General features: G+C 34.6%; 1 protein-coding gene and 1 non-coding gene across 2 annotated transcripts; one reads left to right on the forward strand and one right to left on the reverse strand.

Moving 5' to 3' along the window:
• Positions 1-7,491: 7,491 nt before the first annotated feature.
• KPNA3 (karyopherin subunit alpha 3) lies at positions 7,492-120,407 on the reverse strand. The gene is made up of 17 exons (XM_031961951.1): positions 120,277-120,407; positions 46,883-46,927; positions 37,546-37,635; positions 37,379-37,408; positions 37,241-37,293; positions 37,000-37,095; positions 31,296-31,381; positions 30,157-30,243; positions 29,611-29,780; positions 28,031-28,075; positions 23,146-23,277; positions 18,445-18,573; positions 15,344-15,448; positions 15,091-15,162; positions 14,733-14,895; positions 9,606-9,700; positions 7,492-9,049 (listed from the first exon to the last, which is right to left on the reverse strand). The coding sequence occupies exons 1-17, from the start codon at positions 120,343-120,345 to the stop codon at positions 8,951-8,953; spliced, it is 1,566 nt and encodes a 521-aa protein (XP_031817811.1). The 5' UTR covers positions 120,346-120,407; the 3' UTR covers positions 7,492-8,950.
• On the forward strand, positions 87,846-87,948 carry LOC111720195. The gene has a single exon (XR_002769991.2). It is a non-coding gene; the product is annotated as a U6 spliceosomal RNA (small nuclear RNA).
• Positions 120,408-144,179: the final 23,772 nt, after the last annotated feature.

Below are 144,179 nucleotides of genomic sequence, written 5' to 3' on the forward strand. Positions count from 1 at the left end.
ATTTTAACATTTTCATATTTTGAAGCTGACAAAGTTTAAAACTAAACGAAGACTTTTGAAACACTCTGTATATTAGCCTATCCAGATCTTGGCAGAAGTTATCCACTGGTCCCAGTCTCCTTTGTCCTCCTTTCTTGTGGTTTGTAACTGTAAGGTTTTCTTTTTTACGCCAACATCTGCCACTATACTCCAAGATTCACTATTAACTGTGATCTGCCCCCAGACCCTTACTTTCCTGTTCATCTTTGTCTTCAATTTCCACTGGCTATACCTTCATTCCACCTGAGCAGCTAGCAGGGATAGTCCCCTAGAGTTCAGCCTTGATGGTCTAAATCTGAAGTCTGTCTTTGCTGCTTCCTCCTTAGTTTCCCATCCCCACCCTACAATGCTTTGTTTATCATTTGGAGACTCATTTGCCTTCCCTGGGAATCCTGATAGCTGATCAGTCTGTTTTCGTGCTGTTCTCTTGCCTTTCCATCCCTTACTGCCCTGTCTTAACCTTCCCCCCTCCTTTCCTTTCCAGCCTTGCATTACCCCTGCAATGGAAGGCAGTCCTACAACCACACTGATGTCCTGCTACAGGCCATTCCTTTGTCATTTTTTTCCTGGATTGTTTTTCTGCTTTCTCCTTGGTGTCTGTCCTTTCCTCTAGCAATCAATACCACCCTTTTGCCCTTCCCTCTCATCCTAGCACCTTCTATTCATCGAAAAAATTGAGGCCAACTGTTTAAGCTTCAAATTTAACACCACAAAGCTCTCTCTACTCATTCTTACTTTTTCTTCTGCTAGTCTCAGAGAAAGAAGGTCTTAATCTTTAAGGCTAGCTAACTCCTCTGTTTATGTCCTCCATCTCATTCCCTCTCATCTTCTCCATAAGCTTCCCTCTTATCATTTTTTCAAAATTTTCTTTTCTCCTATCCACTGGCTCTTTTCCTACTGCACAAACAATTCTACCTATTCCTTAAAAATCATCATTTGAACCTACTATTTATTTAATCTATCAGCCTACATCTCTTCTTTACTGGCAAGCTAATTAGAACAATAAATCTTCACTTGTTGCCTCCACTTCCCTGTTCTTCAGTTTTTACAGTCTGATTTCTGACCCCATTTGACTAAATCTTTTCCTTTCAATTTGATTCCAAATTGATTGATAAACCCAATGGTTCTCTCAAACCTCAACTTTTGGGACTCTCCATAGCAAGTGCTATTTGTTGATTACCTTTTCCTTTTTTAAACTGTAAAATTAATTTTAATTCATGACACTGCTCTCCCCTCATTCTCGGTCTTATTACTCCTCTTTTGCAAGAATTAAAACTGTCCATTACAGGCTCCTTTAAGTGGATATTCCCTATGTCTTAAATCCCCACCCCTTATATTCTGGTGATTTCATCAGTTTTGTGATGACCCCAGCCTGTATTTCTTTCTAGTTCCAATCCTTCATCTCCACTTTCCTGTTAAGACATTCCATTTGGAAACCTGTGTAGAGGATAGGAAGGAAGGAAAGAGGGATAAACAATACAGGGAGGGCAAAAGGTAACTAAAGTTGTCATCTCAAAGTTGGGAGGCCAGTCATGTAACAAGAACAAGGCAAGTGGATGGACAGCATGCATTGGTAGTATCTATATGATGTTGACATTCTGAGGAAGACATTGCTCTTTGCATAGAACCCTTTGGGGGATAGGAAATGCAACCAATAATCACATATATCAGTTGTGACCTGCACCATTTATGCCCACACAGATAAAATCACAGATTAAAGTGTCAAAGTGGGGAGAGGTTGGGGGAAACTGTATATGATGTCTTGTACATAAAGCCGGCATATTATACCTTAAAGTCTCCAAAGCTTCCACAATACTGCCTTATCTTCACAAAATACCAAATCTAAATGGCAATATTGTTGACTGAATCTGGAGCTGAATAAATAACCATACCTAAAGAGTATTAATGACTCTGCCTTTGGCCCTGACATGATCATTAGTGAAGACACAGAAAACTGAGGGAAAATTAATGCCACAAGGTCATAGAATTAAGATTCCAAATTAGCTAGGGATGGTAAATTTTGCCTTGTTGATTTTGGTCTTGACATAGATAAATGTTGTTGTATAATGTAGAAAGGGCTCCAACTTGGGATCATGGATCTAGCTTTGATCAACTCTGCTACTTAATACCTATAGGATGCGGACAAGTTACTTAACCTCTGCTTCATTTATAAAATGGACTTGAGCAGAGGTGTCAAAAATGTGATATGAATGCTGCCTATAGCACTTCTAAATGAAGTACAGTTTTAGTGTTCCCCTATTTGAGTTTGACACAACAGGACTAGTTGAAGGGATCGAGGTGCATTTCAGCTATAAGCCCTGTGAGTATAAATTTAGATCTTAAAAACTGCAAAAGTACTGTTTGGGAGAGGATAATCATGTAAAACTTGAGGAAAAAAAACTCAACAAAAATCCAAACTTGGATGCTTTATTTAGCTCTAAACTTTCTATGACCCAATAATGTAATGTGTATTCTTAAAAAGCCACTCTTAGGCTACTAGTTCTTGAAGGAACCCTGAGAAACTGGATAGTGTCTTGGAAAGGACAACCATAAAAGTCTGGATGAAATGTTGAAGGAAGAACATTTGGAAGAATTGTGAATACCTAGTTTGAAGATCACTGAAGGATGTCCTAATAGCTGTTTTCAAATGTGTTCCACTGTGCCTTCACTTATCCAATCAACAAACATTTACATACCTCCCATACATAAAGTATTACAGGTAGGGGGGGGGGGGGGGGGAAGAAATTTATGAGGAAGAGTATCTTAAGGATTAGCAGGTAGAAGAGGGGAGGTATTTTTTTGACTGCTCTCAAAAGCCTATTAGAAGGAAGATTTTAACACAATATGAGGAATAAGTTTCTACAGATGAGGCATCGAGATGGTGCAATGGATAGAGCATTAGAACTAACCAGAAGGACCAGAGGTCAAATTTAGGTTCAGACACTTGGATATGTGACCCTGGATAAGTCATTTCCCCCAATCTCATTTTCTTATTTACATAGTGAGGACAGTAACAGCGCAAATCTTTTAGTTTTGTGTCAAAGATAAATTGAGGTATTTGTAAAATTTTTTGCAAACCTTGAAGTAAGTAATCTTACAATGCTATATAACTGCTGACTCATTATTATTGTCTTAATAACTGACTTGCCTAACAATGGAATGCGACTCCTCATGGAGCTTACTATTCCCTGAAAAGGTTCAAGCAGAAGTTGGTAGCCTATCTTTAGTAAATCCTGAAGGGATTGCAGCACTAGATGAGAGGTTCTAATTCTAAGTTTCTGGTTTTCCCTGTATTAGTCAACACCACAACTTATAGCTACTTGAGGCTTCCCGCAGCCCTCCCCCATTTTCTTGCCTATGCTCCATAAGTGGATTCTAGTTGGCTGAGTGACACTACCATAAATGGCTGTTTCTCAAGACAAAAAAGGGCAAAGGGTAGGCAGACAAGAGTGCTCTTATTGCTAAATCATCCATCCTTAATAAAAGTTGGTGGCCAAGATGGGCTACTTTCTTGTGGGAACATAAAATGCTGTTGAATTTCTTCTTGGTGAGGTTAAAGAAATGCATCCATGATTTCTTTAAAGTCGATAGGAATGACTGGAATCTATTTCAGGCAAGTACCAATAAAGGACTAGTATTTTAAGAATTATATGCAGAAAGGAAAGGATTGGCATTTTTATATTATTTGTAAAAGCCTACAGCAAACATTTCAGTATGTCACAGATTCAAACTAAATCACATCTCTTATTTTCACTGATATCCTGGTGTATCTCACTGTACCACAGAAGATCTAATGTGGGCATGATCTCATTAGCATTTACAAGCAACTTTTACTAGGCTACATGAGCTTATGTAGCAAAAAACGGAAGAATAAAAAGTTACTGCCTCCTATAGCAAAGCCTTTCATGATTCCTTCAGCTATTCATGCTCCCCTCAACTCTTCTCTATGGATTACTTTGTACTCACTGTATACCTTATTCCACTTCTTTCCTTCAAAGGAATGTAAAGTCTTTGAGGGTTTAAAGATGTCTTATTTTTGTATACCGAGAACGTAGCACAATGCTTGGCACATAGTAGTTAGGAAATAATTGTTGAAAAATGAACCTTCCATGTTTCTCACTTGCTATGCCATATTCCCTCATAATAGCAGTCCATGAAAAGATAAAACAAAACAGGAAAAGGAGACCAAAACAAGTAGAAAAAGTAGAGAAGTTTTAGAAAAGCTTTTGCCATGGAAAACATGAAAACCAAAAGATAGCAAGAAAGACAGACTTGAACAAGAGTGGAAAAAAAAAAAAAGAATTGAGGCATGGGAGAAATTTTTGGAAAGCCACTAATTAGGCTGATAAATAGGAATATCCAATTCCACAGACAGTGCTACTTCCCTTTTGTTCCTGTTTCAAAGAGCATAATTAACATAAAGGGAAACCTCTCTCCTATCTCAGCTTTTGTGACAGTGCTCTCTTGGTACTCCTGTCTCCTTTGCTGGTCTTATTGATGTTCCCCAAGAATGCCCTGATCCCTCTTTGCTTTCTCTTAACTGATTTGAACTTAATTATCTCAGTGCTGATGACTCCCAGATCTATTTATCCAGGTCTCACCACTAGCCTCCTGAACAGCCTGAATAGGATGTTTCATTAGCATCTCAGAGTCCAAACATCCTTAACAAGTCCTATCTCCAGCCTTCCCTCCTGTCTCACCTTCAACTTTATACTGGCTGCTCAGCACAAGGGGTCAAATCTTGTCCTAGACATCTTTACAGAACACCTCATAGTCCTTTCTTCTTCATTCCCATAGACACCACTTGTAGGTTCTCATCGCTTCTCACATAGAGAACTGCCATAGCTACCCAATTTGTCTTCTCCAAGTCTCAGCCCACAGATCCAAAATGATTTTGACCACATAACTTCTCCCAACTGAATCAATTTTTTGGCTCTCTATTCACTTCAGCAACATACATCAGGTCATAACTTGACCCATTCCTACCTTCTGGTATTCTCATACTTTATTTTCCTCTCTACATTATATCCAGTTTCCTTCAAAAATAAAGCCAACTGCTACCTTCTATAGGTGGCTTTCCCCTCTAGGGTAACCTCTATATGGATCATCAACCTATTTATTTACATGTAGTCTTCTCCATGAGAATGTTAAAATCTTTGAAGCTAGCCAGGCCTTGTTTTTAAAACCTTTGAATCCCAGGCACTGAGAACAGCACCTGGCTCATGTTTAAAAATCCTTGTTGATTATTAATTTTTCAATTTTAAGTACCAAGAGCACATGTATCAAATAGAGAAATTTTTAGGAGCCTGATGTTCAGAGCTAAGACAGAAGTCACAATTAGGCTTTCTGACCGAGTGTCTCACTGGAGTTTGTTTGCAAGAAACAAGGTAGAAGTATATAGCGCACAGTCTAAGTCTCTAATAAGTACATTATGTTCATCCAACCTTTACTGATAACCAAACCACACTGGAAGATGTGAATGATGAAATCTAAATCCCGAATTTTTGTTGTTTGCTTGTTTTAGTCATGTCCACATTATATGACCCCATTTGGAGTTTTCTTGGCAGAGATCCTGGAGCAGTTTGCCATTTTTTTCTCTACCTCATTTTACAGATGAAGAATTCAAATAGGATTAAATTAAATGATTGCCCAGAGTCAGAGGTAAAGGTGTGAAACCAGATTTGAACTCAGGAAGATGAGTCTTCCTGACTTCAGCCCTGGACTCCATCCTCTGAGCCACCTATCGTCCTAATCATCACAGATGTTTCAAAGTATTTCTTAATATTATTTCTTGATGTTACCCATCCGCTAGACATTAATCACAGTTGACCATTGCTTCAGAACCTGAGAATGAAGAGTTTGGATTTTGGTTCTCAGTTCTTATTTGGTTGTGTTAATTTGAAGACCAAAGCTGTGATTGATATGTAGTACCAGTATAATCAGGTTAGAATGGTTTTTATGTTTTGTTTCGTTTTTGTTTTTGCTCCTCTGAGGTGTTCTTACAGCAAGGATAAATTGTATCAGAAATTTTGGGGAAGAACCTATGGGGAAGGGTATATGATCAGTAAAATTATTATTAAAAAAGTCATTACTGCACTATCTTCTCTAATGAAAAATACTTCATTATAAAACTCCATCCTCAAATAGTACCTGAGACTACTTGCTGCCTTATCTTATATTATAATGTTCTAAAATTCTCTCATTTTTGAAACCCTTTCTTCAGGGAAAGAGGATGGAAAGTATATCATAAAATTAAACAATGAAAGGTTATTTGAGGTCCAAAATAGTTGGGAACCATTGCTTTGACCTTTTGGACATTTAAAAAGAATTCTACCTTTTAGACAGTTTGGTCAGACAAAAAAGAAAATTTTGAGAAACCTAAGTAATTTCAAAATAAGTTTGCATGTTTTGTAGTATTTGATAGCAGCTTTTTATTGGTTACAAAACCTAAGCCCATATACAAAAATTAGGAACACATTTAGATGCCTCTTTTGAAAGAACGTTTTAGTCTATTTTAACTGATAGTTTAAAAAAAATAATAAAAACAATGCAATTTTTAAACACTGTTCTGAAAACTTAAAAGTGCAGCAATATATTCTGTTTCCTTTAACTATGAAATGGTGCAATTTCAATCCAAAACTGATAAGGTCACAACAAAGAGAATCAAGTAACTGCATAGATCTACCTGCTTTACCTGACTCTATAATATTCACTTGGATGTTGTTTGCACTTTCAGTGCAAGAAAAAAATGGAATCTTCACAGTTGTGGGAAAAATGTTCATTTTAATCTCACTGTAATATCAATGTGTGCAAAATCAACAGGGTAACTGTCAGTATATGTGGCAGGGTCATCAGAATCAAGTTGGAAGGGGGAAAGGATTTTAATTCATCACATATCTGGTGGATTCAGACTTTTCAATTTCACCAGTTTGTGACCTTAAATTGCTTTGACTTTGTTATACCTACTTTTAGTGAACACCACACAGTTTTGAGATTTTAGACTTGGTGTGAATAGGATGCAGTTACCATATGAAGCTTTTAAAAACTCAACTTTTGGGGAAAGAAAAAAAAGGCACAATGAACTTCAACTCAATTTTATGTGCACAAGAGTTGAAAAATCTGAGCCACCTTAAAGAGAAATTGATTCTAAAATTTATAAAACCTATAAATAATCAGAGGCCAAACCACTATATTAAAACAGATTCTCTAGCAAGTAAAAATCTTGCAGTTTAAACATACGCTTGTATCCATTTAAGATACAAGACAAAACTCACTCTTTAAAGTGGCTCCACCTTGGCAGATATATACTTTTAATGAATGCACACCTGCTATGCGTTGTTCATCAGTGAAAAAAAACCAGCTGATCCACAAAGCTCTGATGGCATCTGTCCTTGTCTTCATCACAGTAAATACACCCCACATCGGATCACTAAATTAGTTTAGATTTTTCTATCCCTTCACATCAATGCATTGGGAAATCACACCCGGTAAACAATGGCAACAAATCCATTTTTGTGATAGCTTACAGAGTTTCAAATTGTTCATTCCCACTCCAGAAATACCATATTCTTTTGTAAATAACTGGGTCAGACAATTTTACCAAAAGCAATGACTTCACATAATACCACCAGATTATGCAGAACTATTTAAAGATCACTCACTGCAAATCAGATTTATGCTGAAAAAAATGGCAGCTTCTTCTATACAGCCTTACACATACTTGTCGGTATCTTTTTTAAACATGGGAATATGGTTTTAAGAGTAGGTTCAGAAATAAGCTTTTCTGACACTCAAAAAATGAAGCTTTTTATGACACTTCTTCTAAACAGTTGCTGGTTTGTTGCCAACCACATTATCAAAAGCACTGGTCACTAAGTAAAAAATAGTTTAAGACTAAATTACAGTAAACATGAAAGCTCCACAGTTTAAACCCAATATAAATCAACCAGATTCAATTATTAATTTAAAACAAAACATACTGACGACTGCAAGGTGAAAGCAAGACTCTTATAACCAAGGAGTCTTTCATTTCAGACTTCTATTTCCCCACAGTTGGGTATCTTGCTTTCAGCTTAAACAGAAGTCCAAGTCCAGGACAGGTTGCAGCTCAGGTAAAATACCATGCACAGCATTTGATTACTTCAAAACAGCAGGAACACACAGGCTGAAGTGAGTGGCCAAACAGGGCTCGCTGTTCTCAGTTAGGGATAATGGCAAAAGCGTCACCGGTCCAAATCTAGAGCTCTTTCTCCAACCCTGGCTTCTGAGGCAGGTAATGAACACATCAATTACTGATAGATGAAGTACAGTTTGTTTTTTAACTTAATTGTTTAATCAATAACCAAGTTTTCTTTTTTGTTTCATTTTTTAAAGTTAATTTTTTTTTTCAGTTTCACCAATGAAAATCATTTGGCTCGCATTTTAAAATCTATTCTTCCACATAAAGTATATGAAAATATGTTTGTGGAGGACAGTGATGGAGGCCCAGGTTGGACTGTGCCCCTGTAAAGTCTTCCAGCATGTATGCACGCATCATACCAAGCGTCTTGATCCACAGTGCACCATTTTCCAAAGAATGCTCTGTGGAAAGCCGATGTGCCACTGCTCTCTAACAAATCTGTAGGCTGCGCTGTCAGCACGTGGCACCAGGAAAAAGAAGGAGAAAATAGAAGAGTTGGGGTTGTTGAAAACTCTAAACAGTTTAGGAAATCATGCATATGCATTTATAGTCCATGTGAGAGTGACTTTTGGCAACTGCAAAGTGACCGATACACGGCTTGCTTTAAAAGCATCAAAACGAAGAGGAGGCGTGTGTGTTTGGGAGCCTTTTGATGTTGTTTGATTTTGTCATTTGGTAGCCATCTGGTGGTACTTCAGGTTGATTGGGGAGAGAAGCTGCCCTCTAGGGACCTTAAAAATTAAATTCTTTTGTTTGAAGGTTGGCTGTTGGATCAAAATTGTAAGTACCTCCTTGTGTTGCTTCAGGAATGAGGCTAGGATCTTCATCAATCTATAAAGAAAGTAAACAAATCCATTTAATATTCAAATGTGATTAACATGATATTCTTGCTCTTACAGATATACTTTTATGCAGTGTGAGAGGCTGCCTTTTAAAAGCTTTATTTTTTTATTTTATTGCACAAGTGGTTTAAGGGACTTGGCAATCATTTCATTAGGAAAATATAGAAAATCTGAAAACAATTTTCTGGAAAATGATATTGTATCCTTATTAATAGCAGTTTGGTATAACAATCACAGTTAGCTGAAATGTTCAAATTAAGTATTTGTTAGAAAAATTAAGGCATTTAAAAAATTAAAAATTATTTCCAAAGCAACAAGAAGTATCATTACAAACAGCTGTTTATAATGAAGTATGAAATGATTTTAGATGAGAAGGAAAAATAATGCTTAAACAGAAAAATATTTTGATTCAGGTTGTCTTAAACAGAAAAACATCTTTGTTTTGTTATTATAAGAAAGAAACCATAAGTGTTTACATTGGAAGTTCTAGTAAATTCACAAGATAAGCTTTAATCTGCATTTATACATATCACTATTATACTTACATCATCACCAGAGAAATACTGATCTATGATCTCAAATGCTAATTTATAAATATCCTCATTTTCATGTTGTTGTAATGCTTCAATTTTCTCCAAACCTATTAAAGTAAAATCAGTAATATTAACAACCACACAAAAGATTGTGAGAAATATCAATTAAAACATCTCTGAGGTTTGACCTTATATCTACCAAAGTGGTGGTAATGATTAAAAAAAGTCCTGCCCGACTGAGGAATGGCTAAACACATTGTGGTGTGTGAACAAAATGAAATATTTTTCTATCAAAAAAACAAAAAACACAAAACAAGATCAATATGACAAATTCAGAGAAACATGGAAACAAGAATCAAAAGAGAATACATAAAGACTATAATAAAGTAGTTGAACCATAATGAACTGTAATGAACAACCTTCATCTTAAAATACTAAGACGTCAGTACCTTCTTCTCTCCCCCTTTTCAATAAAGAGGCAGGGACTACAGATATAGAGAGCAGTGTTTACTGTGAGATTCAAATGCTCAGTCACTTGCCTTGCTCAATTTGCTATGAGATAGACTGTGATGATTAGGGAGAAACAAAAAGCAACAAGCAAACTTTAAAAAAATGGAATAAGAAAAGTTAAAGTATATTAAATTTAGTATATAAAAAGGATTTCTAGTTTCCATTATGGGGAAGCCCAGTTTCTCTAACAGCCCAATGAATTTCACAGGATTAGAAACTTAGATCTGGAAAGGATTTCAGATACCATCTATCCCATTTATTATTTTGCAAATGAAGAAATGAAGGGCCTATAGTATTTAAAGGACTTGTCAAAAGGTCAATGCATAGTAAGGGGTAGTGTGCCAGAATTGGGAGGCGCTCTAACTCAAAATACAGAATTTTCCCTCTGTATTATACTGACTATAGTATCCTCAGAGCACTTAAAAAACAAATAGTATGAGGCATATCACTGAACAGGTATCAAATTCAATCAACTCAGTCTTTCCTTCACTTGTCCTACCAATTAGATTATCCTAGAAATGTCTGTTTATAGGAAGAAACAATGTATTTGCTGCACTGAATGTTAATAAGTGAAATAAATAGTAGAAATTCATAACAGAGAAGAGAGAATGGATGAATTGATGAAAATGGAAGAGACAAAATTGAAATTTCACTGGATGCAGAAGCTGAAAGGTTTTGTGGGTCTTATGAGAACAGATTAAATGCTGTCTTACTTCAAAACAAGATCAAATGTGAACCCCTGGTCTCCCAAACCTATCCATATCCTTCCAAAATCTTGGTATTATCCTTCTTTCATCTATCCTATGTTTAAAAGTCCAGAGTTATTCTTAACCCTTTCCCTCCTCTCAAACTCAATCTACAAATATTTATGAAGTGCCAGGTACTGTGCTTGGGAAATCAGCTCTGGTATTCAATGATTGTCATATCAAAATGATCTTATCTCTGAAAAAATCCTCTCTCCTTTTCACTATTATCAGCCTAGTTCGAGCCTATGGTGTTTCCTGCTTAAACATCTAAAAGACTCTAACCTACTCTTTTATTTATTTTACACATCACTATAGAACAATCTTCCCAATATATATGAGATTCCCCTCATCAAACGGCTTCAGTGGCCAAATAGTTATCACTGAGATAAAGTACAAACTCTTTTGGCCTAGTATTTAAGAACCTATCTTCCAAGCCTTGTTTCTGATAGTTCCCTTTTATATATCAAATGACTAAACAGTCTTTTATTTCTTCTTGCCTCAGCATGGCAGATGACATTTTATATCTCTCTGGGATATAATCCTTGCTCATCTTTTTGTGCTATTATACTAATTTTCTCATCTTTCCAATCTTCATTATACATGTCAACTCCTCTAATTTTTAGGGTTTTATTATCTTTAATTTTCCAGGCTACTCCTTAATTTCTACCAGTGAGTCAGTTAACAAACATTTATCAAGTAGATATTATATGCCAGGGACTGTGGATACAAAAAAAAAAAGGAACAAAAAGGGAAGAAAACAAAAACAAGCAAATAAGATATTTACAAAGCAAATTATATATAAGATAAACAAGAAGTAAGAAAGAAAGGGAAGATGGGAGTTAGTTAGCACTTAAAGGAAGCCAGCAGATGGACATGAGGAAGCAGAGAGTTCCAAGCACGGGAGATAGACAGAAAAAATGCCTGGACTAAAAAGATCGACTGTCTTATTCTATGAACAGCTAGGAGGCTACTCACACTGGATTGAAAAGTATGTATTGAGGAGTAAAGGTGTAAGATAACTGGAAGGGTAGAGGAGAGGGAGGTCACAAAAGCCTTTAAATGCCAAAAAGGATTTTGTTTTTAATCCTAGAATCTACAGGAAGCCACTCTTGTAAGCTTGGATCATTTCCTGACTAGTATAATTATCATCTGCATATCATGTTTACATATCACTCTTCTGCTCAAAAACTAACATGGTAGTTTACTGTCCACCATTAAAGTTCAGACTTTTACTTATATTCAAGGCAATTCAAATCTGATACTCTCCCTGCCCACCTTTGTTTCATACTTCTTGCCATTGGCTTTGCATTCTAGCCAAATAAGAAAATCTTTCACCTCACAACACACCATTCCTTTTCTTTCCTCTGTGCTTTGGCTTGTTGTATCCTGCTCTGCTCTCCCATTCCACCCCACGAATTCCTACGTAACTTTAACAAAGTTTAATTCAATTGTCCTTTCCTCCAAAAAGCTTTCACTGATCTTCCAGAAGCAACACTGTATTTGGAAATCTCATTCGTTTGCTACAGACCTACATTTGAAATGTAACTGTCTAAATTCTTATTTACACTTTACCATGATGTAATCATGAACCATTTTCCCTCCTTGGGCCTCATTTATAACATATGTTATATACTACAGTTACATGTGAATACCTTACTGCTCCACTAGTCTGTAAGCTCCCTTACAAGCAAAATGCACTCTAGAAGCATAAGAGTTAAATTCAATGTCTTACTCCTATGAAAAGGAGAATGTAAGCTCAAGTATTTATTTTCATTAAAAAAATAAAATAAAATCAAGCAACCAATCCAAAATGATTTATTAAATATTTACTATATGCTAAGGCTCTATACTGGGTACTAGGGAAAAAAGTCCAAAGAATAAAACAACTCATATTGCAATGCTTTATAAGAATATGACAACAAGGAGAAAGAATAAGAGGGAAGAAGAAACTGACAGAGGGAGATGAGGAGAAGAGGGAAAGAAAGGAAAGGACAAAGAGAAAGCGAGAAATAGAAAGAGAAGGGAGAGGAGAAGAAAGAAAAAAGAGAGGGAAAAAGAAAGTTCAAAGTTATAAAATAGAAGGTAGTTTGGAAGGAAAGGCACTGCAAGTAAAGGGTACTAGGAAAAGCTTCCTATAAAAGATCTTATCTGATCTGCATCTTAAGAGGGATTCTATTGAGGCAGAAGTAGAAATTGCATTCCAGGTATGTGGATTCAGCCAATGCAAAAAAAGGGAGGTGAAATATTGTGTGTGAGGAAGCAAGAGAACTAAGTTCACTTTAGCTGGACTGCAGAATGCAGGAGGGAGAATAATGTCTAATAAGGCTTGATAAGACAGGCTGGGGGTCATATTACTCAGGGGTTTAAAAGCTTAAAAGAAGTTTATATTTTATCCTAAAGGTAAAAAGGCAGTCACTGGAGACTAAGAGAGTCACAATTAGCTCTGAATCTAAGGAAGATATATTTTAGATCATTATGTGATCCTGGTAGGTTCCCAATGGACTGTAGAAAAGAAGTAGGGAGCAGGTGCATTTTTCTCTTGTCAAGATATGGTAAGAGTCTTAAATACTACGGTAGTTATATTAGTAAAAAGGTCAGATGGGGAATCTGAAAATATAAATAACTAAATTTGCAGCTGCTTGGTATATGGGATAAGAGAGGGCCAACACACAGCCCACCACCAATGTTCTACATAGATGGTGGTGCTTTTGTCAGAAACGAGGAAGTTTAGAAGAGGAAAGGGTTTCAAGGGAAAGAAATGTTCAATTTTAGACATGCTGAGTCTGTGCTGTCCTCCAGAAATCAGGTTTGAAGTGTCCAACAGGCAACTGGAGACTAAAAGTGATGGAAGATAATTTGCAGAGGAGAACTAATTAGGTTACAAGAGAGACTAGAGGGAGAAGATGGTTTAGGACATAACTTTGGGGGACACTCCCAATTAGGTTATGAATGAGCCAGAAAAAGAAACAGAGAGTCATCAGAAAAGGAGGAAAGAGTGGTCAGCAGTCAGGTGCTGGAGATAAGACCTAAGGCCAGGCCTAATACCACAGGTAACTGAAAGATCATGCCTGAAGCCAGATCAGAGGCTACCTTGCTACCTTACCCAGGCCCGAGGAGCAGGTGGAACGTGTGAAGGAGGTGGGGGAGGCCTTCTTTTCAAAGAGATTGGCTAAAAACGAGAGGACTAATATGGGACAAGAGCATGTCCTACAATGGCAGGGTCTAGTTAAGGTTGTTCTTGATAAAGTAAAAGACAAGGATTTCAATTAAGGAGGACAGAGAGATATGAGAGGCTGGAAGTGACAGGTTTGGAATAGCTTCTGCAGGAAGACAGATGGGGAACCAATTAGTGGTGAACAAAAGGCCTGCCCTGCTACAATGAAGATCCAACTGAGGTTGGACAATAAGAATTTGTAATGTACCCAATTAGTATGGTTAAACTTTCCTCCAGTGGGGTTCGGCTGCTTGTAAATAGGAGTAATCTGAGACTCGGCAAGAGATTCAAGAGCAGAGGACAGAATAAAGCTGAAATAAATACTGGGTTGAAGTTGGAGAAGAGAATAAAGTGAAGGCAGAGCAAGGATTAAGGTCTAAGAAAGTCTTCCTTTTAGCAACAGTGGGTACTCAATGTTGGAACTGACAAACTGAATTTCAGGTCCTTTTTAGCTCTAAGAGGTTTTTGTTTTCTCTTAAAAAATATCACTCTTTAGTATGAATAAAGCCCAACTATTCCTTTAAACTTGAGTTATGTCAAAGAGGAAATATCACAAAACTTATTGCAGAGAAAAATACAAGGTTTAGGCAAGTAAATATCATTAAGCTTTCACCATCAGTTTAGAAAATAGCACCAAAAATTAGCTGACTTTAAAGAAATCAAGCTTACCACCACATTCTTCTATTATTTCAGCTATTGTGCTAGCTTCATCACCGGCCATTATCAGAATGTTTTTCAGACCATCTAGAACCACTTGAACCACCTGAGAGTCTTTTACTGACAATAAGTTACAGAATGGTGGTATTACACTCTGCTGTACAAGGTATTCAACCTAAAAAGAAAAGGAAAAGTTTGTTATTTTTAAATATACAAAGAAACTCCCCCCACCCCAATACATTCAAGGAATTATCTAACGAATTAAAAAAAAAAACATAATTTCTTAAACTGCACAGAAAAAGGTATATTTGCATATCTTAATGAACAACTTAGAATCATTTAGTAAGTACTTCATGTAGTCAGTTGGTACCTGATCTTTTCGTCCACTTATCGTCAAATTGCTGATTGCCCAAGCAGCTTCTTTTTGGGTTCCAAAATCTCCCTGAGTGAAATACAAATAAACTTAAAATGCATTATTTGTTTACTAAGAAACTTAAGTAATGTTGTATCAGAAATTTTATTTAAAATTTATCACTAACTTTCATTTTTACATTACCTACATTTCCCTCCCAGAAAGCCTGTGTCAGATACTTTAAATTAGTCTAACTCATAATATGACTGACCTTAGCCAGCTGGTGTATGATCATAGGGATTAATCCAGCATCTATTACAGCTTGTACTTGTTGCTGGTTTCCTGCTGTTATATTGGAAAGGAACCAAACTGCTTCCTATAATTGAACAATATACAATAAGTTTGTTTTATTAAAAAAATTTTTTACATATGAATTTAAATAAAACACATTAAAATAAATCAACAAAATCACATTACAGGTATTGTCTAAAGAAAGTATATAACTTATATAAAATCTTTCCATTAGGATACTATGAACAAACAAGCATTATCAAATTTTTAAAATCAGGAAGACGAACAAAAAAAAATTGAAATGAAACCTACTGAAACTAAATCTAAATGTAACATTCATAGCAACATTATATTTAAATTTGTTCCAGACACATTATATTTAGCTCAAAATAACTTTTAAAATAATGGTCAGGTAACTTTTACCTCTATAAATATTTATATGGCTAATTTCTGAGATCTAAGAATATTCAGTATTCAATATAAAAAAGAAAATTTCTTGGGATCCTGAGTAACAATTACACTTTCTTATAATATCTGCAATATATGTGAAAGATCAAGCTGACCAACAGAGCCAGGAAAAGTCCAAGATCCTCAGGCAATATCAAGAATTTATAACAGAGTCTTGACAGAGCTAAGAAGAGACTTTCAGTCAGTAGTAAACAGATTACTCATGCCAAATGGCTATTATGGGGAACCAGAACATAGATATACTAAGGTACTGTAATGTTTTCCTCAGAGATGGGCAAAATCTGATTATTTTACCGTTTTCATCTGGACAGAAAAATATATAAAGAAGTAAACAGATTTGATAGTGATTGTAATGTTATAATGAAAACAAATGTGGGGCTGAGAAACGATCTAGAGACTTGGGATGCCGATATCCAGACAAAACAAGTCTGAAAAAAGTAGGCTGGGAGAATGGACCAATAGAAAAAAAATCCCACTATAAAATGCTTATTATAATAACAGAACACTCAAGACCTCAAACCAAAAGAGAACAACTCCCAATATCTACAAGCAATGTCTCAAAGAAAAACAGCCTAGAAACAAATTTGACTACAAGTTCTGGAAGACATGAGACAAGAGTATAAGAAAATGTTTTTTATAAATGAAATGAGAGAGCTAAAGAAAAAAACTTGAAAAGAACTGCAAATTATAGAAGAAAGGATTGGAAAGAAAATAATCAGCTTGAGACAACAGATATAAAACTTTGTTCCTGAAACTCCTTGAAAATTAAAATGGACCAAACAGAAGATACTAGGAGTCAATAGTAAATATTAAAACAAAGTCAAAAGACTGGGTTAAAGTTTTTTTTTTTCAAAACCACTAGACTACTTAAAAATCATGAACAGAAAAAGTACCTAGAGATAATATTTCAAGAAAACTTAAAGAACACTCTTTAGCTCTCTTAAAATCAGAGAGCAAAGAAAGAGTCCATTGATTATATCCTAAAAGAAGATGCCAAGAAACATTCTAATCCCAATTCAGAGCTTTCATGTCAAAGGAAAAAAAAATACTTTGTAAGTATTGTAAGTAAATAACAAAGAATCACAATTGGGATTATACATGAGAATAGAAAACCTGAAAGGAAGGAAATAAGAACTTATTAAAATTCTACAATGTACCAAGTATATCTCATGATTCTCACATCAAATCTGGAAAGTAGGTACTATTGTGAATACCATTTTATCATCCTTGGGGGAAGAACCTAAAGTACTCTGAATAACTTTCCAAAGATTACTGAGCTATTGAATGTCTGAAACTGGATTTGAACCCAGGTCTTCCTGATTCCAGGTTCAGCATTTTAACCACTGCCAGTAGGCAAAGGCTTATAGCTAAAAATAACTTGCCCAATGAAAATGAGTTAAATCCTACAGAGGGAAAAAAATGTACTTTTAATGAAAGCAGATATTTAACATTCCTGATGAAAAGATGAGAATTACATATAAACATAAGAAGGTAAAAACGAATGAAAAAATGATAAAAGAAACAAAGGGAGGATGCACGTCTTCCTCTCTGAATTCCTATCATCCTCAGAGATCATACAGGGAGTTTAATTAGTCAAGAGGCATGGGAGTAGTTCTGTTATATTTTTATCATCTTAAAAGAAGAATGGAAAGGCAGCTAAGAAGAATACACTGGGGTGAAAGAGAAAAGGAGGTGAGAAGAAATCTCACATAATCAAGGGTCATAAATAGAATAGAATCTACACAAAAAAAATTAGGAAGGGCAGGTAGTAAGAGTTGACATCTGTATGCTTATCTGAACTGGTCAAAGAAGGGAAGAATACAGACATCATTGGACATAAAAAATGAAGGAAAGGGGGAGAAAAGAAAATTAGAGGGAAGTAGGTCAAGTGAAAGATTAATCCTAAGTAAAATAAATTCTAAGGATGTCAAACAATATTTATACCTTTAAGGTGGCAAAAAAAAAAATGGGAATCTTAGGGGGTACTCATCAACTGGGTTGATTGAATTAGTACAAAAATATGATGGAATACTATTGTGCTGTAAAAAATAACAGGGGGATGGTTTCACAAAAACCTGGGGGAGATTTGTATGAACTAATGCAGCAACACTAAGCCAGCAAAACGAGACAAATAATTTAGACAATGACAAAAATACTGCAAAAACAAACTTTTAAAGACTTAATATGAAATTCAACCCTCATGAAGAAGACTCAGAAAACCGAATGATATAGCTGTATCTTAGATGCACAGATTTAGATGTCTGTATGGTATTTTTCCTTTTAGACTTGGTCAATATAGAAATTTGTTTTGAATTTGAATTCGATTTGAACTAAACCATTAATATTTACATCAGAAAGGGAAGGAAGGAGAGAGAACAAATTCACAGAAAATAAATGAATGAATAATGGTCCTTTTTCTTTTCATCAAACTACTTATATTCATGGGAATAATTAAAACTGTTCTGATCAAAGCACTATTCTCATACGTTAGTCAAATACAGAAAACACTTGAAAAGGTTGAAAACAAAATGAATTCAGAGGTAATTGTAAATATTCTTTTATTAACTAAAAAGGATAAAGAAGAAAAATATAAGAGAACTTTCTACTACATACCTTGTTTATCTTCTCTTTTGGGTGAGACAAGAGATTTGGAAAGTGTGAAAGAACATCACAGTTGAGAACAACTTGTGTCTGCTCATCAGTGCCTGTCACTATGTTGCCCACTGCTCTCAGAGCTGCTGTCTATAATGGCAGGAGAGGAAATAAATTTTTGTTCCTTACAGAAAATTCATTTCTTCTTTAAATCATCTGGCTAGATTTAAGGATATTGAGAATTCAAGAGAGGAGCATCTAATACTTTATCCCAACCAAAAGTTAGGCATAAATATTTCTGAATTTTAAATGAAGTATGTGGTAGTCAGTCAATAGCACCCATTAAGTGCCATGGGCAGGCACATTGTCCAAACTGGTAATACAAATGCAAAAGACCTCAAAGAGTATATAACAATGCTATATGAAAAATAATTTTCGGGCAATGAAAACTAATGACCAACATACCAAAAGATGTAAGATAGAAACTATTCTTTCTTGCAATTAAAGGATCTACTTTATAGTAACTAAAGCGATGACATTTTAGGACTCCAATGTTTTGGGTCCATACTAGAATAAAAGCCAGAATTTCATAATCTTGATCACTATTAGTAGAATTAATAATTAAAGCCATTCTGCCCATATCCCACTGACCACTGTCAGAAATTCCAACAATTAGAAGTTCATCTGGGTCAGCAAGCTCTGTATTTTAAATACCAACATTCACACACCTTAGCATCTAACAGTTGAATCAGATTGTTTTTCTTTAAAGATCCAATCAAGTTCTCCAATTGATGGACAATGCCTGAATAAGTTATGGTATATAAATGTTATTTATGGAACATTATTGTTCTATAAGAAATGATTAGCAGGATGGTTTCAGAGAGACCTGGAGAGACTTACATGAACTGATACTGAGTGAAGTGAGCAGAACCAAGAGATCATTGTACATAGTAACAATAAGATTATATGATGATCAATTCTGATGGACGTGGCTCTCTTCAATAATGAGATGACTGAGGGCAGTTCCAATTGTTCAGTGATTAAGAGAGCTATGTACACCCAAAGAGAGGATTGAGGGAACTGAGTGTGGTTCACAACACAGTATTTTCACTCTTTTTGGTGTTGTTTGCTTGCATTTTAATTTGCTTCTATTTTTTTTTCTTGTGCAACATGATAATTGTATAAATATGTATGCATATATTGGATTTAACATATATTTCTAACATGTTTCACATATATTGGACTATTTGTCATCTAGGGGAGGATGTGGGGGAAGGAGAAGAAAATTGGAATACAAGTTTTTGCAAGGGCTAATGTTGAAGAATTGTCCACACACATTTTAAAAAATAAAAAGCTTTAATTAAAATAAAAGATACAAAGATGCAATCATCCAAACAAGTTAACTGCCCTATGATAGTAAGAATTTTGATTAGAGAGATTAAAAAAAAAGAGCAAAGAGAAGTAACTTTTGAGGAATTAACCTTCTCTTATGAAGGAAACTATTATCTTTTCCCCAAAATCCCTCTTTCAAATTTTCCTATTTTAGCTTCATCTCTTTGGTATCATCTTTGATTCCTTCTCTTCTACCTCACCTTCCATATATCCAATCTGCTGCCACATCTTACCATTTCTTAGGTGCACATTTTATGAATGATCTCTTCTTATTCATTTCTTCTTTTAGTTACTTCAGTTCAAATGTTTACTAGCTTATACTTTGATCATTGCAGTGACTTTCTCACTGGTCTTTCTACTTCTCAATTCTTTCCACTGAAGTTTATCTTATAGACCACAAAACTATTTTCCTTTAGTGCTGATATGACCATCCACTATTTTTATATGGGTGAGTGCTGTGCCTAGAATGCAGTCCTTTCCTCCCTCTGCCCCTTAAAATGATCTTTCATCAAGATGCACAGCCTAAGCAACACTTCTGCAGGAAGTCTTTCCTGATGGAATTGTAAGGACCAAAGAGAAAATATGACCAATGTTTAATTTAGTGTTTGGAAAAGAGAGGAGTGTGTAATGAATGCTTATATTCTTTCTTCATTCCCTTCTAGTTGTTTATATTTTCATCATACTTATTCTATACATTCTTATGAGAGTAACCATGATCTGTACAAGTAGGATGTAAGCTCTTTGAGAAGGATTGTTTTAGTTTTTATATGTTGAGGGCTCAAGCGTAGGATGTGAGACTTATTTTTAATAAGTGTCTACTGATGATTCCTTTTCTTCCTTATTTTTATATATTTAATAGCATTTTTTCCTAAATACAAATAAAGATAATTAACATTCATTTTTAAAAAAAAATTTTGAGTTCCATATTCCACCCTCCCCAACAGTAAATAATTTGATATAGGCTTTACATGTGTGTAATGATGTAAAACATATTTCTACATTAGTCATGTTAGGAAAGAAGAAACATATCAAAAGAAAAAAAAAAACGCAAAAAAAGTAAATGTGAAAAAATGCATCAATTTGCATTCAGATTCTGTCAGTTCTTTTTCTGCACGTGAATATCATTTTCTTTCATGAGTCCTTTGGAATTATTTTGGATCACTGTATCATTGAGAAGAGCCAAGTCATTCAAAGTTGATCACTGCATAATGTTGCTGATACTGTGTACAATGGTCTCGTGGTTCTGCTCACTTCACTTTGCAACAGTTTCATTTAAATCTTTTCTAGTTTTTTTCTGAAATTTGCCTGCTTGTTATTTCTTATAGCAAAACAGTATTACATTCATATACCACAACTTATTCAACCATTCCCCAACTGATGGACATCCCTTAATTTCTAATTCTTTGCCATCATAAAAAGAGCTGCTAGAAATATGTTTGTCCATATATGTCCTTTTCTCTTTTTTTTTAATCTTTTTGAGATACAGACCTAGTTGGATCAAAAGGCATGCAGTTTTATAGCCCTTTGGGCATAATTAAATATTGCTTTTCAGAATGGCTGGATCAGTTTACAACTTCAGTTCCTTTTCTATCATATTAGCCAATCTGATAGGTGTGAGGTGGCATTCAGAATTATTTTAATGTGCATTTTTCTAATAACTAGCTATTTAGAGAATTTGACCATAGATAGTTCCAACTCTTCATTTGAAAAATGCCTGTTTAGATGATCCTCTGACCATCAACCAGAGAATCACTTTGTTTCAAATTCTGGCCCATAACAGACCTGTATTCTCAAAAACTATAATCAATTCTCTAAATATCTGAGAAATAAGTCTTTTATCAGAGATGCTGGCTGTAAAAACTGCTTTTGAGCTTTGTGCTTTTTTTTCTAATTTTAGATGCATTGAATTTTTTTGTGCAACCCTTTTAAATTTAATACAATTGAAATTATCCATTTTATATTTTATAATGTTCTCTATCTTTTGTTTGGTGATGAGTTCTTCCCTTCTTCATAGATTTGACAGGTAAACTATATCTATATATTTTATATCCTTGATGTAGACATCATGTACCCATTTTGATTTTGATTTATAGTATAAGACATTGATCTATACCTCTTTTTTGCCACAATGTTTTATAATTTTTCCAGTAGTTTTTGTCAAATAGTGAGTTCTTATAGCAGAAATTGGGGTCAATAACAGATTACCATGGGCATTTACTACTGTATCTTGTCTCTATTTCATTGATCTACCACTGTTTGTTTCTTTTTAAATGGTGAAAATGTTATCTTTTAAAATTTATTTTATTTTTTATAAAGCTTTTTATTTTCAAAACACATGCCATTGATAGTTTCCAACATTCACCCCTGCAAAACCTTGTGTTGCAAAATTTTTTCTCCCTCCTTTTCCTCCACTCCCTCCTCTAGACGGCAAGTAATCCAGTATATGTTAAACATTTGCAATTCTATACATATTTCCACAATTATCATGCTACACAAGAAAAATCAGATCAAAAAGGAAAAAAATGAGAAAGAAAACAAAATGCAAGCAAACAAAAAAAGTTTGTTTCTTAGCCAGCATCAGATAGTTTTGAAGACTACTGTTTTATGATATAATCTGAGATATGGTATGACTAGGTCACCTTTCTTTGCAATTTTTTTTCCATTAATTTCCTTGATATTCTTGACTTTTTTTTTTCCTTTCCAGATGAATTTTGCTATTATTTTTTCTAATTTTAGAAAACTTTTTTTTTGATAGTCTGAATGGATGATTTTAAATAAGTAAAATAATTTAGACAGAACTGTAATTTTTATTATATTGGCTTGGCCTCCCCATGAGCAACTGATATTTTCCACTTAGCTAGATCTGACCTTGTGTGAAGTGTTTTGTAATTGTGTTCCTACTGTTTCTAGTTTTGCCTTAGCAAGTAGACTCCCAAGTACTTTATATTGTCTACAGTTATTTATACAGATCTCAGATCAGTGGTTGAAAAAAAAAAAAAAACTCATGAAATGCTGAGCCTTCTCATGATGAAGTGTGAAGCTGTTGCTTAGTTGTGCAAATTTCAGAAATGACAAGCCCACATCAACACCTGAAGCCTTTCTAGAATGCTGAAACCTGTCATTCTGATCTGTACATAGCGTTGAAGAATTTAGGGTTTCCTTCATACAATAAATAATGTATTGATATAGGAATGTAACAGAAGTTTCAAACTTTTACTCATATGTTTCTGCAATCAAATTTTAATGATGTTCTTTGGTAAAAATAACTGAAATTTACCTGTTTTAAATCAACAGGATTTGGTTTTTATAAGAAAATGGAACAACACTTACTTGAACTTTAACTTCCTGATGGCTCAGAAGAGGCACAAGAAATGGTACAACTCCTGAATCAATCACCATTTGAATCTGTTCATTACCTCCATCAGTTAGGTAAGACAAAGCCCAAACAGTGTCCACAAGAATCTACAGGAAATAATAATAATTAAAAAAAAAAAAAAGTAACCACTTTGCAACTAATTCCAACATTTCATGTACACAAAACATGGTGGTTAGAAACAGTTGATAAATGTCAAGATTTGCTTGTATTACTAATGCCTGATTACCTGTAATGTTTACTATCACCCCAACTTAATTTCTTCACTTTTAGATAAGATAAGTGCCAGTTTATCAGAAAGGAAAATGTCTTTTCTTCTCTCTCTTTTTCTTCTCCCTCTTCCCCATTCGCCTTATTATTATTTGAAAAGCTGAAACTTATGTCATGGGTTTTTCTAAATAAATGGAAATCTATAGCAGCTATTCCACCTACTTTTAAGACTTATCAAATCAAAGATATTTTACACACATACACACACACACACACACACACACACAGCAAGGTTGACACATTTTGATTTTTTTCTCTTTAAAAAAACAAATGCAGTCAAATGTTTTCTCTGTTCTCCTTTCATCTCTTTAAATGTTCCATAGGGTTTTTAATAGAAAAAAAAAGTTCGAGACAAAAGTTGTCATGAAATCTTTTTAAAAATTTTAACCATTCCCTATGGAAATTATCATTATCTCACCGTTATCAGTTAGTTTATTGTGCACTCTATGAATATAGCAATGCCCTAATGAAGATAGTAAAATATGGCTTACTCTATACTCTTTTATCAAATTCAATCCCATACACTACAGACCTCTTCTTTGAGCTGACCTTTCTAACCTCAATATCATTATTCCAAGTCCTTAAATAGCTTCTATCTTCTCCCCTCTTCCTTTTGTCTCATTTTATCTCATATTTCTTAACAAACATGACAAATAGCTTTTATATCCAAAAAGTTGATGAGAACACAGCTTTCTTTCTGATCACCCGACTGATCATATATAGAATGTTTTCTGTAGGATCTTTAGGTCCTCAGCTCTTCTTGGCTATTTAAATCAATGTTAGCTGCTTGATGTCTGCTTCTTTACTGCCAAAGATTCTCTCAATTTATTATTTTTAGGTATGGTGCTATTTCAAATGCTTTAAATTGCTGAAAGGCTGACTTCTGAATAAACAAAGGGTTGTGTACTTTACAAATCCTTTAATAAACTACATATTGATGACTCTAACCCTCAAAACATACAACAAAAGATATGAAAGAAGTATGGGTAATATGCAGTCATTGTTAAAAATTAACAAATTCGATGAGAAAACTGATACCATGCAAGTCTAAGGTAAGGAAATTCTATATGCAACTAAAGATCTTTACATGACATATAAGTCACCAAACATATGTATATTTCTGTTATCTCTACAATATATAACAAAGACTACAATGTTGTACAAAATAGAAGAATATCATAATGAAAAATTACTATATATCCTTTGGGAAACTAGATAATATATGTTAAAACGGTAGAGGATTTGGGGTTTGCAAAAATTATCCTATCATCTACGTACCATATCCACTGAAAAACAGTGAAAGAGCAAGACTAGCTTCCATCAGAATTGTAGCTAAGTTAGCTGCAACCTGACACGGTTCTATTGAACTAGAGATGTGAAAGATGAGAGGATACTGAAACAGTCTATGTATAGTAACTAAAGTTGAATATGACTGGAAATAATATAAATGTTACGAAAATAAGAGAGATTAGTTCAAACATAAAGTAAATTATTAACTGCCAGCATTCATGTCAACCTGACATGAAATCATCAGAAATGGATGGTTAATTTTTATTTAGCACTGACGAGACATCTTCAAAAGGACAAAAGCTCAAGTGAAAGATAATGAATCTGTCTTGGAATTGGCCGTTAAAAAGACCATACACATACTTTACATGAAAGGGAAGGACTTAGCTATTGACTTTTACTGTCACATAATATCATTAGTAGGGTCTTCTTTGACAAAAACAAACAAACAAAAAAAAAACCCGATAGCATAAAACAGTTAAGTTGTAAGACACTGAAGTGTCTTACAAATAATCACTCATTGTGAGTAACAATGAAAAACAAATGCATTTTAATATCTGGAGCTACCAAAAGTTAAGATTAAGTATTAGCACACACAAAAAAATAAAGTCTGACATTTACGTTTGTTCCAAGGTTGCTTGACAGGACATATCTATTTATTTCAGGTTTTGGAGAACTGAAAAACTAGTGCTTTCTACCCCAAATAGTACAATGATGTATCTATTATAAAAGAAAGACTATGTTGACTTTTAATTATTCTTTTAAGTACCACGAATAGGTTGTGTGTTTCAGAGCCCATATTCAGATGTGTGGAAGAGAAAACTGAAACTCAGCCCCTTCCTGTAGCAAAGTTCCTTTCTGTTACACACAAATTAGTCAGGTTTTCTGATTATTAACAATGCTGACTCGATTCACTGGGAGCACAGAACTAAAAATTAATAACACTCAAAGCTTGACAGTGCCAAGACAAATAAGTCAAAACAGATAGTCATTAACTAAATTCTAAGCTGAATTCTAATTTTACAATTTAAAATTAACATTTGTTTGAAGCTCTATTTTTGCTTTCAGGAAATATGGTTGGTCATAAAATCGCAGCATTTTTATACTGGAAAAGGAACATCAAATTCAATTGGTTCGTTTTATAGATAAGCAAAATCTGATGGAGATTTTATCTAAGATTCAATGTACCAAGTACAATACATTCATAGAAAGGTAATCAGGATAGTCAGGAGACCAGGCATGTTTGGTTTGGAGAAGAGATATCAAAAGGACATGAATGCTGTCTTCAAATATTTGAAGATGGACTGGACTTAATTTGCTTAGTTCCAAAAGAAATAACAGGAACAGTGAGTGGAAGCTGCTGAGGTAAATTCAGGTTTGATTCATGGAAAAAATTCTTAACAATTAGAAAGACTGAATAGACCATCTGTGCTGATAGTAGGTTTCCCATTATTAGGAAATAATTTGCAAAGGGAGATTCCTGGTAAAGGAATAGGTTGGACTAAATGGCCTCAAGTCTTTTTAAACTTAGTGGCTATGAAAAACTTGTCCAAGGCTACTTCTTTCTAAAGGTTTCAAATGTCTTTATTTGATTAGTCAGAATTGCCTAAAATTCTCATGTTCCCCCCAATAAAACACCAAATACAAGAGGATTATTTGTTCATGGGAAATCAAGTACTGATACATATTTCAATAATTCTTTTAAGGTTGCAAAAAACAATTTCTTCTCAGCAACCTTGTATAAAAGGAACTCCTTTTGCAGAAATTCCCTCCACCAATGCAGATCAAAAACTTCTTTTTAACTTGCTATATATATAAAAATAAATAATGGTTCTCTCTATCTTGTCCATGTCAGAAGTACAGTAGTCATATATGCTAGTACCAATAGGCTTTAATTTGCTTTGCTTTTCTGACGTGGCTTGGCAAGCCTTCCCTCTATTGCTAGAGCTCCACCATATTCATGCTGAATGTAGCATGGACACCCAGATACCTCTGGCCTTAACTGAAGGTCAAGCCATTTACAAGTTTAAACTTCCCTGGTAGCAGACCCTTCAGACTTGCACCACTGTGCCTAGTTGCTACTTAACAGTCTGAAGGTACCTGCTGCAACACTGAGATGCTAAGTAACTTGACTATGGTCATCTAGCTGGTAAACCACAATAGGCTATAAAACCAGGTTTCTAAAACCCAGCCACAGTACTGTATCATAATGCCTTATAAAGAAATGGATTGATCTACCATCAAACCTATGCTATAATGGAAAAAAGTCATGATGAGAACCCAGTGTCAGATATTTGATTTGATTTATAATAAAGATTTCAAGCTGAAGAACTAGTATCTTATATATAATTGATATAAAAATAACTCCAATCTGTTATGCTAGAATATGAAAAAAAGATTAATTTTTAAAAGGATTAAAAGCTTTTAATTGAAATATTATCATTGATTTCATTTATTTCATGCCGAAAGTGACCTGCAAGTTGCTCTTTCACGAAAAACTAAAGAAAACTGTTTAAAAAGAAAAATTCAAGGGGGCAGGTAGGTATGCAATGGATAGAGAATCAGCCCTGAAGTTAGGAGAACCCAAGTTCAAATCTAGTCTTAGACACTTAACACTTCCTAGCTTTATGACCCTGGGCAAGTCACTTAACCCCAACTGTTTCAGGAGGAAAAAAAAAAAACACTTAGGACAGGATTATAAAATTACAACTACTTCTACTATCAGGACACAATCAAATCTTCTCAGAGAATGATCTTATACCCTGCCCATAGCAGACAGTAATGTCAGAACTGAAAATTAAATTTATCAAGTATCTTCCTTCTTTTAAGTAATTTAACATTTTTACTTATTGGGTTTGGGAATATTCTAAGATCATATATCATTCCCCAAACAGAGAAATTAAACATACTTAAATTTTGGTCACCAAAATAAATGGTCTGCCTGAGTAACAAACTTCATATTTTTAATTTTATTCTCTAGTCTTCCAACTCTTGCCCTTAAATATTTTAGAATTAAAACTAACATAATAAGCAGTTGCTATCCAAGATTAATATTTATGCTGTAATCTAAATCTAAAATATAACCCTATTAAAATCAGTCCTATTTTTGAATAATAGCTATACTGCTAAAGCATAAATAAAAATAAAATAAAATAATAAAAATAAAAATAATAATAAAAATTATGTTGACATGTTACAAATTAATATGATTCTTGAGGACATATAATACTCTCCCCAATTCAATTAAGAACTCCCACAGTTTAGTTTAGCATCAGTTTTACTTACATTTATATCTGTATGGTATATGAGGACACATAATGCTGGCAGAATCTGAGGAAATAAAGGTAAAAGAAATCACTTATCTGATTTTTTAAAGCACCTGCAAATTCAGTTTATTAGAGTGGTAAGCTAATGGATAGACAGAAATGACTATCTCCATTAGAAAATGATCAGCTGAAAAACTAAAAGAACATATTTTAGGTTTTATTTACATATTCAATTATTCTGTAATAATAATAATATAAACTATCTGAAGGAGAAAGAAGAAAAATCTTTTCTGAAACAGTCCTTCATGGTATCCATGACAAGTAAAAGAATGGCATTGGAGATGAAAATATTGGCATTTTATAGCTATATATGAAAAGCTGGATTTTAAGAATCAATAGTTAGTCTCTCTAAGTGGAACAATATTTCACTTTGTTAACCACTTGTCTGTGAAGAATGAGGTTTATCATGAAATCTGTGCAAAAGACACACGTGCATAATTTTATAAAGCTTTGCTCTTCCAACACTTTCAACAGCTTTCAAGCAAGAGTACATTAAAATCTTTTCACCAGCAATTATCAAATTCTGCTGACTTTCAATAAAAGATGATCACTCAAAATAGCATTATACCAGTTAAATGACAAATGAATAAAAATTATATACTGATTTAAAAAAAAAAACCAAATCTACAAATACATTGTCATTTAAAAATATGTAAAAAAAAATCTGTATCCATTTATCTAGGTTTAAATATACATTTTATAGCTTACAAGCACTATGACAGTCACCTAATGTGATCTTTATAACAATTTTGTTTTTGTTTTTGTAGTGTCTCCCCTCCCCCCTTCCCCAAGGCAATTGGGATTAAGTGACTTGCCTGGGGTCAGACAGCTACAAAATGTTAAAGTGTTTGAAGCCACATTTGAATTTAGGTCCTTCTGAATCCAGAGCTGGTGTTTAATCCATTGTGCCATATAGCTGACCCTCTTTATAACAATTTTGGCATGCAGAAGTGTGGTTATTATTGTCTCTACTTTGCATGTGAGATTAAGTGGTTTATGAAATAACACATGACTAATTAATAGCTGGGCAGGGATGTGAATAAATTCTCCTGATTCTATTCTATTCTATCTCCACTATGGAGATTAATTTTGAATTCAAGATCAAAATCCTATAAATTTTTTTCTTCTAAACTTGTATACGCCTAGGTAAAGAATTAATGTACTACCACAGTAACAGACAAAATAATTTTATTACATGTGTAATTTAAAAATGCAATTCAACACTAACAAGCTTTCTTCTTTCCCCCTTTAAAAGTTATGCTAAAGACTAATAAGTATCCATTATCTTTTTAAGCTACAAAAATATAAACTATTTATTAAAATGTATATTTTATTTATATAATATTCATGTTTAGAAAAAAAATTTAAAATAAAGTTTACAAAAAATGTTAAAAAAAAAAAAAAAAGCAGATAAACCCAAAGTATCCTGTATTTGTGATTAAAAACTGATACATGCTGTAAATTCATCCTATCCATTAAAATCTAAAATATAAAGATAAGGAAAGTATTTTATCTGATCATTATAATTCTTTTGTTTACCTCCTGTACTGTCTCCATAGGTGGTGGGGGATCCTTATTCCTGCAGAGATTGACTATGACCCATGTGACATTCCTTAGGAAGGTAATGGGAATGGAGGGATTGATGAAGGACAGAAGAGGTTTGACAACTCCCAGTGATATGACATAATCTCTACATTGAGGACCATCACCTATAAAAATGAAAATTGGTTTAAAAAAATTACATTTAAGATGGCAAACTTTAAAATATATGCAATAGCTTATGTTGAGACACTGATATTCTGTTTCCTCACCATTAATCTATGAAAGGCACAAAATATTTCTCTTCTTTCCCCTTCTGATTTGGGGAACACACAATTTAACCCACTAGAACCAGACAATAAGTCACAACATTTTTTGGAAAAAAGTTATATTAAAGACATTCTCTGTGAGATGAAAAGATGAAGTCAACACATGTTAAATATAGAGCAAACATAACATGCAATGGTAATGACAATGTTAAAGAAACCAGATGGTATTCATAAATGATCCTTGTCTTAACCACTTTTCAAATCCAATATGACTTACCTATAATATTTCCTAAGGCCCATACTGCTTGCTCACAAACATTCTGATGTGGTGAATGGAGGAGTCTCAAAAAAAGAGGTACTGCATCTAAAATTATAATTATATAATTTTAAAAAACATATTTAGAAACTGGAAAAAGAACTAGTTAAGTTTCAACTTTAAGAAATTATCATAAATACACACACACATATATATGTATGTATGTGTATACATACAGATATGCTAATTATGCCATATTGCAAACTTCAATTCTAATAAATGCATTGTAAAACAAAATTATAATGTTCCAAAAAGACACCAGAATGATAGTCCTATAAATAAACATTATATATATTACAAATTAAGTTAAATATTGAGTAAATGAAGCTGGAAAGAATTCTCTAATCTTTCCTATCCAGAAAACAAAAGTTATATTGACAGGTTCTAATGATCCTTAAGTTTGATTATATACAGTCTCTAAGTGTTTCTGTATTTAACAGGTTCCTATAATCACCAATCACTACTGAAGATTAGTCAACATTAAATCATTTTGCAACAGTTAAAAGAACTATTTAGTAATCATAAAATGAGATTAAGAAATTATATCTTTAATAGAATCCTTATACTTTACACACTTTATTTACTCTAATAATCCTTACAATGTTCCTAAAGTTATTGTGGAAGATTATTGAGCCAGATGGCCACAGAATCCTTCTTCCCAAACTTTTCTATTCTTTTTCCTTTTCTACCTAAATAGGCTGACCCCCATTTCTCTTCTGGGTTTCCTCACTCTTGTTGTCCTTCAAATGATAAGATGTCAGTTGACTTTGAGAAATATTATATTATTAACTTAGGAGAAAAATTACAAAAGGTTTTGTAGTCTAAGTAGTATAAACAACTCAATGTTTTAGTAGTGGAAATAAGAACATTAAAGCATGCTGTTAAAAAATTAATTTATATGAAAACACAAATCTCATTTCATATAAAAAAATGCATTCTTTAAATAGTAAGAGGAACAAAAATTACTTGATAGGCTAATGAGAAATAAAAGTCTTTAAAGGGAAGATCACAATCATCAAGGGAAACACTATAATCACATTTTTAAAAGCATTTACACTCATTCCAAAAATGAAAAAAGAAAAAAAGTTTAATTTACTTACTAGATTGTACCACTGCTTGAGTTTGTGCAGAAGTTCCTGATGCTATATTAGTCAGTGCCCATGCAGCCTCAAATTGTAATGAAGGACTAAAAAAGCATATTAGAAAAATATTGTTATCATGAATGAACTTAAAATCATATATCAAAGCTAAGATTTCATCCATTTAAAAAATAAAATTATTGGTCCTACTTGTACCCTGTAGAGTGATATACAATAAATCTAATATCCCTTGTACAGGACAATTATTAAATGCCCCTTTAATTTTTTTTAAATAAAATTATTTTCTGCTCAAGCTCAACATCTCCAATTGCCTATTAGATATTTTAAAGGCATCCAATCAACATGTGAAAAACAGCTCATCTTCCCAGAAAACTCATTCTTTCTCCACACTGCTCTAGTGTAAGGAAGTCATCATCCTTTCACAGCTAATTAATTTTGCAGCCTTTACCTAATTCTCAAGACTTCATTCTCACTCATACATATTTAATAAATTGCCAAATTTCTCAAATTATCTCTCCTGTATTTAACTCCTTCCCTCTACTCCTATGGCTACCACTATTGTTCAGGTTCTCATTGCTGCTTGTGTGGATTACCATAATAACCTTTTAATTTGACTCTGACTCAATCTCATTCTACTCATCCATCAAGTCATTTTCCTAAAGTGCAGGTTGAATTAAGTCACTCCACTATTGAAAAACTTGACTGATTCCTTATGTCCTTGAGGCTCAAACAGAAACTAGCTTTTAAAGTTTTTAAAAATTTGGTCCCAACAGACCCTATTCTCACATTTAACAGTCTGGCCAGCCTGGAAATACCTTATATAAAACATCCTATTTCCCTTTTCTGAGCCTTTGTCTGGAGTCTCTGTCCTTATGAGAATCTTGTTTCCTTCTAAAAATCAGTTTAAAACCTACTTTCATAAAGCCCTTCTTGATTTTCTCAGATGCTAATCCTAATGCTATCTAGAAAACATCCATGGACTGACTCTGTGTATGCTTTCCAAAAAGTGTAAATTTGAGATAACTGTTTCATTTGTCTTTATGCCCCTAGCATTGAGCATACAGCAGATGCTTAATAAATGCTTCTTGAATAACTAGTTCTTCTCCAGGTTAAACATCAACAATGAATAGTGTGGCTTTTTAAGTACCATTACCATTCTGACTGCTACTTTCAACATTCTAAATAAGATAGGGATTGGCTGAGTACAACAGTAATATTACATCTCTTACTATAAACATTATACAGCAACTAATGTACCCAATAACTTGTGCAAGTACATAGCAATTTGAAGTTTACATCACAGTACCTTTCTCTCAACAGTTTTATGAGAAGTGATGTTTAAATATTGTTATGCCCATTTTACAAAGTCTCACATTAACTGATTCATTTGTAGTCGTGCAGCTATGAAGTCTTAGAGATAGGTTTCCAATTTAAGAATACCAATTTCAAGCTTAGTGAGATTTCCTTCTTGAAACTACACTGTTTAACTTTATTGCTTTAGGTTTTGTTGTGGTTGCCATTTATTTATATTAGATTTGTACAACATAAAAAACATTAAATATTTGTGTGATCCACTGTCCTTAGGATGTCTACTTCCTAACTTTAAGTGCAGGCTTTTGCCATTCATTAAATTAAATTTTAATCTCGAAATTTAATTTTATCTTTCTAGATACGGCTCATTGCTCCTACTTGCTGAAATTTCATAGATCCTGGTTGTCACCCAGAGTGTAAACTGCTCTTTTTAATTTCTGAATCTTTAAGTATGTTTTTCTATTACGTTGGCCAAAAGAATGATAAAAGGTGTTGAAAGGGCAGAACCCTGTGCAACATCATTATAGACCTCCATCTAATTAAGGAGAATCTACACATTCAATTTGATTTGATCTTAAGAAACTATCTATCTGGAGCATAATCTAGATCAGATTTTTCTAATTCATTCACAAGGATATGAAAGACTTTTAACAAATAGCATGCTGAAATTAAGACAATTATAACATTTCCATAGTGTACAAGAACTATCAAAAAAGAAAATGACATAATTTAGCTTGATTTGTTCTTAGTGATCTCAAGTTCATTTCTAGTATTCAAATATTCCTTTTCCAAACATAAGAATCCATGGTTTTCTGGAATTTTACTAGAGATTAATGTCAACCTAATGTAACACATTTTTCCCCCAACGGCAGTTGAAGATAACATATAGGCTGCAAGCCTAATGTCTTCCATAGTATATTGCAAGAGGGAAGCAGGGGATGAGGGAGGTGGGGGAAAGGAGGGGTACTGACTTTGGGGAGAAAGATAACATGTCCAGTATTGGACATCCAATCTGAGATGTCTAAAAGGCAGCTGGGGGTCAGAAAGGAAATTATAGCAGTATAGAGAGATCTGAGAATTGTCATAATACAGTAATTAAGTCCACGGGTGTTGGGGGAGCAGAGAAAAGAGCCCAGGAAACCTCCTGTAGGACGCCTAAGACTAGAGAGAGTGCTGTGGTTAAGGAAACAATAAATAAGGCTAAGGAGTGGTCTGATAAGTAGGAGAACCAGAAGACGGTGACATTTTGGAAACCTAGAGATATCAGTGTCAAGAAGGAAAGGAAGCAAAAAAAGTGAGATGAACAATGTTAAAGGCTGCAGGGAGACTGAATGAGACTGAGGAAAGGCCACTGGATTTGGCAATTAAGAGAGAGCTATTAAATTTAGAGAGAGAAGCTTCAGTAGAATTATGATGTCAAAAGCTTGATTGTAAGGGGTTAAGAACTGAGTGAGAGGAGAAAAAAAAGGAGAGGCCATAATTGTAGATGGCCATTTCAAGGATCTTAGACACAAGACAGAGGAGATATTAGACGACAGTAGGTAAGGAAGGATCAAAGGAGAGTTTTTTTTTTTTTTAGTATGAGGGAGAAACAGGCAGGAAGGAATGAGCCAATAAATAGGGAAAAATTGAAAACAAGTCACAAGAGTGGAAATGAGAGGAGGCAATTTGTTTGAGAAGACCGGACGGAATGGGACTATTTGTGTAGATATGTCACTTTACCATATGAAAAAGGAGTCAAAGATGAAACAGTGGAAAAAGGTATATGAGTAATATGAAATAAAGAAAAGGGGAAATAATGGAGCTGATTGTAAATAGCCTCAAGTTCTATAAAATATGAGGCAAGGTGCTCAGCTGAGAGGTCTGAGGAGGAAAAAAAAACATTCTGGAAGCGTCATTGTGGGTAAGAGAAGTGTTAACAGGACTACTTAGCAGCAATGAAAGAAAGGCCGGCTAAGATTGTGTTATACAAATCTGTAATACAAAACAGTTGTGTGATTTTCTCCATCTAAGGCAGCAAATAACGGGAGTGATCTAACACTGAGGCTCAGCAGGGCAAATTCAGGAAAAATTTAAAAGGGAAACCAAGAGAAAAAGACAGAGTAGATTTGAATGTTTTTTTCCCCCCCCGGAAGGGGTCAACATGGGAGAAAGAAGAAAATAGCTAGTGCATGATTGTCTAGGAGAGAAATGAGGGCTCAAGGCACTGGAGCTGACAGTGTAGACAAAGAGCAGAGTTTGGTGAAGGCCAGTAGAGGAAGAAGTGAAATGGTCATGCATGGAGATTCAGTACATTTATGGGTAAGATTAAGGATGTGGCCACCATCTTTGTGTATAGCTGAAGTGGGTAGAGGAATAGATGAGAAATGAACAGACTGAGGAAGAACTCAGTTGGGTGTTTAAGGGAGAATCAATACATATACTGAAATCCCCAAGTATGAGTGCAGAATTTGGAGAGGAGAGAAAAACTGTAAGTCAGGTACCAAAATCATTAGCTTGGAAGGGGAATATAATCTGTAGATGTTTAGAAAATATATACTAGGATTGAGAGTGAATCTTCAGAGAGAATCATTGAGAGATGAATAGCATAAACCTCTAAGAGGGAGTAATGGAGGTAAGGAGAAAATCTGAGTGACAATAGGAAATTAGGGAAGAAAAGTAGTATTCCATTTCTCCTTCTTAACTCGTGAGACTAAGGGGAATAAAGTACAGCCAGTATTATAAAGGATGGAGAAGGAGGCTCTGTCATCAGAAAGAAGCAAGGTTTTGTTAATAACCAGAAGATGAGAGTGGGAAAAGAAAAGATTCAGAAAAAAAGAAAGTTTATTCCTATGGAACAGGCATTATAAACGCGTTGCACAGTGGAAGAAGAGTATAGTGTTTAGATGGAACTTTGGGGTGGGAGGTTTGAGGGGCATGGAAAAATGTAATTAAGCAGTAGAAGATGGAGAATGGGGTCTGGATAACTACCTACAAGGATTTGAAATCACTAATACATAAGACTTAATGTACATAAAACTATAAAGGTATAGTAAAACCATTAATTTGATAGTGACTTTACCAAAGTTTCATAGATAAAATGATTAATGGGGGACAGTGGAAGCAAATTATTTCATGGGGAATGAATAGAAAAGATTTTATACACACTTTCAAAGCACCAAGAAACACTTAAAAAGGACCCACCTTCTGAATAATTATTCAGAACTATTGTTATATTAAATTCGCTTTAATTCAAATATTTATTTGGCAACATACAGGCAAAATATAATTATTTCATTTTAACTACTACCTGCATTTGAAAACAATAAAAATCTATGTCTGTTAATATTATTTCTAACTCAGACTTGTCCTCCCCAATTAATCCAAATTGCTGAGTTTTTAAGATATGATAAATTAATATTCTTAATTCTCTTTGGTAAATGGGTTCTATGCTCTTAAATTCAAATGCCGCCTTTTTCATTTCCACCTCCCCATCCCTCTACCTATTTCAAACTCTTCCAGGTGAGTAAAATTTATTTCCTATTTCTGATGGGCCATAAATAAAGAACATAGCATTATTACAAAAGTGCATACAGGCTCAAATGCTGCAGAAGCATATGCATAAGCTCAGTAGATCAGCTGAGAACATTCCTGATCTAAGTGGGAGTCACTCGATTCTGCAACAGTTCAAATTGTCTTCGACATGTGGTTAGTCTATATATAGTTTGATTAGAAAGCCCTAAGCTCTCCTTAGAACAAAATTTTCAAGGCTATTTTAAGAGAGAGAAATCAATGAATAACACAGCACTACGGATCAGGCTACTGAATTCATTCAGGAATAAAAAATTAAGACAACTCTAGAAAACAAAGGCTCTTAAATGAGAAGCATCTTAGATTTCCAAAGACAAGTACATCAAAAAAAAACTATCAAAAAAGTGTGATGATAAAAAACTTGTACCATAAATATGAGATAATTGAACTTTAAGAGGAAAGCAATGAACCAATATGATTATCTACAAAGTCTAAGTCTTAATTCCAAAAGATTTCTGAGGGAAAATGGCCATACCCAGAAAAAGAACTATAGAGCCTGAATGCAAACCAAAGTGTGCACGCACACACATGCGCGAGCGCACACACACACACACAATTTTCCCTTTCTCATGTTTTTCCCCCCTCCCCTTTTGTTCTGATTCTTCTTTTACAACACGATTCATGTGGAAATGAGTACTTGCTATCTTGGGAGAGGGAAGAGAGAAAATTTTGGAACTCAATCTTACAAAAATGTATGTTGATTCATTGTAAAATTCAATGTTGAATCTTTACATGTAATTGGGGGGAAAAGATATAAACTTTTACAAAAAAATTTTTTTTATTGGGGAAAAGCAAAAGACTAGCAAAAGAGATTTATACTTACTTATCATCCCTTTCTAGACATTTGACTAGAATTGGTAAAATCCCAGATTTTATTAAGTCATCAATCGGTGGATTTCTGTCACTGGATAATAGTTTTCTAGAAAAGAAATGAAAGTTAAGAATTGTTATAAAGATCAAACTCTTAATCAAAAGAACATTAGGGATATAAATTTCTTAACTTCATACCTATGCACTTAACACATAATAAAAATAACTCTCGCTTAGAAAAAAATTAGTTTTACCTTGCAGCTTGGACAGCACTCAACTGAACCACTGGGTTATCACTTGTGGCATTCTGTAATAGCAAATGTTAAAGTTTAGAAATTCAGAAAGCATCAAATGCAAACTTTTAAAATGAAAATGTTAAATCAATGACATACCTGCAATATAGCTTCTAGTGTTACATTTTGCTTAAAAAGAAAGAGAAATAATTCAGCAAAAAAGTTTGCAAAATTATAGTCATTTATATAATGTGCATACTGCTAATAGTTTGAGCTAAATGAACCCAATTTTCTTTGTAAAATTGATCTTAAAATGTTTAACTTACTGCTTTAAAATCAGCATCCACATCAGAATCTTCTAAGCTTTCTTCTTGAGGAACATTTCTCTTTTTCAATAAATGTTCATCTCTTTTATTCTGAAAGACAAATGGTAAGTAATTGGTCAACAAGTAGTGAAAGGTACTATTGATAACTGACATGTCAATCATGGGTCTTTTTTAAAAAATGAAAAATTCTAAGATTTTGTACCTTAGCTTTAACAGTGGAGCAGTTGGAAATCATATATTATTGTTTCTATCTGAGATTAATTTGATTCAATTGTGCAGAATGTGAATATAAAAATAAAGTTATACCTTGTTTTCAACCAATAAATGTGCAACAAACCAAGGAAAGTGACAAACTTCAATATAAAGTATATAGTATTTATTATATTAGTTATGACAGGAACATTTACTTAGAAATTGTTAGCGTTGCTATTTTAATCAAGTCAAAAATTGAAAATTAAAACTAGCTTGGAGAAAAAGGCTAACCCCATCTTGGTTATCCAGATTAGCTCTATTTAAATCCTAAGTGTAAGCAAACCTCTTTAAATGCAGACACTTATAAGATACCCTGGTCACTGCAACGTTTAACAGTTTCCACTTTATATCACTGTACACTGTTTTCATCAGATGAGTTGTTCTGAAATAATAGCTTTAATGATAAAGCATCTTGCAAACTGTTTATAATTATTAAGTCCAAATATACCTTTAGGTACAATAGTGCAATGATCGTAATACTGGCTCCAGTCAAAATTCAACATATGAGAAACTTTAAACTGCTTAGCATATATTCCATTAAAAAAGAAAGCTAAGTAAAAATTGCATTACTGGTCTAATTGGGCCTGTGGTCCATTCAACTAAATATTCTGTCTGGTGATGTCTTCTTAATGCTAATCTCAAGAAATTAAAAAGGTACCTGCCAATATCTCAGATTTGGTTAATAAATTAGTCTATTTTCCATGTATATCTCAACATTTTCTCAATCTTCAACCACTTTTTTTATTTACTTTCTATTCATTTAATTTATTCTTTTCTGTTAGAATAAGACATTTGCTTCTAAAGTCATATTCCTGTTATGAGTCTCATCCCACCTAGTCTCCATGAAATATATCTAGTCAAATTTGTCTCCCTACACTAGCATTGTTGGGTTTACCCTTGCTTATAGGGACATTTGAGCGTAAGGGTTTTATTGATAGTAGTTTATTTCTTGGATTTTTATGTCCTTTGAAATCCTCCTTTTCTCAGGTGCTAAATTTCCTATATCATAGGAATTCTTGACAATATCTACCTAAGTAGATGTAAACAGGTAGGTTTTTTTGGTTGTTTCTCTCCAACTTCTACTTTAAACATCATAAAAAAATAATTCAAAGAGCAATGTACTATTAAGAGCATTTGGTATGATAAAGTCTCAATCAATTTCTCTTAAATGTATATTGCCTTGCAGTTGCCTACACAGAAGTCCATTAACTACTTTTCTACCTGCTCAATAAAAATCTTCAACATGGTATCTCAATGGTATTGATTATGAACCAGGAGACTGGACTTGTGGGGGAGAATCTGGATTTGATTCCTGATCTGTTTGCAAACTATTCTTCATGATCTCAACAAGCCATTTACCTCATCTAAATGGAGGTTGGGTTAGATGATCTTGTAAGGTTTCCCTCTATTTCTACATCTAAATCCAATAATCCTACGACTAGTGTTAGCATAGATATCTGTGAAACTCAATTTACAAATAATGACTATCAAGAATGCTAAAAGCTCTTGGAAGCTAAGGCTCCAGAGGAGGAAAGCTAAGAAAAATAATGAAGATATCTGGGGATATATTGAGGAAAACTGAAGGACAAAAAAGAAGAAGAGAAAAAAAAAAAAAAAAAAAAAAAAAGGATAGGACCACTTTTAATAACTAACAATGGAGAAAAGGTAGAAAGCTTCTTGACTTCTAATTTGTTTCCATTTTCTCTATCAAGGAGAACAATGTTTAGATTAGAAAGGCTAGAAAAAATTACTCTTATGGAGTAGGCACCCAAGATAAGTAGAAAATGTGTCCTTGATGAGTTCAAGACACAAAGTTATGATGAACTACATGAGCACTGGATACCTTCTTATAGAGAGCTGACCAATGGCAAGTCCTATTGTTTCTTTGTAATAGCTCTCATATATGTGCTCCCCCCTCCCCTAACACCAACATCATCCTGGTGCAGACCCTGTTGTGCTTACATTATTACCAAAGTCTCCTGCTCACTCCTTGCCTCAAAAGTTTCTCCCTACTAATCTATCTTCCCACATTCAACTGGCAAAACTGTTCTGCTTCAAACTCAGATCTGACTATTTCATGTATATTTTTACCTCTTATTTTATATATTCATTTGGTTATTATTTAATGGTAAGCTTATGGTTTGTGAACACCTGGGAAAATGGTAATCACAAAGTAACAGCATTCTTATCAAGAAAAGGACAACTTCATTTGGGGGAGAGCAGTTAGATTATGAAAAAAAAAAACCAAACAAAAAAACAACTCCATATTAGATTTCAGCCAAGATTTCAACAAAGGAAGAAGTTAAGTAGCTGAGTGGTACAAAAGAAAAGTTTAGGACCCAGAGTCAGGAAGTCCTGAATTCAAACGCACCCTTCATCTACTTGCTAGCTGTGTTATCCTGAGCAAGTCACATAACCATTGCCTTTCTTGAGAACAATAACATCCTGGGGATTATTACTATGCTAAGGATGATCATAGCAGGGTTTTTGTGAAGATCAAAATAAGTTAATACATATTTTACAAATATTAAAGTGATTTATAAATGCTAGCTATTATTACTAAAATTTTTCATACTATTGTTACAGATAAGAAGGAGAGATTTGGGCTATACAGTCAGCTGAATCAAAAACTAGTTGAATGGAAAAACCTGGATTCTTTAGTGGAATATCCTAAAGATATGATCTTGACCCTCTTTTGGTCAATATTAAAAGCACAAGTGCCAGGCTTATTATGAATAAATATGGCATGAAACAAGGTTATAGTGATAGAGCAAATCAAGCAAAAAAACAAACAAACAAAAAACACTTAACTGGGATAAATGTAAAATAATACACTCGGACTCAGAAAATATGGTACACAAATATAGGATAGGAAAAGTGTGACTATACCACAATTTGTGCATATAAGCAAAATGCTATCTTAGACTATATTAAAAGATGTATAGTTCCCAGAATGAGGGAAAAGATATCACTATTGCACTCTGTTCAAGCCATATCACATGTAGTACCCACTTTCAAATTTGGACACTTCCATTTAAAAGGGCATTTGGCTTACTGGAAAGGTGAGAGGTCTGGAAACCATGAAATAAAAAAAATATATTTAAAGAATTGGGGAACTTCATTAGACACTGGGGAGGAAACATGATGACTATTTTCATGTATTTGCAAAAGGAGGAGACTTTTATTTGGACCTAAGAGGGAACAATTGTGAGGCACAATTGTAAGTTGCAGAAAGGAATATTTTTTATTGTTTTAACAGTTAAAAAACTTCCTAACATAAAGTGTAATAGATTGTCAAAAGAAGGAATGGAGCCCTATTAGTATAGCTCTTCAAATGAATGCTGCATGACCACCCCTCAATAATATTATTAAGACAATTACTATTTAGGTAACTAAACTAAATAATATATAGGAAATTTCTTCTAATTCTAAAAGCCTGTGATCTTACTACGCATTTTGCATTGAAGTTACTATAAAAAATAGCTTTCTCTCTTTTTAGTCTTAAAAACATATGTTAAGATAATCCCTGTATTATGTTTTAGGCTGTTTGCCTATCTAGTTTACAACATTTAGGAGATTTCATCTTATTTTCCTTGACCAGGTAATTTTTTGAAAGAACTCTGACATGAGCGCCTTAATTTGTCAATAATCTCCCCTTTGTTTTTAACACCTGGTCTTCTTTGTCCTTTGTCCACACATCTATCCTGGACCTTCTACTAAGGCATTAAAAAGTGCATCCTTTTTCAGTGGTGCATCAAAAGGCTCCTGGAAATTGTCATAAAGCATATTTCCATAAGACATATCCTAATTTCCCATAACAACAATGACATATTTGGCGTTTCATTTATAATCAAAGACTTGTTATCAAATAAATCATAGTTAGATTATATCTATTAGAAATGTCATTAAAACAAAACACATGACATACATCTATAATCATTTAAAGTAAAATTATGCTGCAAGTCCTAGAATCATTATGTATTACTATTTGCATTGACATACATGGGGGCCAAATATACAAAAGTATATAATAAAAACCACTCAACTATATCATTACTTCAACCTAAAGCTAATATTGCTAGAAGAAACATTAAGAGTCAATAATAATTTAGAAAAGCTTTTGGGAAACAATTTAGATCAGTGGTGTCAAACTCAAATAGAAAGACATACCTGGGAGCTACACCTTAACTTAAGAGAAAACCCCAAGTTAAAATTATATATATATTGTATTTTTATTTATTTTGTTAAAACATTTTTCAATTAAATTTTAATCTAATTCTAATTGTGTTGTGAAGTTTGACACCTCTGACACCTCTGATTTGGGTAGCTCAGGTTTATTAAAAAAAAAAAAAAAAAGCTCAAGGAAGTATGAAGTTTTCTTTCTTAGAGACAATTCAAAATTACTCTGGCTCTCTTTAGAGCTCTGATAAAGGGAGTTGGTAGAAATGTCGTTGTTGATGATGATATCATTATTTCTTCTAGTAAGAAATATTTTTAAAAGTTAGGATTAATATAACACTTGCCCTCCCCTTCAATGTCATTTATCACCTCAGTTCAACCAAAGTTTGAATTGCAGCTACTCAGCTTCAGACCAAAACAATTGTCACCAGAAAACATTTTTAAAAGCCATTAAATTACTCATTTTCACTGCTTTAGGTAGCTCAGCCACTTGTACTTTTCTTAGTCTGGTTAACTTTCCAAAGTAGGCTTGGCAAACACTACATTCATTTAGGGTGATCTGCTCTATGATATTTCCAAAAATTCCCTTAAATTTCTAAAACAGTGTGGAAAAATGCTATTCACTCACTCTCTTGCACCAAAACTTTCCCCTAAAAAATGAAATGAGGTAGGACAGATTTCATTAGGTAATAGTGTCTTCTATAATGTAGCTTAGAAGCAAAAAGCTACAAATAACTATCAAGAAGTTTTCTGGTACACGATACTTTGTCAACAAGCTATCTATGTACCTCATACTTCAGAGGAAGCCAAAAAAGCAATCACGAAGTCATTAACAGACTTTTATAAAGGTGTTTCAAAACATCTAACAGAGAACTGCTAAGAAAGGCATAAAATAAACAAGATCATATCTTCACCCGAGTCAAATAAGCAAGATAAGGGGCCTTAATTATTGAGGGAATGATTGAAACAAAAAAAGTGAAAAATATTATACTTCTTCAGGAATTAAAATTTTTTCTTTATTCATGTTTAGCTTTATTTATAGTTTATCACCTCTCTCCTGTTAGAATGTTTAATGTTAATGTGACCAGTGATTTACTGAGAGGTAATTAATTCCGTTAAATACTCAGAAGTAAATATGTTTATTTAAAATATCTTTTCCTTCTGGACTTTAAAATGATCAGCTCTAGAAAATAGAAATTTGTCCTATACCAAAATATCATTTCCTTTTTTCACCACAATTAAATGTTCTGTTGATCTATATTTAGACAACTGATGTCTCTCATTATTTCTACCTGGCATCTTTCATTATTTCTACTTAACCTCATCTCATTTTTAGATTCCTCAATTGAAGCTAATACTTTTTAGCTAGGACCATTAAACTGGTAAGTCGTCATCTCCCTATGGTACTTCTAAAGAGCAAAATTTCAGATTCCATACTATTTCAAGGTCCAATAAGTTCAAAAACTATTTCTTATTGTTAGTATTCTCCAAACCTCCTATGGCTCCCCTTTCAGCTAAGAATCTAGGCTCAAATTTCACTGAAAAAGTTGAGATCATTACCTGAGAGCTCTTTCTTCCCTTCTCTTCATCTTACAACATTCAAATGTCTTTCTCTATTATTTCCTCCTTTATACAATTCTCATAAAGACAAAAATCTTACACATGCACAAGTGGTCCAATCTAATTTTTCCAAAAGCTTGTTCCCTCTTTATCATCCCCATTCTATCTCTAGCTTTCCCAGTTTACTGGCTGCTTCCTGACATTTAAAAAATGTCTATTCCTCCCTTGATCAATTTATCCCTTCTACTGTCCTACATCTCTATTGTTTTTGTGGCTAAACTTCTTGAAAAAACTACTTATGATAGATGCTCTTCACTTTCTTTTATTAACTCTCTACTATCTGGCTTCCAACCTCACTATTCAACTGAAACTACTATCTTCAAAACATGATCTCTTAATTGTGCCATTTTTCAGTTGATTTCAACTCTCCATGACCCCATTTGGGGTTTTCTTGGTAAAGATGTAGGAGTGACTTTTCATTTCCTTCTCCAGCTTATTTTAAAGATGAGGAACTAAGGCAAAAAAGGTTAAAGGACTTCCCCACAGTCACACAGCTAATAGGTGTCGGAGGCCAATTTGAATTCAGGAAGGTGAGTCTTCCTGACTCCAGGCCCAATGCTCTATCCACTGGACCACCTAGCTTCCCAATCCCAATTTTAATTATCCAAATAAAGAACTTTTTCTTGAGTCTGATCCTTCTTGAACCTCTTTGTAGCTTTTAAAACTGTCAATCATCTACTCTCTTCAGCCTCTTCTCTTTAGGCTTTCACCGCATTACTGTCACTTGGCTCTCATCTGGTGGACTTCTTAGTCTCTCCTTTCCTAGATCTTCATGCAGGTCATGTCCACTAACCAGGTGTGCCACACAGGTTTCTTTCCTGGGCATTATTCTATTTCTCGTTTCATTTGATGATCTTATTAGCACCCATAGAATCAATCATCATCCCTATGTCAAAGATTCTTAAATCTACTAAGCCAAATCAAACTTTTCTCCTGACTTCCAGTCTCCACTCCAATTGCCTACTGGACATCTTAAACTACAAGTTTTGTAGATATCTTGAACTCATCACTGACAAAAAGAAACTACTGATCTTTCCCCTTAAATTTTACCTTCTTCCTAACTGCCCTATTATTGTTGAAAGTGCCACTGTCCTTCCAGGCATTCAGGATTGAAACCTGTGTAATTCTTGACTCTTTGCAGTCCCTCATTGCCATCATCTACATGCGTATCATCTGTTGCCAAGGCCTGTTCATTTAATCTTTGTAACATCTCACATACACCTCTTCTTATCTGGTGCAGATCTTCAACAACTCATTCCTGTGCAACTGTAATAGCCTGGGTCTATTAAGTCTCTCCTCCTTTCAGATCATCCTGCATTTGGCCATGAAAATAATTTTCCTAAAGTGCAGGTCTGATTCTATTCAATAAACCTCAGTGACTCCCTATGACTTCTAAGATCCCAATACAAAATCCTCTCTTTGGCTTTCAAAGACCTTCATCACCTAGTCCCTTCCTACCTTTCCTACAATTTACTCCCCTTCTCCAGTGATACTGATCTCCTTGATGGTCACTATCTCTAGTGACTCTACCAAAAAAGAAGAGGGTAGAAAATGATCAGTATACAGTGAACCTTATATATTAATATTAGTACCAAATTTTATATAAAGATCAGAAAAGCAAAAAGTTATGTAATTTTTAAGTCAAAGATAATTCTGTAGGTAAATTAAAACCATTGTCTTAATAACAATGTAATATTTCAATGGTCAAATGAATGTCAATTAAACTGATTCTTTTCATAGTTCTCTTCTTTTCTGAAGGACAATAAGGAAGACCTAATCCTGAAAGTTCACTGGATTGAGAGCTATTGGATTGACTGCCATACAAAACAGAAGTAATACAGTACTTGATAAACATCACTGAATTGAAATGATTTTCCCAGTCACAACAAGAATATTGCTCATATTTCTCATATATCCCCGAACTACATAACCTGTTGTTACTTGAAAAACTATGAGAAAAAGAAATTAAAAACCAAAAGGCCATATCCCCAGAATACCTTAACAAATATCTAGGCTTTGTTTCTTTAAACTCAAAAAAAAAAAAAAAAAAAAAAAACAGTTTCTTTCTTTATTTTAGCTTAGGCAATTGGGGTTAAATGACTTGCCCAGGATCACACAGCCAGGAAGTGTTAAGTGTCCGAGGCCAGATTTGAACTCAGGTCCTCCTGAGTGCTTTGTCCACTACACCAACTAGCTGCCCCCAGAAACAAAATGTTTTAAAATGAATATTTTAAAGCATATTTTATTTTTTAAAAATGGGGACGAGGGGACATCTAGACTATGTCTTTATGTTCAGATAACCTCTTTAGAAAAGTTTTTAACAAAAAGATAAAGTACTACAGTCTAATTTTTAAATGGTTTCTTGAGGTTTCTCTATTCATTTATCAGCAGATTTTAGAGAACCATTCTAGCTAAAGGGAATAAACATTCAGTCACTCTCAAAGAGTCCAATAATGTAATCAAATCTTCCAGAGTTAATACATATATTAGAAATAGTATATAATATATATACAATAATTCATATTTATATGGACTTTTACACAAGACAAGGGATCTATTATTCCTATTTTACAGAGGAGGAAACAGAGGCTCAGAAAAATTAAGAGTGCCACAGTCATGATGCCAGTAAATGTCAGAAACAAAACCCAAATTCGTGACTCTAATTAGGCCCAGCATCCTTTCTTTTACATCATATTGTCAACATTATCTTTCTAAATTCCCATTTCCAAATTTTCAAAGTCTTGACAAAATCAAGTCTTTATTTCTTCTAAAAGGAGAAATTTTTAAAAGGTAAATGTAAATTGACTGTTGAGAATGGAATAGTCCTAAATAAGGAATCCAGAGACAGGGAGAGATGTAAAGAGTATATATTCTAATTTGCAATAAGAACATACTCTCAAATAGAACTAGTTAAAAATTTTTGTTTTCTCATCTAATAATTGATAGAATTTCTTTCATTATGATGAAAATAAATTTCAGAAATCCTCTCTATTAGAAAGTCAGCAGTAAAAGATAAATCAACAAAAATTCTAAAGACAGTAATGGACAAAACTGGAATAATATGATGTGAACAAACCAAACATACAAATCCTTGTTGAATAAAATATTGTAACAGAGATGCTGAGGGTTCAGAGAAGCATCCATTGCTACTTTCATTAACATTACAGTTTCAGGAGCTCTGCATGATAAAGAATAAAGATTCACCACAGCTTGTCATTCAGATTAAGCATAATTTTAACATTAGAAAAGAAAATTATCATGAATAACAAAATCATAAATCTCTTACCTTACGAAGTTCAATTGTTACTTCATTTCTGTGTCTTCTCATAGTCTAAAAAGATAAAAAATAAATAAATAAATAGCTAAATCTAAAAAGATCAACAAAGTTTATAATGCTGTGTGAAAAAATTTTTCAGACATAGATACTTATAAAAATTAAAGAAAGGTCAAATATTTTTTTAAATTATCATGGCATGTCACTTTTTGCATTCAATTATCTAGAGATGCGACATTATAGGAATTACTAAAAAGGAAAGTCCATGTTTACTGGAATAAAGAAAAAGAAAAATTTGAGAATATGAAACATAATAATGAGAATATGAAAAATAATTATTTAACATAGGGGTTGAAAAATGTAGTTTGTGTGAAAATCGCTTACTTTTCTTGCATATTATATGCACAATGCACATAAACACTATAAATTTGACTCTAAACTTCTAGGGTCTGGCTTTCCATTCTAATCACTTCTTTTGCCACTATTATTGATGCATATTTCCTTTCTATCCTTTTCTGGGTTAACAATCTGTAAATTCTAGAACAAAATAAAAGAAATACCTGGTCTTTCAACTTTTTTAAAAAAACATACACACACCATTTAAAAAGATGATAATCCCATAAAGCTCAATATTTCTTACTGTGGGGAACACTAAATAACCCAAACCAAACATGGTACACAGAAGTTCTTGTTAGACAATACAACTCAAAGCATTAAAGTATCAGTTCTCAAAAGCACTTTAAAGAAGGGAAAAAACCGCAAGTGTGAAGAAACTTCTAGACTTTATCCCTACCCCCAAAAAGATGACAGGATATATTTTTTTAAAAAACAACTATTGATCATGTCTTCGAATAGGCTAAACAAATGTCTAGAAAGATATCCACAATCTAATGTAGGCATTAGAATGGAACTGAAAGATTTTTATTCTATAGTAAATTTCAATTCTATTTTCATACTACTGATTAAAGGATATGATATAATAAACTAACAAGAATATATAATATTAAGCACTTATTTTGTTCCAAGTATTATGCTAAGAAATAAGTCCTGCCTTCAAGAAGTTTAACATTCTAATAAATGAAAAAAATATGAATCAGTACATATGAGATGATTATAGATGAAAGATGATTTTGAAGGGGATGGCCTTAATAGTTGGGGTTTCCCCAAAAAGGTTTCCTGGAGGAGGTAGTGCTTGACTTGAATCTTAAAAAAAACCAGGGATAAAATTCAACAATTGGAAGGGAGAGCACTCTGGGTATGAGGAACACCCAATGGCAAAGGTAAAAATGGGAATTGGAGTGTTATGTTTGATGATTAGCAAATAAATCAATATCACTATGTTGTAGGCTGTGTGGAGGGAAGCAGAATGTAATTAGACTGGAAAAGTAGGAAAGTGATAAAACAAAGAACTTTTTACCTGATCAAAAAAAGAGAGAGCTACTAGATTTTACTGAGTAGAGGTATATGATTTCACATTTTAGGAAAATCTCTGGTAGTTGTGTGACAGATGGGCTTGAAATGGAGAGTTGACTCAGGAAAAATATTTAGAAGGCCATTGTATTTATCCAGAAAGAAGTATTAAAGACTGAAACTAGGGTGAATGTAGAGAAGGCAATGTATTTGAGAGCTGTTATAAATAAGAAATGACAAGATTTATCAATAGAATGGATACATGGGGAAGAGTGAGGATAATTCTGAGGTTATAAGAGTATGGTGTCTTTAAAAAAGTTTTTTATTATAGCTTTTTATTTACAAGATATGTGCATGAGTAATTTTTCAGCATTGACAATTGCAAAACCTTTTGTTCCAATTTTTCCCCTCCTCCCCCAGATGGCAAGTTGACCAATACATGTTAAGTATGTTAAACTATATGTTAAATAAAATATATGTATACATGTCCATACAGTTATTTTGCTGTACAAAAAGAATAGAACTTTGAAATAGTATACAACTAACCTGTAAAGGAAATCAAAAATACAAGCAGACCAAAACAGAGGGATTGGGAATTCTATGTAGTGGTTCAAAGTATGATGTTTTTAATAACAGAGAAGTTGGGAAGTGAGGGTTTGGCAGAGAAAAATATAATCTGACCAGGATGAGATAAACAGATTTGGTAATAATTAGATAAATTGAAAATAACTGACACTGTGAGAATTAGTGCCATCATCAAGTGAGAGAAAAGAAGAGAGAGAGGAGTGCTTGGGAAAGAACCCTGGGAGATAATCACAATTGTTAGGTGATAAGAGAAAAGTGCTACCTTGCTCCTTCAACAAGGTATTTCATACATATATCTCAAAATTAAACAACATTTCCTGAAAGACAATAGAGGCAGCTTTATTCAATGACTCCCATCATTAATGTCATATGCTTGCCAAAGAAGGTAATCACTGTCATGGAGAAGGCCTAGAACAAAATTCAAGCTGAAAAGGGACTTCCTACAGAAGATACATCCATTTGTAGACCACACTGTACTGAATACATCAAGTCCTCCAAGCAGAGTCCCCTGAATGAGACTGATGACCATGCTAAAGAATTTGACCTAATCACAGAGGGGAAAAACCAAGCAGATGAAGAATGCTTAATGTTCAGACAATAATCTCTAGTTGGAAGGAAAATCTGGGAATTTAAACAGAATTTCTCATTACTGGAAGTCCTCTAGCAAACACTATTTAGGGACAATATATAAAGAGTTCTTGTTTGGGTACAGGCTGATCTTATGTGATCTCCAATATTTCTGTAATTAATGCAATGAAAAATAAAAGAATAATTGAAATCATTAATAAACTCAATTTAAAAAATTAAAACACACTTACATACACCATGGATAGACATAGACATGTACAAAATTAGAACAAGAGGAAGAGCGTCGAGTAGATTTCCTTTAACAAATTCTAACAAAGTTATTTTATTGATTCTCATATCTCCCTACCAAAAAAAACAAAACAAAACCAAAAAAAAAAAAAAACCAAAAACACAAAGGTTTGTTTTGTTTTTTAGTACCAATAGTCTTGGTGATACTTTATTGGCCATAAATCACAGAATACTAATAGTCTACTGAATTGTGAAAACTGAACATGGAGGACATAGGAAGACTACTATACTATAAGTAAGGAATAAGGAAAGAATAAAATATTTATTTCATTAACGAAATGTATAAGAAGAAGGAAAAAAGGATTGGTCTTATGGCCAAAAGAAAAGAAAAGAAAAAAACAATAACTAGTTGACAATTTATGGGCTCTAACACTATCAAAACAAATCCAGCGCCTAAGATTGATCACTTGTGGTGAACTTACAGGAATAAAGACAAGAGTTCAATCAAGTAGCAAGTATTTAATTAAGTACCTACTATGTGCCTGAAGGAGTACAAGGGCCACAGATACAAGTATAAAGAATGAAACAGTAATTCCTACCAGTAGTCGTGAACTTTCATTGTAAGGAGGGAAATAATACTGACCTTGCCCACCCTCCCTCCCCTAAATCCAATTCACTAGTATGGCAAGGCACAACAAAGAAAAATGCATTCTAGGGATGGGAAACAGGCAGTGTAAAGGCATGGAGAAGGGATATGGAACAGCATGTGTAAACAATATAGAAAAGTCCAATTTAATTGGATTGAAGAGTCTGGTAGGGGAGTAAAGTTTAAAGAGGTTGGAAAGACAGGCTGGAGCTTCGTAGTATAGGACTTTAAGAGCTAAATAGAGGAACTCAGCAGCAATAAGAAGTTACAAGAGTGCTTGAACAGATGATCATGTAGCCAGGTCTGTGCTTAAAGAAATAACTGCACAGGATGAACAAACAAGGATAAACTTGGATCTTACACAGATAGAGGGGATAATGACAAAATCATAGGTACATCTGAAGATGGTAATGATGCCAATCTAAATTCATAATACTTATATCTAAATATCTCCAAACTGCTATTAAATAATGATTTCTTTTTCCAATCTTTTACTATCTTAACTTTATTTTTAAAATCCATATGTATACATACATACATACAAGGGTCTATTCTTCATTTTTCTATTTCATTCCACAAATCTACTTTTTCTTTACTATCAGAGCATTTTAATATTTGCTGTTTTACAAATCATAAAATATGGTGTCCCCATTCAATTTTTGTCACAGATATCTCTGAAATTCTTACTTGTTTGCTTTTCCCCATATAAATTGAATTCATCTTTGTCTTATGTCTAACACCATAAAATATACTCCTGTTCTGTTGACTGGTATTTATTTCACTAAGTGAAGTCCACCTTGTTATATCTATGTTTTCTGGCTTCATTTCCAGTTAAGAAACAGGCACATAAGACAATGAGCTTGGCAGTTATTTAGAAAGATATGGATTTAAATCCCACTTCAGATAATTATTAGTTAATGACCTTGTACAAATCACTTAAACCTCTGTATGCCTCAGTCTGCTCACCTATAAAAATGAGGGGAGTTGGATATGATAGTCTCTAAGGCCCCTTCCAACTCTAAATGTAATTCTAATGAAAATGTCAATACAATTGAGGTTTAGTTTCTCCAAAAGTATATAAACATCGGCCACTATACAAAACCCATATTCAGAGTGTCAGTGTTTTAAATTAATGTCTTAAGGACATTCCATCACTTATTATTTATTAAGTACCTACTTTTGTTCTAAGTGCTGGAAATATAAAGAAAGGCAAAAACAAAACAAAAAACCCTCACAAAATAATATTTTCTGCTTTCAAGGAATTCACAGTCTAATGGGGAGACAATATACAAACAACGAGAGAGAGAAAGAGATACAGAGACAGAGAGAGAATGATAATTGGAGTAACCCAAGAAGGAGGACACTAAGAGTAAAGAGGATTAGCAAAGACTTCATATATGTATGTATGTAGCCTGAAGGAAACCTTGTCTTGTTCAAGGAACAGTGAGGACAGTTTTACTGGGTTGCAGAGTATGTGAAGGGAAGTAAAGTGTAAAAAAAAAAATTGAAAAAGGTAGGAAAGGGGCAGTATATGAAGGACTCAACATCAAACAAGGTATTTTATATTTGATCCTAGAGTTCCTGGAGTAGGGGAGGTGACAGGGAAGGGCAATTTTATCAAACTAGCTTTTAAGGAAAATTATTCTAACAACTGGCTGGAGGGAATGGATACAATCTAAGAACTAGGAATGTTTCATATTCTCAGATCCCTTTTCTACTAGTCTATAACTATCACTGCAGAAGTAAAGGAAGAGTATAAAAGTTTAAGGACCATTTGTCATTTTAATCAAGCTCAATTAGGACTACTGCAAATATCTAACACATACACACACACATTTCACATATCATATATTTATATAATTACATATATACACATATGCACACATATTTATATGTATGTATGTATGTATTTACCTATGTATGCATTCACTTTATGCATCGATTATGCATACACACTAACAACTAACTTGCCAGTAATGAACTCAGACAGCCAACAGGGTCACAAAGCCTCTCACTTGGCCCTCATTAGAAGCCTTTCCAGTAAGGGCAACCTGCCAAAATCTGTACTTCATTGGCATAAACTTCAAAGGATCCAGGGTCAACTCCCTATCATGATGAGGGAATGAATTAGAAGCTTTAACCAAGTCATTCATAAAAATGTAGTCACAACAGAGACAAGAAGAGTTCCAATAGAAATCTTTAATCAAAACTCTATGGATCTAGTCATTCAAACCAATTTCAAATAAAACCAAGTATACTGTGATTCCAGACCATATCCAAATATATTTTTGAGAAAGATTTTTGAAATGTCTCTTAAAATCCAGGTAAATTCTCCTATATCAGTTTAATAATGTCAAAAAAGGAAGAGGTTAGTTTGAAATATTTATCCCTTAAAAATCCAGGTAATTTCTTTTGTGCATTATTGAAGTCAAGCTCAATATTGTAGTTTGAAGACTATTCTTTTTCAGGTTACCAAGTTATTAAGTATTAGAAATGTGATTTGAACTCAGATTTTCCTGATTTTTTTTCTAGTGGTGTACTATGGGGCTTCATGGGTTTAACTCCTTCAAACATTTGCTAACTTCAGTAGTATGCATATCCCATTAAATTAAGTGGAAAAAGAAAGAAAATTTTGTGATGATATGTAGACTGCACTGCACTAAGTAAACTAACAAAAAGTTTTTAAACCAGTTTCACAGTTAATTGAATTGATCAAACTCATCACTTCCAACTAAGGGATCAGTGGTTTCCCTAGTGTCCATATGTAGTACTCCTTGAACCCCATACTTAGTGTAGCACAACACATTTGGTCAATTGTCAAAGGTGTTAAATTTTTTACTGCTATGCCAGAGATTACTAGAAAACAAACTATGTATAGGAATTGAGGTTACCAGCATATTTGTTGAAACTTTTAGCATTTTTCTTCTTTATTCAAAATAATCTCTCCTACAGCTCTCATAGAAACTTAAAAATACCAGACAGTGCTTTTTGTTTTGAATCTGAGTTTTCACCCTTAATGTCATGTCAAAACTTCTCCATACAATTCTAGAACCTGCATTTGGTATCCTGTTCCCTTAAAAACTTCTTTACCACTCTATGTATGTTCTTGCCTGTAACGGGCTGAGGCTTGAGTTGATGCACTGAGGTCCCAAGCACGTGAGGCTAAATAGTAATTGGGCTATACTCTATTAATATACATGATTGGATAAAGAATAGTCTCTGCCCACTCTCTGGGCAAGTCCTGATGTGTTGTACAGGAAATGACGATTTTGGTGGGTGGAGGCAGAGAGAGAGACGGGAAGAGAAGCTGGGAGAGATTGGCCTGGGTTCCATGCTTGTTAGCTGCTGGTCGTGTGGCTGTTGGTCTAGCTAGCTTCTTAACTGAGTTGCACACATTGCTATCGCCCCACCTCCGATCTTTCTTCACTGAGAATAAAGATTGATGATTCTCCCCTAACCTGAATTCCTGACTCTGGCTGATTTTAAAATACCTGGTATTCACACTTGCCTATCAGTTATTGTCTCTTACTCTTAAATTTCCTCTCACCTGTCATTTAAAAGTTTTTAATTTTAAATTTCTAATTGATAAGGAAAAGAATTGCTGGGTATATTCTAATATTAAGTCTCACAACTCTCAGAAGAAGAAATTGAAACTATTTCTGGCCATATGAAAAGATGCTCCAAATCATTATTAATCAGAGAAATGCAAATTAAGATAACTCTGAGATACCACTATATACCTGTCAGACTGGCTAGAATGACAGGGAAAGATAATGCGGAATGTTGGAGGGGATGTGACAGGAACACAGTTACATTGTTGGTGGAACTGTGAATACATCCAACCATTCTGGAGAGCGATTTGGAACTGTGCTCAAAAAGTTATCAAACTGTGCATACCCTTTGTTCCAGCAGTGTTTCTACTGGGCTTATATCCCAAGGAGATACTAAAGAAGGGAAAGGGACTTGTATGTGCAAGAATGTTTGTGGCAGCCCTCTTTATAGTGGCCAGAAACTGGAAACTGAGTAGATGCCCATCAATTGAAGAATGGCTGAATAAATTGTGGTATATGAATATTATGGAATATTATTATTCTGTAAGAAATGACCAGCAGGATGATTTCAGAAAGGCCTGGAGAGACTTACACGAACTGATGTTGAGTGAAATGAGCAGGACCATGAGATCATTGTATACTTCAACAACAATACTATATGATGATCAGTTCTGATAGACCTGGCCATCTTCAGCAATGAGATGAACCAAATCAGTTCCAATGGAGCAGTAATGAACTGAACCAGCTACACCCAGTGAAAGAACTCTGGGAGGTGACTAAGAACCATTACATTGAATTCCCAATCCCTGTATTTTTGCCCGCCTGCATTTTTTGATTTCCTTCACAGGCTAATTGTACAATATTTCAGAGTCTGATTCTTTTTGTACAGCAAAATAATGGTTTGGACATGTATACTTATTTTGTATTTAATTTATACTTTAATATATTTAACATGTATTGGTCATCCTGCCATCTAAGGGAAGGGGTGGGGGAAAGAAGGGGAAAAATTGGAACAAAAGGTTGGCAATTGTCAATGCTGTAAAATTACCCATGCATATAACTTATAAATAAAGCTATTAAAAATTAAAAAAAAAAAGAAAAATAATATTGTCTCAGCTTTAGGAAAACAATTTTCAAAAAGTTAAAAGAACACAGAAATCACATGGTCTGACAGACTAGAGAATAATTCTGATAAAAGTTGCAAATTATTCCTTTGAGGAAGTAATCATAAAAAGATCAATTTAGCAACAAAGAGAGTTCTCAGGTAATCTCAAATTTTAAAATATTACATTCAAAATATGAAATCAAGGATTAATATAGAAGAGTGGTACAGCCCAACAAAGTGTTACAGTTAAGAAGATAATATGCAAAAAAAAAAAACAAAAACAAAAAACGCCCCCCAAATATTAAGGACAACAAAATAAGGCCTTAAAAAAACCTTAAGCTGGGAGCAAAATTGTAGGATTCAAATTCTAGAACTGAAAGGGCTTCTGAACTCAAAGTCCTTCATTTTACAAATGAGACAATTGGAGCCTAGAGAGGTCAAGTGATTTTCCCATTATCACCAAAATAGTAAACATCTGTGTCAGGACTGATTGATTTTTTGTATTAAAGTTTTTTATTTACAAAACACATATATGGGTAATTTTTCAACATTGACCCTTACAAAACCTTATGTTCCAAATTTTTCCTCACCTTCCCCCCACTCTCTCCCCTAGATGGCAGGTAGTCCAATAATGTTAAATATGTTAAATCCAATATATGAATACATATTTATACAGTTATCTGGCGGTATGTGAAAAATCGGATTAAGAAGGAAAAAAAAACTGAGAAAGAAAACAAAATGCAAGCAAATAACAGAGAGTGAGAATGCTATGTTGTGATCCAGTCAGTCCTCTCTCTGGGTGTAGACGGCTCTCTTCATCATTGAACAACTGGAAGTAGTTTGAATCCTCTCATTGTTGAGGAGAACCATGGCCCTTAGAATTGACCATTGTATAATCTTGTTGTTGTCGTGTATAATTATCTCCTGGTTCTGCTCATTTCACTTAGCATCCATGAATTCATGTAAGTCTCTCCAGACCTCTCTGAAATCATCCTGCTGATCCTTTCTTACAGATCAATAATATTCCATAACATTCATATACCATAATTTATTCAGCCATTCTTTAATTGATGGGCATCCATTCAGTTTCCAATATGACAGGCCAAATGAAAGTAAAATTTCTCAATTTCTATTTTGCTTCTGTCATCTCTATCAAAGAAACTGATCTTCAAAAACTAGAAAGGATGGTAAAAAAAAAAAAAAAAAAAAATTAAGAAGGAATTGAAATCCAGTCAGTATAAATAAGATGGTCTAAGCTGATGTGTTTCATGTCCACTTCTAGAAAAATTCTACAAATGATTAAAAGATGATTTGAGAATATTTAGTAAGGAAATCAAGGCATTGTAGGTTTATCAAGAATTCCAGAATAACCTCACTTACTTTTTCACTAGGTTACTAGATCAGTAGTTTTCTACAGGAATACTATAGATATAGCATACCTGAATTTCAACAAGGTGTTTGGCAAAGTCTGATTTACAGCATTTGGAGTTGGAAGGAATCCTAGAAATCAAAGACCTTCTGTTAAGTCCACATGCCCCATTCTTCAGATTAATACAGTTAGAAAGGAGAAGTGATTACCCAAATATACCTATTATAATTGGTATTTTTAACTCAAATCCTTTTACTTTCTAACCACCATGCTGTCTTTCAGATTCCTGTGGACCAAATGGAACATCTAAATTAAGTACCTAAGTATATTGAGAAAAGGTTGAATGACCAATAATAATGAGTATAATGGAGTCATGTTACTGAAAAAGGGGATCTCCACTGGGCTAATCCAAGAATTGGGCTTCATCCTAGTTACATTTATCATTTTATCAAAAGCAAATTATCAAACCCATAGTCTTGTTGACAGAAAAATAATTTGTAAACAGTAAAGCATTACACAAATTTGAGAGATCAGAAAATCATAAATGGCATGCTTACCAAAATTTACAGATGGCAAGAAGCTGAGAAATATAATATGATGGATAACAGAATCAAGAGTCCCAAAAGATAGTGATAGGCTAAAATAATGGATTCAATCTAAAGAGATGAAAATAAATGAGAATACATTTTTAACAAAATCAATTATGTAAAAGAATGATGGGGGAAATGCTTAGAAAGCAGTTGGGGAAGACAGAGAGGCTGGTACACAAATATATTGCTATGATCTATCCCTGACAGATAAATGTCAAAGTTCATGAACTTAAAAGAAACTGAAAATTATTAACAGTCACATGAAGGATTATTCCATTCTTCCAAATGCTTACTAATCTGAGAAATGAACAATTTAAGTTAACTCTGATTCTGACTTTACAAACTGGTCAAGAGGATAAGACTTTAAAAATAGTCAATACTGAAGGGATTGTTGATGGCATTGATAGGTTCTGTAAATGACTTTGGGTATACCAAAATATTCATAGAAGCACGATTTTGTTAGCAAACAACTGGCAATAAAGTAGGTGCAAATTGAATGGGGAATGGATAAAAAGCTGCATGAATGTAAAAGAATACTATGTAATAAAATAAAAGTAACAGGAATACTGCTCAGTGATTTGTAGAAATCTATCCATATAGGAAGGTAGGAAGCAAAAAGGTTAAGAAAAGTAGGGGGTCAGAGAATTTGAGGGATGAGAGGCCTGACAAAAGGGAGGGCAGATTTGGGGAGACAAAAGTCATAAGCAAAACATTTTTAAAAATGGACAGAGAGAGAGATAAGAGAGAGAGATAAGAGAGAGAGTAGGATAAACAGGGAGGAAATCAGATAGAGAAAATATACAATTGTTAATCATTTCTGTGAAATAATTTTTTAACAGGAAATTTCTTTGATAAAGACTTCATTTCTCAAACATAGAAAAGTGAATCAGATTTATAGAAATAAGAATCATTCCTCAATTAATAAACGGTCAAAGGATATGAACAAGAATTTCCAGAAAAAGTAATCAAAGCTATCAATAGTCATATGAAAAAATGTTCTAAAATCACTACTAATTAGAGAACTGCAAATTAAAACAATTCTGAGCTCACATCAGATTGGCTAATATGACAGAAAAGGAAAATGACAACTGTTGGAGGGGATGTGGGAAAATTAAAACATTAATGCACTATTGTAGACTGATTCAACCATTGTGGAGGGCAGTTTGGAACGATGCCCAAAGGGCTTTAAAACTATGTATAACTTTTGATTAAGCAGCACCACTAAGTCTATATTCCAAAGAGATAAAAAAACAAAAAAGGAAAAGAATTGATGTGTACAAAAATATTTATAGCAGCTCTTTTAATGGTGGCAAAGAATTGGAAATTGAGAGAAAGGTCATTAACTGGGGAATAATTGAACAATTTGCTGTATATGACTGTGATGGAATACTACTGTGCTTTAAGAGTTGACAAGCAGGATGGCTTCAGAAAAACCAGGAAAGACTTACATGAATTGATGATGCAGAGTGAAATGAGTAAAATCAGAAGAACACTGTGCAAAGTAAGAGCAATATTTTATGATGATCTACTAATGAATAGCTCAGTTATTCCCATCAATACAATGATCCAAGACAATTCTGAAGGACTTATGATAAAACATGCTATCTCCAAAGAAAACACTGGGAGAGCCTGAAGGCAGCATGAATATACTTTTCCTGCTTTCTTTATTATTCTTGGGTTTCTTGTGTTTTTCTTCACAGCATGACTTACATGGAAATGTGTTTTGTGTGACTACACTTGTATAATGCATGTCAATTTGCTTGCCTCCTCAATGGGGAAGGAGGGGAGACAAATTTGGAACTCAAAATTGGAGAGGGGAGGAAAGAAGATCAAAATTGTTTTTACACATAATTGGGAAAAAAACAAAAAGTATTTAAAAAATAGGAATATGAAAAAATAGAAAGTCAGAAAACCATAGGGAAGAGTTATATAAATTGAAGCAGAATGAAATAAGAAGCAAAACACACATTAAAAAATAAAAGTCATTATAATAATGTGAATAAAAAGATCACTAAAAGCCAAATGTGGTTCAATGTTAATGACTCATCTTGGCCATAGTTATTAGATGATGCTTTTCTTTAAAGGTGGGGAATAGGGTTAGAATAAGTGAACACTGTTCATTGAAGTCAAAAAGAAATCATGTCCTCTAATAATCAAGTAAAAATGAATTAAGACAATGTTAAGATAGAAAAAATATCCAAAGAATAATTAAAAATCCAATGGTCACAGAATTATCAGAAATAATAAATTTGGTGGGGTTGTAGACTAGTGAAATTTACTTTAAAAAGCAATTTAGCAGTACGCAATAAAATCACAAAACTGAACATCTCTTCATACATACATAATATTCCAATGTTAGAACTTTATTCCTGAAACATCATTATAAGGAAAAAGGAACTTATCTTTATAGAAATATTCATAGCTAGTCTATTATAATAGCAAAAGATTTTCAACTATATATTCAACAATCAGAAAGGCTAAATACACTACAATCTATTAATGTTAGTAAGATCCCATAAAAGATAATAAATATGACACATACATAGAAATATGAAGAGATATATCTAAAGGAATGAAAAATAAATTTTACAGCAAAACTAAATACATTCTGCAAACTATTAACATCAAGGGAAGGAAAACAAGGCCAAAAGTGAATTCCGAAAGTTCTATAAAGGATCATATAAAAATATCATTGGTTTTGCCATTATAAAAACTAGAAGGTCTAATTAAGATCTGACCTCTTTTTCTGAATATTGACTGTTTCTGTTGATAATTAGCCACAAAAATGTTTTTTAAGATGAATATTTGCTAAAATGCAATCTTTTCAAAGAAAAGTTAAACGAATTAGATAGAAATAGATACTACTATAATGGGGGGGGGGGGGAACTTTAATTTCCCTCTTAGAATTAGACAACTCTAACCAAAAAATAAATAAGTTAAGGAAATAAATATAATTTTGGTCAAATCAAATATCATATTTGGAGAGAAGTGAATGGAAATAGAAAGGAATACATCTTTTCCTCAGTGGTACATGGTACTTTTTACAAAGACTGACTATATATTAAGATAAAAATAATTTTTATAGGTAAAGGCAGAAAAACAGAAATATTAAATGTTTCTGTTACAGAGTACAATGCAATAAAAATTATCTTTAATAAGGGGCCAACGAAACATAGGGGAAAAAACTAATTAGAACTAAACAACTAAAAGAATAAATAATGTTTATATATGAAATTATGTATGAAACAAGGGTGCCTACTGTCATCAATATTATTTAATATTGTGTTGGAAATCCTAGCAATAACAATAATAGAAGAAAAAGAAATAGAAGGAAACAAGAAAAAGAAACGAGGTAATCTTTTTTTTTTTTTTTTTTTGGCAGATATTTTGACATACTTGGAAAATTCTTAACATTTAACTAAAAAGTTAACTGAAATAATAATTTCAGCAGAGTAACAGGACATAAGGCAAATACATAAATCACCAGTATTCCTATATATTATCAATAGGATTCTGGAGAAAGAAATAGAAATAGCTAGATATATACCCATTTGAAACAAATCTAGATAGTATAAAATACCTGGGGAAAAAACAAAACAAAACAAAAAAAGCAAAACAAACCCAGGATATCTACGAACGAAACCATAAAAAACTTTGTACACAAATAAAATCAGATTTAGTGAAATATTAAGTAGTCAGGGCCAATATGATAAAAATGACAATTTTACTAAAATTAATCTACATATTCAATGCCATCCCAATGAAATTACTCAACTATTGCTTTACAGAACTAGAAAAAAAAAATAACAAAATGCATTTGGAAAAATAAAAGATCAAGCACATCAAAGGAACTAATGGATAAAAATGTAAATAAAGGATGGAGATTTAGCAGTATCAGATTGTAACATACAACATATGGCAGTAATTATCAAAACTATCTCATAATGGCTAAGAAATAGAAAGGTAGAAATATATAATATATAGCAGCAAATGAATATAGTCATCCCATTTAACAAATGTAAAGACGTTTTGGGATAAGAATTCATTATTTGGTTTAAAAAAAAAATTGTTTGGAAAGCAGTCTGGCAGAGACCAATATCTTACACCCTTTTACCAAGATAAGGTCAAAAATGGATATTTGGTCTACATATAAGGGAAGACATTACAAGAAAATTTAAAATACATGGAATTTAGCTCTCAAGACTTATGGATAGTGGGGCAACATATGAAGAAGCAAGAGAGGGGGAGTGCTGAGGGATGTAAAATGGATAATTTTGAATACATTAAATTTAAAAGTTTTGCCTAAATAAAACAAATGTAGCCAAGATCAAAAGGAAAGCAGAAAATTGAGGATGGGGGGGAATTTTATATAGTTCCTCAAGTAAATTTTTATCACATACAGAGATGTCAAATTATAATAATGTGAGTCATTCCCCAATAGAAAAATGGGCCAAGTATATAAAGTCAGTCTTTCAATAAAGAAATCAAAACAATTTACAGTAATATGAAAAAAAGTTCAAAATCATTAATGACTAAAAAATGCAAATTAAAACAACTTTGAGACATCATATTACACCTATCAGATTGGCTAAAATGATAGAAGGGGAAAGAGACAAATGTAGGAGAGGATGCAGAAAAACTGGGACCCTAATTCTTTGCTGGTGGATCTGTAAGCTGATCCAACCATTATGAAGAGAGATATGGAATTTTGCAAGGATAATCCCCACTTTGGAGTCTTCTCTTATCAAATTCAACTAGTTTTGCAGTCTATCTAAAACATACTCTTTACTTTCCAGCCATTATGCCTTTCCTCCTCCATCTCTCTGCCTACCAACTACAAGTTCTAGCTAGCCTTTCAAAAATGCTTCAAAGTTTGCCAAGTGCTTTACATGTTATCTCACAAAAGAGATAACAGCCACAGATAATAGCTACAACAACCCTGTGAGTTAAGTACTATTACTAATACTCTTATTTTACAGAAGAAGAAATTGAGGTTGAAGTTAAATCATTTGTCCAGGGTAACATCTAGTCAGTATCTATGGCAGAATTTGAACTCGGGTCTTCTTGACTCCAGCATTCTTTATCCTATTCCTCTCTTAAGGAAACTCCTTAAATATTCAGCCATATTCTAAATCTTCTGTAAAGCCTTCATTTAGTATTACCATTTATTACATCACACTATTTGATATTTTTTCACATATATATGTCTTATCCTCACAACTAGATTACATATTCCTTGAGAATTGGGTACTTATTTCACACTTCTTTATATCGTCTTATAACATGCACTCTGGACAACCATCAAACATTTGATTAAAACCATTAAGGACTATTTAAAAGTTCATGATCATAAGATAAATCGACATATATTATCATTTCAATATATTACCAATATATGAATGTAATGGAATACTATTAATCTACAAAAAATGATGAGCAAGTTCATTTCAAAAAAGTCTGGAAAGATTTACATGAACTGAAGTTGAGTGATGTGAGCAGAACCAAGAGAACATTGCACACAATAACAGCAAGACTGCATGACAATCAACTATGACCGACTGAGCACTACTGTGATACAAGATAATTCCAAAAGACTTGGGATGGAAAATGACATCTGTAGCCAGAGGAAGAACTATGGAAATGAAATGCAGATCAAAGTACAGTGGGTTTCTTTCTCATGGTTTTTCCCTTTTGTTTTTGATTTTTCTTTCACAACATGACTACTCTGGAAATAGGTTTAAAACGAATGTACTTGTGTAATCTATGTCAGACTGTCTGCTGTCTTGGGGAAATAGGAAGGAAGAAAAAAAAATAGTAACTCAAAATCTTACAAAAATGAATGTTCCAAATTCCAAAAGACTTGGGATGGAAAATGACATCTGTAGCCAGAGGAAGAACTATGGAAATGAAATGCAGATCAAAGTACAGTGGGTTTCTTTCTCATGGTTTTTCCCTTTTGTTTTTGATTTTTCTTTCACAACATGACTACTCTGGAAATAGGTTTAAAACGAATGTACTTGTGTAATCTATGTCAGACTGTCTGCTGTCTTGGGGAAATAGGAAGGAAGAAAAAAAAATAGTAACTCAAAATCTTACAAAAATGAATGTTATATATTGGAGTACTTGCCCTGTAGGGGAGGGTGTGAGGGAAGAGGAGGAAAATCCAAACACAAGGTTTTGCAAGGGCTAATGTGCAAGAATTGTCCACATATATGTTTTGAAAAATAAAAAGCTTTAATAAAAAAAGTGAATGTTGAAACTATCTTCACATGTAATTTGAAAAAAATACAATGCTAGTAAAATTGAATATATATTATCTTGTATACACACACACACACACAAAAATATATAAATCTATATATGTATATATACCCATTCACACATATATACACCCAGCAGGAAGGATAGCAGTCTTAATATCAGTTGTTTTTCTTGAAATGGATGAGTCCTTTGGGATTATCTTGGATCACTATATTTATAAGAATAGCTAAGTTTCTCACAATCCTTCATCAAACTATATTGCTGTTCGTGAGGATAACTTTCTCCTAGTTCTGTTCATTTAATCATGCATCAGTTCACATAAGTCTTTCTAGGTTTATCTGAAATCATCTTGCTTGTCATTTCTAATAGCACAATGTTCCATTACAATCACATATCACAGCTTGTTTAGCCATTCCCCAACTGATAGACAGACATTCCTTTGATTTCCAATTCTTAGCCACCACAAAAAGAGTGGCTATAACTACAAACAGGGAGAAGTATTTATATGTTCAAAAATATTTATAGTAGCTCTTTTTGTGGTAGCAAAGAAATGGAAATTAAGGGGATGGATATCATATGGGGAACTGCTTTAAAAAGTTATGCTATATGATTATAATTAAACATTAATGTTTTATAAGAAATGACGAGCAGGATGGTTTCAGAAAAAACTAGAAAAACTAATGAACTGATCACAGAATTAAGTGAACAGAACCAGATCATTTTACACAGTAATGGCAATACTATAACAATAATCAACAAGATAATTCTGAAGGACTCATGTTAAAAAATGTTATCTACTAGGGAAATAAAACTGATGATCTTTGCATATAGGTTGAAGCATACTTCTTTCACTTAAATTTTCTTGCTTTGTTTGTGGCAATATGGCTAATATGGAAATGTTTTGCATGTTTATTGCTTTTCTTTCTAAATGGAAGGGGGCTACAGGGAAAGAATTTAGAACTCAATTTTTTTTAAAAAAAGCTAAAAATGAATACAAATTTTAAAAAACCCACCATCTTTTTAGTATATACTCCAAAGTTTATCAATTTACCCTAATAAATGCTCAGATAAGCAGTTTTTCAAATTTTAACTGTAGACCCATTTACTATTGCACAGAAAATGCTAGTGCAATACTTAAAACATTCTATATCCTGTTCTGTTTAATACATGCAAGAGACTGAAGGCAGTCACAGTCAATTCTTAAGTACTTTAGGTATTGACTAGAGTTTCCAAATGACACAGCTATAATTGTCAATATGACTCATCACTGGTATATTTCTAGTCTCTGAAACAACACTTCAAAAGCCCAGATGACAATAATAGTGAGGCAAAAAGAGATTATTAGACTGTAAAATATTTTTATTTAGAAATACCCTCATTTAATAACACACAATAAGGCCACAAATGCATAACTTTTTAAAAAGACACATAAATATTTTAAAGAATTTGCCTATTTTGATGTACAAATTACAAATTATACATTTCAATAATTTTAGGTCTCTTAAGGAAGCATTAAGTAAAATTATGACATTTAATTAAAATTATAACAAATTGTATTTCAAAAAATTATCTATGCTAATTTTAAGTTCCAGGCAAAACAATAATAGTACGTAAACATGCACATTAATCTGTTATCTTATTTAACTCTCAAAAATATAATTACAACACCCATACAATACAATTAACAAACTTTAAGACAATATTGTCGGTAAATAATATGATTTTAGTTTCAGTCAAGAAGTATATTAAAGTTGTCACAAAAAAGTAAAACAAATGTTTTATCAACAAATGTTATCTTATGAATAAACAGGGTCCAATTACCAAGAAAAAAAAACTATGGAGAAAAGATTGTTCTTCATATATAAATTTGTTACCTAGTCATATTCATTGAGACAGAAAGGCAGAAACCTTGGGTCCTTAGTGGACAGAGGGTTGGGCTTAGGCAAGAAGATTCACCTTCCTGAGTTCAAATCTGGTCTCAGAAACTTAATACCCGTGTACCCTGGGCAAGTCTTTTAATCCTGTTTGCCTCAGTTTCCTCAGCTGTAAAATGAACTGGAGAAGGAAATGACAAAGTACTCTAGTACCTTTGCCAAGAAAACCCAAAATGGGGTCATGAAGAGTAGGATATGACAGAACAATAATAGCAAAAATTCATTAAGGCATGTATTTTGAATTGTTTTTAAATAGTGAATAAGTATCAAGCACTGTGCCAAGCACTGGTGACACAAAGAAATTTTCTACTCTCAAGCAGCTCATACCCCAATTCAGTGGTTCTCAAAGTATGGTCCAGAGCAGCCTGGGAATCTCTGAAATCCTTTCAGAGAGTCTACAAATTCATAATTAGTTTTTATTTTTAATGTATAACTATAAACCACATAAACAAAAACTCCTTGGATAGATCCTTAATCATTTTTAATTGGATAAAGATATTGAGACCAAAAGTTTGAGAACCACTGCCCTAATTCAAGAATATAACACATACAGTTTAGCTTCAATGAGCACAGAAAAGTCCCAAAACCTTAAGATCAAGGTTCAGATGGCAAGATCTTGGTATTGTCTTCAGGTATAGCAACAGGTCACAGTTGGAGTTATCATCCTCCATCCCCAGATTTTTACTGATTACCTTGTTTTGTCCCTTATATCCTTCTCCTAGAGCAAATGCTTAAAAAGAAAAAAAACAAAACAAAACAAAAAAAAACCTAATTTTTAAAAACTATTTTAAACTTAAATAGAAAATAGAAAAAAGGGGCAGCTAGGGCTCCAGAAATCAGGAGGACCCGAGTTCAAATTTGGCCTCAGACACTTTACACTTCCTAGCTGTGTGACTCTGCACAAAAAAAAAAAAAAAAAAAAAAAAGGAAAAAAAAGAAGGGGAAAAAATACTTGCCTATGCAAAGCAGAACATGACGATTCAAATTATGAGATAAAATATTTCCATTTCAAGAAAGCCTATGTAAAAATACTGCACATTTTGTTCAGAGTTGTCTATCTTTTTTCTTTGCTTCCTTTTAGGTTTTCTTTTGTTCTCTGCTGTACATTTTTACTTTATTCCCTCCATCCCCACCATGTCCTCCCCGCTCCCCAACCAGAAAGCAACAATTAAGCACAGACACACATCTATAATCAAACATATATATCGTATGTAAAGCCCGTTTTTTCCCTAATAAATTCTACTCCTGATTCTGTTGTTGTTTGTCTCTTATTTTCTATTTCTGCTGACTTGTCTAAAGCAGACACTTTACTTCTCTGTATTACCTTGCCTTGCTATTCCTTAACCTACTCCTCCCTCTAGGGAACTTTGCCTTCCTCTTTATCCCATTCTCATTAATCTACACACTCTTTTATATGCCACCCCCAACCTCCCATTCTATTCCTCCATTCTCTTATTTCTTTATAGATTTAGAAGACTTTTATATATATGTAGTGTTCCCTCTTTAACCCATTTCCAGTGTGAGACCCTCCTTCTCAATCTAATTCCTTTATGTCAATTCTTGCTTATACTTCATTCATAAAACCTAATTATTCTTTTTACTTTCTCCTACAATCTTGCTTTTTTAGAATCATATCATATTCAGTTCTACCCTAATTTTTCTTCTGAACCACCCAATTAATAAGGACAAATTAGACATATAGTTTACAATTCCATATATAAAACATACTTTTGTCCTTATTGAATCTCTTGAAATTAGTCGTTGATGCTTACTTACCTTTTCTCTCTTATGTCAAATTTTCTATTAAGTTCAAATCTTTTTGCAACAAAAGCCTGAAAGTATTAATTCATTAAATGTTGATTTTTTTCCATTAAGATTTATGATTAATTTTTCTAGGTATAAGATTTCCACTTGCAAACCCCAATTCTTTTGCTCTCCAATATATAGTATTCCAAGATCTGTAGTCTCTTAATATAGTTGCTGCTAGTTTTCATGTGATTGTCTCTCTAATTGTGTTTTATTGCTGTTGCTCATATTTTCTCTTTGATCTGGAGATTCACAATAATAAGGTTGTAAGTTTTCCATGTAAGATCTCTTTCAGGTAGTGACTGGATTTTTTTTTCTATTTCTACTTTCCCTTCTTGTTCTAACATTTCAGGACAATTTTCTCTATTTCTCTAATTATTAATTTTTTTATCATAGCTTTCAGGTAATTATTTTCTCTTCTTGTTCTGTTCTCCGGATCAATTGTTTTTCTTATAAGATTTTTCACATTCTTTTCTATTTTTTTATTCTTTCTTGGTCTCATATAACTTCATTGGATTCCCCTTGCCTAATCCCCTTGCTAAATCCTAGTTTTCAAAGAGTCATTTTCTTCCGTAACATTCTGGATATCTCCTTTTCTAACTGGTTGACTTCTTTTCATAGACATTTTGTTTCTCTTGGATTTTTTTTAAAGTTTTTCTCAATTTCTCTCATTTGATTTTTAAAGTCTTTTCTAAGTTCTGCTATGAATTCTTTTTTGGACAGGTGACCATTACTCCTCTGAAGATGAACTCTGTTCCTATTCCCATACTTTCTATGATTTAGTCCTTCTTTTCCTGCTCATTTAAAAAATATATCATTTTTATTTGTAGGAGGTTGTTAGTATAATCATCTCTAGTCCTGAGGTCTGGGGGATGGTATTTCTGGCCTCAGGTCCTTCCTCTATCAGTTCTCCCCACTGCCATAGAACTGAAACCAAGCATTCTGCTCTTTTAAGAGTTTCCAGCCAGCAGAATTCCTGTCCCACAGCTTCTGCACCCATGGGACAGAAGCTCCTTCTTACCCAGAGTTTAGTCTTGGCAGCAAAACTAGGTCTGGTGGTCCTTACTTATCAGCAGAGGGTCTCAATCTTCCCTAACTCGGATGTCAGATGCCCCAAACTGTTCAGGAGGTGACAATCCCTGTGGCTGGGGCCAGTGCTACCTCCTGAACTAGTTAGCTTGCTATTTCAGTGGAATTAGCCTGAAGCAGTTTACTATTTATACTGATCAAACCTTAGTCCTGGTGTCTTTTTCTTTGGATCTTTTTGGATTGTCCTAGGAGGACCACTGTTCTGCGACAACCCTTATTTGTTTTTATTGCTCTACATTCGCCTCCAGGCACAATTTTGCTTTACTTGGGAAGGAAAGCTGGAGGGCTTGAGATTTTCTGACCTATGTTATATTTTAATATATTTAACATCTACTGGTCATCCTGCCATTTAGGGGAGGGGGTGGGGGGGGGGTAAGAGGTGAAAAAATTGGAACAAGAGGTTTGGCAATTGTTAATCCTGTAAAGTTACCCATGTATATATCCTGTAAATAAAAGGCTATTAAATAAAAAATAAATAAATAAATAAATAATAAAAAAAGAGATTTTCTGACCTACTTAACTACCTTCCCAGAATTTCTCCCAATAAATTTTTCAAAGAAAAAACTCGGCAAAATTGATATACTGAAAAAAATCTGACATCCTATTAAATACTTTACACCTGTTGATCCCCTAGACTGTGCAAAGGATTATAGGAGGGATCTTTTAATAGCCTTTTTTAGGAGCCATTTATTCTTTTTAAATCTTTTTGTTTTGTGTGTTCTTTCAATTTATATTGTGATCATTAGAAATAATTTTTCTTGACTCTACTTTTTATATCAATTCATTTCAATCTTTCTAGACTGTTCTGTATTTATCCTTTATAATTTCTTTTAGCACAATGATAAGAGCCCATTTTATTAATGTACTACAATAAAGTATAGCTACTTCCCAATTAATGGGCACCAATTTTATTTCTACTCTTCACTATATCCCCAAAAAAGGAAAAGGCTGTTTTAAATCCTTTATTTTGTTTTGTTTTTTTCCCTTTTGTCACTTCTTTGGGTATTTATGATCAGCAGTGGAATTTCTGGGTTAAAGATCAAGGGTATTTTGGCCATTCTGTTTACTTACATAAGTTCCTTTCCAAAAGGATCCACAGCTCCACCAACAATGTATTAATGAGCCTATCTTTCCACAATCCCTCTAACATTGACTATTCCCATCTTTGTTAATTTGCAAGGTCTGAGGTTAAAACCTCAGGGTTGGTCTGATTTGCATTTCCCTTAATACTACTAATTTAGAGAATTCTTCAGCTCTTTTTAAAGAATTCTTTATAAATTTATATATTTTGACCACTTATCAATTGGTCTTAAAATATTTGTTAGCAAGCTATATATATATATACACATATATAAGATCATGCTATATAAAAAATTAGGAGAGAGAATTTGATCTTTTATAGCTTTGGAAAGAAAATGTATTCCTACTCAGACAGGGGACAGAGACAAGTGGAAAAGATAATATCTAGGATAAGAATGAAATGATAGACTATAGGGGGAAAAATCTTTGTATTAAATTTCTCATAAATTCATATATGGAAAATTTGACAAAGTTTTTTTTGAGATTTAGAATTGATGTCCTTCCTTTGTCCTTAACTTTTTTCATTATTTCCCTTCATATTCTAGTTCTTTTATTCCTCCAAATAAGTTTAGTTATTTTATTAAGTTCTGTATAGTACCCCTTGCATAGTTTGATTGCCATGTAAATAAAAGAACAAATTAACTTTCAGCAATTTTTTCATTATACTGTCACAGATTAAACACAAATACTGAATACAGCTATTGCTGGTATTTCACAGAATCACATCAAATAATACTGGGGGAAAGAAACATGCTTTCCTTATTCTTGCTATTTACTGGAAAAGTTTCTAGTATATTCTAATGAAATGGATTTATTCTCATTTAAACTATCTTACACACTATTCCCCTTATGACCAATGGTACACATATTTAAGACAGCCAAACAGACATGTGCACCCAAACCAGGAAACAAAGAGAAATTAAGACTAAAATCAACTCACTGTCACTGATCTCTGGTTGGAAACAAACCAACTGACATAACTAAATTGATTTATACTTAAGGAAGTCATCAAAATTCAATCCAATCTAATATATATTCACAAAGCACCTACTACATGCAAGAGAGATAAAGCAAAATGAAAAATAGCTCTGGGTCTTTTACATTTTACTTAAGGAAAGTTAATATATAAACAGTGAGATTATATGTGATTACATGAGGAAGAGAGCATTAATAACTGGGGTAGGTTATAAGGAAAAACTTCCCAAAGAAGGTGGCATGGAATTCAAAACAGTTATAAGGCAGGCATGCATGGGGGGAAGGGGGAGCCAAAAAATGGATCACAGTTTGTAAAGGAAACAATGTGACATATTTGTAAAGGTATGCTACAGCCAAACTGAAAAGCCTCAAATGCCAATCTGAAGTATCTGCATTGAAACAGAGAGGCAATAGGGAGCTTTTTAAAGTTCTTGAGAAACAGAATGGTATTTACACTTTAGGATGTTTATTTTTTTGGCAGCTGTGAGGGAATGAAAAGAAACTAGAAGCTTGGAGTCAGTTAAAAGGGTATTGCAAAAGTTCAGATGAGAGTTGATGAGGGCTTAGACTAAAGTAGTGATTATGTGAATAGAAGATATTAAATGAGAAATGATTCAGTGGTATACTCAACAAAACTAGTTAACTGCTAAGATGTGGTAGAGGGGGAAATTAAAAAGATAAGAATTGAGGATTTCCCACAACTTTAGCAAAGTTGCTGGTTATAAAATAAACCCACATAAGTCATCAGCATTCTTATATATGACTAACAAAATCCAACAGTCAGAGTTACAAAGAGAAATTCCATTTAAAGTAACTACTGATAATATAAAATATTTAGGAATCTATCTGCCAAGGGAAAATCAGAAACTTTATGAGCAAAATTACAGACCACTTTTCACACAAATTAAGTCTGATCTAACCAATTGGAAAAAATTGGAAAAATATTAAATGCTCTTGGATAGGGCGAGCAAATATAATAAAGATGACAATATTACCTAAACTAATCTATTTATTTAGCGCTATACCAATCAGACTCCCAAAAAACTATTTTAATGACCTAGAAAAATAACAACAAAGTTCATATGGAAAACAAAAGGTCAAGAATTTCAAGGGAATTAATGAAAAAAAATCAAATGATGGTGGCTTAGCTGTACCAGATCTAAAATTATATTATAGAGCAGCAGTTACCAAAACTATTTGGTATTGGCTAAGGAATAGATTAGTTGATCAGTGGAATAGAGTAGGTTCAAGGGATAAAACAGTCAACAAATATAGCAACCTAGTCTTTGACAAACCCAAAGATCCCAGCTTTTGGGATAAGAACTTACTGTTTGATAAAAATTGCTGGGAAAATTGGAAACTAATATGGCAGAAACTAGGCATTGATCCATACTTAATGCCGTACACCAAGATAAGGTCAAAATGGGTTCATGACCTAGGCATAAAGAATGAAATTATTAATAAATTAGAGGAACATAGGATAGTTTACCTCTCAGACCTGTGGAAGGGGAAGGTCTTTATGACCAAAGCAGAACTAGAGATCATTACTGATCACAAAATAGAAAATTTCGATTATACCAAACTGAAAAGTTTTTGTACAAACAAAACTAATGCAGACAAGATTAGAAGGACGCAATAAACTGGGAAAATATTTTTACAGTCAAAGGTTCTGATAAAGGCCTCATTTCCAAAATATATAGAGAATTAACTCTAATTTATAAAAAATCAAGCCATTCTCCAATTGAAAAATGGTCAAAGGAAATGAACAGACAATTCTCAGATGAAGAAATTGAAACTATTTCTAGTCATATGAAAAGATGCTCCGAGTCATTATTAATCAGAGAAATGCAAATTAAGACAACTCTAAGATACCACTACACACCTGTCAGATTGGCTAAGATGACAGGAAAAAATAATGATGATTGTTGGAGGGATGCGGAAAATTGGGACATTGATGCATTGTTGGTGGAGTTGTGAACGAATCCAACCATTTTGGAGAGTAGTTTGGAACTATGCTCAAAAAGTTATCAAACTGTGCATACCCTTTGATCCAGCAGTGTTACTACTGGGATTATATCCCAAAGAGATTATAAGTGACCATTCCTTTAAAAAATCCACATTAAGCTTTGTGTATTTGAGCTGCTCCACCTGTTTATCTGGTCAGATCAATACCTAAAAGTTCATTCCTGAATGGCACATTTTAAGACTGACAAATAAGAATATTTCCAGGAAGGCAGCAGATGAAAGGTCCCTAAACCGTGTTTACACGAGGAATGGTTGAAGGAAGTCAAAGTTTCCAGCAAAATTCAGCTCCTCTAAGAAACATCAAGCAACTGCTGAAAATGGAGGATTCCAGATGAAACATCTCCATCTAGTTCAAGATTTCACAAGACAGATGAGTAGGAGGAAATTGTGGGTATTCTGGTCCCAGAGATCAGGAAATCTGAAGTCAGTCTTTGGAAAATAAGGCCTGAAATCAATCAATGGGCTTCCAGATTCCAGTCTGTCCATGCTACAGCAAGGGATAAAGCCTGGTAAATAGACTAACCTAGGAGATCGAGATGAGAACAGAAGCTCTCAGGCAACATTAATCTTGGGTATCTCTAAAAGGCATGAAGCTGGAATGATACATCTCCCCAAAGTAATGGACAAAGCTGGAAGCCAACTCTCAAAAGATGACTGTGCAAGGACACAAAAAGGCCGAGGATAGCAGCTTGGTACCACCTCTAGTCCCAGTACTGTACCTCAGGGGTCAGGCACCCCCATCCAGAACTGTGGCAAATCAGCAAAAGTTGCATTCAGATTAAAATGAGGGTGGTACCTGGGCTACCAATGAGCACAAGGAAGGACAAATCCTAAACTTAGCACAAGTCCCAAACTAGGAACTCCAAAAGAAGAAAGTACTTTGGGAAGAAAGGGGAGAAGACAGCCTCAAGAACTGTCTAAGAGTGGTTAGAATAAAATGAGAGGTGAAAATAAAAGCGGGGCAGGCCTTGACAGGCTTACAAGTGAATTCTACCAAAGAATTAAAAAATAATGAATCAACTTTAATACTAGACAAATTATTTGCAAAAAGAGAGAAAGGAAACATCCTACCAACTTCTTGCAATAAATATGGTCCTGATATCCAGACAAGGGAGAAGTTAAGCAGAGAAACAAAACCAGAAAACAATCTCTAATAAATTTTGATAGGGCAGATTTGAATAAAATGTTAGCATGGTGGCTAGTTACATACTTTTAAAATCATAGATTTGTAATACCAAATTGGATTTATACCAGGAATATAAAGTTTGTTCAATATTAAATTATAAATGAAATAGAACACACACAAAAACGGAAATATATGAAGTACATGGTAATAACTGCAGAAAAAGTCAAATAAAATAACCTATTTATGTTAAAAACACTAAGGGCAGCCAGGTGGACAATTAGATGGCTCATTAGATATGGCACCAGCCCTGGAGTCAGGAGAACCTCAGCTTGAATCTGGTAAATCACTCAATCGGAACAACCTTCAAAAACAACAAACCCTTAAAGGGAAGGGGTTGGGGAGGTGGGAAAGAGATTGCTTTCATGAATATAGTAACAATGAATATAGTAAACAGTTTTTCTATCTTAATTTAAAAGGTGCTATAATCTGCATCTGCTCAGATTAGATGTGGAGTTTATATTCAGTTGTAGGCACATTTTATGAGAGTAAAACACACAAGACATAAAAATGAGATCATGTATCGGAAGAATGGTTGAAAGAAATGAAGATGCTTAGTTTGTAGAAGAAAAATTAAGGGAACATAATAGCTATCTTTAAGTTTAAGGGTTGTTTTGTATAAAAGAAATTAGACTTGTTCTATTTAGCCTGAGATGCTGAACTAAAAATAATGGGCACAAGTTGCAAAGAGGTAAATTTTGATTTAACAAGGGAAAATTCCTTAGCATTAGAAGTACATAAAAATGGAACTGGAGCAGGTCATGGTGGTACACATCATGAGGCAGGTGGTACAGTGGAGAAAAGGTTTAATATAAAGACAGGAAAAACTGAGTTGAAATTTGACCTTCTACACTTCCTAAATGTATGACTCTGGGCAAATCACTTAACCCGTCTGCCTCAGTGTCCTTATCTATAAAATGGGAATAATAAGAGTACCTATTCCCCAGGGTTGCTGTAAGGATCAAAGGAAATACTTATAAAGTGCTTACCTGGCACAGTGTGTGTCTTATGTAAATGTTAGCTATTATTGTTTTTCTTAATAATCTCAGTTGCTGGGTGAACCAAAATCTCAAGGAATTGCTTGAATAAAGGAGTTCTGAACTGCAAATAAGCTTAAACTCACACTAAGCTCAGTACAAATGTGATAAGCTCTTGGGAGCAAAGGCTACATTATTAGGGGAAAGGGAGAGGAGAGGGAGAGGAGAGGGAGAGGAGAGGAGAGGAAGGAGCAGGTCAAATCTTCTATGTTAGTCAGTATTAGGATTTGGCCTAGTAAAATGGCGGCTGTCTTCTAACTTAAGTAAAAATGACAGATCCAGTCACAAAACAAAAACAAGAAAAATGTGCAGTGACTGTGTTGGGAGTCTTTGTAAACACACTGTAGTGTATTTCCCTTCACTGGAGGGCTTCTAAGACTAAACAACTCCAGAACAAGTATAAAATACAGGCCTTTTTTGTTTTAGATAAAGCTCAGACTAAGAGATCTCTTAGGATCCTGTGCCTTCTGGCTTGAATCATCAGGCTCAAAAAAAAAAAAAAAAAAAAAAAAAAAAAAAAAAAAAAAAAAAATACACACACACAGACACACATCAGACAGAAGTAGAGGAGCACGCTACAATAATGTAATGAAATAGCACTTACAAAACATTTACAATGTCAAGCACCTCATGAAACTCAGAGGATAGAAATAGAAAAGGCAAGGCAGTTTTTGCTCTTGAGGAGCTCACATGCTTAGAAGAGAGAACTACAGAAAAGCAGCAGAAAGCTCAACTTTCAAAAAAGATGGAAAAACTACTTGGTTACAGGGATTATGATTTTAGAATGGGAAGAGACCTCAGGTCAGTGAGTACAATCCTCTCATTTTATAGAAAAAACTAAAGAACACAGAGATTATGCAATTTGCCCAATTATACAACTACTAAATACTTGGGGGGAACGGGTAAAATTTGAACTCAGTATTCTTGACTCGGAGTCCAGAACTCTAATCACTGTGTCACTAGGCTATTCTTATGATCTGGAAGGCAAAGCAACAAGGCTCACAGTGAAGTCCCAGGGGACTTTGGAAAGCAATGCAGAGCTAATATAGACCTTCACCAATTACTGTTGGGGGGAGAGAGGGAAAAATGTAGTTGATCCAGAGTAGATAAGGGCTAGAGTACTACAAACAGAGGGTTGTGAGACTACCAACAATTCAATTCAGAGCAGCTAGTGGGAACAGAACAAGGTGAGAGAGAGATGAGAAAGGATAGGAAAAGAGTTCCTCTAAAAGGTGGTTCTGTTGGATCCTTGGGGACAGCAACAGGCAAAGTCATTATTTCCCCAGATGTCTTCTCTTCTGGCATACTTTATTTTTAAACATTTTAAAATTTGTTTTAATATGCATTGCTTTATGAATCATGAAGAGTCAGAACAAAAGGGAAAAAAAAAAACATGGGAAAGAGAAAAAAAACAAGAAAAAAGTGAATTTAGCATATGTTGATTTACATTCAATCTCCTTAGATCTTTTTCTGGATACAGAGGGCATTTTTTGTCCCAAGTGTGTTGGTTTTGCTTGATCACAAACACTGAGAAGAACCAAATCTATTATAGTTGATCACCACACATTCTTCTTGTTATTGTGTACAATGTTTTCCTGGTTCTGCTTGTTTCACTCAGCATCAGTTCATATAAATTTTTCCAAGCCTTTCTAAGTCAGCTTGTTCATCATTTTTTACAGAACAATATTTCATTACCTTCATAGACTACAATGTGTATAGCCATTCCCCAACTGATTGATGGGTGTCTACTGAAAAAGAGCTGCTACAAACATTTTTGCACAAATTTTTCCTTTTCCCTCCTTTATGATTTCCTTGCGATACAGACCCAATAATGGCATTGGTGGGTCAAAAGTTATGTACAGTTTCATAGCCTTTGGGCATAGTTCCAAATTGCTCTCCAGAATGGTTGGATCATTTCACAACTCCACTAACTGCTTTAATTAGTGTCCCAGTTTTCCTACATCTCCTCCAATATTTATCATCATCTTTTCTTATCACCTTAACCAATCTGAAAGATGTGAGGTAGTTCCTCAGAGTTGTTTTAATTTGCATTTCTCTAATCAACAGTGATGTAGAGCATTTTTTCATATGACTATAGATGGCTTTAATTTTACCATCTGAAAACTATTTATATCCTTTGTCATTTATCAATGGGGAAATGACTTGTAGTCTTATAAAGAACTATGTCAGATTTATATATTTTAGAAATAAGACCTTTAATCAGAAACATTGACTGTAAAGATTTCCCCCCCAGCTTTGTACTTCCCTTTTAATGTTGGTTCTGTTGCTTTTCTTTGTGCAAAAACTTTAACTTCATGATATCAAACTTGTCCATTTCACCTTTCATTATGTTCTCTAATTCTTCTTTGGTCATAAATTCCTCCCTTCTACAGAAATCTGATAGTAAATTACCCCTTGCTTTTCTAATTTGTTTATGGTATCATCCTTTATGCCCAAATCATGCAACTCTTAATGCACTATATGTGTAGGTCTGACATACTATTTTCCAGTTTTCCCAGCAATTTTTGTCAAATAGTGAGTTCTTATTCCAGAAGCTGGAATTTGGAAGTTTATCAAATACTAGATACAAAGAAAAATTCTATTTAAAATAACTGCCAATAGTATAAAATATTTGGGAAACTATCTGCCAAGTAAAGTCAGGAACTATATGAGCAAAACTACAAAACACTTTCCACACAAATAGTCAGATCTAAACAATTGGAAAAATATTAAGTGCTCTTGGATAGGTCGAGCAAATATAATAAAGATGACAATACTACCTAAACTAATCTATTTATTTAGTGCTGTACCAATCAAACTCCCAAGAAACTATTTTACTGACCTAGGAAAAATAACATCTGGAAGAACAAAAGGTCCAAGAATTTCAAGGGAATTAATGAAAAAAAAAGTCAAATGAAGGTGGCCTAGCTGTACCAGATGTAAAACTATATTATAAAACAGTGGTCATCAAAACCATTTGGTACTACCCAAAAAACAGATTAATTGATCAGTGGAACAGGTTAAGTTCACAGTACAAAGTAATCAATGACTATAGTAAACTAGTGTTTGACAAATCCAAAGATCCCAGGTTTTGGGATAAGAATTCACTATTTGACAAAAACTGCTGGAAAAATTGGAAACAAGTATGGCAGAAATTAGGTACTGATCCACACCTTTAACACCATATACCAAGATAAGGTTGAATTGGGTTCATGATCTAGATATAAAGAATGATGTTATAAATAAATTAGAAGAACATAAAACAATTTACCTCTCAGACCTGTGGAAAAGGAAGGAATTTGTGAACAAAGAAGAACCAGAGATCATTATTGAACACAAAATAAAAAATTTTGATTATATTAAAAGTTTTTGTACAAATATTTCAAAGTCTGATTCTTTTTGTACAGCAAAATAACGTTTTGGTCATGTATACTTATTGTGTATCTAATTTATATTTTAATGCATTTAACATCTACTGGTCATCCTGCCATCTAGGGGAGGGGGTGGGGGGGTAAGAGGTGAAAAATTGGAACAAGAGGTTTGGCAATTGTTAATGCTGTAAAGTTACCCATGCATATAACCTGTAAATAAAAGGCTATTAAAAAAAAAAAAAAGAAAAGAAACAGTATATGTTCTGGAAGAACTTAACATGGGAATCAGATTGAAAAATTTAGGAAAGAAATGGGAAAGTTCATGGGAGTTTTACTTGATATTATTCACCAAAAGAAAAATAAAGATTAAATTCTTATTAAAAAAAAAAAAAGTTTTTGTACAAACAAAACTAATGCAGACAAGATTAGAAGGGAAGCAATAAAGTGGGAAAACATTTTTACATTCAAAGGTTCTGATAAAGGCCTCATTTCCAAAATTGATTGAGAATTGATTCAAATTTATGAGAAAACAAAGCCATTCTCCAATTGAAAAGTGGTCAAAGGATATAAACAATTTTCAGATGAAGAAATTGAAATAATTTCTAGTCATAGAAATATGTGCTCCAAATTACTGTAGATCAGAGAAATGCAAATTAAGATAACCATGAGATATCACTACATACCTCTCAGATTGGCTGACAGGAAAAGGCAATGACCAATGTTGTTAAGGATGTGGTTTCCTAGGACACTAATACATTTTGGAGGAATTGTGAACGAATCCAATCATTCTGGAGAGCAATTTATTTTTTATTTTTATTATTATTTTTTTTTTATTTAATAGCCTTTTATTTACAGGTTATATGTATGGGTAACTTTACAGCATTAACAATTGCCAAACCTCTTGTTCCAATTTTTCACCTCTTACCCCCCACCCCTCCCCGAGATGGCAGGATGACCAGTAGATGTTAAATATATTAAAATATAAATTAGATACACAATAAGTATACATGACCAAACCGTTATTTTGCTGTACAAAAAGAATCAGACTCTTGAAATATTGTACAATTAGCTTGTGAAGGAAATCAAAATGCAGGTGGGCATAAATATAGGGATTAGAATTCAATGTAATGGTTTTAGTCATCTCCCAGAGTTCTTCCCTGGGCATAGCTGGTTCAGTTCATTACTGCTCCATTAGAAATGATTTGGTTGATCTAGATTGCTGAGGATGGCCTAGTCCATCAGAACTGGATCATATAGTATTGTTGTTGAAGTATATAATGATCTCCTGGTCCTGCTCATTTCACTCAGCATCAGTTCATGTAAGTCTCTCCAGGCCTTTCTGAAATCATCCAGTTGGTCATTTCTTGCAGAACAATAATATTCCATAATATTCATATACCACAATTTATTCAGCCATTCTCCAACTGATGGGCATCCACTCAGTTTCCAGTTTCTAGCCACTACAAAGAGGGCTGCCATAAACATTCGTGCACAAACAGGTCCCTTTCCCTTTTTTATGATCTCTTTGGGATATAAACCCAGTAGTAACACTGCTGGATCAAAGGGTATGCACAGTTTGATAACTTTTTGAGCATAGTTCCAAACTACTTTTCTGGAGAGCAATTTAGAACTATATAAAAAGTTACAAACTTATTTACTGACCCAGCATATTCTACTGGGCTTATATCAATCTTAAAGGAGGAAAGGGACCCATATGTAACAAAAATGTTTGTGGCAGCCTTTATAGTGAATAACTGAAACTGAGAGGATGCCATAGATAGAAGAATGGCTGAATAAATATATATAAATGTTATGGAAATATTCTGATAAACGATCAACAGAATGATTTCAGAGAGGCCTGGAGAGACTTACATGAACTGATGATGAGTAAAGTGAGCAGAACCAGGAGTTCGTTAGATAAGACAACAACAAGAAAGACTATATGACGATCAATTCTGGTGGACGTGGCTCTCTTCAACAATGGTATGATTAAAACCAATGCTACTTGTTCAGTGATGAAGAGAAACATCTACACCCAGAGAGAGAGGCCTGTGGGAACTGAATGTGGACCACAACATAGTATTTTCACTCTTTCTGTTGTTTGCTTGCATTTTTGTTTTCCTTCTCAGGTTTTTTCCTTTTTAGATCGGATTTTTTTTTTTGTGCAGCAATATAACTGTGTGTGTATATATATTTATACATACACATATGTGTATATATATATTTATACATACACATGTGTGTATATGTATATATAGTGGATTTAACATATACTTTAATATATTTAACATGTGGAAGTAGATATTTAGGATGAAAGTAAGGCATGGAGGAAAGGGCATTAGATACAGGGTGAAAGATTTGGGATTGCATTTTGGACTTGGACAAATCACTTTCTCTAGAGTTCTATTATTAATAAAATGAAGATATTTTTCTGCATTGCAGGTAACACAGAGTGGTTGTAAAGAAACTCTTTAGTAAACTACCAAATTCTTAATCGAATAGAATAAATCAAGTGAGATTAACAAGAGGTGCTGAGGACATTTAAAAGTTTTCAGTTACGATTAGATAAGAATTAAAGAATAGCTGTTCCTTGGAACAGGGTTAACATACAACTGAAATTGAAACTTCTTACATTAAGAGCATATAAATTGCCAGGTATTATGCTAAGAGTTGAAGATATAAAAAACAAATAAACAAACAAAGCAAGACAGTCCCCTACCATCAAGGATTTTACAATCTGATGGGGGAGACAGTGTGTAAACAACTATGTACAAACAAACTATATACAGGTTAAATAGGAAATAAACATCAGACGAACAGCAATAGAATTAAAGAGAACTTGGGGAAAACTTTTTGTATGTAGTAGAATTTTAGTGGGGATTTGTAATGGGCTGAAAGCTCGAGTTGCTGCACTGAGGTCCCAAGCAAGTGAGGCTAAACAGTAATTGGACCATACTCTATTAATATATGCTTGGAGAAAGAATGGCCCCGCCCACTCTTTGTGCAAGCCCTGATATGTTGTATAGGAAATGAAGATTTTGGTGGGTGGAGGCGGCGGGGCGGAGAGAGGAGCAGAAAGAGAAGGCTGGCTGGGCAGCTGCTCACATTGCTATTGCGATCCCCCTTCACCTCTGATCCTTCTTCACCTCCATAGAGACTGAATTCCTGACTCGGGCTGATTTTAAATATGCGGTCTGCCCAAGCGTGGGAACCAAGGACCCTACTTTCATTGAAGAAGTCTCCGGTGACCAGGAACTTAGGTGAGTATTTTAAAAGACAAATAGGGAACTTATTTTCTTAAAGACTAAACTAGTAACCTTTTTTGGCTGAAATGGGACAAATGGTAGCTAAAGATTCTCCATTCCCCCCTCCCCCCAACCTCCTCACCCCCACCCAGGAGTGGCACTATAGAAAGCATGCTTAAGCTGATAGAAGACCAAGGGCTACTTATAACTTGGGAACAGATAGCTAGACTTCTGGGTACATTAAAATGCACCTCCCCTTGATTCTTAGAGGAAGAGCAAATCTCTCCAGATAATTGGAATTGGGCACCAGCTCTCTGAGTATTACACCAGAAACGGTGCTCATTCAATTTCCATCGAGGCATTCTATGTATACAATAAAATACAGTTGGCCTTAAAAAATCGTTTAAGTTATAGAAAAAAGAAAAGTTCTAGGAACAGCCAGATGAGGAAGCCTGAGGAAAAGGAGGAAGACAATGAACAGATTAATAACCACATCCCCATAGGGCATAGAGACTTAAGTGAGGCTCAAGGGTGTGGTGACTTTCCACCCCAGGAGGCAGCTTCAGCCCCACCTAAGGAGCAGGTAATTGACTCCCCTCCATCAACTCCACCCTCTGGGATGGAGGGAGAAGGGGTAGTGGGGTAAGGGGAGGGGGGGCAGTGACAGCACCAGCACCTCCCCCCCAGCATCCAACCACTCCTATGACTAGATTGCAAAAGGGACTAATTAAGGCCAATGTGGAAGGGAGAGATGTAACAGAACTCCAAGCTCACATTTTTCCTTGATTCAACAGTTTAACTCTTCAGGTCAAGAAAGTAGAAAATACTCTCCTTTTGATAAAGAAATCCTCAAAGACCTGAAAAAGGCTTGCACTCTTTATGGGGCTACATCAGCTTATGTTAAGATTTATTACAGAATTTGGCTTTTGAAATTGACCCTAATGACTGGAAATCTATAGCAAGGGTATGCCTAGAACCTGGACAAAACTACTTGTGGCTTTATGAATATACTGAGCTCTCTAGGATACAAGCCCAACAAAATAGTCAAAGTGCAGTTCATGCTGCAATCACCTATGACCTACTAACAGGGGTAGGTCCCTATGCGGACGTCGCAGTACAGATTAATTATTCTATAGCAGCATATGAGCAAATTGCTGCTAATGCTATCAAAGCATGGGCTTTTCTCCACAATAAAGACAACAAGGATGAGGCCGTCACAAAAATAACACAAGGGCCAAATGAACCCTTTGCTGACTTTGTGGGACATTTGCAGACTGCTATCACAAGAACTAATGGTGAAAATGCAGTAACAGACATTTTGATAAGGCAACTTGCTAAGGAAAATGCTAATGAGGTGTGCAGAAGGATTATACTAGGACTGCCCAAGGATGCTCCTTTAGAGGAGTTCATAAGACGCTGTGCCACAGTGGGCACAAATGCCTTTTATAGCCAGACTATGATGCAGACTTCCCAAGATCCCAATATGGGAAGACAGGGTCCCTTTTGGTAAGGGACTTCCAGAGAGACTCATCAATGCTTTCAGTGTGGTAAAGTAGGGCATCTGAAAGCTAAATGTTGGTATAGAGACAGAGTGAGAAAACAGGGTGGAAGAACAAGACCCAAAACCCCATGTCCAAAATGCAACAGAGGATTCCATTGGGCCTCAGAATGTAGACAGGTTCAGGGAAATGGGATGAGGGGCCCAGCCCCAGGCAAAAAACACTTGAGGCATGATGGCAGCCAATGGTGCACCCAGAGAGTGCCTAGAAGTCCAGTACCCAGATATGACCAATCAGCCAGGAAGCAATCTGATGGGAGAAAGGGATTACACAATCAATTAGTCAGGAAGCAACCTGACGGGAAAAAGGGATTACAATTAGGGAGAATAGAGTTGTATGCAGCTGGGACAACTGAGATACCCCCTGGAGAGGTGAAATCTGTTCCTCTCCAGCCTATGGATCCCTTGCCTCCAGACACAGTAAGCTTGACCATTTCACCTCCTTTTTGTACATACAAAAAACAGTGTCCATCCACACACTGATGTGGGAAACTGGGGAATGTGTAGATAATATCCCAGTCACTAATACAGGGAGACAATGTGTGACTTGTCACCCAGATTCTGACTCCAGGCCACAAAATCCAGGAATATACTGGACAGCAGCTGTAACAACTGTCCGCCCTATGCTCATGATCTATATAAATGGCCTACCATTAGAAGGACTGGTAGACACAGGTGCAGATTGTACAGTCATTAGCGGTGCCAATTGGCCCAGTCACTGGCCAAAGATTAAAGCAGACACCGACATGTCTGGCATAGGAGGATCAATAGCGGCTGAAGTTAGTACTGCCCCTATGAGATGGACTTTTGAAGGCAAAACAGGAGTTTTTACTCCTTTCATAGTTGAAAAAATCCCCATCAATCTGTGGGGAAGAGACATTTTACAGCAATTAGGGTTAAACATGAGTATTTCGGTTTTTTAAGCAGGGCTGCTGTTGAAGGCCTGCCAACACTTTCACCTGTTCCTATCCAATGGAAAACTGATACACCAGTGTGGATAGAACAATGGCCCTTAGCTAGCAATAAAATTCAGGCCTTATTAGATATAGTACAGGAGCAACTTGACCAAGGACACTTACAATCTTCTCTAAGTCCTTGGAATTCCCCACTATTTGTTGTAAAAAAGAAATCTGGAAAATGGAGGATGTTGATTGATTTAAGAAAGGTAAATGAACAGATGGAAACTATGGGAACTCTTCAGCCTGGACTTCCATCTTCTATTCAATTGCCTAGAGAATGGCCTCTTTGGGTTATAGACATTAAAGATTGTTTCTATTCTATCCCTCTGGATAAGGAGGATATGAAAAGATTTGCCTTTTCAGTGCCCAGCGTTAACTTAGCTGAGCCTTATAAAAGATATGAATGGACAGTTTTGCCACAGGGAATGAAAAACAGCCTTACTATGTGTCAAATGTATGTTGCTGCTGCTCTTTATCCAGTAAGAAAAGCATTTCCAAAAGTTATGTTGTTATATTACATGAATGATATATTGGGATGTGCACCTGAGGAACAAATGTTTGTCTACAAAAGACCATAGAAATACTAAGGAACTACAAATTGCACATAGCTCCAGAAAAAAAATCAAAGACATGCTCCTTTTCAATATTTAGGATATGAAGTATATCCTGAGGTGCTTACAGTACAAAAACTTTCTGTAAGAACAGAGAAGCTAAACACCTTAAATGATTTTCAGAAATTGATAGGAGATATCCAATGGATGCATCCAGGGTTAGGCTTGACTACCTATCAATTACAACCATTATATGACATTTTAAGGGGAGACAGTACTTTAAACTCACCATGTCAGCTTACAAAAGAAGCTCAAGAGGCTTTGAAAGAAGTTGAACTGGCTTTATCCAATGTGGTTGAAAGAGTCATTCAAAAACCCTTGGAAATATCAGTTTTTGCCACACAAGAGGAACCCACAGCAGTCCATCAAGGAGACATTGTGATAGGGTGGGTGAACCTCCCGGCACAACCAGAACAAAGCCTTACTCCTTACCCAGTGCTTGTGGTTAGAATTTTATTAAAGGCCACCAAGCGAGCAGTACAATTATCTGGGACAAGACCTGACAAGATATACACCTTTTATACCAATACACAAATTAACGTGTGCTGTGACAGACCATCCCAGAGTGGCAAATTTTACACAAGGGTCTCCATTAAAGATAATCAGACTATTACATAATTGGTGATGCATTCTTGAAGAAAAAGTTTCTAAAGTTCCTCTTAAAGGACCAACTATCTTTACAGATGCATCCAAACATAATATTTGCACTGTATACTCTCTCTAATGACTTAACTATAAAGAGAGTAGTCAGAACTCCTTTTCACTCCACTCAGCAGAATAAATTGTATGCGATCATTCTAGCTCTTACTTATTATCCAGGAAATATAAATATAATATCTGATTCAGCCTTTTCAGTAGGTGTGGTACAAAGAATTGCCACAGCCCAAATAAAATTTGCAGCCTCTAATACATATCAGCTTTTTAAGAAACTTCAAGAGCAAGTGAGAAAGCATCCAGGTAAGATTTATATCTTGCATGTCCACTCTCATAGTGGACTTCCAGGTCCCATTTTTGATGGTAATTCTTATATTGGTCAATACTCCTTTATTCCCAGAAGCCCAGGCATCTCATTCTAAATATTATCAGGGTACTCGAGCTTTACGTGTACAATTTGGAATACAAGAGAGGAAGCAAGGAGCATGGTAAAAGCCTATACATCTTGCCTTCCTTTCCACACTCCTACACTGCCTCCAGGGAAGAACCCTCATGGTTTGAGACCCAATGAAATCTGGCAAATGGATGTAACCCATTATAAATCTTTTGGTCGTCTGTCTTTTATCCACATTGTGGTAGACACCTTTTCGGGATTCACTTTTGCAATACCAGCAGCAAAAGAGACAGCCCGAGTGATCACTGAATTCCTCACACAAGCATTTGCCATCATGGGTGTGCCACAAGCAATAAAAACAGACAATGGTCCTGCTTATACTTCAAAATATTTTGCACACTTTTGTGCACAGTATAAGATTTTACACACTACTGGCATACCTTTTAATCCTCAATGACAGGCAATAGTAGAGAGGAGAAACAGAGACATTACTCCAAAAACAAAAGAAAGGGGGAGCCACAGGTAACCCTAGAGAACTTCTAAGTCTAACCCTTTATACTATTAACTTCTTGATTTTTGACAAAGATGCACTGGCTCCAGCAGACAGGTTTTATAACCCACTGGAAGGGCAGTGTCCAGTGCGAGCGGCTCCACTATCTTTAGATAATTTCCAGGTGATGTGGAGAGACCCAGAAAGTTGTGAATGGAAGGGACCAGACAGGCTAACTGCTTGGGGGAGAGGGCTTGCTTGTATCTCTACAGGTGGAGAAGGAATCAGATGGGTGCCAACGAGCCGTATTCACCTTGTCCATCACAGGGAGATGGAGCAGACCCAAGAAATATCAGGTGGTTCTGTTGCTGATTGTGCTTACCATTGAAAGAGCCTGGCAGTTATGGCGTTTGACTCATGGACATCAAAAATTGTTGGCCTTGAAAACCCTCAGGAATCATTGGATTCTCTGAGACATAAGATTGTTGTAGGACCTGACAACCCTCAGGAATCATTGGATTTTCTGAGAAATGATAAGACTTACAGGACTTTAAAATCTGTTGGAATCATTGGATTCCCTAACATATAAAAAAGAGTTTTGTAGGACTTTAAAAACTTGGGGGGAATCATTAGATTCCCCGACATGTGAAGCAATGGACAATAGATTGGTTTTGGGTTATCTCTTGGCTGCTGAAGAAGGTGTAGGTGTGACTGTTGTTTACATGCCCTCCTTCTAGGACTTCTGGCAATCTTTTACAACACCATGTTGATTTATATTCTTTGTTATACTGCTACTTGCGTGTACAATTCATGTTTGTTACACCAAATTGAGCCTGCACTGACTGTGGGGAGGGTCATCTCTAATAGCCTCTGCATTATTGCTATATGCTTGTGTAATACCTCCCATGCTGATGGGTTTGTGCATAATAAGACCCTCCAGCCTAGAAACCTGCTAGCAACCTCCACTTCCCTTTGGTGCTTTTCATCTCCCTTCCTGAGATGTCAGGGAGGGCGTGATCATCTCCTTTTTAGTGCTTTCACTTCCCTTCCTGAGAAGTCAGGGGAGGGTCGTGATCACCTTCCCTTGGGGGCTCTGACCTCCCTGAGAAGTCAGGGATGGCATGGCCATCTGTGTTCTAAAACAAAAGAAAGCGGGAGATATAATGGGCTGAAGCTGGAGTTGATGCACTGAGGTCCCAAGCACGTGAGGCTAAATAGTAATTGGACCATACTCTATTAATATATATATGCCTGGAGAAAGAACGCCCCCCACCCACTCTTTGTGCAAGTTCTGATGTGTTGTATAGGAAATGACGATTTTGGTGCATGGAGGCGGAGGGGTGGAGAGAGAAGCAGAAAGAGACTGCTGGCTGGCGTGAGCTATTGCGATCCCCTTCACCTCCATAGAGAATAAAGATTGAAGATTTTCCCTTAACCTGAATTCCTGACTCTGGCTGATTTTAAATACGCGGTCATCATAGGGATTGAAAGGAAGACAGAAATCAAGAAGGGGAAATGAGGAAGGAAAAGAATTCCAAGCATAATGGAAAGCCACTGAGAATGCTTTCAGGAGATGGAATGTCTTTTCAATGAACAGAAAGGAGGCCAGTGTCAATGGATCAGAAGAGTGGGAGTGAGAAGAGTGTAATATATAAGTATTGGAAAGGTGGGGGGGGGGGCAAGAGTTAGGATTTGATGGGCTCTGAATATCCATCAGAGAATTTTATATTTGACCCTGGAGGTGATAAGGAACTACTGGCATTTAATGAAAGTGTACATATGAAATAGTAGAACATGCACTTTAGGAAAAACCACTTTAGTAGCTGAATGGAGAAGGCAAAGACTTGAGGCAGGAAGACTTATAGAAAGCTACTGCAATAGTATGCAGAAGAGAAACAAGGTAGTGCCATGGGGATAAGGGTCCTGGCACTGTCAGAGGAAAAAGGGGGACATACATATACAAGAGGTTCTACCAAGGTCAACCTGATAATATATGGTGATGGCAAATGAGACAAGAGTAGTAATAATCATGAGCCTGGGTGAAGATAGTTCGGTCAACAGTGACAGGGAAGCTTGGAAACGAGGACAGTGTAGAGAAAGATGACTTCAGTTTTTTACATGGAGGTTTAAAATGTCTAGTAGATGTCCACTTTGAGATATCTAACAAGCAACTGGATATGTGAGAGTAGAGAGTGAGGTTAGGGCTAGATAAGATCTGAAGCTTCCATATAGTGCTTGCTTCATAAGCACACAGACTAAAACTGAAACAATAGAGATGAGCATGGCTCCTGCACAAGGATGACATAGAACCACTTATAAGCTTTCTATATTTAAAAAAGGAACTTGCCAATATAGAAATGATCATTGAATCCACAGAAGATGACGCAATCACCATAAAAAAGAAGAAAGGAGGCAGAAAGGAGAGCCCAGGATGAAAATGAGAATAAGCCATGGGCCTTGGTAACTCCAAGACTGCTGGTAACTTCAGGGAGAGCACTTCTGGTTCAACAATGATACTGGAAGTCAGTGCAGAGTTAGGAAAATAAGGAGAGGGAAGTGGAAGTACCTAGTACATACAGTCTTTTCAAGGGGTAAGAGAGACAAAATGAGACCGCTAGCTGGGGATGGACGGATCAAATGAGGGGTTTTTGAGGACTGGGTGATATGATATGTTTGCACACAGTAAGGAAGCAGCCAACAGATAGGGAGAGACTGAAGATAAGTGAGACAATAGGGATGAAAGCAGGTAATATGCTAGAGGACATAATGAGATCATTTGTGCAGAGAGGTCACCCTTTCTAAACTTCTGGTATGGTCCTTTATTTTATGGATGAATCCATCCTATTCACATTCAGTTAAGTGTATATTTCCCTCCATCCTTTCCACATGACCTCTTTCTTTGTTTTACATCTCTCTTTTAAAAGAGGATGGTGATGTATACATATATTGTATTTAACATATAATTTAACGTGTATTGGTCAACCTGCCATCTGGGGGAGGAGGTGGGGGGAAGGAGGGGAAAAATTAGAACAAAAGGATTTGCAACTGTCAATGCTGAAAAATTACCCATGCATATATATATATATATTGTAAATAAAAAGCTATAAAAAAGAAAAGTGCTACAAAAATAATAATTAAAAAAAAAAAGAGGATGGTGAGAGAAAAGGAATGACAAGTAATTTCACCATCAATATTCTAGGTTTGGGGCAGTCTGCATCTGCACTCTGGGCCCTCTTCTCTTTTCCTCACTCAGACAAGGTTCTTATTTTTTCCTCTTACTTTCAATCACACTTCAGCATTCAAAGCTTCATAGTCAAAGTTAATTTTGCTTAGAACTACTTTCTCCCTTAACTTATCTCCCTCTTCTACCTTTTCCCTTCTCGTTTTCCTCCTCTTTCACTGTTAAGTAAAATTTATTTTGTTACCACATTCTATGAGTTTACACAAAATTGTGTATATTATTCCTTCCCTCTTTGAGCATTTCAGATTAGAGAAAGGTTCAGATATCTTCTTCTCTCTTTATCCCTTCTTTGTATTGACTTCTACTTTCAGACCCTGAATATGACTCAGTCTGTTTTTTCTAGATCTGTCAAATTGTCAGCTGTACTTTTTAACTACTCTTCTACCTTGGCTCTTCTTCAAATAGTTAAAAGGTTTTCAAATGGAAGAAGTTTTAGATTTACTCCATGTGTGTTCTAATAGTTATGAAATAACGAATGGATGTTACAGAAAAGCAAATTTTCCTTTTTTCTTTTATTATTATAGCTTTTTATTTAAAAAACATATGCAAGGGTAATTTTTCAACATTGACCCTTGCAAAACCTTCTGTTCCAACTTTTCCCCTCCTTCCTACCCTCTCCCCTAGATGGCAGGTAGTCCAATAAATATTAAATATGTTTATGTTAAATCCAATATATGTATACATATTTATGCAGTTATCTTGTTGCACAAGAAAAATTGGATCTAGAAAGAAAAAAACCTGAGAAGGAAAACAAAAATGCAAGCAAACAATAACAGAAAGAGTGGAAATGCTATATTGTGGTCCACCCTCATTTCCCATAGTTCTCTCTCTGGGTGTAGACGATTCTCTTCTTTACTGGACAATTGGAATTGGTTTGAATCATTTCATTGTTGAAGAGAGCCACATGCACCAGAGTTGATCATTGTATAATATTCTTGTTGCTGTGTATAATGATATCTTGGTTCTGCTCATTTCACTTAGCATCAGTTCATGCAAGTCTCTCCAGGCCTCTCTGAAATAATCCCATTGGTCATTTCTTACAGAATAATAATATTCCATAACATTCATATACCATAATTTATTCAGCCATTCTTCAATTGATGGGCATCTACTCAGTTTCCAGTTTCTTGACACTACAAAAAGGACTGCTACAAACATTTTTGCACATTTGGGTCCCTTTCCCTCTTTTTAAGATCTCTTTAGGATATAGGTCCTATAATAACATTGCTGGGTCAAAGGATATGCACAGTTTGATAACATTTTGAGCATAGTTCCAAATTGCTCTCCAGAATGGTTGGATTCATTCACAATTCCACCAATAATGTTATCATTGTTCCAGTTTTCCCACATCCCCTCCAACATTTGTCATTATCTTTTCCCATCATCTTAGCCAATCTGAGAGTTATGTAGTGGTATCTCAGAGTTGCCTTAATTTGCATTTCTTTGATCAATAATGATTTGGAGCACCTCTTTATATGACTAGAAAAATTTCAGTTTCTTCATCTGAGAATTGTCTGTTCATATCCTTTGACCATTTATCAATTGGAAAATGGCTTGTTTTCTTATAAATTTGAGTCAATTCTCAATAAATTTTGGAAATGAGGCTTTTATCAGAACCTTTGAATGTAAAAATGTTTTCCCACTTTATTGCTTCCCTTCTGATCGTGTCTGCATTAGTTTTGTTTGTACAAAAACTTTTTAATTTAATATAATAAAAATTTTCCAATTTGTGTAAATGTAATGTTCTGGTTGGTTTTCTGGAGGTCTCTGGACCAGCCTTTGTTTCAGCAGAGTAATCAACATGAGAACAGCCAGGGATAAAGTCCAAATTCTTTATTATCTCTTTCAAAGTCTTGTCTCCTTGCCTGGGGCCCGTGTTAGCTTTGTTGAGGTCCTCCAGAATGTGTCTTGGTTTCTGTGGGGGAGGCAAGAGGACCACCACGATGGTCTCTGTTTTTAAGTCTGTCTCAATCCATGAGCTTGCACTTCAGCCTCCAGGCCTCTGTCTGTATTCTTCCAATCTGTCTCCGAGCCCCCTCTTGAGTCTGACCCTGGCCTTTCTGAGATTGTCTGGCTGAGTTTCTCCCAGTTTATATGCAGTATACTGAGTATAAGCCAATCATTATATCACTAGGGAACCATTATTTGTTGTAAGATTAAATCATCATACTGAACTAGAGAATTATTAAGCATCATGCTAAACTAGATAACCATTGTCTTGTCAATTCCACTAACTTAACATGTTGTAAGAATCCTTGTTTCAAGTCCAGAGTTCTGGCCCATTACATCTCCTACTTTGGGGTAAGAACCCCAAAAGATGGTGATCACGCCTTCTCTGATGTCTCAGGAAGGGAGATGAAAACATCAAAGGGAAATGGGAAATCAAACCAGATAAGTGGGTTTCTGAAGGGTCTCAGTTGATACAGATATCCATAAATCCATCAACATGGGAGGTATTACACAAGCACATAATAATATGACAGGCTAGTAATGACGTAACAACATGAATCAACATGAGGAATTATACATGACCATAAGTCCTAGAAATAGTCCAAAACCAATCTATTGTCCATTACTTTATGTGTCAAGGAATCTAATAATTCCTGCAAGTTTTGAACTCCTGTAAGAGTCTCATCATGTGTCAGGGAATCCAATGATTCCTGCTAGTTTTGGAGTTCTGCAACAGTCTTATCAACAATTTTTCATCTTAGGGAATCCAAAGATTCCTGTGGGTTTTGAAGTTCTGTAACATTCTTATTATCAGCCATGTTCTTTCAGTGTCAGATGTTTCTTAGGTCTCCTTTGATTTGAGGTTTTTTCTCTTTTTCTGTCTCTCTCCAGCTGCTTGTTGGCACCCATCTGATTCCTTCTATAGAGATACAAGCAAATCCTCTCCCCCAAGCAGTTAACCTATCTAGTCCCTTCTATTCACCACTTTCTGGATCTCTCCTCATCACCTGGCAATTATACTGGAGCTGCTCATACTGAACACTGACCTTCTGTCAGGTTAAAAAGACTGTATTCTCCCCAATTGTAATCCTTTTCTCCCATCTGATTGCTTTTCTGCTTACTGATCATATCAGAGTCCTGAACTTCTAAAGACTCTGCTTCTAAAACCCTCGGCTGCCATCATGCCCCACCTATTTTTGTTTGAGGTTTTGGAGCTGGGCCCTGCCTCTCATTTTTTTTCCTGGGTCAGTCTGAGGCCCAGTGGAAGCCCTTGCTGCATTTTGGACACAGGGTTTTGAGTCTTGTTCTCCCATCTTGACCTCTTACTTATATTTCTATGCTTACATTAAGCTTTCAGATGCCCTACTTTACCACACTGAAAGCATCGACAAGTTTCTCTGGAAGTCCCTTACCAAGAGGGACCCTGTCTTCTCATGTTCTGCATCATAGCCTAGGTATAAAAGGCATTTGTCCCCACTGCAGCACAGCATCTTATGACCTCCTCTAAAGGAGCATCTTTGTGTAGTCCTAGAATAATTCTTCTACAAATCACATTAGCATTTTCTTTAGCCTCTTGCTGCATTTTCTCCAATCGTTTGTATGACAGCTGTCTATAGACATCCCACAAAAATCAGCAAAAGGTTCATTTGGACCTTGGGCTATTTTAGTGAAAGCTTCCCCTCTCTATCTTGTCTTCCTGGGAGGGTGCCCCATGCTTTGATAGCAGCAGCAGCAATTTGCTCATATGCTGCTATAGGGTAATTAATCTGCTCTAAAGTGTCTGCATAAAAACCTATACCTACTAGTTGGTCAGAGGTGACTGGTATATTAATTCCAGGTGGGCTATTTTGTTGAGCTTATATTCTACATAGTTCACTGTACTCCGAAAGCCACAAAAAGTTTTGTACAGGTTCTAAACATGTCCTTGCTATGGATTTCCAATCACTAGGGGTTAGAATTTCATAAGTCAAATTCTCTAATAGCATCTTAACATAAGATGATGTAGCCCCATAGAGAGTGCAACCCTTTTTCAGATCCTTGATTTTTTCCAGATCAAAAGGAGTGTATCGTCTCCTTTGTTGACCTGAAGAATCAAATTCTTCAGGTATGCTGTATTAAATCAGATATATCCTGTCCTTTTTTAACTTTAACTAGTGCCTTTTGTAATCTTGTCAAAGGGGGTAGACAAAGCTCCTGCATGGGTGGTGCTGATTGTGTAACTGCCCACCCCCCTCTCCCTCCACCTATGAAGGGTTAATTGAGGGGGGTAGGTCAAGAGATGGGGAATGCCCTAATGGCTCCTGCTGTGAAGCACCACACTCCTTAATTTCATCAGAATTGTACTTGACTCTATTCTTGTCTAATTCCTCATCCTTTTCACCTAGTTTGTCAGTTTCTTCCCCCTCCTGTTTTTTCTTCTTTTTCCTTATTCTATAACTTAAATAATTTTCTAAAGCCAATTGTATTATTATATGTATAGAATGTTTCTTTAGGAATTAAATCAGGACCATTATCATTGTAATATTCACTTAATTGCTCTCCTACTAATTTCTACTTGTCTGGCTCCACTTCTTCTTCCTTAGAGAACCAAGGAGATGAGTACTGTAATATTTTGAAAAATCCAATGATCTGCTCCCAAGTTACAATCAAACCTTGTTTTTTTTTTATCAGTCTAACCATGCTTTCTACACATTTTCCTTGAGGTGGAGAAGTCTCCTTTCTAAACATTTGTCCCATTTCAGGTGAAACACTAGTTTAGCCCTTAAAGTTTCCTTCTTGTCTATTTTTGTACTCACCCTAATTTCTGGGTTACAGATGTAGGTCCCTTAGCCCCATGTTTGGACGCCAAAAATGTAGTGTTCTGGTTGGTTTTCTGGAGGTCTCTGGGCCAGCCTTTGTTTCAGCAGAATAATCACCACAAGAATAGCAAAGGATAAAGTCCAAATTCTTTATTATCTCCTTCAAAGTCTTGTCTCCTTGCCTGGAGCCTAGGCTAGCTTCCTTAAGGTCCTCCAGAATGAGTCTTGGTTTTTGTGGGGAAGACAGGAGGACTACCACAAGGTCTTTGTTTTGAAGTTTGTCTCAGTCCATGAACTTGTGCTCCAGCCTCCTCTGTATTTTCCTAGTCTGTCTCCAAGCCCCCTCCAAGTTTGTCCCTGACCCTTCTGAGTCTGTCTCTAAGCCCCTTCTGAGTCAGTCTCTGGTTGAGTTTGTCCCAGTTTATATGCAGTACACTGAGTATAAGCCAATCATTATATCACTAGGGAACCATTATTTCTTGTAAGATTAATTCAATCATACTGAACTAGAGAACTATTAATCACCATGCTAAACTAGATAACCATTGTCTCATCAGTTCCACTGACTTAATACCTTGTAAGAATCCTTGTTTCAAGTATAGAGTTCTGGCCCATTACAAATAATGATCTCTAGTTCTTCTTTGTTCACAAATTCCTTCCTCCAAAGGTCTGAGAGGTAAACTATCCTATGTTCTTCTAATTTATAATATTCTTTATGTCTAGATCATGAACCCATTTCAATCTTGGTATACGGTGTTAGGGGTGAGTCAATGCCTAGTTTCTGCCATACTAATTTCCAATTTTCCCAACAGTTTCTGTCAAATAGTGAATTCTTATTTCAAAAGCTGGGATCTTTGGGTTTGTCAAACACTAGATTGCTATAGTTATTGGTTATTTTGTCCTGTGAACCTAACCTACTTTACTGATCAATTAGTCTATTTCTTACCCAATACCAAATGGTTTTGGTGACATCTGCTTTATAATATAGTTTAAGATCTGGTGTACCTAGACTACCTTCATTTGATTTTCTTTTTTCATTAGTTCCCTTGAAATTCTTGATCTTTTGTTTTTCCCGGGTGAATTTTGTTGTTATTTTTTCTAGGTTAGTAAGATAGTTTCTTGGGGGTTTGATTGGTATAGCACTAAATATATTAGTTTAGGGAGTATTGTCATCTTTATTATATTTGTTCAACCTATCTAAGAGCACAATATTTTTCCAATTGTTTAGATCTGACTTTATTTGTGTGGAAAGTGTTTTGTAGTTTTGCTTATATAGTTCCTGACTTTCCCTTGGCAGATAGATTCTCAAATATTTTATACTATTGGCAGTTATTTTAAGTGAAATTTTTCTTTGTATGTCTTGCTGTTGGATTTTCTTAGTGATGTATTAAAAGTGGTGGATTTATTTTGTATCCTGAAACTTTGCTGAAGTTGTGGATTATTTCTAATAGATTTTTAGTAGAATCTCTGGGGTTCTCTAAGTAAACCATCACATCTGCAAAGAGTGATAATTTGGTTTCCTCCTTACTTACTCCAATTCCTTTAATCTCTTTTTCATCTCTTGCCGAAGTTAGCATTTCTAATACAATTACTATTGAATACACTACTATTGAATAGTAATGGTGATAGTGGGCAACCTTGCTTCACTTCTCATCTTACTGGGAATGGTTCCAGTTTATCCCCATTACATATGATGCTTACTGATGTAATTTTAAATAGATGCTACTGACTATTTTAAGGAAAAGTCCATTTATTCCTATACTCTCTAGTGTTTTTAATAGGAATTGGGTATTGGATTTTATCAAATGCTTTTTCTGCATCTATTGAGATGATGATGTGGTTTTTGTTAATTTGGTTGTTAATATAGTCAATTATGTTAATAGTTTTCCTAATGTTGAACCAGCCCTGCACTCGGTATAAATCCTACTTGGTCATGGTGTATTATCATGGGGATGATTTTCTGTAATGTCTTTGCTAATATTTTAAGATTTTTGTATCAATATTCATTAGGGAGTTTGGTCTATAATTTTTTTTTGTCCTACCTGATTTAGGTATCAGTATCATATCTGTGTCATAAAAGGAATTTGGTAGGAGTCCTTCATTCCCTATTTTTTCAAATAATTTGTATAGTATTGGGTTAATTGTTCTTTAAATGTTTGGTAAAATTCATATGTAAATCCAACTGGTCCTGGAGCTTTTTCCTTAGGGAGTTGTTTAATAGCTTGTTCTATTTCTTTTTCTAAAATGGGACTATTTATGCAATTTACTTCCTTCTCTGTTAATCTGGGCAACCTATATTTTTGTAGGTATTCATCCATTTCACTTAGATTATCGAATTTACTGGCATAAAGTTGGGCAAAGTAACTCTTAATTATTGCTCAAATTTCTTTATTAGTGGAAAGTTCTCCATAGAAAAGCAAATTTTAGATCAAAGTTAGGAAATACATTCTGAAAACCGTAGCTGTCCAAAAAAAGAATAAGTTTCCAACTAGAAGTTTTTGAAGTACTGCTCCTATGGGACGATACGGAGAGGAATCATATAATGAGTAGATGATCTTTAAGACCCCTTTCTGAGTCTATATGATAGTCTAAATTTTAAAATTTTCATAGTAGTAAAATATGAATATAAACTACTTTTTTCTCAAAGGGAGGTATATTTTATCTCTGAATTCTAATGTGAAATTGTGTGAAGCAATTAATTAAAAAATCTAACACCAAGTACTACACAAAATTACTTTAAAATGTAAAATATCAAATTAGAAAAGCAACATGTCAAAAAAGACTTCCAAACTTTTTTTTTGTTTTGTTGCTATCTATAAAGGCAGGCATGTTAGCAAAGGATATGTAAATGAAAATATGAATGATTAACTCAAAGATCAAGTCTAAATGAATACTATACACAGGAGAGTATCTAGTTTTATATTATAGTAACAATTCTGAAAGTAACAATCTTCAGAAAGTATCAGATAGAACTTATTTTTGAAAAAAAAAAGTCGCTTTAAATGGATTAAAAGAATCTGTTATTAGAGGGATAACAATGTGAAGCCTTTGGTAAAATGAGTATTATCCTCTTTGCAGTGTGTCTTATTTGATAAAAATAGCTAGACTACTACCATAATAGCTTAATTGGTCATCTCCTTTCAAAGTACTCTACATTCTACTGCCATGGTATGTAATGGACCATTTAGTGGGCCATAGGATATATAGGAGAAAAGAGTGGTAAAATAAGAAGAAACCTCTATTCAAACATTCCTTCTCAATTTCTTGTCACTTATTACCTGTAACTAACCAAAAAGAGGAAGCAGCATAAGAGAACAGGTCGATACATAATTAATTAACCTGTGAATGTAAAGAAAATAAATTCACTTATAAAATGGAAGAGAATAGCAAAATTAATTAGAAAGCAAAATCTAACAACGTTCCACACAAGAAAACAATGAAGTCAAAAGATTTATACAGAATAAAAATTAAGGATCGGAGGAAGATCAATTATGCCTCAAGTGAACTTTAAAAATCAAGGATAACAATTAAGATCTCAAACAAGTCGTGTAAAAACAAATCTGATAAAAGAACTAGAAATGCAATCAATATCAATATTCAACATATATATACTTCATGTCATAACATCTAAATACTTAAGAAAACCTAAAAGAATTTCACAGGGAGAGGCAGGTAGGTGGTACAGTGGATAGAACACCAGCCCTGAAATAAGGAGGACCTGAATTCAAATCTAATCTCGGACATTTAATACTTCTTAGTTGTGAGACCCTGGGCCGGTCACTTAATCCTAACAGCTTCAGGGAAAAAAAAAAGAATTTCACAGGATAACAGGGTCTTGACAATTAGTGAATGGGAATAAAATGGAATATACATAATTCTCCTGCATGAAGGACACCTTTACAAAAACTGGCTATGAGTTAATGCATTAAAAACCTTGCATACAAATGAAGAAAAGCAGAAATATCAAACACATACTTTACTGATCACAATGCAATAAAAATCATATTCAACAAAGGATCACTGAAGAAAATTAAAAATTTAAGACTACTAAATACCACAGTTCTATAAAAATGGGATCAAAAGAACAAATCATCAAAAGAACAATTTCACAGAAGATAAGGGCAGTAATAAGACAGCATGCTACTATCTGGGGAATATGATGAAGCCAGTCTTTGCAGGGAAAATATATCTAAACAATTTCATCAACAAAAAACTTGAAAATCAAATGAGTGATTAACAAAAACTGAGCAAAATAATAATAGGAACACTTTAAAAAACAAAATGAAATGAATATGGCATTTTCTCATTTGATTTTTTAAGTGGTAAATCAAATTACCAGTTATCAAAATGAAAAATGAGAATTCAGAACAAATGAAGAAATTGTTTTGATCAACATGCTAACCGGAAGAAAAGAAATCAATATTTACTAAGTTTGTGGAGTTGTGCCAAGCACAATGCTAAGTGTTTTATAAATATTATTTTATTTGACCCTTTACAGCAACAACCCTGAGAAGATATTATGATCCCTATTTTACAACTGAGGAAACTGAGGCAAATAGAAATTGTGACTTACCCAGGTAAAATAGCTAGTAAGCATCTAAAGTCACATTTTAATTTTGATCTTTTCAAAAACAAGTGAAATGTATTCACATTAAAAAAAAAAAAGTAAAATAGTCAAGTTAAAAAAAAACAAACCAGAAATCTTAAATCTCCCATTCTCAGAAAAAGAAATTGAAAGTCATTAACAAACTCTTAAAGAAGAGTAAAAGGAGAAAAAGGACATAATATAATTTCAAAGAAACTTGGTAAGACTTGTACCGACTAAACTTACTTGAGTAAACCACTAAAATTACTAAAATACTAAAATATTGTAAAAACTTTAAAGAACTGAACTCTAACCAATGCAGTGACCAATCAGGATTCCAGAAGTCTGGTAATGAAGCATGTTCCTCATCTTCTAAAAAAAAGTGGATAGGACTCAAGATACAGAATGAGAAACAGAATTTTAGACATAGTTAATGTGGAAATTTGTTTTTCTTGACAGCATTTTTGTTACAAGCATGTCATTTTTCTTCTTTTCTTCCTCAATAGAGTAGAAGGATGTCAATTGAAATTTTTTGATTAAAAAAAAAATTAATGAGCACTAGCTACATGAATTGATACAAAATGAAGTGAGCAATTCCACTCAGTTCATATATCAAGTTTTCCTAAAATCTGCCTGCTCATCATTTCTTATACCACAATAATACTGCATTATAATTATATATCACATGTTCAGCCGTTCCTCAATTGATGAGCATCCCCTCAAGTTTCCAATCCTTGGTCACCACAAAGAGGAGCTATAAATATTTTTGTACGAATAGATTCTTCCTCCTTATCCCCATTTTTTTTTTTAAATCTTTGGGATATAAATCTAGTAGTGGTATTATTGGATCAAAGCGTATGCACAGTTACTTTTAGCCTTTGAGCACAATTCCCTATTGCTCTCTAATATGGCTGGGTTGATTCATAATCCACCTACAATGTATCAGTGTCCCAGTTCTCCTATATTCCCTCTAACATTTATCATTTTTGGCTTTGGTCATATTAGACAATCTGATTGGTGTGAGGTGGTACCTCAGAGTTGTTTTAATTTTTATTTCTTTAATCAATAGTAACTTAAGTCATCTTTTTTTCATATGAATATAGAGAGCTTTGATTTCTTCTGAACACTGTCCATATTCTTTGACAAGTTATCAACTGGGGAACTATGAACAAAAAAGATACGACTGCTAAGACTATATTCTAAAGAGATTTTTTTTTTTTGAAGGGGAAAGGAAAAAGGACTTATACAAAAATATTTCTAGCAGTGGTTTTTGTGGTGGCTAAAAATGAAAATTGAAGGGATGCCCACCAATTGGAGAATGGCTAAACAAGCTATGGCATACGATTGTGATGAAATATTATTGTGCTATAGAAATGATGAGCAGGCAGATTTCAGAAAAATCTGGAAAGATTTACAAGAACTGATGCAAAGCGAAGTGAGCAAAATCAAGAGAATACTGTACACAGTAACAATATCATATAATGAAGAACTGTGAATTGCTATTCTCAGCAATAGAATGATCCAAGACAATGCCAAAGGATGAAAAATGCTGCCTCCAGAGAAAGAACTGATGTCTTAATATAAATGGAAGCACAATATTTTTCACTTTCTTTCCTTTTTTTCTGTTCAAATCTTGTACCAAATGACTAAAATTGAGATGTTTTATATGACTATACATGTATAGGCTATATCAGATTGCTTACTGTCTCAAGGAGTGAGGAGAGACTATGGACCTCAGAACTTAAAAGAAATTTTTAAAAAATGAAGCTTAATATATTCAAACTTGTCAGGCTTGTTCTTGGTACTTCAAGAAACTTTCTCCTCTCCTGGCATAGAAAACAATAAAGAAATATATAAGCAAATCTCTGAGGGGTTTCACTCCCAAGCCACAGAAAACACTAGAGGGCAAGTCTTTTTTTTTTGTTTTGTCCCTAGCTAACTCCTCCAAAAGAAAATAATTTTGTTTTTTTCATTCAGCTGATAGCATCAGATCTTTCTACCAGCCAGATTGGCTCCCTGCATCAATTGCAAAACTATTTCTGGTCAGCTGGTGTTAGCTAGGTTAAGATCTTCATCTTGCTTATCTACTTCTATTGACTTTTGTCACCATTTCCCTTATCATATCCCCACCTAAACTGTTTTTCAGGACTTTGTAATCTCTAAAAACTCAGCATTCTGTAAGATGAAATTAACTCTCTAATTCATATTTCCTCAGAAACACCGTCCACTGGCCCTCTTTTGTTCCCTCCCCTTCCTATTTAGCTTCTTTTCATATGGTGTCTTCTTTGCCCCATTAGACTATGAGCTTCTTGCAAGTAATCACTGTCATACCTTTCTTTGTATTGCCAAATTTTATTCAACAAAGTGTCCGATTCTTACCTCTCCTATCTGAAATCAGGATATTTTTATATTATAGTAATTCACCTTTACCTTGGATTGAGAAACTCAAAATTTACATTTCTATCAAACATGGAATAAGTCCCTAAACATAGTTTTTTGATTCAGAGTATTCTACTAATGAACTTCAAAATCCTCAAAGCAGTTATAATTATTATATTAAATTAAATTCTGGGAAACAGTATGCTCTAGGCATCATTACCACCAAATAATATTTTTGCTTTAGAGGGCCTACTTTTCTTTTAGGTTCTCTCAGAACTGTCCCTGTTTCTTCTCAAACTTTTTTTTTCCTTTGAGTTTTTCAAATAAATGTCTTTTTTCTTTGATTTTCAGTAAATAAAATGTTCACCTATGGGATATTACTTCTACATCTTTGCATCCTGAAATACATTGTCTCTACAGAATCTATTAGTGTTCACATGCCAAGAAGATAGTCTAAGATAATTTCCTCAAGTGTAAGGACTAAGACCCTTCCTTTTTTTTTTTTTTTTTTTTTTTAAGGTTTTTAAAGCTTTTCTTTTGATATTCTTCATATCCATCATCAAGGTAAGATGAACTCCATACCTTAGCATGGTTTTATAAATTGCCCAAAACAATTTACCACTAACCCTCTCAACTAGGGGTGATCCCAACAAGACAGTCCCCCCAGATCTATCTTCAAAACCCTCCGAGCACTAGACTAGAATTTCTAAGAACTGAGGGGTACTTCCAGGGCACAGTGAGAAATCTGGTAGGACTTTGATAGAGAATGTCTTTAAAAGATTACTTTCTAGATATCATAATACTGCAGCTACCTAGCAATCTTGCCTATCAAGAACACAAATAAAACAAACAAACAAACAAAAACAAAACTGCAAGCAAACAATATGAGCAGTTGAACAAAATGTTTATAAAGAAGTACTTTACACAAAGGAGATCCTTACAGGCCTATATATTCAATTTATTTATTACATTTACTTTTCTTAAGTTAAATGCTTAAAATTTCATGACTCCTCCCTGTCTGCAACAGTAATCTTCCAAATCTGTTAATCTTTCTTTCTACCACAACTAAGCCTGCCAGAAACTAGGCATTGATCCATACTTAACACTGTACACCAAGATAAGGTCAAAATGGGTTCATGACCTAGGCATAAAGAATGAAATTATTAATAAATTAGAGGAACATAGGATAGTTTACCTCTCAGACCTGTGGAAGGGGAAGGTTTTTATGACCAAAGCAGAACTAGAGATCATTACTGATCACAAAATAGAAAATTTCGATTATACCAAACTGAAAAGTTTTTGTACAAACAAAACTAATGCAGACAAGATTAGAAGGGAAGCAATAAACTGGGAAAATATTTTTACAGTCAAAGGTTCTGATAAAGGCCTCATTCCCAAAATATATAGAGAATTAACTCTAATTTATAAAAAATCAAGCCATTCTCCAATTGAAAAATGGTCAAAGGATATGAACAGACAATTCTCAGATGAAGAAATTGAAACTATTTCTAGTCATATGAAAAGATGCTCCAAGTCATTATTAATCAGAGAAATGCAAATTAAGACAACTCTAAGATACCACTACACACCTGTCAGATTGGCTAAGATGACAGGAAAAAATAATGATGATTGTTGGAGGGGATGTGGGAAAACTGGGACATTGATTCATTGTTGGTGGAGTTGTGAACGAATCCAACCATTTTGGAGAGTAGTTTGGAACTATGCTCAAAAAGTTATCAAACTGTGCATACCCTTTGATCCAGCAGTGTTACTACTGGGATTATATCCCAAAGAGATTATAAAGAAGGGAAAGGGACCTGTATGTGCACGAATGTTTGTGGCAGCCCTTTTTGTAGTGGCTAGAAACTGGAAACTGAATGGATGTCCATCAGTTGGAGAATGGCTGAATAAATTGTGGTATATGAAAATTATGGAATATTACTGTTCTGTAAGAAATGACCAACAGGATGATTTCAGAAAGGCCTGGAGAGACTTACACGAACTGATGCTGAGTGAAATGAGCAGGACCAGGAGATCATTATATACTTCTACAACAATACTAGATGATGACCAGTTCTGATGGATCAGGCCATCCTCAGCAACGAGATCAACCAAATCATTTCTAATGGAGCAGTAATGAACTGAACTAGCTATACCCAGAAAAAGAACTCTGGGAGATGACTAAAAACCATTACATTGAATTCCCAATCCCTATATTTATGCACACCTGCATTTTTGATTTCCTTCACAAGCTAATTGTACAATAATTCAGAGTCTGATTCTTTTTGTACAGCAAAATAATGTTTTGGTCATGTATACTTATTGTGTATCTAAGTTATATTTTAATATATTTTAACATCTACTGGTCATCCTGACATTTAGGGGAGGGGGTGGGGGGGTAAGAGGTGAAAAATTGGAACAAGAGGTTTGGCAATTGTTAATGCTGTAAAGTTACCCATGTATATATCCTGTAAATAAAAGGCTATTAAATAAAAAAAAACAAACAAACAAAAAAAAAAACAACTAAGCCTGCCAAAAAGAATCACTTACTTCCTTCAAAAAGCAGCTCCAGTGCTGCTTCTTGAGGGCCTTTCTAGATCTTGTTAGTTCTGATTCCTCCAACTTTTATAGAGCTTTGTGCATACTTTTAACCAAATCCCCATACACTAGAATGTAAAGCCCTTTGTCTATGTAGCCCAACATTGACAGGAGAATGAAAGAACCTTAAAAAAAGTCATTGCGTGTACACACACACGTAAATATATATATATTCCCAGTGCCCAGTAAAAGTTTGTTCAACTACATTCAAATAGAGAACATGCTAATAAACTGTTAGCAGGGAAATACACCAGCTGATAAATATAAAAGTAACCAAAGTTGTTTACATTCTTTGTCCCAGTATTGTATTTAAACAATATAATTGATAAGGGAAGCAATAGGTTTATCAATAAGTATTTCTACCAACACTATTCATAATAATAAAATAATACAAACATATGTACCCAAAATCTAGGGAACTGTGAACAAATGAATGGTGTATGAACACAATGTAACATTATCAAATCCTAATGACAAATATGAAAAATACAAAGAAATATGAGAAGACATTTAAAGTGATAAAAGTGAAAAAAGCTTAACTAAAGAAATGTGTACATACTCACTATAACTATGTAAATAACAACAAAACCCAGATAAATATAGAGGGGAAAAAAAGGACATAAAGGAACACTGGGGGAAAAAATGAAACCAGAAAATACCATTACTACTGTCAAAGCTAATATACATTTTTAAAAAGCCAAGTACAAATAAAAGCTCATAGTCTCATGCAAAATCATTTGCAATATTTTCTTTTGCTCTTATTTTCATATTTAATGTTTGTCAATGTTAAGAACTAAAATAATTTTTAAACTTCAAGAAATGGTAAGAAAACAAGAAAAATATAAAAGAACTAAAGTATGGATCACTGACATTATGACAACCAGATAGTCCAGAGATAATTATAAATATCTTTAGTGATAGACATTAGGTTTTAGACCAACATCTTATATACCACAATAAGCTTCAAATAGATTCAGAACTTAATTGTAAAAAAAAATCATGTTACTAAAAAAATTTAGGTAAGAGGAGAAATCTTTCCAAACTATGGCTAGGAAAGAATCAAGGGATAGAAAACAAAATACATATTTGGATACATAAAACTGAAATGTTTTTGCACAAGCAAAAGTAATGACAAAAGAGAAGCAGTTAGGTAAGAAAAAAAATTTTTTACAGCAAAAATATGAGAAGGGTCTGATATTCAATATATACAAGGAACTTACAAAGGTATTGAAGACCAAGAGCCATTCCCAGATAGATAAAATAGTCAAAGGATGTGAACAGGTAGTTTTCAAAAAAAGAAAATGAAACCACCATATGAAAAAGAGGCATTTAAGAAAGCACACTGGGCCTAAAATCAGGAAGACCTGAATTCTCATAATTCATAAATCATAAAAGAGGGGGGAAAAGTCTCACTTATAACTTCTGTCTCAGAGTTTCCTCAACTGTAAAATAACATTCACAACAACTTCTACCTTCCCAGGTTGTTGAAGAGGATCAAATGGGATAATACTTGTGAAGTAGCTTAGTATAGTGCCTGGCATAAACGTATCACTACTTATTAAATGCTTACTATCAAACCATTTATTATCTCTAAAACATCAGAAATAACTATTAGGAGAAATGAAAAGTAAAACAACTGATGTTCTACTTCAAGCCCATCAGAATGACAAAGATGACTAAAGAAGATGATTACTATTACTATTACTGGAGGGGCTATGGAAAAGCAGGCATATAAAATGCATCAAGGAGCCCTGAATTAGTCCAACATTTTGAAAAACAATTTGAAACTACATCTCTAAGTCTCCCAAGTAGTTCCACATGCGTATATCTCAAAGATGCAAAGACAAAGAACTCATATGGTTTAATAGTAGCAAAGAACTGGAAACAAAGCTAAACAGTGGTATCCATTAATTGGGATGTGGCTTTAAAAATTGTGGTAGAACACAGTATAATATCATAATGCTGGAAGACGTGTGTGAACTGATGCAATTATGAAATGAACAAGAACAGAAAACTTTCTAAGACAACCACAATACTGTCAGGGAAAACAAAGATTCCAGAACTTTCCTCAACAGGGTTGACTAATTATTACTTCAAAAAACAGATAACAAAGCAAGCCTCCTATCTTTTTTTAGAGGTACAAAGAGGAGCCATTCATTTTCGGACTGTTGATTTGCTTTACTGATCTACATTTATTTGTCACAAGGGAGGGCCTTCTACTGGAAGTGGAAGGGACAGGAGTTAGTTACTGGGTATTGGTTAAAAAAAAAAAGTAAAGAACACCATTAAAATTTTCAAAATTTTACATAACCAAAGAGAGATCATAAAAGACGGGAAAGAGCCCACATGTGCAAAAATGTCTAACATCTTTTTGTAGTGGCAAGGAACTTGAAACTGAGTGGATGCCCATCAATTAGGGGATGACTGAATAAGTTATGGTATATGAATATAATGGATTATTATTGTTCTCTAAGAAATGACAAGCAGGCTGATTTCAGAAAAGGCTGGAAAGACTTACATGAACTGATGCCAAATGAAACTAGCAGAACCAGAAGAACACTACACAGTAACAAGATTATGTGACAATCAACGGTGATGGACTTGGGCTCTTAGCAACAATGCAATAATTCAAGGCAATTCTAATAGACTTGGAATGGAAAATGTACATCCAGAGGATTGAAACACAGTATTTTCAATTTTTTGTTTGTTTTTTTTTTTCATGTTTTTTCACCCCCTTTGGCCTGATTTTTCTTATACAACAATGCAAATATGATAAAATGTTTAAAACAATTGCACATGTTTAACCTATATCAGATTACTTGCTATCTAGGGGAGAGAGTAAAAAATAAGAGAGGGAGGGAGAAAAATTGAAACACAAAGTCTTACAAAATGAATGCTGAAGATTCTCTTTCCATGTATTTGGAAAAAATAAAATACTACTGAAAATTTTAAAAATAACAAAATTTTATATGAGAAAAAAGTTCAGAATAGGACAGAGCACTTGTTACTACATTGTTAAATTTTATATAAAAACACATGAAGTCTTAGATTCTGTAATTGAGTTGTAAATAAAGTGAAAAATGTAGACTTTTGAAATGGTGCAGCATTTCAGTATTGGTTTTCTAGTTATTCTTAAAGAGAAGCTGAGTTCTTTTGGATGAAGACCTCGACAAAAAAAAAAAAAGAGCAGTATCCCAATACTTGAACAGCAAAAATTAAAGTGGCAAAATCTTAGGTGGTTCCTAAGTTGGTTATGAAAACTATTCTTCGGAAAATGAAATTGGATAAATAGTCCAATCACAGAGTGTCAAGGACTCCTGTGGCAATTAATACATGTATCAATAAATTGTGTCCAAAACAGATTCTCCCCCCAAATTAGTTTAATGATAAAGTTAAACAGCTGAATTTTTAGACAGGTGAAAATTTTCACAATCTGTGGCAAAGCTCACTATTGCATCACGTTTTTTCATTATTTAACAAATATTTATGTACACCAAGAAAAAAATACAGACAAATAACTTCAGAGACCAGAAATTCAATCACATCTGCGGATAGTTACCAGTGCAGGAATCTTACACCAGATCCTTGATCACAGCCATGCTACTTTCAATCTATGTTACAATCAACATCTTGATTTTAGAAAACTGGCATCTGTAGGGGTTGGGATTAAAAAATTGGTAAGACATCCAGTGGAAAAAGAATGCCTTCTCAAATAAAATTAAAATTCTATTTTTAAATAAAAAAAATATCTTTTTCCTAAAAGATAGGCAAGTCATCTTTTTAAAGGCTGAAGCAAAAAGTGATAAACAGCACATTACAAATATCCCTGGACAAGAAAGCCAGCATTTTGTGGCTGAACACATACCTAAAAAGGCAACAAATCACATATAATGCAAGTGTTTGATGTTAAGCATACTGATGACTTCAGAAGTGGAAACCTGCAGATAAGTATTGACCTTTTAATTGTCAATTGCATCTAGGCTGAACAAAAGAATGAAGTAGCAAGAACTGATGAAATCATTTCACTTTAAATCATTTAAATAAGCAATATTCTGGGATTTAAATTAATAATTCTCATTTATTCTGCACTCATTTCTTTAAAGTTCTAGATGGGACAATTGTTTTCTTTTTTAAGGTGCTATAGTTATTTAATTTTTAGCTAGGATACCTCCAAATATAACTTCTCACAATTATGCTTTTCTCAGTTATAATAGACACTTGATGAACAGAAATACAAAATGGACCAATAAATTCATAAGTATAAGAAATTCCTAGTTGAAGAAAATTCCCTCTGAGAGATATCCAAAGTATAGAGAAGTTGAATTCACGGTCACTCAATCACTAAGTATTAAAGATAGAAGTTCAACCCTGGACTTAAGCTTAAAGGTTAACTTTCTCTGTACTCTATCTTAAAATTCTCTAACCTTTACAAAGCACTAAGTTAATGTGTGGGAGATAAGATATCTTTATGTTCCACAGTTCCTCTCTGAGTCCCAAACAGAACTACTTATTATCTTCCCTTCTCTTGTTTTTCCTCAATCTCCTCCCCTCAAAGCTCCTCTCTTCTGAACTTCCCTATAACTATCCAGGGCACCACCATATTTCCAGGCATGCAGGCTCACAACCTGTGTTCTAAAATCCTCATTCATTCCCCACACACATAAAATTTGTAGAGAACTGTTTTCATATATATCTTATTCTGAACCTCTTCCACAACCACCAACTAAGCTGTCTTTCATCACTTTTTGCCTGAACATATACAATTGTCTGTCTTCAAATTCACTTCCCTATCTTAAGTCAATCTCCACTTCAATCCCCATTTCCTCAGCCGCTATAGTGATATCTTAAATATCCAACAATATTGCCACCCTTATTCAATAAACTTCAATGGCTCTTTATGATGACCAGTGCTTAATAAAGGCTTATTGACTTCTTTATCTCTAACTTTCAGAAGCAGAGAGCTTAATAATAAAGGCAGAGCATACAAAATCAGTTATCAATTAAGTCATTATCTACTGGTTATATTGTATGAATCCTGAAAAACTCAAATATTGTTGGGGAATGGCTGAATATAAATGTAATGGAATATTATTGTTCTATAAGAAATGATGAACATGCTGATTTCAGAAAAGGTTGCATTCTTGCATGAAACGATGCTGAGGAAAGTAAGCAAAACTGAGAGAACATTATACACAGTAACAAGAAGATTATGTGATGATCACTGTGATGAACTTGGCTCTCTTCAACAGTGAGGCGATTCAATGCAATTTTAATAGACTTGAGATGGAAAATGCCATCCACATCCAGAGAAAGTATGAAGACAGTGTGGATTATAAGCATAGTATTTCTATCTTTATATTTGAGTGTTATTTTGTTTTCTCGTTTTGTTTTCCCTTTTGGCCTGATTTTTCTTGCACCACATAGCAAATATGGAAATATGTTTTGAAAGAATTGTACACAATTAACCTATATTAGATTACTTGCTGTAGGGGTGGAGTGGGGAGATTAGGGAGGAGAGAAAAATCTGGAACACAGAGTCTTACAAAAATGAATACCAAAAACTGTTTTTATATGTATTTGGAAAAATAAAATTCTGCTGGGGGAAAAAATTCAAAAGCTATCATAATATATATATATATAGCTCATTTTCAATATTTCTGTTCCTGAAAAAACTATATAAAATTGAATCATATTGTAAATACCCTGGAAAGGCTGTTATTAAAGGATTACTCTTTTTTGTATATGTGGTAAATCTAGTCAATTTAGAGTTTTTGCAGATCCAGACAATTACAGGTTTTGCTTACACTATTTAACCAGTTAGCTATGATGTTACAAATGTATTTTCTTTCCTGCTAGCCGATGATTTATGTAGTTCTAGAAAATCACTAAATATAGAGCATAAATAACATGTTGATGAAGGGAGCCCTGAAATTCTCTAAAAACACTGGGAACCCCAAAATCTAAATCTTATCAATGTCTCAATGTAGACAACAGGTTTCTAACTCATCAAATTCAATATACATAGGGTACTAAATTTCTAAGATCAAAAGTCATTTCCCAACGATAAGTGATCAGCTATGAACAAACAAGTTCTTTGTGCTTTGTACAGTTATTAGCATTTAAGTGCTTTAATTATTAATTCAAGAAAATTGTAAACTAAAAACTATGTGAAATATGCTCCAAATCACCATAAATAAGATACCTCATAAACAGCAAAGATATAAATACAACAAAAGATGGGAAGTCAATGTCAAAGGCATTTTGGGAATACATGGAAACTAATAATGGAGCTATGAATCGATCCAAATTTGCATCCTGGAAAGCAACACTAAAAAAAGTAAACGTCCATATTCTTTGGTCAAGAAATTCTGTTAGTGGACACATATCTCAAGGAGTTCAATTTGAGAAAAAGTTCCCAAATGTACAAAAATATTCAGAGTGTATATATATATATATATATATATATATATATAAAATAATTTGTGGTATCAAAAAACTGAAAACAAAGTTGATTTCCCTTAGTTAGGGAAATAGCTAAATTAATTCTGGGACATGAATATAAAAGGAATATTATTACCATGCCATAAGAGTGACTATTAAGAAATCAAAGAAGCATGAAAGACTAATGTGAGCTGATGAAGAATGAAGCAAGAAAATCGCATTACTCAGTGACTATAGTAATGTACATGGAAAAAAAAATCTCTCAATATTCTACACTTATAATGAAAAATAATCTAAGTCCTGCACAAGAGTTTTGAAAGCATTTCCTCCTTTCTTGGCAGAGATTGGGTTGGGAGTGGGGAGACAAGATAATACATACATGGAAACAATATATTTGTTACTTGGCTTTGCTTAACTACTTTTCCTCTTTCAAATGTTTATTGGATGGGAGATAACCAGAAGAGCAGAGGAGAAAGGAAGGAATATATTCAGAAATTAAAGTGATATAAAAGCAAAAAAAAAAAAAAAAAAAAAAAATCACTAAAAATAAGTATGGATTATAGTCTTGGGGTTTTACTAAGTTCTAAATTAGGCAAACTTCAAGGTCCTAAAGGTTACTATCAAATTTTTCCATAAGCTTATAATGAATAATAACAGAACAAAGGCTCACACTTTTCAATTCAAATTGGCATCTGGCTTGTCATAATTTGTAGTCCAAATATAAGTAAAGAATTTCACAAAAGTGCAATTTAGGATGTTTTCACACCTGTCCTAATTTTATTTCCTACTATAGTATCTCCCAAGTTCTCTGGAAACATTGTATATAACATCTTTCCTGGAGACAAGAGAAATCTTTAAATTATCTGGAAGCATAATTTGATGATCTATGGACTAATTTTATGTTTCTATATTAGCAGATTTCAAAATAAAAGTTGTTATACATAATATATTGTAGTTACTTCATTTAAATCTCATCAAAAGAATTGAGTGTCAAGAAGGAACAAATAAGGTATAAAGTTTAACATTACCAGATTACACATTTAGAGACAGAAGGAATTTTTAAGATCATCTAGTCCAATCTGATAATTTTACACAGGAGAGACTGAAGCCTTGAGAAGTTAAATGACTTTCCAAAGAGCAGAATGTAAAAGGTGGCTAAGTCAGGATGTAAACCTTTAGATTTCTCTAAATACAGCACTTCCCCCACAGTTGTATACCGATTCTTTATAGACCCTTAAGCCTGAAAACTACTGAAATGTTTCCAACGTCCTATGAATATGACAGCACATCTCTAAAAACATATAGATGTTTTTCATATCATCATATTAAACTTATTACTCTTACTTACATAAGATGATAAAAATAACTATCTTGGACTTCATACCTTTATTCCCTAAAATTTAGTGGTTTAATAATCTATATTGTCTTGGTCATCTATATTTTCAATCTCATGAAAAAAAATTAAATTTGTGTATAAAATTTTGTACTAGTCACCAAAAAAGATAAAAAGATTAATAACAATAACAACAACAAAAAGCACAGGTTCTGCACTGATAGAACTTATAAAAAATTAAATGACAGAGTATACATATTGTAATAAATTAATGTACTGAATATATATTACATTAACTCATCTCAGCAGAACACTTATGTAGGTAAGTTTCTGAGAGAATTTGCCAAAGCTATCTGAATCAAACTGTCCAATGAGAGATTTGTAAAGTATGATTAGAAAACAAAATAATTATTTCAAAATATGCAACTTTGTTAAGAAGGCAGACAGAAGAGCAGTCATACCATCTCCTAGAACCTCAATTTTCTCATCTGAAAATAACACGGATAAGATGATCACTAAATTAAAGCTCTAAGTCTAGTCGTAAGATCACTAAATCTAGTTCTAAAAACGTGATTTTAACTTCTTTATTATACCACTTTTTAATCTCAAAAGATCACAAAAATAAATTAAATGCTAAAATCAATAATGTAACATGACCTTTTAAAAACAAACATGACTTTAAAATATGGCTGTGGACCTAGGAAAAGGAAGAATGTTTATAGGGAGCAAATTTGGGCTTAGGAACTAATCAAAGCTTGTCCCAAAATAGAATAGAATGACCTAAAAGACAGTGATTCCCTATCAGTGAAGAAGTAAAAGTAGTAGTTATATGTTTACTTATTGGGAAAACTATAGAAAGGATCCATGCTTCAACTACGAGACTTTCTGAATGTCTCTATGAGATTCTAAGAACAATTGGCAGATAGTATGGAAGACAGCCAAGACTTTGTGGAGGAGTTGGATGTAGAAGATTGAGAGACAAAATGGGTCATGGTTAAGCATAAGCATAAGCAGGTTATTTCAGGGATGCAGGATAGCCTAAGATAAGATATAGACATCTAAGCTAAGAGTATATTGATGTATATCTAACCGAAACAGAAGACCCTGGTAGAAGTTCAGGGAAAGATTAAATTATTTGAGATTCATTCAACAAAAGAACATTAAGCAAAGACTTTTGTATAAGATGTTGTGCTAGTCAATGAGGACACTGAATCAATGATGAAGATCACAATCTTATTCATACTTGTAAGACTCTTGTGTATATTTACCCAAAAGTTTCTCACAGAAAGTCAAAGTGCTAGGTGCCTTCCTCCACTTCTCAGGGCTTCAAAGGATACCAATGGAGCATCTGGACTTGTCCAGTAGTTGGGAAGATAGCCTGATGCCTTTTGAATCATGTTCTTTACCAGTTATGTCCTTTATTCCAATCCTTTATTCAATTCTTATTTGTTACCTGTTACTGATATGCAGATTTATAGGAAATATCCTGCTCTCAAAGGAGCTTACATTTTAAACTATGTTAAAGACACATAACAATAACTTAAGTAAAGACAATAACCAAGATACAAGGCAAGGTAAGCTAAGTGCAAAAAGGAAGGTCAGGAAAGGTTTTCAGAAAGGTACCTGAGTTGACCTTAAAGTAAAGGAAGGAGTTTACTTTATTGAAATTTAGGGGATGCCCATTTCAGAAATTAATATGAGCGAAAGAAGAGGAATGGGACGAAGGGTGGACAGACTGAAACCCCCTGAAACATAAACTACATGAAGTAAAGCAGTAGTAAGAAATAGGATCAGAAAGGTAAATTAGGACTTACTAGGAAAAACCTTGAATACTAGGGTCAAGAGTTTATATTTCTTTATTAGGCAACAGAAAATCATTGAAGCTAGGAAACATGCCATAGTGAAAGGGTAAAGAAATGATCTCAGAATAAAGACTTGCATTCAAGTTTCAGTTTTGCTATTTTATTGAAAGATCTCATAAAAGTCACTTTATTTCTGTGGAGTTTATATTCTTTCATATTTAATATGAAAAGATAGATTAGATGGTCCCTTTAAACTCTTAACATTCTGCTTTTTGAACACTAGAATTATATGATTCCAGGAATAATGTAAAAGCTAAAATATATAGTGGAAAGACACTGGACATAGAAAAATTAAGTCAGAAGTCTGATATAATAGGTCTAGGAAAGAATAGATGAGAGTCTAAACCAATATAAGAGTGGGGGAAAAAAAAAGGAGGATTAATTGGAAAACTTAAAAATCCTAAATTGTTTTATTTTTATTTAGAGAGTGACTCAGAACCACCACAAGGATCTAAATAATATGAGAAGATCCTTCTGAAGATATACAAGTGTGGAAACTAAAATAGAGGGGTTAGATGATTATCAAAGTTACAATTTAGGCAACTCCAATAGAAAAAAAAAAACAAACTTCTGCTCATTTGAGAAAGCTTTGCAGACAACTAAGCACATGCACAAAAGGCATCCGGATTATTTATAAATAAGTTAATACTTATTAGAAACTAACAAACAGTATCAAATACCTATTTTTTTTCAACCCAAACAGGATTGTAAAGAATTCAAAAAGGAAATTCTCTTATATGATACTGATTGGCTAAATACTTGCATTTCCTCAAAAAAGTGATTTTCAACCATATTTAATGTAGAGTTAAAATTTTTATTTAAAGAACTCACACTAAAATATATTCAATCCCTCAGGATCTCCTTTCTGGTTTGTCCAACAAAATCTTTCCTATCCAATCTCCTAGTTGCTATTCCTAACTTTAGCAAGATCATAGAATCACAGATTAAAAACTGGAAGAGAATTAAGAAATCAGTGTTCACTTTACAAATAAATTAACTGGGGTCAGAGAAATTATGTGATTTGACCAAGGTCATACAAATAGTAAATAGCAAAGTTAGGAATCAAACCCAGGTCTGACACCAAATCCACTCTTTCCACGGCATACTTTACCACCAATTGATCTTTAACTCTTCTATCCCTTCATTACATACACATTTACAAGTACATCTATGTATGTAAAGATAGATTACATAATATGAATGCATTATCATGTAAATTCTACTTCTAGCATCCCATCTCCATCTCTTCCTTTTTAATACTACAGTTACTAGAATGTGGTTCACAACATAGCATTTTCACTCTTTTTGTTGTTGCTTGCATTTTATTTTGCTGCTGCTTTTTTTTTTTACTGGTTTGATATGATTTTTCTTGTGCAGCACAATAATTGTATAGATATGTATGCATACAATAGATTTAACATATTTCTACCATGTCTAACATACATTAGACTACGTGCCATCTAGGGCAGGACGTGGGGGAAAGGGAGGGAAAATTGGAACACAAGGTTTTCCAAGGGCTAATGTTGAAGAATTGTCCATGCATGTTTTTTTGGGGGGGGGGGGGGGAAGCTTTAATTAAAAAAAAAAAAAAAAAACTACAGTTACCAAAATAAGCATAGGCCTTCATTGTCATATGCCCTGTCTTTTCCAATAGCCTAATATCCAATCTTCCTGTCTTTATCCTGTCTTCTAATCCCTCCTTCACAGTTGCTTGATTAATCTTCTTTATTTAGAGATCTGGCTATGTCACTCCCTTTCTCAAAATTCTGCAATAGTTCTCTATTGTTTACTAAATAGTCATTTAGTGTGTGGTACAGTGGTGTTAAAAAGAAACAGATCCTTGCAAACTACATATTTACTTAGAAAACCACAAATTAACATTATATTGTATTGTATTTTATTCATTTTGTTAAACATTTCTCAATTACATTTTAATCTAGTTCAGAACTCCAGAATGTTACACCACTTGCAGCCATGTGCCCCAAATTTGACACTTTTGGTATAGAAGACAGAGGTACTAGAATTAAGTCAAGAAAAATTGTGTTTAAATCCTGCAATGTTACCACTTAATAGTTCCTGTAAGTAAGAATTCACTTAACATTTCTGATGTTTGTAAAATGAAGAAAATAGGGGATTGGGTCTTATGTCATTTCTCACCTGTCTGAGCTACTTGGGGATTTCACCATGCAAATAAGCTTATCATTGGGGAAAACCTTACTCTGCAAGATCCAACCAGCCTCATTAAAACCCTCTGCCCCTGACTGGAGAGTCAAACCAATGAACTCCAAAACCTTTCTTAAAAAATGGTACTTGGGACTCATTTCCCACTAGGCTCTACTACTTTGAAACTTTTCTGACTCTTCCCCCATGCTTCTTCTATATGGAGTACCTTCTCTTCTTCCCTCTTTTCAGCTTTGTCTTCTCCTTTTAGACTGCAAACTCCTTGGGTGAAGGGACTGCCCTTCTAATGCTTACTTTAGCATAAAGCGCATAACAAGAACTTGAAACATGTTTAGTGACTAATAAACAATAACTAAAAGGGACTTCCCAGCAGTCCAAAATTAAAAATTCCATCTCATCATCAGATGAGATTAACTCAGACCCAAAAAGCATGCCTTAGTGTCACAAAGCTATTAATTAGCAAAGCTAGGGATCAAACTCAGGTTCTGTGACTCCAAATTCATTGCTCTTTCCACTACAAGATGATATTCCTGTTTGAAGTAGCTATCTCATTGGGTGGTTGTTTGGCTCAAATGAAATCACACATGACTTCCAAATAACTCTATATACCAGAGGTATCAAACTCAAATAGTCGCATACTGACTTGGAAAAACTACAAATTAACATTATCTACAATGTACTGCATGTTTATTCATTTTGTTAAGTATTTTCCCAATGACATTTTAATCTGATGGTTCAGCCTCACTTTGGATTTTGGTGACCACTTTCTGACTTACAGATTAAAATCTCTTGCTTCTCTACTTTTATCTAACTGGAATAATTACTATCCTTCACACACAACTTTATTTTCTTGGTTCTGACTCTGATTATAAAGCAAAGTCTTTATTGATTATAACACCCTCCAACATGCTTACTAAAAATCCTACCCATTCTTTAAAGTTAGCTCAAAGGCTAGCTCTGTCATGGAAACTTCTTTGAACCCCCTTTGAGTAATGTTATCTCTTCCTCAGTCCTCACAGAGCCCTTTTTCTGGTACCGCTTATGAGATGTCACATGATAACTCAAATTTATACAATGTTTTGTGGTTTCTAAAGTTATTAATGTGTATGGGAATTCATTCATCAGACTATAATTTCTATAAGGGTAAGGATGCCTTGGGAAAATACTGCATCTCCTCCCTCACCTAGCACGATGCTCTGCCTGTACAAAACACTCCTATGTTGATATACAAAAACAAACATTTTATATATACACAATATATATATGTATACATGTACACTCATAGTAAAGTCTACTCCTTGTCCAGCTCCTATGCTCTGCCAGATCTCAAAATTTTTGTTTGATGACCTCCTTCACAGCAACACTGTTGTAACCAATTCTAAAAATTATTAAGTTCTGTCTTGCCAAATGTTATGTTCATGTCACCCTTTCCTTAGAATTCTGAAATTAATCAATCATTAAGCATTTATTAAATAACTACTATGTGCAATGCATACTGGGCTATATGCTAGGCATAAAAAGACAAAAAAACCAAAAGGATTCTAAACCTAAGGACATTACATTCTATTGGGGACTACATGCTTTATAAAGAAGTAAATAAAGGACAGGCGGCGAGGTGGCACAGTGGATAGTGTCTCAGGCCTGGAGTAGGCAAGTTCCAGAGGTCAAATCTGGACTCAGATACTTATTAGCTGAGTGATCCCGAGCAAGTCATTTAAACTTGTTTGCCTCTGTTTCTTCAACTGCAAAATGAACTGGAGAAGGATTTCTGCCAACAAAACTCTAAATGCGATTACAAAGAGTCCAAGACTGAAATGCTTGAACAAATAAAGGACATAATTAAAAAGAAATAAAGAGGGGAACCTAACAATTGAAGAAGTCAGGAAAGCTACTCAAGATGAGCCTTCAAGAGTAGAGAAGGGGCAGCTAGGTGGCACAGTGGATAGAGCACCAGCCCTGAAGTTAGGAGGACTGAGTCTGAGTTCAAATATGACTTCAGACATTCAACACTTCCTAACTGTGTGACCCTGGGAAAGTCACTTAACCCCAATTGCCTCAGTTTAAAAAAAAAAAAAAAAAAAAAAGAGGAAGAACATTTCAGGCATTTGGAATGCCTTCAGGTAGGAAGAAGTGAAATTGATTATGCAACCCATTTAGGCTGAAACAGTTAAAGAATGAGAGTTTGTATGTAATTAGCCCAGGCAAAAGCCATGAAGGGCTTTAAATGCCAAAAAGAGTATGTATCTATAATACTTTCTTTTAGAACTCCCTACTAAAACAAAGCTTTAATCTTAGTATAATACCCATCCTCATGTTACAGACAAGATTCCCATCTCCATTGCTTTTTTGTCCTTGCATTCTAACTTGTTTGAATCTTTACTCTAAATCAATGCCTTTTTTATATTATTCCCCCTAAGCTTATAATGTCCTTCCTGGAAAATGCACCAAGCTTCTTCTCTTCCTTCCAAAGACCTATTAGAATTAAAATCCTTCTTTGAAGCCATTCCTGACTGGATAGATATGAAATGTTTTTCTCCTAAATCTTACCTCACACTCAATCCCCTAGCACAATTGTATGCTTATGGAAAATTGTATTTTATATGACGGTCCCTTCTATCTTGACTTACATAATTTTTATTATGTTTGATTTATTCTTTGTTCTGCATTATAAACTTCTAAAAAGAAGGAATGGTAGTTAATATTAGTTTGCACAGTACCCAGCACTCTACATAAAATTTTAATATTATATGACTATGAGAACTATATACCTTGGTGTGATTTGAAGGATAGGCTACCACATAAGTAACCACAAGTCTCCATTTCTAGCCCTAATTTTGTCATTGACTAACTTGATCTGGGTTTTGGGGATAGAGAAGGGGATGTCTTACAACGATTGACAAAAATAAATGAGTAAAAATTTACAAAACAATTACCAAGCACCTCTAGTGTGAAGCCCTATGAGAAGATCTTGGAGATGCAAATAAAAATAATGCAGAAAGATAATACACATATGTGAAATATAACTAGGAAAAGGAGTTTTGGTGTGTAGAATCATAGCAACTATGACTGGAGCCACAGGGCAGTCAAATCTCACAATCCATAAGTAACAGTAGTACTGACTGAGAAGGGAATGGTCTCTGGAGATCTATCCTGGAAGGTACTGTTCTAGCTGGTGGGGAAGGAGAAGAGGACAGGATAGTATGGCAAGAGGCAAGCTGTTTGGCAGTGAATGGCTTTTCTATGCCTAAATTTGCCAATTTTTAACAAAATGAAGGCTAATTATTATTCTCCTGGAATATTGTTTTAGGTCAGAAAATTTACTACTATTCATCCTTTTAAGATGCCCATGAAAACATATAACTGCCTATATTTAAAAGGCAGAAACTGATGTCAGGAGCAACAAACATTTAGTAAAATACATTTATAATGCATATGGAATAATAGTTACAGGGATATTAAAACAAAGAAAAGGAAGGGGGAAAAAGTCATAAAAGACAAAACTCTGCTCAAGCATTCTAGGGAGCAAGGTAAGTTTACCCTACCTCCCAGGGGAACATGGACGATTCTGCTTTTTTACATTTTCTAATATAGGAAGGCTGCAGCAGGTGGAAGGCCTATGTTGCAAATAATCCTTCACTGAACCCAAAAGCTCAATCACTGAGTAGGCCAGGAAAAATCAATTTCCTGCTTTCAGAATTTCATTTTTTAATGGGTCTTAAGATTCAGGACAGATGTCTTGTAATGGGAAATACAGTAAAGGCTAGGACATACAGAGAAAACTCAGTTTTCTCCTTCATGAAATGAAAGCTCCCCAGCAATCAGTTATTTTCAAAAATATATGTTCTGAAATGCTTCCAGATTTTGTCAGTGTAACTTTGGGCTTTTGATAACTACTATGTGTCTGTTTAAATAATCATGAATTTTCCTTTATAGAAAAATTACTTCAATCAATTTTCATTTGCAAAACATAGAATCCTTAGCATATTATTTCAAACCTACAAAGCATTTCCTCCAAAAGAGGATGGGGATGAAACTGAGGCAGGCTGTGGGTTCATAACACTCTACACCCACAATATGTGTGTTTATGCATAAATATACACATTTTCATATGTACATGTACATAGACCTCGACCAATGGATACAGATTAAATTTATACATTCTACTGCCATGCTTTCAACAGCGGCACAGAGACCCCTAGCGCTGCTTAGGATGAGCCGAGCTTGAGAGTAGTACCTGCTCATGTCACCTTAATGAAACAATGGCAAGATACCTAGGGACCACACTGAATGTTTACACTCTTGCCACACACACACACACACACACACACAAAATCACTACCTTATGGTCGGAGCCAGAGGCGAACGGATAGAAATGGCCTGACGACATTTCGATAAAAATAAATGCTTTCCAGAAATGATCGATCGCGTCATGCACGCCTCATATACTCCAAGAATGTAAAGGAAACCCGGAGGAAGTCATGGAAAGGACACCCTCCCTTTTTTCCTCCCCGAGCAAGAACACAATGGATCACAAACTATTGTCCAAATGCCAAGTGAGAGGGGATCGGGAGCAGAAAGAATCTCACACGGCAGGCAGGGGGCGAGGAAAGGGGTCCTAGCGTATCCCCGACGCCCCCCTCCTCCGCCCGGCGCGAGTCAGTTACCGGGCCTTGGCCCTAGCCGAGCCCGGCTCGGGCCGCTCTCCCCCGCCCGGTCCCTCGCCGCTCCCCCCGGGCAGAAGGGACCGCGAGGAGCCCGAGCCCCATGTGGAGCCGCTCCCCCAGCGCGGCAGGAAGGCGGCCTCTCGGGTGCCCGGCGGCTGTGCGGGGCGGCCGAGGCGGCTTGGCAGGAGCGGGGAGCCAGCCGGGATAGGCGAGGAGGAGGCGACGGCATCCCCCGCTCGCTCTCGCCGGCCGGCCGGCCCCCGGCGACGCCTCGCTGCCGAACATTCCTCGATCGCCTCCACCAGGCCGCGCCCGCATGACGGAGGAGAAAACCCCCCAAGCCTCTGCCCCCGTCTCCCTCGCCGGCCGGTGCTTCGGCGAGGCGGAGAGGGGAAGCGGGCCGGGGCGGCCTCGGCCGCGCCACCCCCCCTCGCTCCGCTTCCTCGCAGCCGCCCCACGTTCCTCCCTGCCTCGCCGCCGTCGCCTCCCGCTGAGGAGAGGGAGACGGCGGCGGCTTCGGCGGCCACCTCCACACCGCAAACCGGCGAGAGCCAGCTCCACCGCCCGCCGCGAGCGGCCAGGCCCCAACCCCTCGGCCGCCGGCGGCGGCGGCGGCGGCACGACACTCACTTCCACATCGCGGCCCTTATTCTTGAAGCTCTTAATGCGATGGTTCTCCAAGCCGGCGTTTTCGGCCATGGCTCTGCGCTGCTCCGGCGGCGGCTACTCCTCCTGCTGCGGCGGCGGCGGCGGCGACTCTCCGGCGCGGGAGGGGGAGGGCTGGGGTTGGGGGGAAGGGTGAGAGAGGGAGGGAGAGCCAGGGAAGGGGAAAAGGAGGAGGGGGGGCACGTTCCGTGACGCCTCTGAACGCTAGGGGAGGCGTGGGGCCGGTAGCGAGGTGGGGGTGGGGCGGGGGCGGGAGAGAGGGGGAGGATGGAATCTAGGAGGGGCACGAGCTGGGAGAGGGCTCCTACCCATGTGACGCCCGGATGGAAATGCTACTGCTGGCGGCTTGGGCTGCGAAGTGCGCGGGTTCCTAGGGTGACACACCAGAGCAACCTCCCACTCCCCCTTGTCGCCTCGGGGCTGCAGCTTATTTGCATAACATGGAGCTGGGCCCAACGGCTTTTCCTCCGAGCACGCCGGAGGGAAGGCGCAGGACTACAATCCCCGACATGCCCGGCTCTGAGCGAGAGCTATATTCCACCGCTAGGAAGAGAAAGTGGTGAATGCCGGGATCCTTGGGCGCGCGTGCGTGCGCCATCCGCCCTCAGGGCTCCACCCCAGAGGCCGCCTCAGGGAGGGGCTTCCCGGGGAGAATACCTTGCGGGCCTAACATCTGCCTCCATAATTATAATTTCATAAATGGACGGGATTTCTCTGCCTCCTCAGCCGTAACTGGATCGCGTCTAGGGCCCTGTTTTGTGTACTGTATCTCGCTGCATTTACAGCCCCCTGCTCCCCCGCCACCAATACGTACATCTTCCCCCTCCCCGGGAGGGGATGAGAATGGGGGAGGGAACCATTCGCACAGGTGACCCTGGCTCTTCCCTACTTTCTAACAATTCTTCTTCTTCCCTTCCTAAGCCTGATCCCCAGTGAGCCGTGTTGGAAAAACCAGGAGAATTTTATTCAGTGACATTTGCTATAGGAACTGTCTTTTGCCTCTTTTTTGTATTCCCAGCTCCTAGCACGGCGCCTAGCTCGCGGCTGGTGCGTAATAAATGTTTATTGAAATGAATTGAACTGCTATGGAGATCCTTCCAGAAGCGGACGCGCCGAGTTCACTCCCCTGGGGAGAGGGAAGGGAAGGGGTGTGTTGGCCGAAGGAGCCCCCCCCCCAAAATTAAGTCAAGGAAATGGACCGGGTGGGCTTCCTTAGAACAGAGAGGAAAAGGGATTGCACTAGTTCGTAGATTCTGTCTGAGCTGAAAAAAAACACATTTAATCCTTCCCCTTCGTTTTACAGGTAAGGAAGTTAATACAAAGGGAGTGGGTGGCAGAGTTGGAGAGAGTAAAAGAAGTGATGGAGAATCACGGGATTAGAAGAAATACCTGCACAAGTGATTCAGACCAACCTGGTATTTCTAGGATGGAAGCATATCATAAAGTGAAATGACTGAGTGTTTTTCTAGGAAAGTGAAGGATGGAGAAAGGCGTGTCTGAAGATTATTTTTAAATCGTGTGAGAGGTTAAGTGAAGTCTATGGGGTTTTGAAGGAAAATATGTACTACCGGTAGCCAAGGATTCAGGGGACCCATAAACTGACAGTTCAATCTTTGAGACCTCCTTCAAAAGAAATCAATTTCCCTTTCAGCTCATTATTGCCACTGCCTTGCTTCCTCCGAGAAATCTCCGAATATAACTTTTATATAATTAATGTCTAAGTTTCCACAAGTGCAGGTAACAGGGTCCCCAATTCCCCTAAACGTTCTAGAAATATCAGGATAGAAGCCAACCCCCACAGAAAATACAGAAGAGAAAAAAAGATTCTCAGAAGCCCATAAACAGAGAAAACTGACAAGACATTCATAGTAACTCTTAAAAAATCAACACAATTGTCTTTTCTGATAGGTCCATTGTGGTTCAGTAGTAAATGATCTTTTGCTTGCTGCAACCAAGGTTGAGATCTGCCAAGATAACAGCCACCGTCTACTTCTCCAGCAACATGCCCGAGGCCACAAAGACTCCAGATCAAAGGTACAATGGCGCTTCCCACTGGTCAGGTATCTTGGTTTCCTTTTGTCTACAGGCTCTCCCAATGGAATAAAAATTCTTCAACAGCTCTTTGCCCCAAAGACTAAGAAGCAGCTCCATGCATTGCAGATTACTTTATCAATAGCTTTTATTCTTTGGTGAGATTGCTAAACTTTTACCTTTAACCAAAGACTGTTTCAGAATCTTTGTGGATTGAACCAGAACACCTTACAGCCCTTGCAGACCTCAAGAGAGCATTACTATTGGTTTTAACCTTGGGACTTTAAAATTACAGTAAGCCTTTTTCTCTTTTTGTTGATGAGCAAAAAGGGATGGCCCCCGGGTCCTTAATCCCTTGGCCCCTCTCCTTGCTCCGTGGCATATCATTCTACACAGCAGACAACTCTAGCAATAGCTTGCTGCTTTTTAGTGGAAAAGGTATATGATTTAGCATTAGAACCTCCATTTGTAATAGCCGATGATGTTGAAATCTCAATTTCAAGCATTTTCAAATTAGAAATTTACTAGAGATGAAATGACTTTATTGAAAAAAGAAAAAAATGACTTTAGAGAAGCTCTCTGTTCTTACTCTGGTCACTTTACTCCATGACATTCTAAGTTCAAGAGATCTTCTCCATGACTGCTCTCCTCTTATGGATATGGCTGAAAAGTCCTGTAATGACCTTTTGTATACCCGTCTACAAAATCCTGATCTTGATTTAAACTTGGATGGCTCCTCTTTCATGAGGAATTGCAGTAGGCACTCCCATGCTCTCTCACTATTATGGAACAGATGAAATCTAAAATAACTAAAGAAACAAATGTTTGAGCTTCTGAGCACATTAATTTATTAAGCAATCCATGCCAATTGCATAATAAATTGGGAGTAGGCTTCCTCAACTTGTCTTTGACTCCAAATATAGGGGGAGATAGATTTTTATGCTTTAAAAAAGAACAATAACCTAGGATACATGATTAGGTATTCTGAGTTCTAATGAGGATGAGAATGAATGAAGAGGTACACTTACCTTAAATCAGAAAAAGATGTGTCCCATTTTCCTTCTTGCAAGCATCTGTATTCAATCAAAGAAACAAGAAAACAGCAACTAATTGACCAGTTTAAGATAAGATAAGGGCCAGTTTGACCAGTTTTTAGATAAGACATAAGGGCTGCTGGAGATAAATAATTACAGAATACTCCTTGCATAGATATTTGGATCTGATGGGGTCCTTAGTTAAATGTCTCTAAGCAACAGATAGAAAGATCTAACTTCCTAGCCATTTAGGGATAGGTTCAAACAATACAATAATGTTTTCTCATAGCTTCCATACCTGAGTAAAATTTTCTCACAATACAGAAATTGTATTGGACCCATACTTGAATAGAAAGGGAACTAAACTAGATCCAGGACTGAATCATAAGTTGTCAGGTTTAGTTTCCATAATTCCCTCTTTTGATTCATGAAGAATGGGCCATTCTACACTTCCTGTGGATCATTTATCTATAAGCCAAATCTGTAAGGTTTTTCATATATTCATAATCAGAATTATATAAGTTAGACTCCAGATCAAACTACTTAGATGGCTCATAGAGGATTAATTTTAAGAGTGGAGATTTACATGTCACCAAGATAACCAAGAAAATTCAGCATAAATACCATGATACAAAAAAGTTGAAATAATGCAATAATATTGATGTAGCTAACATCAAGTCTCTTTGTATCCTAGTGATGGCTCCTAATATCCATTTAATCATTTCATCTTGTCTTCAATCGTAGATGTCCCTTGTAATTGTTTGGTCCTTGGAAATATTTTTTCTTGCACATTCTAGAATAGGCCTTATTCTCAGGGCAGTTCTAAAAAGGGTTTGCTTCTGGAGTTCATTGCAGAAATTCCTAGATAATTCTGCTAAAATCTTCTGGTAACAAACCGTACCACAATTTAGTAAAATCTCTTAAGTTTGGTTTTCCAATAACTAGTTTATATAATGAAAACCAGCTCAAACCTTATGGTTCTGGTTCTATGAACAACAGAGCTATAAGAAGAACATCAAATTTGGAACCCATAATTCACCTGAGACGCTAGAAATTTTCAGTTTTTATATACCACTTACCATTTTTATCTTGACCTCAACTCTACATCCAATATAAGAATCTTAAAAAAAAAAATCATAAGGATATGGCTTTTAAAATTATCTTTTTGTCTTTTAAAATTATCAGACAAATACTTTAAAATGGGAAAATGATTTCATTCTCTTTACATGTAAAATCTTTAATTTTAAGAACTTATTATTGAAACATGAAGCCTAAATTTCCCATTAGAAACATTTGGAAAGTACTGACCCTGAAGTCAAGAAGACTTACTTGAGCTCAAATACAGCCTCAAATATTTACACAAATATTTGTTGTGTGACCCTGGGCAAGTCACTTAACCCCAATTGCCATAAAAAAAGGAGACAAAACATTTGAAAGCCAATCAAATGTATGTATATAATTTTTAGAGAAAACAATCTAATCTCGTTTTCTCATCTTTTATTATTTAATTAGAAAACTTTTATATGTTTTTCTTGTTACTTTGTCTAATTCCCCCTTTAGGAGGATATCATCTTATATTATAATTGAACTCTGAATACAGATTAAAATTGTAAGATTTTTCATACTTTACATACTATTATAGTAACTCAGAGTTGTGCCAGTATCAATCTATTAATTATTTGATTTAATTTTGTATTTACAAAACTTCTACTATTCACCTGCCCTAATTATAGAAATTTGTCCTGAAAGGAAAAGGTGTAATGGGCTGAAGCGCAAGTTGATGCACTGAGGTCCCAAGCACGTGAGGCTAACTAGCAATTGGACAATACTCTATTAATATATGCTTGGAGAAAGAATGGCCACGCCCACTCTGTGCAAGTTTTGATGTGTTGTATAGGAAATGATGGGAGATCACATAGATATAGGGAGCTCTTGCAGCTTTGTCCTTGGCTTCTGCCTCTGCTTTCTTCAGTCTCCAGCCAGCACCAAGGTAGAAGATACGATGAATCTTTCTTGCCTTAAAGATAGGGCTTGTAGGCTTTCTTCCAGAGTGTTCTGTCTCCTAAGTCCCACAAGAAAAACTAACTCGAGCTCCAAGAGCGCGAATTTGGTGGGTGGAGTGAGAGAGGTAGAGGCACTGCTGTCAGGAGTCGTGGTGGGACTGCTCTCACTTCCTATCGCCATTCCCCCTTCACCTCCACAAAGAATAAAGCTCAAGGATTTTCCCTTATTCTGATTCCGGCTGATTTTAATATACTCTGGCTGCTAATGAGATAGTCACAAAAAGGAATTTTTAATTTTATATTGTAACAATGTCAAGATTCATCCCTTCAAGGACACACCGACATACTGTAATGGGAAAAATTCGATTAACTCTTTGATTCTAGGCATGAATCATATTTGACAACCAATTAGATAGTAAAACTCCACATTATTTACAAGGTATTAGGTGGGGAAATTTCCTTTTCAGAAAGGAAATAGCACAATGGGGAAATTAAGTGAAGAGGCTCCTATCAGGATACACCAAGTCTTTCTCTTAATTTTTTTTTTTTGACTATAGCAATTCTTAAAGACTATGACACATGCCATTTTCTATTATTGGCTTAATGATAACTCAGACAACCATCCCTGTAATCAAAACTCAGAACAATGGTAAATTATATTTTCAAGAGTTTTTACCTCAAATAGCAAAATTTCACTGATCATAACTTAAAGCTTGAATATTATTAGTTTCTCATGATTCCCCAACACTTATACATCATTTATTCTTTGCTTATAAATTAAAACTAACCATATTCTAGGGATTCAGAACACAATAAGTACCTGATAAGTCATATTAGTGTATAGAAATGATGTTTCTTAGTGCTATATTCTCAAACTTTAGGACTTTAGATTTTGCAACATATAGGCAATAGAGCTGATAAGATCTTATGACTCTTCATGAATACAAAATTTCAAGAGATCTCACAGATAAAGATATCTTAGAGGGTTTATATAACTTTCCCCCCAAATAGCAAATTATTATTATTATTATTATTATTATCATCATCATCATCTTCAGTTTTAAAACAAAATATATCCCATTAAATGATGAACAATTTCAAATATCTATTTTTATCATATTCTTTCAATAGCTTAGTTTAAAAGGGAAGTTATTTGTCTAACATTTCTGATACAATGGTTCCTCAGATTTTACAACATAAGAAAATGTTTTAGAAACATAATAATAATACCTAATATTATGTGTTTAAAACACGAAGTAAGACTTATTACCAGTCAGATGATGTCAATTCAATCTAATACATTTCCAAATTATTTTACCTAAAAATCATTCATTTTATCACCTTTGTCATTTTAGAGTAATCAATCACATGTAAAACCTCCTATAAAGTTAAGTGTGGAGCTATTACATTCAATTAAAGAAATAGTAAAAATAATAACAATAATCAACATTTATATAGTGCTTACCATATGCCAAACACTGGGTTGACCACTTCGTAATCATATTATATCATTTGATCCTCACAACAACTCTAAGAAATAGGTACCATTATTATTTCCTCTTTACAGATCAGGAAGCTGAGGTGAACAGAGGTAGGATAACTTACTTAAGATCACACAGCTAATACATTTGGGAGACCTGAGTTTAAGTCAGGTTTCTCTTAATTTTTGCAGGTTGTGTGTGTGTATGTGTGTGTGTGTGTGTATGTGTATGACATTTGATGCTACAATTAATAGAACACATTTCACCACATCATAATTTAGTTACATGGTAAATCTCAGCCAAATCAAATCTGTATTTACAACCACAAAAATCAAAATTTCCATTTTTCAGGGTTATTAGATACTTATGCTTTAAAATTTAGGCTAGAGGTAACCATTAGCTCATTTTCAAAGGTTTGTGGTAGCACTTTTACCTTTTCATAAACTTTTTATTTTTTTCTTTCAAATGTCACCCAAAGAGTTGAATCCATTCCTTTCATGTTCGTAACCTAGACCTACCCACTCTTTCCCAAAGTTTTTCAATTTCAGCCCTGTAAGAAAGAGGGGGAAAGGCTCGAAGTGACAGTCTCAGATTTCCATACTCTTGTTTTGGAGCTCACAAAATCCAGATTGGAGAATGTGCCGTCAAAATAGTCTTTGATTATCTTTCCTAATCATGTCCCAAACTATATAAATATTATCTTTATTCCATAGAATTTCTCTTTGTAATGTAGCATGAAAATTTATACAATAATTAATTACAATACTGTTGCTTTTTTTGTGTTCTTAAGAGCTTACAAATACATTGTTTCTATGTTCTTTGATTACATTTCTTCTGATTTAACTAAATAATCTTGTATAAAGCTTTAAAAATTCTACTTTCCCTTCCCAAAAGGCATATTCCTGATCACCCCTCTCCCTTCCTGCTATTGTGAATATTTATCCATGGGGTAGGCAGTCCCTCTTCATGGACCCTCTTCATTTTAGATTGCCCTTTCCATTCCTTAATTACATTTTACTCATTTTTAAGTAGCTCTCTGATTTAAACAAGCTTTTCCCTTTTTCATGGTCAAAGAGTTAATAAGAAATGGCTATTAAGTTCCTGATAAATTTTAAAATGCAAGCCTTTCTTTACTTTGGGATCACTTTCAAACTATTCATCTTTCATTACCTAAAACAATAGGTCTATCAAACTTGATCTAGATGCTTTACTTCTAAAACTTTCACATAATTTAATTCATATCTTTCCTTAAAACAAATTATATAGAGTGGCACCCTAACACTTACAAAGATATTTCAGCATATGTAAAGCTTCTGATAAGTGCCTTATTGGATAGGACAAAGAGAAGGGAGTGAGCTCTTGGAATTATCCAAAATCCCAGGAATTCTTCCCTGCAATCTTAAAAAAAAAATATCTCCAAACTCCTTAATGATTAATCTTCAATTTTCTTAATTTCCAAACCTCCAAAATCTGCAAAAATGGTTTTAGCAGATATAATTTGGAATCTGGTTCATTTATAATGCCACAAATTCTTACAAGTCAGGAAAAAGTTTTTCTTTCTTTGATTATCTCACTTTGTCTCTGTAATCTCAATATGGCTAAGGTTGAAATGACACAAACTATCTTTCAGAGTTTGCTTTTTCTTTTTAATTTAATCTCTTGATGAAAGCCTGAAGTGTAAATCTGGGTTGTTTCTTTGCCACCTAACCTCAGCATTCAGGTTGTTAAGTTACCATGCTTATTGAAGTATGCTGTCTTAATGATAGGCAAAGTACAATTGTTTATTCAGACTCCTGCTATGCTTTTAGAGTCTGCTATGCTATCAGGTTACCATGGTTAAAAAGAAGGTTTCTGACATCTATTAGCAAGGTCATTGCTAATTCTTCCTCTTACATCTTAAAGCTAAAATACAGACTGGAGAAATCCACAAGTAGTTCAGACTGGTCTTTTGGACTTTTTCATTACATGACTTGCAGACTAGTGACAAAATCTATATCAAGAACTTGGAGCAAACCAGCAGGACTCAGTCTATCTGGGAAGGGCCATTCCAGGTTCTGCTGACCCCTCCAACTGCCATCAAGTTCAGAAAAAAGGACTCTAGGATTCACTGCTTTGACATAAAATTGATACTATATTCTAATACATAATGCTTCTGTCTTCTGACTCTGGTTATCCAACATTTACTTTAGCAAAGTAGGAGTCAAAGGAACTTGTACTTTCTTCCTTGTTTGAACCACTACTAACATAAAACTTTATTAGTGGCAAAGTTTGTTTATCCTAACTTTTAATGAGCATATACTTCAGTTTTACGTACCATCTTAATTTTAGAATCATTGTCTTTACTCTTCTTTTCAGCTTTCTCTTATTAAGATGATTGGGCAAAGAATAATACTGTCATTAGACTTCATAGTCAGATAGGATTTTACACCAAATCAAAATCACTGAATCCCTTATGGGCTTTTGGATCTTTTATCAGCTCCATCAGAACACTATTGTCACCTGGGTGCCTATTCTTAACCAGGTAAATAAAAATATACTACAACTCAGATGAAGAGAAGGGTTACATGTTACTTAATGTCGTTATCTAATAAGTCATTTGCACCCTTTTGTTTTTGTTTTCTATTAAATTATCTGTAGCACCTGAAATCTATCTAATTGGTCACAAATAGTATCAGTAGATAACTCAGGATCTAGCAGCGTACACATTAAAGGATTGAAGAACCTGGAATATGATATTCCAAAAGGCTGAGGAACTTGGTATGCAGCCAAAAATAACTTACCCAGCCAAAATGAGCATTTTTTTCCAGGGAAGAAGATGGACATTCAATGAAATAAGTAAATTCCATCTATTTTTGATGAAAAAAACCAGAACTAAACAAAAAGTTTGAGCTACAAATATAGAACTCAAGAGAAACCTAAAAAGGTAAAAAGAAATCTTGGGAACTATATTTCTGCTATAAAGATGTATAAAGAATACATGTATACTTTGTTCTAGAAACTAGAGGTAGAAAGGAAATTGTACCTGGAAAAGGGTAAAGTGGAGGGTACTACATCTCACGTAGAAGCAAAGGAAACCTATTATATCTGAGAGAAAGAATGGATGGGGATGAACATAGTGTGTCTCTTACTGCCATCAGAATTGGCTTAAAGAGAAAAATATTAGACATATTCGATTTATGGTGAAACTGCTCCCACCTCATTGAAAAGTGGGAGGGGAAAAGTGAATAGGGAAGCAGTAAGCTAAGTAGAAGGGAATACAGAAATTGTGAGGAAAAGGAGTAAGATGGGGGAGGAACTCTAAGTTGAGGGGAGGGATACTAAAAAGTGAGGGCTGTGAGAAGCAAGTGGTGCTCACAAGTTTAATACTGGGGAGGGGGATAAGGGAGAAAGAAAGGAGAGAAGTATAAATAGGGGTTAACAAGATGGCAAATAATACAGAATTAGTAATTTTAACCATAAATGTGAACAGGGTAAACTCCCCCATAAAGAGGAAGTGGTTCCCAGACTGGATTAAAAGCCAGAATCCTTCAATATGTTGTTTACAGGAAACACATTTGAAGCAGGGTGATACATACAAAGTAAAGGTAAAAGGTTGGAGCAGAACCTACTATGCTTCGGGTGAAGCCAAAAAAGCAGGGGTATCCACCCTCATCTCAGATCAAGCAAAAGCAAAAATTAATCTACTTAAAAGAGATAAGGAAGGGAACTATATCTTGTTAAAGAGTAGCATAGATCATGAAGCAATATCAGTATTAAACATATATGCACCAAGTGGTGTATCATCTAAATTCTTAAAAGAGAAATTAAGAGAGCTGCAAGAAGAAACAGACAGCAAAACTATAATAGTGGGAGATCCCAACCTTGCACTCTCAGAATTAGATTAATTAAACCACAAAATTGTTGGAATCTTTACAAAGTGTTAAGACATTGGAGTTGATAGAGACAATAGTTATCTGGTTTGGCATGGTTCAGTGTGATTGATTTGATCTTGGAAAGAGATATTTTGGGCCAGAACTTGAAACAAGGTACTAAGTGGAACTGATAGAAACAATGCTTGTGTTCACACCTTTAGAGAGCTCATAAGTATCTAAATACTCAATGGAGTTCACATGTTTGGGAGAGTCAGGGTTAAGAATGAGATAACCGAATTCACATCTCCCTTAGGGCCAGAGAGCACTCTGGGAGATAACCCAGAATCCCTCTCCCTCCAGAAGGCGGAGTTAACCTTTGGGAGATCACATAGATAGGGAGCTCTTGCAGCTTTGTCCTTGGCTTCTGCCTCTGCTTTCTTCAGCCTCCAGCCAGCACCAAGGTAAAAGATACGATGAATATTTCTTGCCTTAAAGATAGGGCTTGTAGGCTTTCTTCCAGAGTGTTCTGTCTCCTAAGTCCCACAAGAAAAACTAACTCAAGCTCCAAGAGCTCCCTATCTATGTGATCTCCCAAAGGCTCTCTAAAGGTGTGAACACAAGCATTTCCCCTTTTCTTTTGATTTAGTCCTGAATTTCTAAAGACTCTCTGGGTGTGAAAAAGAACTCTGGGAGATGACTAAAAACCATTACATTGAATTCCCAATCCCTATATTTATGCACACCTGCATTTTTGATTTCCTTCACAAGCTAATTGTACAATAATTCAGAGTCTGATTCTTTTTGTACAGCAAAATAATGTTTTGGTCATGTATACTTATTGTGTATCTAAGTTATATTTTAATATATTTAACATCTACTGGTCATCCTGCCATCTAGGGGAGGGGGGGGGGGGGTAAGAGGTGAAAAATTGGAACAAGAGGTTTGGCAATTGTTAATGCTGTAAAGTTACCCATGTATATATCCTGTAAATAAAAGGCTATTAAAATAAAAAAAAAATAAAATAAAAAAAAAAGACTCTCTGGGTGTAACCTCAGCTGCTATCATGCCCCACCTGTCCTTTGATTGATACTTAGGAGCTGGGCCCTGCCTCTCACTTCTCTGGGTCAATCTACATTCTGAGGCCCAATGAAAGCCTTGATTGCATTTTGGACATGGAGTTTTGGGTTTTCTCTCACCCTGTCTTCTCATTCTATCTCCATAGAGATAGAGCTTGGGGACTGACTGGAGTTAGTTACTGTACTTACTTGAGTTAGTTACTTGAGGAGTTACTAGAAACTCTGGGAGCTCGAGAGAGTTTTACTTGGAGTCCAAGAGAACTCTTGGAACCCACAAGCCCTATCTTCAAGGCAAGAGATTCATTGCATCTTCCAACTTGGTGCTGGCTAGAGGCTGAAGAAAGCAGAGGCAGAAGCCAAGGACAAAGTTACAAGATCTCTTGGAACCAAGCAGAGAGTTAGGCCTCAACTAACCGGGTTAATTTGGAAGGAGAAATAAACATTTGCATTTTTAACAGCTGGCTGCATTTTGGAGTAATTATTGATTGTAACTAAACTAAGGCTGTCTCCAGAAAACCTTCACTCAAAACAAATAAGAAAGAAGTCAAAGAGGTAAATACAATACTAGAAAAGTTAGATATGATAGATCTTTCGAGAAAACTAAATGGAGACAGAAAGAAGTACACTTTCTTAGCAGTTCAGGGAACCTATACAAAAATTGATCATATATTAGGACATAAAAACCTCAAACTCAAATGCAGTAAGGCAGAAATAGTAAATGTATCCTTTTCAGACCACGATGCAATGAAAATTACATTCAATAAAAAGTCAGGGGAAAATAGACCAAAAAATAATTGGAAACTAAATAATCTCATACTTAAAGAATGATTGGGTGAAACAGCAAATCATCATACCAAAATGTGTGGGATGCAGCCAAAGTGGTAATAAGGGGAAATTTCATATGTCTAGAGGCCTACTTGCATAAAATAGAGAAAAAGAAGGTCAATAAATTGGGCTTGCAACTAAAAATGCTAGAAAAGGAACAAATTAAAAACCCCCAGTCAAACACTAAACTTGAAATTCTAAAAATAAAAGAGATCAATAAAATTGAAAGTAAAAAAAACTAATTAATAAAACTAAGAGTTGGTTCTATGAAAAAACCAACAAAATAGACAAACCCTTAAATCTGATATAAAAAAGGAAAGAGGAAAATCAAATTGTTAGTCTTAAAAGTGAAAAGAGAGATCTCGCCAATAATGAAGAGGAAATTAGGGCAATAATTTGGAGTTACTTGCCTAACTTTATGCCAATAAATTTGGTAACTTAAATGAAATGGAAGAATACCTTTAAAAATATAGCTTGCCCAGATTAACAGAGGAAGAAGTAAATATCCTAAACAGGCCCATTTTAGAAAAAGAAATAGAACAATCTATTAACCAACTCCCTAAGAAAAAATCCCCAGGACCAGATGGATTTACATGTGGATTTTGCCAAACATTTAAAGAACAATTAACTCCAATGCTATATAAACTATTTGGAAAAATAGGGATTGAAGGAGTCCTACCAAATTCTTTTTATGACACAGACATGTTACTGATACCTAAACCAGGTAGGTTGAAAACAGAGAAATAAAATTATAGACCAATCTCCCTAATGAATATTGATACAAAAATCTTAAATAAAATATTAGCACAAAGATTACAGAAAATCATCCCCAGGATAATACACTATGACCAAGTAGGATTTATACCAGGAATTCAGGGCTGGTTCAATATTAGGAAAACTATTAGCATAATTGACTATATCAATAACCAAATTAACAAAAAACATATGATCATCTCAATAGATGCAGAAAAAGCCTTTGATAAAATCCAACACCCAATCCTAATAAAAACAGTTGAGAGGATAGGAATAAATGGACTTTTCCTTAAAATAGTCAGAAGCATATATTTAAAACCATCAGTAAGCATCATATGTAATGGGGAAAAACTGGAACCTTTCCCAATAAGATCAAGAGTGAAACAAGGTTGCACACTATCACCATTATTATTCAATATTGTATTAGAAACGCTAGCCTCGGCAATAAGAGACGAGAAAGAGATTACAGGAATTAGAGTAGGTAATGAGGAAACCAAATTATCACTCTTTGCAGATGATATGATGGTATACTTAGAGAACCCCAGAGAGTCTACTAAAAAGCTATTAGAAATAATTCACAACTTTAGCAAAGTTGCAGGATACAAAATAAATCCACATAAATCCTCAGTATTTTTATACATTATCAACAAAATCCAACAGCAAGAGATAGAAACAGAAATTCCATTCAAAATAACTGTCGATAGCATAAAATATTTGGGAATCTATCTACCAAAGGAAAGTCAGGAATTATATAAGCAAAATTACAAAACGCTTTCCACACAAATAAAGTCAGATTTAAATAATTGGAAAAATATTAAGTGCTCTTGGATAGGCCGAGCAAATATAATAAAGATGACAATACTCCCTAAACTAATCTATTTATTTAGTGCTATACCAATCAGACTCCCAAGAAAATATTTTAATGATCTAGAAAAAATAACAACAAAATTCATATGGAAGAACAAAAGGTCGAGAATTTCAAGGAAATTAATAAATAAAAAAAATCAAATGAAGGTGGCCTAGCTGTACCTGATCTAAAACTATATTATAAAGCAGCAATCACCAAAACCATTTGGTATTGGCCAAGAAATAGATTAGTTGATCAATGGAATAGGTTAAGTTCACAAGACAAAATAGTCAATAACTATAGTAATCTAGTGTTTGACAAACCCAAAGATCCCAACTTTTGGGATAAAAATTCATCATGTGATAAAAACTGCTGGGAAAACTGGAAATTAGTATGGCAGAAATTAGGCATGGACCCACACTTAACACCACATACCAAGATAAGATCAAAATGGGTCCATGATTTAGGCATAAAGAACAAAATCATAAATAAATTAGGGGGACATAGGATAGTTTACCTCTCATATTTGGGGAGGAGGAAGGGATTTGTGACCAAAGACAAACTAGAGATCATTATTGATCACAAAATAGAATTTTTGATTACATCAAATTAAAAAGCCTTATACAAACAAAACTAATGCAAACAAAATTAGAAGCGAAGCAACAAACTGGGAAAACATTTTTACAGTCAAAGGTTCTCATAAAGGCCTCATTTCCAAAATATATAGAGAATTGACTCTAATTTATAAGAAATCAAGCCATTCTCCAATTGGTCAAAGGATATGAAAAGACAATTTTCAGATGATGAAATTGAAACCACTTCCACTCATATGAAAGAGTGTTCCAAATCACTATTGATCAGAGAAATGCAAATTAAGACAATTCTGAGATACTACTACACACCTGTCAGATTGGCTAAGATGACAGGAAAAAATAATGATGAATGTTGGAGGGGCTGTGGGAAAACTGTGACATTGATGCAATGTTGGTGGAGTTGTAAATGAATCCAACTTTTCTGGAGAGCAATCTGGAATTATGCCCAAAAAGTTATCAAACAAAGGCTTTTTAATTTGATGTAATCAAAATTTTCTATTTTGTGATCAATAATGATCTCTAGTTGGTCTTTGGTCACAAATTCCTTCCTCCTCCACAAATATGAGAGGTAAACTATCCTATGTTCCTCTAATTTATTTATCAAAAGGGTGCATACCCTTTGATCCAGCAGTGCTACTACTGGGCGTATACCCCAAAGAGATACTCAAGAAGGTAAAGGGACCGGTATGTGCCAGAATGTTTGTGGCAGCCCTTTTTGTAGTGTCTAGAAACTGGAAAATGAATGGATGCCCATCAATTGGAGAATGTTTGGGTAAATTGTGGTATATGAATGTTATGGAATATTATTGTTCTGTAAGAAATGACCAGCAAGATGAATATAGAGGGGCTTGGAGAGACTTACATGAACTGATGCTGAGTGAAATGAGCAGAACCAGGAGATCATTATACACTTCAACAACAATACTGTATGAGGATATAGTCTGATGGAAATGGATATCTTCGACAAAGAGAAGATCTAATTCAGTTCCAATTGATTAATGATGGACAGAAGCAGCTACACCCAGAGAAGGAACACTGGGAAATGAGTGTAAAAATGTTTGCATTTTTGTTTTTCTTCCCAGGTTATTTTTACCTTCTGAATCCAATTCTTCTGTGCAACAAGAGAACTGTTTGGTTCTGCACACATATGTTGTATCTAGGATATACTACATCATATTTAACATGTATAAGTTTGTTTGCCATCTAGGGGAGGGGGTAGAGGGAGGGAAGGGAAAAATCGGAACAGAAGTGAGTGCAAGAGATAATGTTGTAAAAACTTACCCATGCATATGTACTGTCAATAAAAAGTTATAATAAAAAAAAATAGTATCAGTAACATTTGGACCTATCAAGAACGTACAAATTTCAGTGAAATTTAACACCTCCACTAAAGTGACTTTCAAGTACTGAATTTTTTTACTCCCACTAACTCAACCTCTGCCCACCTTTGAACTGTATGTTAAAAAGGATGAGTCTAATAACTACTACATATATAGGGGATAATATAAAATGCAACCTTACCTTTCCATTCTCTGTAATAGCATTTTCTTGTGTTAAGACTCATCTCTCTAGGCTTAGTGAGAGTCATCTTGAAAATCAAGCTGTTACTACTTCTTCACCACTTTATCCAGAATTTCCATAAGAATTGGTAAACCCAGAGCAATTTTACATCTGCATTGTGTCAGCTTACAGATCTCTTTCCACAGGAACATGTGGCATAGTCTACTTGGCTCCACCAATATCAGATCATAATCTCTAAGTCTTACAGAACAAAAAAATCTACTAGGAATTTGGTGGCATATGTGTAAAAAGAGATCTAAACCAAATTCTGTAGCTACCTTTACTACATGTCAAAGATTCTTGTACCAACTTTTGAGATAATGGCAATGATAAACTCAATTAGAAATATTTTTACTGAGGTTGAAAAATTAGATTATTATATAACCCAAGCTATATCTATATCTATATCTATCTCTACATGGATAGAGATAGATATAGATATATATTTGCAGAGGCAATTGGAGTTAAGTGACTTGCCCAGGGTCACACAGCCAGGAAGTATTAAGCGTCTCTGGTTAGATTTGAACTCAGGTCCAAGGGCTGGTGCTCTATCTACTGTACCAACTAGATGCCCTTAGAAGTTAATTCTTTAAAATTAAATCTGCCCAAATCTATTACAACGAGAGGGAAAAGTTAAGATAGAAAGAATCTACTGATCCTGAAAGAAACACTAAAAGGAAAAGTCCCAAGAATGCCACAGCAAAAATGCAGACCTTACACATCAATTTTTAAAAATTATAAGAATCCAAAAAGAACAAATCTGAATTGGGTCATTATAGGAACCAAAAATTGGAATCATAAAACAACTGGTAGTTTTTTCCCAAAAATGAGTGATTTTGAATTGCAGTATTCTAAAAGGCAAAAAAAAAAGTCTTATGATCAAGAATAATTTACAATTCAGAGCTAATTTGAGGTAGTAGAAGAGTAGAAATAGACCTTTAATGAAAAAGAATATTTCCAACAAGAAGGCCAGCTCTCAGAATTTTGAAATTCAAAACAAGACTCAAGAGAAACATAGAAAAGTAAATTTATTTACTTGATTATGAGGGACCATATGATGTTGTAGTGCCAATATTCTAATAGGAAAAAAAAAACCTTAATGTTTATAAAGAATATTCAGGAAATTAAATAAGAAAAACAAAAGATTTGAGGATGGATTGGTTATTTTCTGAGAGTCTAAGAAAGGGGAGAAAACAATTAAAAATAAAAGAAAAAGAATAGCTCTTTTTGTTTCTTATAATTGGGGTGGAATTAAAAAAGAGAGTATACAAACATGGAAGAAAGGATTGGGGAATAAACATTAAATGATCAGAAGATCATGCTTATTTTAACTAAATAAAGGAGAGTTGAGTACATGTACTTCCAAAGAGATTGGTATAGAAATATATAAAACTCAAAAAACCAATTGTGGTATGGAGGGAAGGCAATTAGTGGAGAGAGTCAACCCAAGCAAAACAAACTTCCTCACCCTGAATTAGGAAATTTTTCTTTTAAAAGTTAAGAATTAGAATCTAAAGGGTACCTATAAATTGAGTAATTGCTAAAGCAATTGAGGGATATTATTGTGTTGTAAGAAATGGCATAATATGGTTACAAAAAATTTTAGGGCATATGAACTGATGTAGAATTAATTGAGCAAAATCAGAACGATAATTTATATAAGGACAAAATCATTGTAAAGAAGAAAACTTTAGGGGCATCTAGTTTGTGCAGTGGATACAGCACCAACCCTGAAGTCAGGAGGACCTGAGTTCACATTTGATCTCAGACACTTAACACTTCCTAGCTATCCGACCCTGGGCAAGTTACTTAACCCCAATTGCCTCAGCAAAAAACAAACAAACAAACAAACAAAAACTTTGAAAAGGTTTCAAAGTATTGAAAAAACTTTGAAAGACTTAAAAACTCTGGTAATTGCAATGACCAATTATGTGTCCATGGGACCTATGATGAATATTTTTTTATGCTCTTTCTTACAGAGAAGTGATTCACTGAAGATGAAGATGCATATATTTTTGGACATGGCCAGATATAGATTCATTTTGCTTGAAAATATTTATTTGCTGTTTTTTTTTCTTTCTCATGTCAATTTTTTTCCCAAGGGGAAAAGGGGAATTTAGCAATACTAATGCATATATACATACACACATACATACATACACATATATATACACACACACACATGCATATATATACATAATCCTTCAAAACATTTTAAATGCATAAAAAAGAATCCAATAAGCTTCAGCATGAACTACATACAAGCAAGATAATATGAAAATAATGCATGGAATGCATTATACATTTTTCAAAATATTTGAAATGGAGATTTATGCTTTCACATACAGTCATCTTTTGTGTTCTTTGTATATAACAATGTTCTTTTGGTGTTCAAATTTTAGAAATATATATTTTCAACAAAAGGAACAGGATATTTTTTTTTCTTTCTTTTTTTTTTTTAATTTTTATTTATTTATTTATTTAATAGCCTTTTATTTACAGGTTATATGTATGGGTAACTTTACAGCATTAACAGTTGCCAAACCTCTTGTTCCAATTTCTCACCTCTTACCCCCACCCCCCCCCCAGATGGCAGGATGACTAGTAGATGTTAAATATATTAAAATATAAATTAGATACACAATAAGTATACATGACCAAACCGTTATTTTGCTGTACAAAAAGAATCAGACTCTGAAATATTGTACAATTAGCTTGTGAAGGAAATCAAAAATGCAGGTGGGCATAAATATAGGGATTGAGAATTCAATGTAATGGTTTTTAGTCATCACCCAGAGTTCTTTCCCTGGGCATAGCTGGTTCAGTTCATTACTGCTCCATTGGAAATGATTTGGTTGATCTCGTTGCTGAAGATGGCCAGGTCCATCAGAACTGGTCATCATATAGTATTGTTGTTGAAGTATATAATGATCTCCTGGTCCTGCTCATTTCACTCAGCATCAGTTCATGTAAGTCTCTCCAGGCCTTTCTGAAATCATCCTGTTGGTCATTTCTTACAGAACAATAATATTCCATAATATTCATATACCACAATTTATTCAGCCATTCTCCAACTGATGGGCATCCACTCAGTTTCCAGTTTCTAGCCACTACAAAAAGGGCTGCCACAAACATTCGTGCACATACAGGTCCCTTTCCCTTCTTTATGATCTCTTTGGGATATAAGCCCAGTAGTAACACTGCTGGATCAAAGGGTATGCACAGTTTGATAACTTTTTGAGCATAAGGAACAGGATATTTTTAAAAAGGTAACACAATTGTAAATAAAAGTATTCATGTGAGAATATCAAGGATCTTAAGGTAAAGAAAGAATGAATGAAATGAATGAATGAAAGAAAAATTAATTGAATGATGGTCAATGGATAAAGAATCAAATGAAATATCATTTAAGTATTTTGCAAATCACCAGAACAGAAAAAGAATGAGAAGTTCGAAAAACAAATCACAAGCCTACAATAGAGGCATACTATAGTAGTAATGTGTAATAGTAGTAAAATGTAATAATATTATCTGAAGTATTTCTCTGCAAAATCCAAAATAACCAAGTCATTTCTTGGTGTGTCTTAATGATTGTTTTCTTCCTTCAAAAGATCTGAAAGAAACTAGATTCCTTTCTAGTAAAAACAGAGGTAAATAAGGATGTGCATTACTACCATCATGTTTTAGCATCATTTAAAAATGTTAGATATAATGATAAAACAAGAAAAAATTGAGGAAATTATATAAATGCAACTGCAAAACAGTTTATAGAAACAAAGACAAAATAATTGGACATACATTAATTGATCATTATTTGATGCTACCAATATGATAAAATGACAATAGTACATAAATTGATTTATTTATTCAATGCTATGATAGTCAAACTACTACAAGGCTAATTTGTAGAATTAGAAAGCAAACTTAACAAATTCACTTTGAAAAACAAAAAGTCAAAGAAACTCTAGAGAAATTGTGGGGGAAAAATTAGGAGGAAGGTAACCTAGCAGTATCCTATCTCAAACAAAGAATAATCATCAAAATTTTTTGTTACTGGTAAAAAAATAAAAGTTGATCAGTGGAACAGATTAAGTATTCAAGTTCCAGAAGCAAACAAATATAGTTGCATAATACTGTCTGACATACCATAAGACACTACTTTGTGGGATAAAAATTCACTATCAAATGAAATAACATAAAACATATTGCAAACTTTAAATGGTTTATAAATGCTACCTATCATTATTTAACAAAAAATTATAGGAAAATCAGAGCTTTTATAAATTAGATTTAGACCAGTATCTCACATCTCACAATGTTCAAAATGGAGACATAGCATGAATATAAGAAATCCCATTTAAAATAATTTTTAAGAGCAAGGAAGGACATACTTTTCATAATCATAGATAGGCAAACAGTTCTTCACCAAACAAGATCTGAAAAGGATCACAGAAGATAAAATGGATGATTTATATGATCAAAATCAGTGTTTTAAAAAAATAGAAGTGAAATTATTAATTTGAAAAAAAATTTTTTGCAGGAATAAAGATCTGATATTTGAAGTAATTCAAGTATGTAAAAACAAGAGTGCTCCACAGTAGGAAAGGGCATAAATAAGCCAAAGGTCATAAATAGGCCTTTCTCAAAAGAAGAAAAGCAAAAAGCAGTCATATGAAGAAAAAGTATTCCAAATCACTAATAATAGATGATAAATAAATAAATCATTTACTAAATACTTTATGCTAAATACCATACTAATAATAATGATTTTTTAAAAATTAAAATTAAAACAACTTTGAAGTTCTAACTCATATCTAATAGATTGGTTAAAAAAAAAAAAAGACCAAAAAAACCCTACCATAAAATGACAACTATTGTGAGGGATGTGGAAGAACAGTAATATGAATATATTGTTGATAAATGAATTGGTATAGATATTCTGGAAAATTATTTGGAACTGCACCCCAAAAGTAACTCAAATTTATAGATCCTTTGACCCAATAAAACCACTATTAGGCATATACCTCAAAAAGAAAAAAAAAAGACATAAATGATCCACATGTTTTATATACATGTGTGTATACTTGCCCAGGATCATACAAAACTCATAAGTTACTTAGGCTAAATTTGAACTCAGTTCTTCCTGACTCCAGGAAGTCCACCACACTACCTAGATCCTCCTGTATCTACATATATGTGTATGTATTATGTATGTATGTGTGTATATGTATATTTATATATATATGACCGATAAAAACTGGAAACTGAGGGGATGCCCATCAGTTGAGAAATGACTTAATATACTATATTAATGTAATGGAATATTATTTTTCCCCTATGAAATAACAAAAGTAAAAGATTCTGAGAAACTTGGGAAGATTTTTATGAGCTGATCCAGAGTGCAGTGAACAGAAACAAGGACAATTTATGCAATAATGGCAACATTATAAAGAAACAACTTTGAAAAATTTAAAAATTCAGATTCAACCAAAGAATTAATAATAAAGTATTGAGAGAAAAATTAATAGACTAGAGTTGCGGAATGAGACATGTTTTTGGATGTAACTAATATATGAATTTATTTTGCTTGAATATACTTATATATTATAAGGAAAGTGTTTTTTGGAGGGAAGAGAGGAGTACTAATGATATATCAAAAAAAAGGAAGAAAGAAAAAAATGTTGCATTTAACTATGCTCAGAAGAAAAGTGAAGGAAGTTCAGAAAGACATAGATACAAAGAAGAATATTACTTACTGAAATTATTTACTTATCACTTACTGAATTTATTATTTTCTTTTTTAAAAGTCTTATCTAATAGAGAATGTAAATTTCATGTACAATCTGTCTGTCTGTTCTTTGTATAATGAAGTATTCAAGTTTGTTGGTGTTTATCAAGTTCAAAATAACAAAATTAAAAAAACCCAAAACCTAAAGTGAAAGAGGAAACAATGAGAATTGTTCTTCTGGACTTGATTCTCATCAGCAAGGAGGAGCTGATTGCTAAAATAGAAATGGTTGGTACCTTGAGGGTAATTAAAATTGTAACTAGTATAGAGTAGATGCTCAATAAATACTTACTGAATCAAACTGAATTTAAATGTTGATTTATTGGGAAGGTAGGAAATCAGATAATTCTCATGAATCAAGCTAGGGTAATATAGGAAATGGGTAGTATTAGTAATTTAAATAGAAGCTAAGACCACTGATATGCCCCTGTGTAAAAATTACATAAGCCAATAGATTGTATTTTTTTTTTTTTTTGCTGAGGCAATTGGGGTTAAGTGACTTGCCCAGGGTCACACAGCTAGGAAGTGTCTGAGGTCAGATTTGAACTCAGATCCTCCTGACTTTAGGGCTGGTGCTCTATCCACTGCACCAACACAGCTTTATATTTTTATGGGCTTTGGGGAAAATGAATTAAGCAATAATGGGAAAAGTGGGAAAATATCAGGAATATTATAATATTTTGTATTTTCTATGTTTATATTCTCAAGCTGTAATAACTGTGTTTTATATTCCAATATATTTTGTCTCATAAGTGTCTTTGGGACTTCATATGAATGCCTTTGTTATATTAGAGTCTAATTATCAAGGTTACTTCAAGATAGAATTGATCTTGTTCTTCTTCTTCAGTATACTCTCAAATATACTCAAAAAAATTTATATTCTCACCACTGTGGCTGTTTCTTCCAATAATGCATATTGAAACTCAGCTGTGCCTGTCCAATCTATGTAAGTAATGATTTCAAGGTCTTGTCCACATCCTCCCAAAAGTCCACAAAATATAATATATCCAATATGTTAAAAGGCCTTCATCGTTCTCTTCACATATCAAGAAAACTAATGGAGTATATTGATTATACACAAGATTATTCGTTACTCTTACCACATTAATAGCCAACATTCTTTTTTTGTTCATGTCTTTCCTTCCTGATATTCTTTACTCTTACTTCTTTTCAAAGTACTTTTTTGTTATAGAATATGTATATATTAATGTATTTGTTATATGTTTCACCATGTTCTGCACTCCCCTACAAATACCCTGCCAACACCTTCTAGTTGCTACTTTATTTTAATTAATTGAAAACTAATGTTCCACAACTCATAGTAATACAAGAGTAATAGATTAGGATACTTGAAAACAATGACCTCTTGTGCTTCTGGCTTGAGATATGGGAAAAGATGACACAATAGATAAAGCACTAGATCTTGTCAGGAAGACCTCTGTTCAAATACATTCTCAGTAGGTTTCAGAAAAACATGTAAAGTCTTATATGAACCAATATTGAGTGAAATCAGCAGAACCAGGGGAGTATTGTACATAGTAACAAATATTGTGTAATGATCAGTTATGATAGACTTAGCTCTTCTCAGAAATATAATGATCCAAGACAATTCCAAAAGACTCCTGATGAAAAATGCTGTACACATCCAGAGAAATAAAATGGAGTCTGAATACAGATCAAAGCATACTATTTTCACTTTTTCCATTTGTTTCTTTTCATGCTTTCCCTCTTTTGTTCCGTTTCTTCTTTCATAACATGACTAATTGGGAAATATATTTAACATGGTCACATATGTGTAATTGTATCAGATGGCTTGATATCTTAGAGAGGAGAGAGGGAGAAAAATTTGGAACTTAAAATCTTATAAAAACGAATGTTGAAAATTATCCTTATTTGTAATTGAAAAAATACTGCTTACATAAATAAAGATACAGCCTCAGGCACTTACTAGATATATAACCTTGAACAAGTCATTTAATATATTCCTATCTCAGTTTCTTTAATTGCAAAATGGGGATAATAACG

The sequence above is a fragment of the Sarcophilus harrisii genome, chromosome 3 (genome assembly GCF_902635505.1).
Source record: "Sarcophilus harrisii chromosome 3, mSarHar1.11, whole genome shotgun sequence".
Taxonomy (NCBI): domain Eukaryota; kingdom Metazoa; phylum Chordata; class Mammalia; order Dasyuromorphia; family Dasyuridae; genus Sarcophilus; species Sarcophilus harrisii.

What these genes read in the sequence shown, in the direction of transcription:
- KPNA3 (XM_031961951.1), bottom strand. Translation starts at nt 120,345, where the DNA reads ATGGCCGAAAACGCCGGCTTGGAGAACCATCGCATTAAGAGCTTCAAG. An exon ending in TGTCTAGAAAGGGATGATAA is followed by an intron (nt 31,382 to 36,999) that starts GTAAGTATAAAT and finishes ATGCTTTTTTAG; the next exon opens with TCCTTCATTACAATTTGAGG. An exon ending in TCATACACCAGCTGGCTAAG is followed by an intron (nt 15,163 to 15,343) that starts GTCAGTCATATT and finishes TATTTCACTCAG; the next exon opens with GGAGATTTTGGAACCCAAAA.